Here is a 144,179-nt window from a genome sequence, read left to right as displayed (position 1 = left end):
TTTTTCAATACTGTGCCCAGGCACACTGGGGTGCCTTGGCAAAATGCCTACAATTTGCCCCAAAATTGTATGGGTGGATGAAACCTGCCTTTTGGTTACACAAAGCCACACATTTTCATTGTGCACCATTACAGCCTTCTAGCTGCCAACCTCCTAACAGCCAATGACATCATCAGTTGATAAGGAGGATGTGAGTTGCCTGCATGTCATCCTTGTTTGACCCTCCCTTGCCCCTCTCCATCAGCTTTGGGGGTCTCAAAACTGAGGGAGAAGAGAAACATTAGAATACTAGTACAATTGCAAAAGTGGATTTGCTTTGGAAGAATAAATCACCTCTAATGTTGGGTGTCCTACGTGTATTTATGTTGCTGCATTATGTAAAAATATCAGAATAGTTCCTATATTTTAGAATGGGGTGCCTTAAGACTGTCCATAATTTTGGAGGGTGCCCCGAGATTGTCCATAATTTTATAGGGTGCCTTGACTGAAAAGAAGTTGAGAGCCACTGCTCTAGAAACACAGAAGGCCTCTAATATCACATGGTAAGAAAACCAGGATCTGTAGTGGTGAATGGTAGTCTTGTACCGACCCAAACAGACCCTGTAAGAGGTCAGGGGCCAGGCGCAAGTTGGAAGGAAAGAACCTTGTCGGAGGACAAGAGCGAAACTCAATCTTGTACCTGGACCGAATGACTTTGTGGACCCATTTGTCTTGTACCAGGGAAGTCCACGGGTTTGGAAACCAGCGAAAACTTCATCCGCCCCCCGTTATGGGTGAGGGCGCACCTTCATGCTTAAGGAGCCTTGTCCGCGGGTCTGGAGAAGCCCGCTCTTGGCTTTTAAGCCAAAAGACACGCCGAAGGACCACTGCCGAAACAGAGAGCCGAGTCACTAGGGAAGCCGCATCCAAAGAGGCATCACAGAGAAACTGCAGCATCTGGACCAGCTGGTCCGCCAGCACAGCAAAGGCAGGGGGAGCTGTTCTCCCTGCAGGTCATGGCGTAAAAGCTTAGCCCACTCGGTCAGAGTTTGCGACACCAGGGCAATGGTGAATAGTAGCCTCAGTGCTGAACCAGCCAGAGTGTATATATTGCGGGCAACAGACTCTGCGTTCCTGTCAGCCGGATCCTAAAGGCCGGGGTCTCTTCTACCAGAATCATGGTTGCCTTGTTCAATCTGGAAACCGGAGGGTCCACCACCGGTGGAACTGTTTATTTCTTAATAAGGGACTCCTCGTAGGGTTAACGCCTAGTGGATCGCTTAGGGATCTCAAGAGGACGCTTTGGTCGTCCCCACTTTTTAGCATCAATTCTGTCAAAATAGGCGGGAAAAGGAAACCCCTTTGCCGTTCTAGATGGCTTGTGAGTGCCAAAGGGAACCAGCGCCTCTGTTGCAGCTGCATCCTCCATCTTCAAGGTCTCACGCACAGATACAATCAGTGATTCCACCAGTGCCTTTTCATGCGCGGTTGCAGATGTGGAGGAATCATCCTTCCTATCTGAGGACTCCGGGGCGCATGGTCGCAGACCCAGCAGGGTAACCCACATCCGCAGCGGCCAAATAAGATTCATAATCTGATGAGACAGATGAGGCAGGGGTGCTTTTTGCTAGCCTGTAGCCCGAAAGCCACCTCCACCCGGGACGCAAAGGACTCCAGGACCGCCATCAGTGCATTGATGGATGGTTGGAACCCGGAAGGCCCCGCAGCCTCAGAGAGGGGATCAAGTGGGGAGATGTGCTCCAAAGACTCTATGAGTCACCAGGGGGATCCCACAAAAAGTGTAAAACACTGCAAAGGGACAACCCCGCACTGCGCCGGCAGCACCACCCGGTCACCAGGAACAATGCACTAAGCGATCCTCAGCAGAGAGAAGAGAACCCCACCAGACTCGTCACCCAGCAGAAACAAGCACCTGCAGCCACCAGGATAATCTGTACTCCACATGTGGCGATCAGGAAGTAAAAAAAGATTCAGGAGTCAGCACCAGGGATGAGGAGGGGCTCCCACCGCCGCCCACAGGGCTCCACTGTTATGGCCCCTGCTATTTTCAACGGCAAACCACCGTATAATGGCTGCCGAACTACACAAACGAGGCAGCCCTGCATAGAAACACAGGCTATAGCAAAATGGTAGCAACACAAGGCTACCAGAGACCCAGGGGGGATTCCTAGGCCTCAAAGACAGGTCCAGGCAGGATGGGGGGCCCCCCACCAGGTACAACTCCCCCGCATAGCCTATCGTCTGGCCCCCATCGCCAGCATAGCACTGTCCTCACCCCAGGAGGTGGACCAAATCACCCACACAGCCCCAGCATAAGTGGAGGGGAGGATAGGATGGGGGGCCAGAGGAAGGGGGTGCCTGATGGAAAGGAGAGGCACCCAGGAGTGCGACCGTCCCAAAGAGAGGCTCTCGTCCACCCCAAACCTCCATGGAGAGGGGGGGGGGGGACAGCAACTCACCATACCAGGAACCAGACGGGCACTGTTCGAGACAGAACCCCTATCCATCGAAATGGGGGGCTGTTGGCCAGGAGGAAAGCTGCGACTCGGTCATATGCAACTTCGCGAGGCGTTTAACTCGCAGGTCAGCCCCCTGTCCGGTGGGGCTATGTCGGGGGCGATCTAGCGCAGGGCTGAGGTCTGCGCGCGCTGGCTAGACTAGGTCGACCACTGGATCTAGTTAATCCAGCCCATCGCCCAGTCCGGCAGCTGATCGCAGATCTCACAGGAAAAAAACAGGAGAAAATTTTCTGTCTAAAAAGAAAAAATTGCCAGGACCAGAGATCCAGCAAGGAACTAGGTCCTTACTCCTGACTAGGCAGAAAATAAACAGAGTAACTATAGCAGAGAGAGGGAGTATACCCCCTGGGACTGCCCATAGGCATAGCCAGATTCTTTTTCTGCCTAGTGTCCTACTCCTGTAGTGGGCGGTATAACCCAATGGTCATGAAGATCAAGAGCTGTGTCTGTCAATGAACAAAAGAGAAAATGATATTTTTGTATTTACCATAAAATCTATTTCTCTGAGTTCATCGACAGACACAGCGCTCCATAAATCATAATTACTGGGTTATATTGCCTCCTCCAGGAGTAGGACTAGGCAGAACAAAAAACACCTGGCTACGCTCATGGGCTGTCCTCAGCTTGGTATATAACCCCCTCTCTGCTCTAGGTAATCAGTTTAGTAGCAAGCAGTATTAGAAGTATCAGCACTCCATAGAGGGGCGGGTGATGTGTCCGTTGATGAACTCAGTCGATTTTACAGTAAGTATAAAAATCCCATTTCCTCTTTCGCTCATAGATGGACACAGCCCTCCATAAACCATAATCACTGAGACGTCCAAAAGCAGTGCCAAAAGGAAAATGAGGGGTGGGGAAAATAATCCAAGGCTAAACATAAGTTCCCCTAACCAGGACACAGGAGCCCCATCGAAAAAAATAAGTTTAAAGAAAAACACCCCTCAAGAGGGAACAGCTCCTCTTAAACAGCAGCCTGCAAAACTTTGCAGTCAAAAGAAGCATCCGCAGATGCTAAAGTATCTACCTTATAGAATTTTGTGAAGATATGCACCGATGACCAAGTGGCCGCCTTGCAAATTTGTGATATTGATGCCTGATGACGAAAGACCCATGAAGCACTAAGCGCCCGAGTAGAATGTGCCATGACAGGAAAAAGGTTGAACCAGACCTTTAATGGAATAGGCCTGAGTAAATGTCTGTCTGATACATCTGGAGATGGTAGCCAAAGAAGTGGCCAGCCCTTTTTTTGGTCCGTCTGTAACCACAAAAAACCATGAGTCTGACCTTCGAAAGGACAGATACACCCAAATTGCACGAAACACATCCAAGGTATGATAAGCAAATTCCTTAGGATGAGCCAGCTTGGGACACAAGGAAGGCAACACAATGTCCTCATTCAAATGGAAGTCAGAGACAACTTTGGGCAGGAATGATGGACAGAGACGAAGAACCACTTTATCCCTATAGACCACCAAATAGGGACTGCGACAGGATAATGCTGCAAATTCCAATACCCTGCTGGCCGAGGTAATAGCCACCAAGAAAGTCACCTTCTGGGGTAATGTAGAGAAGATAATCTCCCGAATATTCTCAAATGGAGGTTTCTGGAGAACCGAAAGCACTAAATTTAAATCCCATGGCAGCAAAAGAGTCCGTACAGGTGGAGCCACACTTTGAACCTCCTGACTGAAGGTACGAACTAAAGAGTGCGTGGCTAGGGGTCGCTGAAAGAAGATTGCCAAGGCAGACACATGGCCCTTGATGGTACTCAAGGCCAACTTCTGATCAATGCCCCGTTGAAGAAACGTTAAGATCCGAGCCACAGAAAAGGATTGAGGATGAGCGCCATTCGACTCACACCAAGAAATGTACGCTGTCCACGTACGATAGCATATCTTGCTGGAAGACAACTTCATCACCTTCAAAGAGAAACTGAGACCCAAAGCAGCCATAGTGAAATGCCTCCATCCCTAATATTGCATAAGAACAAAAATAGAAGGTCATGGGACTTTGTGTGAGAGGCAGGTCACTTTGCAACAATATAAGAATAAAAAAAATAAAGAAACAATACATAGGATTACAGATTTATTATAGAATCATTGACCAATATTCCATGGTCATAACTCACACTGACAACTTCAATATATGATACAAATATCTACTAAAAAAGCTAACATATAAAAATTCATCATTACAAAAATAAATACATATTGAGCTGATATATGAAAAATGAATACATAGGAATAGAAAATACATGATAAATAAAATAACATGATTGATATGAATATAACGGACAGAGAAGCTGGACACCCTAGAACTGTACGCGTTTCGCGGGTCACTACCGCTTCATCAGGAGCTTGCTGCCAGAAGGTATAAGTCAGCTCTAAAGGTGACAACAGTATCCAAAAAAAAAAGAAAAAAGATGAGGGGGGGGGGGGGGCGCGCTGGACAAACGGCTTTTCGGGCCTGTGGCTAGGAGACCCTTCCAAATCCGGAGGACAGCAAGATAGCAGGCCAGGTTATAGAATATAGTCCATTGACAGGACAAAGTGCATGGGCACATCTCGCCCCCATCGATGTGTGTGCATCGAAAGAGCCAGAAGTGTCCCAAATCCCCTGCCCGTGGCAAGATAGGTGAAGGTGACTTCATCACCTTCACCATAGTAGAGATCACTGATCCAGACAAATCTCTATCCCTCAGTACCTGGCTTTCAATAGCTGAGCCATTAAAACCATCGACTGTAAAGCAGGATGGTAGATTAGCCCTTGGGACAACTGGTCTTCTCTGAAAGGAAGCCCCCAAGGGACGTTTACGGCAGCCAGGATGATACTAGCCTTACCGTGGCCCTTGGACGCATGCGGCATCTGTCAGAGGACCCTGTGAGCTCGTCACGAACTTCGGTATCCTCCTGTGGAGCTGAACCTGCTATAGGAGCTGCATGTAGGACTGTGCAAACAGAAGTGTCTTGAAGGTGGATACCACCAGACTCAGAACCTGTATGCAGATCGGGAGAGAGAACAGTCTGTGTGACAGAAGCCAGGGAACCGTGGCCTGTGGTTCCTGAAATTTGTCCAGCCTGAATCAAAATCAGACCTAGGTAAATCAATTCCCTGGACAGGGATAGGGGGGCCTCAGGTGGTTCAAACATCACCTGAACCTTTGCAGGAATTAAATCCGCACAAGGAGACTTCGGACCTAAAAAAAACCTGAAAAGAAACATTGCCCCCCTTTTTGGATACCACTAAAAGAAACATTTTGTGGATCTCCTTGTCGCTCACAAAAGAAGTCCACGGGCCGGAAACCAGCTAAGATGCCCCCCCACCCCAATAATGGGTAAGGGCAGATCTTCATGCTGAAGGGGGGTCTTGTCTGCGGGTCCAGAGAAACCAGCTCTAGGCTTACCAGACTAAGGTTGCTTGGAACCTCCCGGGAATATTTGAAAGATCCATTTCCCTTATTCTCAGTCCCAGAAGCACGAAAAACAATTTTCTATGGGCTTGGAAGGATGGCCCCCATTTGCAACGAGGCTCTTTCCCTTTCCTTGACTGTGGCAGGAAGGTACTCTTCCCCCCCGTGATACTCTTAAAGATGTCATCCAGGGTAGCCCCAAACAGGCGATCGCCTTGAAAGGGCAGATCAACGAGAGCTTTCTTAGAGCCTTGGTCTGCGGACCATTTCCTAAGCCACAGCACGTCCCTAATCACTACCGCTGAAAACAAAGTTTGGACAGCACAGGAGCTGTATCACAAATAAACTGCAGCCCATGGAAAAATCAACACAAGCAGTGGGGACCTGCTCACTCTCCAGGCCCTGGTGCAAAAGCTCGGCCCATTCAGTTAGGGTATGAGACACCACGGCTGAGACAAAGACTGGCCACAATGCCGAATCAGCCTTATTAAACATGCTGCGTGCCACAGCCTCCACTTTCCTGTCAGCCGGGTCCCCAAAGGATGGGGATTCCTCTACTGGGAAGATGGTCGCTTTATTCAACCTTAAAACTGGAGGGTCCACCACTGGTGAACTAGTCAACTTTTTTAAAAGTGACTCCTCAAAAGGGTAACGTACAGCAAAATGTTTGGGGACCACAAAGGATAATTTTGGTTGTTCCCATTCCTTACAGGAAAACCTATCAAAAAAAGGCACATAAGGAAACACCTCTGAAGTATGAGGTGACTTATGCGTACCAAACGACACAGCCACGTCCGTGGCTACATCAGCCGCATCCTCCACTTTTAAAGTCTCACGCACTGCAGTGATAAGTGCGTCTATCAGCACTTTCATTCGCTGCTATGACCATCGGATAGATCTGGGGGGGTGATATTAAGTGCCCCTGGATAGGCCGCATCCACGGCGGCATCAGGCTCAGAATCAGATGACACAGATTGAGCAGGGGGGAAGGTGGGGGATGCATACTCCTGAGCCTTTGCCCGCACGCCACTTACACCGGGGACACTAAGGACTGCAGGACAGCCATCAGTGCAACCTTGGGAAGCTGGGGTTCCGAGGGACCTGCCACCTCCATGAGGGGGTCGGTGGGGCAGATGTGCCCCTGAGGCTCCATATGTAAAGGAAGACGTTACAGTACAAAAACAGTCTTTTAGCACCACTAAAAGGATCCCCTCTCAGGGTACCTATCAGCAGAGGTAGGACACATGTTTAGGGGGGACTCCCCTGCACTATACCCACACTGCAAACAGTAAGGCACGCACAGTTGTCTACACTGGGACCCCTCCAGCCTACAAGGGCAGGACGCACACTATCCCAGGACCCTTACATAGTGGGGATAGCGGGGGGAGACCCCAGGGGTCTTCGCTGCATCCTCTTTCCTGGGACCCCCACTAGACTCCAGGTCCAGACAGGGGGGAAAGGGAGTGGGGGAAGCCAAGCTCACTGAGGGATTTTTAAGGATGGAAGGTGGGAACCTGCAGGCAGGTCTGACCGACCCTGGAGGTTACCTGCGTCCACCCCAAAAAAACACCAAAAGGGGAGAGGGGGGACTGTACTTACCCTTCTATGGTGCGGGTAATGCTCCAGACAGAATCCTCGCCACCGAAGTAGGGGAGCTGTCGGCCAAGGGGCCGCTACGACTCAGAGCCAAGCCCGTCGTATGCGACCCTGCGAGACGTTTAAGTCACAGGCCAGCCACTATCCGTAAGGCTATGTCGCGGCCGACCTAGCACATAGCTGCGGTCTGCACGGGCTCGCTGGCTGGGCTGGGAGGACCACAGGATCTAGATTATCCAGCCTGTCGCCCAGCCCGACAGTTGTTTGTAGATCGCCCGTGAGGAAGAAAAAAAAAAATGAATTGCTGGGACCAGAGACCCCAGCCGAGAGCCTAGGTCCTTACTCCTGTCCTGGGACCAATCCTGTTTAATTTATTCATAAATAATCTAGAGGAGGGGATATCTAGTACAATCTCAGTATTTGCGGATGATACTAAACTAAGCTTACCAATATCTTCTATGCAGGATGTGGAAACCTTACAAGCGGGCCTGAACAAAATAACGGGGTGGGCAACTACATGGCAGATGAGGTTTAATGTTGAAAAATGTAAAGTAATGCACTTGGGGGCCAGAAACCAGAAAGCAAGCTACTCACTAGGGGGGGAACCTCTGGGTGAGTCTAGGATGGAAAAGGACCTGGGGGTACTGGTAGACAACAGGCTTGGCAGTGGCATGCAATGCCAAGTCGCTGCAAGCAAAGCCAACAGAATACTGGGATGTATAAAAAAGGGGATTCACTCCAGAAATAAAGAGATTATTCTCCAGCTCTACAAGACTCTGGTCCAGCCACATCTGGAGTATTCTGTCCAGTTCTGGGCACCGGTCCTCAGGAAGGATGTGCTGGAATTGGAAAGAGTCCAGAGAAGGGCAACAAAAATAATTAGGGGAATGGAGGACATCAGCTATGAGGAAAGACTACAAGCACTGAACCTATTCTCTCTGGAGAAGAGACGATTGAGGGGGGATATGATATCAATGTACAAATACTGTACTGGCGACCCTAGCATAAGGAACAAACTATTCAGAGAAAGGAGATACAATAAGACACGTGGCCACTCACTAAAACTAGAGGAAAGGCGGTTTAACCTTAAAATGCGTAAGGGGTTCTTCACTGTAAGAACGGTAAGGATGTGGAATTCTCTTCCACAAGCAGTCGTATCAGCAGGGAGCATTGATAGTTTCAAAAAACTATTAGATGGGCACCTTAGAGACCACAACATACAGGGGTATACAATGTACAGTTAAAAGCAAACACACTCACATCATAGGTTGAACTGGATGGACTCATGTCTTTTTTCAACCTCACTATGTACTCCTGACTAGACAGATTAAAACTGATTACCTAGAGCAGAGAGGGGGATTATATAGCAAGCCGAGGATGGTCCATGGGTGTAGCTAGGTGTTTTTTGTTCTGCCTAGTCCTACTCCTGGAGGAGGCAATATAACCCAGTAGTTATGATTTATGGAGCGCTGTGTCCGTCGACGAACGAAAGAGAAATATTTTTTTTTTGGTCTTCACTGTTATGTATAAGCATGAGAGCCATGGAGCAAGCACTTCAGGAGAGTTCAGCAATGGTGGACTCCATACATTTTCAGTATGTCTTCTTTAAAAAAGAGCTTGCATCAATGCCGGGAACATACCAATATGAATGTGGGGAATCCATTTAAGGGAAATGACAGAATTTGCTGACAGAACCACAAACACACAAAAGATAAGCATGTCTTACGTTGCTGAGACAGTGAGTCACCTCTAATGAGGCACAGTGACATTAGGGCCGGAGAACATGCATCCGCTGAATGCTGCAAATTGGTGTAATGGAGCAGAGGTCAGGAAAACAGACGGAGCTGTGCACTTAGCACAAAGGGCAGACATCTGTGCACTGACCACTGCGGGGCCATCATACACAATCTGAGCACATACACACCTGGCTTTCTGTCCAGATGGACTTACTTTACAAATGTTGTGAATGCTATTCAAAAGGCATCTATAGTGCCTCCCAGGAATAAAGATACATTAATATGGCCAAAAGTATGTGAATGCACCTCTAAATAATTGCTGTTCCAGTGAAGGTTACTACAAGACCCAAAGATAATTTACACAATTGTGCATTTCCAATCATGTGGGAACAATTTGGGGAAGGTCCTCTTCACCCCCAGCCTGTGCACAAAGCCAGCTCCATAGACATGGTTTAATAAGTTTGGGGATTTGGCCAGCACAGAGCCATGACTTCAACCATACTGAACACCTTTGGCATGGCTCCCAACAGTACCTCATATGGCAGGACTGCCCCTTTATGCAACTAAATCCCTCTGTCTCTCCCAAATTCGGGTCTGATGTATGAACCCTTATAATTGTACTTAGACGTGTTATACTGCACTATACCTTTACTCTACCCTCTAAATGTTTGCATTTGATAAGCCAGGATAAAGAAACGTAGTGGTTAAAAAAAAAAAAGCAATTGTGGGTGTTTTCCAATGATATGTTTACCTTGGGGCATGGTAGGGCTGTGTGATTTGTCTACATACTGCTTAAGTCCTGCAGTCTTTAGAATATTGGGAGGTCATAACGCTCACAACCTTTGAAGACCTTTGTACAGCTTTCCAATCTCCACAACACACCATCTATTTGCTTTATACTGTATATGATGCTCTTCTAAGGCATACAGCCAACTTCCAGCATTAACTGACACATAGGAATCAAAATTAGACTGTCCCATCTTATCCTCAGATTGGGACAAAGCTCTATTTTAAATGTAAAATCTTCAATTTCCAGCAAAATATAAGGGAGACATTTCAAAATTCTCACCAGATGCCATCGGACACCCTCTATCTCTCTCATCCTGATATATGGTAGAGTTGAGGGAGCCATGGGGTCCTACCTTCATACCTGGTGGGAATGCTCACCAATTCAAGAGATCTATCAAGACCATGTTCACAATTGTCCTATATTAGTGGCACTATCTAATTTACTCCACGCTATATCATTCACTAAGAAATCCATTTTAAGGCTCAATTTGCAGCATTACAAGCCAGTGGTGAAGATAGACACTTTTTTTACCTGGGGCAAAGACTCAGTTTGGCATCCCCGGCCTCCTTTCTTACCAGAGAGAGAAGTTCTCCATCTTGGGGGATACTGGCTGGTCGGCGCCCAGTATGGGTGAGTGATTGGGGGCTGACATTTGGCCTTAATATAGCGTGAAGACCTACATGATGGTGTGGTTTAAATGAGATTCACTGCCATAGTGGATAAGGACCAGGGCCCTGCCGGGAAGAAAGTGGGTCTTAAATAGGGCCTGCTGTGCGCTATTCTTTCATCCTGACAGCAGCCCTCCTAATTCACCATGGAGTTGAGGCTTAAAATCGCCTCATTCTACCGTCATGGCCGGATTATTAAGGACCCACCTTGTAGGGCTAGTTTTTTTTATTTGTGGGAGAGCCTCGGGGGTAAGGACTGATTGAAGCAATTTCAAGCCTCATCTCTGGTCAGTGCCATCCTATTAGCATCATGGGCCCCTGGGCAAAGTAATGCACTTGGGCCTCTACCAGGGAGATGGTGACCTGCTGTACACTATGCGCACCATGGCAAATAGTGGGTGTGGCTAAATAACGCTATATATAGGGCATTGCTTTTTATTCTGATTAGAAATAAACATTAAATTATCCTAACACATTATACCCCCTCTCTCTACACACTGCCCCCTGTATACACTGACCCTCTTTTCACCATAATTTATATATTTTTATTAAGTTTTAATTTTTTTATTTTTTCACAACGCTGTTGGGGGCCTTTAGTGAGATATCAGGTGTCCAAACAGACCCCTGATGTCTTACTTTTGACAGCGAAAGGGATTGGAGACATAGATGCCCCAATCCCTTTCTCTGCAGCCTTAGCTGCACTGGAGATGAATGAATGGAAAGTGCTCCGAGGCTTCCTGTTTATTCACAAATTGAAGCATAGTAAACCTAGTTTTGGTCCTAATCACTCGTGCACATTAGGAAAAGGACGGGGCCAGTAAGTATATGTTTACCACCCCACACCCTCTTCTCCCGCTCTCCATCTGAATTTCCCCTGTGCCCCCCCCCCCCCGGATGCGGGGGAAGGGAGCACACTGCATGGCAGGCACACAGCAGGGGGCGCACAGTGGGGGCCCGGGCACAAGGGGAAATCACATGTGGACAGAGTGGGTGATCAGTCCGGTGGGTGGGGGAAATTACTGGAACTGATCTTCTGTGTGGCTCTCTCTGCAGCAGCTGAAAGCTGGCAAGAGGGAGAAGATACCGGCTTTCAGCTGCTGCAGGGAGAGCCACACAGAAGAACGGTTCAAGTAGTTTCCCCCTCTGGCTTCACTGATTGGCTTCGCCCCTCTCAATGCATTGCCCGGGCACATGCCCCCCTTCGTTTCGGGCCCTGCAACAAGTAAACCACAGACATTGGAAATGTACCCATTGTTCTACACTTATTGAATGACTAGCTCCCTAAATGGTAAAATGCACACAGAACCTATGACCATAGAGTGATTTCATAGTACCTGGTCTATAAATAGTGGGAGAATATCCCAAAGTATACCCAAGCTAGGGCCTAAGGTGCAAAGGCACAGGATTGTAAGAAAAAAGAATGGAAAGAAAGGAAAAGGGAAAGAAAAGCAGAAGAGAGAAAAGAATGAGGGGGAGAAAAAGGATTGGAAAAGGAGGAAAAGGGAGGGGGGAGTATGGGAAAGGAAAGCTGGGAGGGGGGAAAAAAGAAAGGGGGAGGGCAAGAGAGGATGGGGTGGGGGGGGGGAAAGGGAGGATGGGAAAGGGAGGATGGGAGGGGAGGGGAGGGGAGGGAGGAAAGATAGGGAAAAGGAAGAGAACCAAGAAGCGGGGAGAGGGGAACAGAAAGGATGATAAAAGAGTAGAAAAGACCAAAAGGTCAGAACAATTGTGGGAGGGCTGGTGGGACTTTATGGGTACCAAGTAGACCAATGAGGTGAAAATTACATTAAAAACATGAAATATTTATTGATAATACATGTTAAAAACAAGATGGACAGTACAGATAATTGTATTCATTTTCATCTAACATATGAACAAACTGGATGTGTGAGGCCATATAGGACACAAGGCAAAGGAGTATACAGATATTTCGGTCCAATGAGGAACATCAAACCAATCCCGACATGTTTCGCGGGCGTTGAAACACCGCTTCTTCAGGGGAATAGAAACACATTAAATATAGAGTGCCTTGATTAGCCTGTACAATATAGCAATGACAAAAATTAGTACATGTACATAGGTATATATAAAAGACATATAGTGCATGTAAGTGTGGAACGCCCGTATGCATCCAAAGCACCCACCGTGAAAAAGCCCACCACCGCCAGGACCCGGTGAAAGTGCTCCCCAGAGAAACGTCTCCCCAGCGAATGTGGAGGGATAGTCAAGGCAGGAAGTGAAGATAATAGGAATAAAATGAAACTGATATCCACCGACACCGTAAGGAGAGAGGAGTATTCCAAATATTTAGAAAACAGTATTATATACCTTATTGGGTGTCTCTGTAGAGAAACTCACATCACAGGTATAGAAATTGAGACCAGGCGGGCTACTGCAGTGAAGCTATAGCTGGAATTCAGCGTGGAATGGTATTCTATTTAAATGAGGATGGAATACGTAAACATTCTGTAATATATGTAATTGAGTATCCTCAATAAAGATGTCTGAGTAGGGGGCAAGTTTACCTGCTAAATGCCGAGTCATAAAGACTGAGGCATTTTAGATCTGCATGGAGGTAGTCAAATAAGCAGGAACATACAGAGTTGGGGAGTCTGTAAGTATGCCGAATGCATGGGGATGTGCCCCCACCTTTAGAAACATCTATAGGGTGTAACCGGAGAAGAGACTGTTAGGGAAGTCCATCCGGAAATACAACAGATCATATTGAGAGGTATAGCCAGAACTCTTACCCACGTGAAGCCGCCATGCTGGTAGACGCCGTCTCCTGAGTGGAAAGTTGATACGGCCCCGCCTAATATGACCCTCAACCCGACGCCAGATTGCGCATGACGTCATGCGCAAAGTGGGCGGGTCAGGTCCTCAACTGCGCGCGCATATGGAGGTGCGCGCGCAGTGTCGTTCTTGGTATGGGCCACAATAGGCAGCCCAGAACTGCCGCACCAAGGACAGTTCGGACACACAGTGTCCAATCAGCGATGTGCGAGAGGACCACACATCCGCTGAGAAGTCAGGGGAGCACGCCACCATCCGGGCGGAGGGGGCAATACAGTGGAGGATACAGAACATGTGATTATGATTATTTAGACTTGACACTTGTCTAATTAATCTCATATATATGATGTTACAAGGTGCTTTTCCCAGTGATTAAACTTGTTAATGTCCAATTGCTTTTGTGTAATTGTACTGCATGTCTCTGTGGACGCCTAGAATTGCTTTGCATCTGTTCTGTATCCTCCGCTGTATTGCCCCCTCCGCCTGGATGGTGGCGTGCTCCCCTGACTTCTCAGCGGATGTGTGGTCCTCTCGCACATCGCTGATTGGACACTGTGTGTCCGAACTGTCCTTGGTGCGTCCGTTCTGGGCTGCCTATTGTGGCCCATACCAAGAACGACACTGCGCGCGCACCTCCATATGCGCGCGCAGTTGAGGACCTGACCCGCCCACTTTGCGCATGACGTCATGCGCAATCTGGCGTCGGGTTGAGGGCCATATCAACTTTCCACTCAGGAGACGGCGTCTACCAGCAAGGCGGCTTCACGTGGGTAAGAGTTCTGGCTATACCTCTCAATATGATCTGTTGTATTTCCGGATGGACTTCCCTAACAGTCTCTTCTCCGGTTACACCCTATAGATGTTTCTAAAGGTGGGGGCACATCCCCATGCATTCGGCATACTTACAGACTCCCCAACTCTGTATGTTCCTGCTTATTTGACTACCTCCATGCAGATCTAAAATGCCTCAGTCTTTATGACTCGGCATTTAGCAGGTAAACTTGCCCCCTACTCAGACATCTTTATTGAGGATACTTAATTACATATATTACAGAATGTTTACGTATTCCATCCTCATTTAAATAGAATACCATTCCACGCTGAATTCCAGCTATAGCTTCACTGCAGTAGCCCGCCTGGTCTCAATTTCTATACCTGTGATGTGAGTTTCTCTACAGAGACACCCAATAAGGTATATAATACTGTTATCTAAATATTTGGAATACTCCTCTCTCCTTACGGTGTCGGTGGATATCAGTTTCATTTTATTCCTATTATCTTCACTTCCTGCCTTGACTATCCCTCCACATTCGCTGGGGAGACGTTTCTCTGGGGAGCACTTTCACCGGGTCCTGGCGGTGGTGGGCTTATCCACGGTGGGTGCTTTGGATGCATACGGCGTTCCACACTTACATGCACTATATGTCTTTTATATATACCTATGTACATGTACTAATTTTTGTCATTGCTATATTGTACAGGCTAATCAAGGCACTCTATATTTAATGTGTTTCTATTCCCCTGAAGAAGCGGTGTTTTAACGCCCGCGAAACATGTCGGGATTGGTTTGATGTTCCTCATTGGACCGAAATATCTGTATACTCCTTTGCCTTGTGTCCTATATGGCCTCACACATCCAGTTTGTTCATATGTTAGATGAAAATGAATACAATTATCTGTACTGTCCATCTTGTTTTTAACATGTATTATCAATAAATATTTCATGTTTTTAATGTAATTTTCACCTCATTGGTCTACTTGGTACCCATAAAGTCCCACCAGCCCTCCCACAATTGTTCTGACCTTTCGGTCTTTTCTACTCTTTTATCATCCTTTCTGTTCCCCTCTCCCCGCTTCTTGGTTCTCTTCCTTTTCCCTATCTTTCCTCCCTCCCCTCCCATCCTCCCTTTCCCCCCCCCCACCCCATCCTCTCTTGCCCTCCCCCTTTCTTTTTTCCCCCCTCCCAGCTTTCCTTTCCCATACTCCCCCTCCCTTTTCCTCCTTTTCCCATCCTTTTTCTCCCCCTCATTCTTTTCTCTCTTCTGCTTTTCTTTCCCTTTTCCTTTCTTTTCCATTCTTTTTTCTTACCCTGGCCTGTGCCTTTGCACCTTAGGCCCTAGCTGTGGGTATACTTTGGGATATTCTCCCACTATTTATAGTATACATTCTAGGGATGTGGTACCCTTTTACCCAACTTAGTACAAACATACATTTTGCTTCCAAATAGTACCTGGTCTGCCTAGAATGTATACAGGGATAGCAGGAAGTTCAGATATTTTTTTTTTTATCACATCCCCCACAATAATCCTTTAGAGGGGAATAATCCTTGCCAATGCCATCCTTATCACTAACCGACTCTCAGACATTGTGGACATTTTTATTTCTCTTACGTCCTCGGACAGTCGCCACCCACTTATACAGTCTTCACCAATGGGTATTGACTTCATCTCCACAGGAGTAGCTAGGCATAAGACTTGTTAGAAACAAAGCATTTACATAGACACACCCATGGGGGCTGTCCCACTGGTCCAATACCCCTCCTGCAATAGCCATCCCAGCTCAGTTTGTCTTCTGCCTAGTTTAGGAGTAGATAGGCTTCCCTGTGCTGGGGCTACAGTCTCAGCCTTCTTCTTCTCTTTATGATTTTATTTTCAGCAAATGTCATTTTTTTCTTTGCATTACTAGCTGTTTATTTTGTCAGCGTTAGTTAGTTGGATCTTCGAATGAAGACGGCGTTTGCGGGAGCTGGGAATCGGACTGATCGTCCTGGGCCAGGACAGAGGGTCAGATGGAATCCCAGCCCGCCATCGAGGGTTTAATAGACTACGCATTCGCCCTGGCCTCAAAAACTACCAATTTCCCTATCCTCAGGGATGCAGCCTGTGAGGTGGCTACGGACCCCCGCAGCACACCGCTATAATGACTGTGAACCACAGACCCCCCCACAGGGACAAAACTGAAAGCCAGGAAGATTGCACAAGGAAGGACAAGAGGACAGCAGAACAGAGCCCCACAAGTGTGTTACCACTGCTGAAGATTGCTCCTATGTGAAAAGAAGGAAGTGATGTCACCGCCAGAGACTGAACTGAGGCTGCAGGCTAAGGAAAAATGGTTGCCTATAGGAAAGAATGGGAGGCTTCAAAATGGCCGCCGACATGTGCTTGGAATGATCGTTTGCCACACACAAGACGGCACGCTTAAAGGGCCAGTACTTAAACTTTTTTGCTATGGAATCCCAGGACATTTCCTTCAGCCTTGGTGGGAGATTCAGGTTCCTCTGAATCCTCTACCCTGACTAATTTGGCTGCTGTAGTGGCGACTTTGGTGTAAAAAATGGATGTGCTGATGACTGAACGTGCTGCTAGAAAAAGGCCTAGGATTTCTTTTTCTTCTGATTCTGACATGGTTGCTGTAGGTGGCGTACCCCTTGAAGGGTCTCGCTCTTCTCAGTCTGAGGGGGAGGCGGAGGTTGCAGGGGTGGATGATTCCCCCCCTGGGACGCCCGAGGAACGTGCAGCTATGGATGCGCTGATTCTTGCAGTAAAAGTAACACTACATTTAGAGGATGAGCCCAATCCTCCGGGCATGGTGTCCTCTTTTGGTACACACAGGACCCGCAAGACGGCGCAGGTTTTTCCCTGCACCGCTGAGTTTCATCACATAGTGAATGAGCAATGGCGCAATTTAAAACACACCTTCACGGTGCCTAAGAGGTTTCAACCTCTTTACCGTTTTGCGTCTTCTACAGTTTTGCGCTGGTGTGTGGCTCCTCAAGTGGATCACAATGTGGCCAGATTGAACAAAGCTACTCTGGTTCCCACCGAAGATTCTCCGGTATTTAGGGATCCTATGGATAGGAGGCTGGAATCGCTTGCCCGCCATTCTTACATGGTGGCGGGTTCCCTGCTAAAGCCTATTTTCGCCTCTGTCATGGTGGCTCAGGCTGTGGCGGATTGGACCAAGGCGATCAGACGCGTCCTCAAGGCGGATTCTGCCCCTCCTACTACCTTGGAGATGGTGGACCAGGTTTATCAAGGGGTGATGTATCTGTGCGATGTGGCCTTAAAAGAGGCCCCATTAGCTGCGCCCCTGTTTAGTGTCGCGGTGCTGAACAGTCGACTGATCTGTTTGAAAAGTTGGTCGGCTGACCAAAAATCCAGAAAAACGGTGGCTGACATTCCCTATGCGGGGTCTCGCCTTTTTGGAGACTCCCTGGATTAATTGGTTAAGGGTGTCACTGGGGGCAAGAGCACTCTGCTGCCCCAGAACCCAAAGGGCAAGTTTTTCTGCGGTAAGCGGGGTCCCACCTTTAAACCTAATCAGGGTCCTTTCGTGCCTTCAAGGCACAGAACAAGGGCAAGCCCTTCAAGGGCCAGGGTGCCCAGAGGAAACCCTGGGCCGGCAAACAAAAATCCGGCCACGCTGGTGCGGCGGCTCAGTCCGCCTCTGCCTGAAGGGGTGCCCTCACCCGTTTCAGGGGTGGGGGGGACGTTTGCGCGGTTTCCTCCAACCTTGGCTGCTCCGGATTCCGGACAGGTGGGTTCAGAAAATCATTCGATCAGGGTACAAGATCGAATTCCTTTTGCGACCGGTGGACAGATTCTTTCCCTCAAAATCTTCATTTGACCCCAGATCAGTTGCAGGATCTTCATCGGGCGGTGCAAGATCTTCTCGCCCAGGGGGTGATCGTCCCAGTGCCACATCGGGACCGATTTCGGGGGTTTTATTCGAATCTGTTCACTGTGCCCAGAAAGGAGGGCAAGGTGCATCCGATTCTGGACTTAAAAGCTCTGAACCGCTTTGTGAGCGTTCGAAAGTTCCGCATGGAATCGCTCCGCTCGGTGGTAGCCTCCCGAGTCCAGGAGAATTCCTGGCCTCTATCGATCTGAAGGATGCGTATCTTCACATCCCTATTTTCGAGGGTCATCAGAGGTACCTCCGATTCGCTATCGCGGAGGATCATTATCAGTTTGTGGCGTTACCTTTCGGTCTCGCTTCGGCTCCAAGGGTCTTTACCAAAGTGTTGGCGCCTGCTCTGGGCCTGTTGCGGGCACAGGGCATTGCGGTCTTGGGTTATCTGAACGATCTCCTGTTAAGATCGAGTAGCAGTCAGGGCCTGCTGTGCGATCTGTCCACAACGGTCCAGACTCTCCAGGAGTTCGGATGGACCATCAACATTCAGAAGTCGACCTTGTCTCCATCGGTTTGTCTCCCATATTTGGGGATGGTTCTGGACTCTGCTCAAGCAACAGTGTTTTTACCGGAGGACAAGCTCCAGACCCTGCAGTCCGAGGTCAGGTCCCTCATGGACCACGAATCCTCATCACTCAGGACCTGTATGCGGTCCCTGGGGTTGATGGTGTCAGCCTTCGAGGCGATACCATTTGCACAGTTTCACACGCGGTCTCTCCAAGCGGAGATCCTGGCCAGGTGGGACAGATTACCTCAGTCCTTGGACCTGAGAGTGTCTCTGAGTCGCCAAACCAGAATGGATCTCTTATGGTGGCTTCGGTCCCCGGCTGTATCGGAAGGAAAATCCTTCCGGCCGTTACTGTGGACGGTGATCACCACGGATGCCAGCCTGTCAAGCTGGGGTGGCGTCCTGGGCAACCTGTCTGCCCAGGGCACTTGGTCGGAGGAGGAATCCTCCCTTCCGATAAACATATCGGAGTTGAGAGCGATCAGGCTATGCCTGCTCCACTGGTCGGATCATCTTCAGGGCCATTCTGTACGGGTGCAGACGGACAATGCCACTGCGGTGGCGTACATCAATCACCAAGGGGGCACCAGGAGTGCCCGGGCGGCCCAGGAAGTGACCAGTATTCTGTCTTGGGCCGAAACTCATGTCCCGGCGATCTCGGCAGTTCACATTCCAGGTGTGGAGAATTGGCAGGCCGATTATCTGAGCCGCCAGACCCTGGACCAGGGGGAATGGTCCCTACACCCGGAGGCATTTCAAATGCTGTGTGCGAAGTGGGAATCCCCGGATGTGGATCTGTTCGCGTCTCGGCTAAACAACAAGGTGGAAAGGTTCGTGGCAAGAACGCGCGATCCGCTGGCTTTAACGGCTTGGCTGTTGAAAGCCAGGTCCTGAGAGACAGGGGTCTCCCCTTTAGAGGTCATTCCTACTTTAATCAAGGCTAGAAAAGCCTTGTCTGGTAAGATTCATTACCGTATATGTCAAGCTTATTTTGCCTGGTGTGAGTCCAGGGGCTTCTCTCCTCGTTCTTACTCGGTGGCGAGAGTGTTGGCTTTCCTCCAGTCTGGTGTGGACCAGCGCCTTGCGTTGGCCACGATTAAGGGCCAGGTATCTGCACTGGCTATTCTTTTCCAACGCCCTGTGGCGTCTAATTCTTTGATTCGCACCTTCATTCAAGGTGTGCGTCACTTGGCCCCTCCTAGAAGGGAGCCCTTACCTCCATGGGACTTGAACTTGGTTCTGTCCGTGTTACAACGTCCTCCGTTTGAAAACATCAGGGAAATCTCGTTCCCTCTGCTGTCTAAAAAGGTTGCCTTTCTGGTGGCGATCACTTCGGCTCGCAGAGTGTCGGAGCTGGCGGCGTTGTCTTGCCGCTCCCATTAACCTGGTGGTTCATAGGGATAAGGTGGTCTTGCGACCTAACCCGTCCTTTCGGATTTTCACCCTAATGAGGACATTGTTTTACCTTCGCTCTGTGCGAATCCTAAGCATCCTAAGGAGATTGCCTTGCATTCTTTGGATGTTGTCCGGGCGATCAGGGTTTACTTGTCATCGACTGAATCCTTTCGTAAATCGGATTCTCTTTGTCCTTCCTGAGGGACCTCGGAAGGGTATGGCCGCGTCTGCGGCGACCATTTCAAAATGGATCAGACGATTGTACAGGCCTATTCGTTGAAGGAACGGGTACCGCCCTTCCCTGTCAAGGCGCACTCTACCAGATCGGTGAGTACGTCCTGGGCCCTCCGGCATCAGGCCTCTGTGGTCCAGGTGTGCAAGGCTGCGACTTGGTCGTCAGTGCACACCTTTTCCAAATTCTACAAAATTGATGTTCTGGCATCAGCTGATGCCTCCTTTGGTCGCAAAGTTCTCTGTTCGGCAGTACCATAGGGGACCCTGGTTTTGTGCGGGTCCCTGGCTGTTGGGGTTGTTGACCCCCTTGGTTTTTTTCTTTCCTGGGTTGTTGCTCCTGTTGAGCTTTCTTGTTGCCCAGACGGTTCCCTTGCTGTTCTTGTAAGGTTCCTTTCTCTGGTATGGGTCCTGCGTTGCCTTTCTGGCGGTTGCGTTTCCCACCCCTCATGTCTACACTGCTTTGGGACATCCCCATTGGTGAAGACTGTATAAGTGAGCGGCGACTGTCGGAGGACATAAGAGAAAACTGAATTTTTGTAAAATCTTACCGTAAAATTCCTTTCTCTGAGTCCGACAGTTGCCGCCCCTGCCCCTTCTTTTGGGGTTCTTATACACTTAACTGCTTGCTACCTAACTGAGCTGGGATGGCTATTGCAGGAGAGGTATTGGACCAGTGGGACAGCCCCCACGGGTGTGTCTATGTAAATGCTTTGTTTCTAACAAGTCTTATGCCTAGCTACTCCTGTGGAGATGAAGTCAATACCCATTGGTGAAGACTGAATGAGTGGGCGGCGACTGTCGGAGGACTCAGAGAAAGGAATTTTACAAAAATTCAGTTTTTTTTATACATATCACAAAACAAGATGCTTCGCAGGGGAAATCCCCCCCCCCCTCCTATTTTCACCTTTCCTCCCCCACCCATCCCCTTCAACAATATCTGTTCCTACAATCCCAGTTCCCCTCTCTTAGCCACAAACTATGCTCCCTGTGGACATGATTTACCATAGATCATCCACGATCAGGTGCACCAGTAGACTTCATCTGTAACTTCGGGTATGACATCTGAGACCGCAATTGGAAATACAAAACGTAAACCTAGATACGATGGATTAAATCATTTCTATATTGTATTACCCAATTGGTTTCATTGTTTTAATGAAATCTAATTAGAAAGAAAGTTGGGAGATATGCCTATGGGAATGTTGTGGAATTTTCCTCAGGTACAAAATACCTGTTACCTGTTAGTCAGTGATACCAAATCAGACTATATATATATATATATATATATATATATATATATATATATAAAAAATGAGATTGTGAGCCAGGTCTTCTCATCCAACATCAGTACCTGAACTCATAGATGCTCTTTTTGGCTGAATGTACACAATGTCCCACAGACACTAAACAAAACCTTGTAGAAAGAGTGGGTGCCAAATCCATATTCATGGGCATTTTTTTGGAATGGAAAGTTCAACAAGCTCATTAAGGCCCTTTCACACTTGTGCGACTTGGGACTGCAAAGCGGCATGACAAGTCGTACTCTATGATTTCCAATGAGTACCGTTCATATCTGTGCGACTTCAAGTTGCAACGATTTCATAGTAGTCCCTGCACTACTTTGGTCCAACTTTGATGCATTTTGAGGTCCACAGACATAGGCATTGCTTCAAGTCCAGTCAAAATCATGGCAAATAAATTGCGGTAAAATTGCACAACTTTTAGGTTGCACAAGTGTGAAAGGGGCCTAAGGCATGATGATCAGGAGCCCACACTTTTAGCCACAGGGTCTTGTATGAACAGCTTCGTACATAAAGAGGTAAATAAGGTATCGCCAGCAGGAGATTTGTTCATATTAGTATGAAAAAAACACAAAACAATAATGCGTGTCACACAAACAAATATTTTATTACATGTTCCCTCTTCATTTGCAGAAAATAAATACAAGTGCATATTTCTCAGTAGGCTTTCCTACAAAAAAAAAGCATTACTATGCAGCCCCGCCCCCCCCAGACATATTGCGCATTTAAACTACTGCGACTCTTCTCATCGACACAGGGGGCGGAGTCAACTTTGGGACAGGAGTAGAAAAAAAAAAAAATGAAGACACAAAAACTGTTCAGAGTTTGACGCTTGTCCGATATCCTTGATCTGCCGAAGAAGCCTGCAAAAAGTGGATCCACACCTACTACATCGCTCAGCAATGCTTTACAGGCCCCCCCCAACAAAGCAATTAACCCCGTAGCTGCTGTAGTGGCCCCAATAGCCCTCCCTGGCGTCTGCAGCGATACAGGTAAGGATAAGAGCTGTATTACTAGATACACCCAAGAGTAAAAGCACATTGTGACAGTAAATAAGCAAAGCCTGACATCTGTCAAGGTGCAGTAATCATGGCATTACTTCAAAAGTAAACCTCCTTACTTCCAGTGGAGGCAGCCATTTGTGAGGGAGACATATTTATAACAAAAACGCAGCTGAAGATTGGTTTAGCGTACAAAACAGTTTCCTTGACCACATAGCTGAATTCTCAACGCTGAGCAACTGCTGCTTTGTTTTGAATAATAATCAATCGTCAACGATCAAATGTACAGCTGCCATCGGCAAGGCCCTAAGAGCCCCCTTGGCACAGCACAACTAAGTGCAGCAGCCACCAATGGAATTTTAGATTAACGAAACAAGGACACTGAAAGATGAACTGCAATTGATTACCATGGGCTGCAGCAAGTTGCCTCTGTAAACAAACTTACTGCTCTTATTTATTAAAGTGCCTGAAAGAAGAGTTGTTGGCCGCTATGGGTAACAAAGTGCATTTCTTTCTTCAGGCACTTTAATAAGTAAAGGCCGCCAAAACTTGCACTGATTGCTACAAATGTGCCAATCCGTATAGCCAAGTCACTAATCGCTCAAAAAGAGCAACGATTAAAAAACACGATTACAAAAAAAAAAAAAAGTCACTTTGGTTGCTCCATTGATTAAACAAAAATAATCTTTAGACAATTAAGCGCAATCATATCAGTTGTTACAAAACAAATAAACAACAAAAAAAAAAAAAAAGGTTCACGGGAACTAGATAAATTAGGGCTGAGGCACATGGACGTCTCTTGACCTGCCTCTCCTGAGACATTGAAAAGGGGGGGAGATACAAGTCAGAGATGAAGTACAGAGCAGAACCATGGACAGCTGACCGTTTTCAGGAACGATGGATCTACCACCAGTCACTGTGGTTGGCCTGAACAATGAGCAGCGGAGAAAAGGGCTCTATGTACAACTTTTCACTTCATTAGAGCCCGACAAGCTCATATACAATAACACTACCCACTCAATGAAGAAACAAGACGGGTTACTTCATCTCGGAAAAAGTATAATAAACATAAATCTAAAAAAAAAACAAAACTTCATGTGACCCTCTTTTTACCCTGATTTTTCTATGTTACCAAGGAGAAGTAACTGTAAAGACTGGAAGAAACAAAGAATGTTTCATTCATTTCCTTCATATAAAATGGATTCTCAATTGCGCTTATAAAAGAGAACCTTTCCTGTTGTCCATTAAGGGCAAAGTGATGGTCTGTTTAAGCCACTCCCTCCACATATGTTCCCCTTTGCCGTACTGCCATAGCGCCACTGGTGCTTCCAGTTCCAGGTATAGAGAATCATGTGACCTGATCCAATAATGAAGTCTTTGACCCACGCAACCAATCAGAAGGACAGAACAGTGTCATGTGAGGAAGATGATGATGTAATTTCTGCGTAAGCTGGGACACCATCTGACACAGGGTTTCAAAAGCGATGGAGCAGTGGGAAAGGTGAGTAGAACTAACTCAGTCTGTGGACTTTAAAGAGGCGCTGTCACTTTGTCCATTCAATCTCAATAACTGGTTTTGAGGATCGGTTTCCAGTTAACTCAGAATGAAGGCCAGGCACCAAACAGTTCTATAAAAAACTGCAGCACTCAAGGTTGCCTTTTCATATATCAGCTGAAACCCCCTATCAAAGATCGAGCTTTACAATAGAAGCTGAATTCTGGATGGATTATAGAAGGGTACAACCTCTGTCCGTATTATTCCCCACGTTGATAAAACAGACAGAGGACATCCTCATAAAACCTCTGTTTTATTGCCTGTATAAAGTCTGAGAGTGCCAAAACAAAGGAGTCCAAAATATTTTAATATTAGCATTCGTTCATAAGAAAAAAAATCGAAAAAAAAAAAACATACAACGCGTTTCAGTGGTTCAACGATCTCACCCTTCTTTAGGGCTCCGGTATTATAAGAAGTTAGGAAGACTCAGCAATGCCAGTCATTGGGATTGTGTGTAGGATGAATGGTAAAGAAAGCCCAGGATCATGGTATCCCTAACACTCATCCTACAAACTATTAATCCTGGTGATTGTGTTATTTTGGAGTTCTCCTAACTACTTATACTACCTAAATCCTAGGGAAGGGGAGAAGATCTTGGAGCCCCTGAAATTCATTGGTGGTTTGCTTTCATTTGCATGAACCAATAGTAAAAGTATTTGGACTCTCAAAGATTTGGTTTGGTTCTCTCATTAGACTTTAAATAGATGAATTTTAAACTCTGGGTCCCCTCCCTAAGGGGTAGCCCGTTTTTGTTGAAAGCAGACTCACCAGAGCCACTGTGTCCTGTTTGAATCCAAATGACTTACTGATATGCTGAATCCAGCACCTCATGTACACTTGCCACATGCAGGCTGCATTCACACCTCAGCGTTTTGAACCGCCAGCACATTTGCTGTTAGTTCAAAGTGCCCAGGTGTGAATGACAACTCACAGAACGCAGATTTGAGATGCCATTAATCTGAATGGCACCTAAAATTGCAGTGTAGTTCTGACACAATTGTCGTGCGATAAATCCCACTGCAATCGCAGAAAACTGCATCACTTGAAGCATGTCACCCAAAAGAAGCTCCTGAAATTTTTTGGGCAACAAGCTTCACGCGATTCGGTTTGTTGGGATTGCAGCACAATTTATCGTGCGACAATCGCGGCAGAATCGCACCATGATTTTAGGTGCCATTCCAATGAATTGCATCTCAAATGTGCATTCTGCGATTTGTCATTCACATCTGGGCACTGTGAAATCGGAGGAAAATATGCCGCGATTCAAAACGCAGAGGTGTAAATGCTGCCTCAGAGAATACTTTGTATTTTCAGAATGAATACAAAGTCTTCTCTGATGGCAAGAGGTGGAGAGGCAAGGTGGTGGCGTCATGCTCTCCACCTTGCCCAATCAAAGAACGCGTTGTATTCATTCAGAAAACGCAAAGCATTCTCTGAATGGTGCCCGTGCCGACCACCTGTGTTCAGAATGTAGCTGCTTGGTGCGGGACCCAGAAGAAAGTGGAGATCACATTAGCAGCGGTGTCTACTACAGGGATTTCCAGCTTCCAGGGGCATCAGCCAGGTATGGTATATGCATAGTTATATTGGTCCAAGCGGGAACAATGTATCAATGTCTTCAATTCTCATGCCTGGAATTATTCCTTAACTCCCATCCTGTGTTCATTTCACTTCCTTTCCCAGGTGACACCAGAATAGAAAGTTAGGAGATATCAGGGACACAGAAAGCAACAAAGCCTACAGAGATTCCAACCCCTGACCACTCTTGTGATTATAAAAGTATTGGTAGGTTTTTACTTCTACTGGTCATCCAGGAGATGCCGACAGCTACACAAAGAAGGGATGGCTTCTGCTGTGCAATAGCACGGATTTACCACCTATCAGTGCTTAAGTTTCTGGTGCTCCACGATGGCAGGAGTCATTGTAGATACTATAAAGCTCCCTACAATTCAGAGATTTTTAACTGGATGGACTTAGGCAGGCTGTACAAGGCAGTAACACAAATCCATCCTAGCACACGTCTACTCTGCGCTACACATCTGACCCAGCTCTCCCAACTAGTAACGCTGCTTCTGACACCTCTGGTGCATGGAACAAAGGTACTTTGAGTGTGACATTTTGTTCACAATAAAAAGTAGCAAAAAAAATAAGACAAGCCAAAAAACGAAAAGAGAAAAAAAAAAAAAAAATCTCGATTGACTGGTGAATCTACAGGTAGACAGGTCAGCCTGAAAAACACGGCTTGGTTGAAATATTAAGGTAAGCTCTTGTAACGGCACAGGTACACTGTACACTTCCAGTTTTGGCCCTTGGTATATTCCTAAAAAATAAATCTATATTTATATAGACAAAGAGGAGGGGAGAGGTTAATCATCCACTCCTATATTTCTGAAAAGGTACGACATGGACTCCCCGTTGTGGATCCGCCGGATGGCCTCGGCCAGGATCATGCTGATGTCCACTGTCTTGATCTTGGGGCACTGCAGTTTCTGGACCTCGTGAGGGATCGTGTTGGTGACAACGACCTGGGAGAAGAGAAGAAGTGACACATCATGAAGAGAATGACTAAACAGCCTGTAAGCCCTAGAAACTAATAGAACTTACCAATGACTGAACCATTAATTCTGATTGGTTGCCCTGAGTTATGGGAATGGAACTAACTTTATTATTGTTTCAGTGTAGCGAAAAGTCATATCTGAAGTGGTTTTCACATTTTAGACACCCATTACCATTGTCTCGTTCGTATATTTCATATACAGAAAGGAAGGAGTCCCATCTAGAGGACACTTGTATGTCACACATCATTCATGACCTTGCTAATGACTGATCTGAGAGAGTTCTACCGCTACAGGGTGGCCGCGATGCGCAATATTACGAGTGCGTGCCACCAGCAGCTCGCTCCCGCTGTGATTCTACACAGTGGAAGCTGATCAGCCGTTCCTGCGGACCCGATGTCTGTCACTGATTCATTTGTGAGAATATTGGCTATATTTGTGAATAACGAACTAGTATTGCGATCCAGTCGGCTGTTGCGACTATTTAGCCTGTTTTCATCTCATATTGTTTTAGGAAAAGAAGCCATAATTCCACTGGGAACAGATATTTTAGATTACTAATTCATGATTAGGAATTGGATCAATTTTAGGATTCCCATCATATACGTCTTAATATAGATTGGGAGTTGTCTACAAATTGGATATATTTTCCTATCTTCATATATCCTAGGTGGATATAGGGATTTTTTTAAGGATTCTTTAAGGATTTTTTTAAGGAATCGGATCAGCCTACAAGAGTTGGATTTTATATGTTGTTTGCTTCAATCAGCTGACCTTTTAGCTGCTTATAGATTATTTATTTGGTCATTCTTAACATTGGTACATATTTATGGTGAGACCCCTTTCTTATTTTAGTTTGGGAGGTCTCGCTGCGATTGGTTGACTCAGTCTGAGTTCCTTCTGAGATCTCTTCTATTGTGCGCCGACTCACTGGGGTTTTTTAGATGTCGGTCTACACTTGGCTGATCGTTCAGTACCCATGTAAAAAAGGCAGATTACTGTTCTGTTAGCAGGAAAGGCATGGATCCTGTGCTCATGCAGGAACATGGATCAATGCCATTCTCTAGTAAAAGTAGTCGCACGTCTGCGCAATTGCCAGTTTAAGTAGGGCAGAGGGGAGAGGGAGCAAGGGCAAGGGAGGTGATCTACTAAAACTGGAGACTGCAAAATCTGGTTAGCTCTGACTCATCTCTTTGTTGAAACGAGTTGGGCGTGGCAACGACGCTTTGGCATCACACACGCTTGCTGACTGGTGGGAGATTCAGGTGCAGCCATACAGCCTGCTGGTTTTTGGGAGAACAATTGTATGGGTTTTTATTTCTATATGCAAGTTTTTTAAAACCTGTTGCCTAAGGATTTGCCTAGTGTGATTCTCTTTGCAAGTTTCACTTGTTATTTTTTGAAGAAATGTTTTTAATGGGTTTCACTATAGGCATATATGCTTTTTATTTTTCATCCTGCTGATGAACCAGCCTGACTGGATCACGTTTGGCGCTTTGGAGTTTCTCCTTCATAAGGAGATGCAACACGCATTTAACCATACTATATGATGGTCCAACATGGTTCAGTAAGAGGCTTTAATACTTGGTGTCACCTGGTGGTAGAAGCACTACGAACTGTGATTGTAAGGATACTGGTGGAGTAAGTGAATAGTGGACGATTTGTTTCCTTTGGACTTTCTTGTTTCACATATATTTTTCCTTTTTAGCCCTTGTTTATGGGCTCTTATGCACACTTTTTGTATATCTAGTGTGGTTTCAGGTTTTTTTCACCTAATAAGTGTGATGTCATATTCATTCATTTTTGTGTTTTCAAAATATTGAGATAAAATTTTTTAGCGCTGCTTTATATATATATATATATATATATATATATATATATATATATATATATATATATATATATATATATATACACACACACCCTACCCACACCTAACAACTGTTCTTCCAATTTCTCCATCAGCTCATTCCCCCACAATTATTGCCCTTTTGTTCCATATGACCCTCCCTTCTAGATTGTAAGCTCTAACGAGCAGGGCCCTCTAATTCCTCCTGTACTGAATTGTATTGTAACTGTATTGTCTTGCCTCATATTGAAAAGCGCTGCGCAAACTGTTGGCGCTATATAAATCTTGTATAATAATATATATATATATATATATATATATATATATATACACATACATATACACACACACACAAGTATAAGACCTTATATCTGTAATAATATACATTTAATCAACTTTTAAAGATGTAATGTTGGAAATATACTGAAAAAAAAAAGCAGTGAGAGAGACAGAGGAGTAAAACATAGAAAGACAGGATCTCCCCACCTCGTCTATAGTAGATTCTTCTATTAACCTAGGAGCATCCGAGGACAGGAGACCATGTGTGGCCATGACAAAGATTTTGTAGGCCCCTCGTTCTTTAAGTGTTTCGGCAGCAGCGACAAAACTGTCTACATCATCTATGATGTCATCCTGCGGGAACAACAAGAAACACGTCACAAAGAAAAACCCAGCCAAGAGACGGGACATTTTATTGTAAAAGGACACCAATGTGAGGTAGGTCATAGTTGGTGGGAGGAGCCAGCAGGGTGTACACAGCTGTGATGAAAACATCACAGCACCCGGCCTCAGTACTCCTCTCAACAGCTGTCAGTGGGCTGGCTTTTGGGAGGAGTTATGCAAATTTCCAAATGCCTTAATGGGTGGATGTCAGTCCAGAGGAGTGAGTGTTCCTAGTCAGGCTGCATTTTCATGTAGGACCTACCCTAGGTAATGCCCTCATATGATTCTGACCCTCCATGATTAAAAAAACAAAACAAAATCCAATAAATGAAAGCAGCAGGGCCATGGACAGTAATGCTGGGGGGGAGGGGGTGTCCTTCAGACAGGATATGAGGCCGACTCCATCTGACTTGCTGCTGCAGCATCTATTGCACACTGTGAGAAGCTCGCAGTGTGCCGTGAAATAAAAGTATACAATTTCAGTAGAGGGGAGGAGCCTGTACAACTGCAAGACAGAAGATAAATCTGGGCATCAACTTTAATGATAATGAATTAAAACCAATTATCATCATTCATAAATACAGCACAATGTTCCTAAATGGGCAGCAATCAAGGGCAATGCCAATTTTTGCACCTCCCCCCCAGTACTTTAACCTTCTGTACTCACCACAATAATAGCTATCCTTCCACCGACATCACCAACAACTGTAATAGGGGGCTTCTCTTTAGGGAACATCACTAGAAAAAAAAAAAAGAAAAAGCACATACTGTTAATTTAATTTCTTTGATCCCTTAAATCATCCAACTATAGACTGCTGGGGTCCATGAGCCACACACCACTTACCAACGGACCACATATGGCACAGGTCACAGGTTGGGCCTCGGTGTCCTTTATTGCCAGTGGTTACTAGTCTCTAGCTCTGATCCAGCCAACCTTATTGTTTTAGGTGTTCCCTTTAAATTTTCTCTCCAGTTGAATTCTCAGGAATCTAATAAAAACTAATAATAACCCAACTGGTAGACTGGGACCCCCTCCTGCCCATCCCACCTGGGAACTAAACTCAGGAGGAGATCTCACCACCAGTGTCTGTGAGATATAATGTAATATACAAATATTTGGTGGTTTAATCCTCCAGCGTCTACCAGAAAGTGAAATCCCTTTTTTGGTCCCGACACTTTCTATCTTACAAGCTTATTGGTCCCTATGGCATATCTTTCATTCTTCTCTTCACTTTTTCTATAGATCAAACGAAATTCCCTCTGTGATGTTCCCAAAATGATTATGAACAGACATAAAAATGATTAACGGTTTTGGCTGCTGCCAGCATGTACAAATGTCAAGAACAGACAGTCCAATGTTCCAGACCTTCCCGTTAAATGAGTGATATTATTCCAGGGATGGAACGGGCTGCACCCTGCTGTGTAAATATTAGGCTTCAGTCTGCGGAACGTTTACGGATGTGAGAGGTGTCATGGCCCACCTGCAGGCTGCAGAACGTTACGGAGCTGCCGAGCTTTTATTCAGAGACAATATGCAGTCACTGCCGCAGGCTACCTTCATCTCTGCTGTCAGATAAAACATGAATGATATATTATACATAACATGAAGAGCTGCGGCATGCAGTGCTGGCAGGACAGACTGTGGAATGATTAAAGAGAACCCATCTTTATATGATCAACCCTGCATGTCTATCATAGGGGCTCCTAAGTGAGTGCGACATACCATGATTACAATAAATGTAAAACTATTCACTAATGGATTCAACATGATAATGTAATTTAAAAGCGAAGTGTGTGATTTAAACAAAATGAACATTTATACTCACCTAGGTGTATGCAGCATTGGTCCGGTGTTGCATCTGTCTCCCGCCACCTCTAGACCAAGAACTGAGTGATCAAAGACTGCTGATCGCTCAGTGAGAGAGGGAGGCTGTGACTGTCAGTCAGCGGCTCTCTGCTTTGCCCCTCTAGCACTCATTGGAGCGCTGGGCTGTGGAAGGGGCAGGAGCAGCTGGTTCAGGCTGAGCCACCTGCTAATCCAAGCATCTCAGTGGATCCCGGCATTAAGGTTGGGATCTCTTTGGACTGGCTGAGTAATGTCAACTGACAATAGACTTTAGCCTGTTGGCTGAATACGGGTCACAGGTGTGCAAAACGAACTAGTGCACTCCTGTGACACACAGGAGAAGTAGGGCCGAAAGAGCTTTGGCCCTATTTCTCCTTTAATAAAGTCATTTTCAACATGTTTAAATCTGCAGCTTTCATATAAATAAATCCTGGTGGTTCTGCCATCAAGTTCTTTGTTCAGACACTTACTGCTATAGGGTTGGCAATACTCTGTTCCTGTCTCCCAAAATATGCTCCAGTTGTGCTCATACATTGTCACCCTGATTTCCAGTAAGGACTACAAGTGGCTGTTTCAAAACACTTTATGTAGACGTGGTCAACTGTTTCTACTTTCAGAAAACCCACCCTAAGATATGCCATGCAAACCAAACATTGCTAGAGTGCATGAAAACAGTTAAGTCTCTGCAAAGAGGCTGCAGGAGATCAGAAACACAGAGATAGGAATAAAGATGAAAGGTAACAAAAACAAAAAAGAGGGCACACCAGCCTCATGCATTACCATAAAACAATATAGGAGGGAACCAATTAGGACTTTAAAGGCGCTTGAAATAGACAGAAATAAACGTAATTCATAAAAAGTTCACAATTTATTGGATTTCACTGTTATAAGCATTCCATATTAAAAAAAAAAAAAACATACAAGCTATTCACATTGTTTTGTTGTTCTTATTTCCACTGCGTTACAAAGGTAAACTCTCCCAGCATGTTTCGCCATGTGGGGCTTCTTCAGGGAAAGAAATTAACCGCTAGTATTCTGAAAACCCATGGTTTAACATTTGTCAGTAGAGAAAATATAGAAAAAGTGAATGTCAGGTATCCGGTTTCAGTGTGACGAAAAGGAGGCACAAGTGGACCAAAAATGTGCAATGCTGAGTAGGCACGGGGGCATCTAATTATCAAACGTTGACAGCCAGCTTTAAATTGGCCTAAGAGCTGGACATGCTTTGCATACAGGCTGCCCACGTGGCCTACCATAAAACAAATTATTTGAATAAGAAAAATTCCAATATACTCATAAGAGTAAATGAATATAGGAACGAATATAGGAATGAATATAGGAACATCAAAAGGACCAGTGAATACAATGCAAGAACAATGCTCCAGTGATTCCCACCAGCAGGAGGCATAGCCTACGCGTTTCAAGGGCAAAGCTCTCTTCATCAGAGCTACAGTATGGCATTTATGGTAATGCACAAGGGTGGTGTGCCCTCATTTTGTTTTTTTATAGCTATGTATGCAAGAAATCCCCTGATCTGAAGAGGGCTGCAAAGCCAACACATCACTTGGAATAAAAAAAAAAAATTGCTTTTGGGATGAGCTCGGAAGAATTTGTCTTGGTGACGGACTTTCCTAATATTGACTGATAGTGCCTGCTGTCCTTACTGACTGACTGTAGTGCTGATTATGGTTCAGTTTGGGTGGCAAAAAAAGGTAAACTAAATGACAGCTTGTTAGGGTTACATCTACTTAAATATTTTTACTCACAAGCAGGCAGCACAAGATGCCCAAAGTACACTATATGGCCAAAGGTATGTGCACACTCCTCCAGATTATGGAGTTCAGGTATGTCCAGTGAAGGATACTGTAAATGCTACGGCATACAAAGACATTTTAGACAATTGTGCTCTTCCAACCTCATGTTAACCCTTTTCTGTTCCAGCATGACTGTACCCTTCTGTAAAAATCCAACTCCATTAAGACATGGTGTGATGAGTTTGGTGGGGAACTTAGGTGTCCTGCACAGAGCCCTGACCTCATCCCTACTAAACACCTCTGGGAAGAACTAAAAAGCTGACTGCGAGCCAGGTCTTCTCATCCAACATCAGTACCCGACCTCACAAAGGCACTTTTTGGATGAATGGTCACAAATTCCCACTACAAAATTTAATGGAAAGCCTTTCAAGATGAGTGGGGGCTGTTAAAGCTACAAAAGGGAACCACGTCATGTATCAAAGGCCATAAGATGGGATATCTAACAAAGTCACAGGTGTGATGCTTGGATCTCCAAAAACTTTTGGCCATAGAGTTTACCTTGTGTTTTCTTGGAGTGCAGACCAAAGACTGCATCGTCCCAGCAAATCCCAGAACTCTGGATTATAAAAAAATCAGGCACAGAGAATTGCAATACAGTAATGTGAGCGGGTGGGGGGCATGTCTATGCACTGACTCTCAGGGGGCCAATATGGCTAACTCGGGTACCTTTGGCTGTGCTTTGGATGAGCTTGTCAGTAAAAACAGATGGCGTATCTGGACATCGCTCATCTGTGAAAGTTATTCGATGATGAAAAATTGCTATGCTCAATTCAGCTACAGCATAACCATCAATGTATTGAGTGATAAAATAAGGATAGTTAGGACCACATATGTGCTGCAGCTTAGTGGATGCAGCGTCCCGCTGGCACAAGTCAGCTATAAAGCAAATGAACGTATAAAACAAATATGTGCTTCAAAAACGGTCCTTCAAGTGCTTCGGTATTCAGAGATGTGTCTCCATTACACCTAATTGCATTTTCACTCAGGTAACCTTTCTCCCCTGAGAAAATTCCAGCGACCGCAAGCCAATTGCTGCACAAGAGTTAAATCACAATGTAATCCATCTCTACAAGGTATGTCCGTGCCACAACCCCCCTCCCTACCATCCCAAACATGATGCCTCACCATTTAATACAAGCAGAGAAGAAAATGGAAAGCCAAGTAACAGGCAGACATTAATCCTCATTTGGAACCAAATCTTTCCAATCTGTTATAAGTATTATGGGCTTAATCCATCAGCTTTGTGCTAACAAGTGCCATTCTGGTTAGGTTACTGCTCCTGGCTGGCTAATGCAAGGATTACCTACCAAGCCAATTTAATTACCACAGACAAATGATTCGCTGGCCACCGGGATACTGCTGCATTTGGAGACCAATCAGAAACCTTAATTTACAGATCTAAGTTATTGCCATGTTAAGGGCTCCATTTTTGCTCCAGCTTTCCCAAATCAGTCAAAAAGCTGCAATCCTACATTGCTTAGTAAATGTGTTACAAGGGAAAATGTGAGAAATGGTGACAATGCCATGTGTGGTTTGCAAAAATCCTAATCTTTTTAAAAGTTTTATGTATTAATGATTATATTAATGATCACCTAAAAGCCTACATTTTAAATCTTCTCTTTTTTTTTTTTTTAAGCTGTCCTACCTTGTCCACTTCTGATCCTCTTTTAAGTATCGGTTAGCTGCTATTAGCGCCGGTTCACACTGGCGCGACGCTACTTTCAGGGGCGACCTCCGAGATCGCGGTGCGAGCAGCGCGCCGCGACCTCGGAGCGGCCGCCACAGACTTCATAACATTGAAGTCTATGGCGGTCGCCTCCTGGTCGCCCCAAAGAAGCTCCGGACCCTTTTTCTAGGTCGGAGCGACTTGTGTCGCTCCTATTAGAACGGGTCCGTAGCTTCCCTATGGGAGGCGACCTGCGGCGACCTGTGAGGCGACCGGGTCGCCTCACAGGTCGCCCTAGTGTGAACCGGGGCTTAAACATATTTCCCTGTTATTTGTTTTCTGTATGTGTTTTATACATTACTATTTCCATGTATCATTTACCTTGTATGGGCCTGTGGTTGTAACAGTATGCTTTCTGTGCTCAAAGTTTAACATTTAAAAATCTGTCCCCTGCAGTAACTCTTCTTTGCCACAAAATGTCCTAAGATTTCTAGGCTAAATGACATCCAGTGTCACTCAACCCACAAGTGAAAGACTATTGTGCTCCCCACCCTCATCCCATCCCCAGGCATGGCACTCTGTCCTCACAATGTAGTTATGCATCGAGCACCACTGTTGCCTTAACCACTTAAGCCCCGGAAGATTTTACCCCCTTCCTGACCAGGGCCTATTTTGCGATTCGGAACTGCGTGACTTTAACGGACAATTGCGCGGTCGTGCGATGCTGTACCTAAACTAATTTTACGTCCTTTTTTTCCCACAAACAGAGCTTTCTTTTGGTGGTATTTGATCACCTGTGCGATTTTTTGATCATGCACTATAAACAAAAAAATAGCGTAAATTTTGCAAAAATAACAATATTTTTCACATTTTTTTATATGAAATTCCCCCCCAAAAAAAAGTAAAAATCAAAATTTTTTAACATTTTTGGCCAATTTGTTTTATGCTACATATGTTTGGTAAAAAAAACCCGCAAAAAGCGTATTTTGATTGGTTTGCGCAAAAGTTATCGCGTTTACTAACAAAGGGAAAGATATTTGTCATTTTTGTTGTTTTTTTAACGCGTAATGGCGGCGATCTGCGATTTTTTTTGTGGTACTGCGACATTGCGGCGGACAGATCGGACCCTTGACTGACATTTTTGACACTTTTGGGGTTACCAGTGACATTTCCACAGTAATCAGTGCTATACATATGCACTGTTACTGTAAAATTACACTGGCAGTGAAGGGGTTAACTTTGAGAGGGAGGGGTTGTGTGTGTCCCTAGGGGCGTGATTCTAACTGTGATTGGCTGTGGCTTGAGGTGTAGGAACAGTGATCAACGGTCCTACATAGTAGAACCGTATAATCACTATTCCTACACAGGGGAGAATGACAGGCGGCTTGTTTACATTAGCCACCTGCCTTTCTCCCTCTGCACCGACGATCGCCGAGTGACCGGCGGACATCGGGTCCACCGGTCACACGCGCGGGGGGGGTCCGTGACCGAGCGGGGGCGCGCGCTCGCTCCCTAGACCCTCACAGGCTAGCGATGTAGTACTACGTCGCTCTGCCTGTGAGGGGCTGACCGCCGCAGTAAATAGTCGTGTGGTCAGCAAGCGGTTAAAGAAGAGGAGGACACATTATGTGATGTTAGAAAAGAATAAGAAAAAAAATGCATAGCATACTGCCAGCTAGGGCCCCAAGGAGGGAGAGGAGCATAGGCCCCCAAGTTGGACCCTAAAGCAGTAATAATCCCAAAAGCAAACCTTTATTATACTGCAGCTTACCAATTCTTAGATGTAATGGCTGCATTCGTTTTCTTTTTTTTTAGGCTTTCTTACTTCTACTTTCATCTGGTGATCTGGCCAGTAAGTTTTTTTAAAAAAAACAAACAAGCCCTATTGCAGATGTATACATTTACAGGGATGATATAATGGGATTTTTGACTTACCATAAAATCCATTTCTCTTATGTTCATTGATGGACACAGCTCCTGGTATTCATAACCATTGGGTATACTGCCCCCTACAGGAGTAGGACACTGGGCAGAAAATAATTCTGGCTACACCCATGGGTAGTCCCAGGGGGTATAATCTCTCTCTCTCTGCTATAGCCACTCAGTTTCAGGGTCAGGAGAATAATAACTCCAAAGAGGGGTGGGTGCTGTGTCCGTCGATGAACATCAGAGAAATGGATTTTACAGTAAGTCAAAAATCCCATTTTCTCTTTCATTCATTGATGGACACAGCTCCTGGTATTCATAACCATTGAGACGTCACAAAGCAGTGTAAACATGAGGGGTGGGAACAACCCAAAAAAATTCCCAAGGCTAAACATTAGCCAACCAGGCAACAGGAGCTCAACCAAACAACTGGAGCCCACCTGAAAAAAACACTACACCCTTGCAGAGGATCAGGTCCTCTTAAACAGCAGCCTGCAAAACCTTACGGCCAAAGGAAGCATCCACAGATGCCAACACATCCACTTTATATAACTTTGTAAAAGTGTGCACCGACGACCAGGTGGCCGCCTTGCAAAACTGCATCACTGACACCTGATGACGAAAGGCCCAGGAGGCACTAAGCGCCCTAGTAGAATGCGCCTCAACAAGGAAAGGACTACACAAACATGGCTGCCATGTATAGAAATACACAGGCTACAACAAAATGGCGGCACCACAAGGCATACAGGGACCCAGGAGGGAGACCAGGCTTCAGGGACAGATCCAGGCAGGATGGGGGCCCTGGCAGGAGGTACAACCCCACCACGAATGTCCGGTCGCCAGCGCGCACCCCAGCCCCCATTCCCAGTAAGCACCCTGCCCCCACCCCATGGGGGTGGCTAGACCACCCAGACAGCCCCAGCATATATGGAGGGGAGGGGGGGCAGGTGAGGGACCTGGCAATGGGGGGCGTGCCTGCAGGAATGAGGGGAACCCAGGGGTTCAATCATCCCAAGGAGGGGCCCCACATGCACCCCAAAACCCTTCAGGGGGAGAGGGGGGGACAGCTACTCACCATACCAGGAATGAGGCTGGCACCGCTCCAGACAGAACCCCTCTCCATCGAAATGGGGAGGGCTTTCAGCCAAGAGGAATGCTGCGACTCGAGCGACCTTGTGGGGCGTTTTACTCGCAGGCCAGCCCCTGTCCAGTGGGGCTATGTAGGGAGCTGTGTCCATCAATGAACAAAAGAGAAAAAGCATTTACCACTGGCAGGGGTGCTTACTGTGTTCCGCTTTTATGGAAAACCTTTATTCCAAAAGGAGCAAAAGTGTTTGCAAAACGGTTTGCTGTAACTGAATATGAAAGTATTAGGTGGGGTTTGGCTTCAAATGTTTAATATATCTAAATCTGCTAGTATATTTAACACTCCCCTCCCCCCAGACTGACATTGCTGCTGTACAAATGTGCTCCTTCATTCAGAGTGGGGGCAGTCTAATACAGGGGGTGTGTTAGTGACCAAACCATTAGGTGAGAATATAGGGGAAAAAGCCTAAAAAAAAAACAAATGCAGACACCACTTTTAATGATTGGTAAGCTGCAATATGTTACATTTTTGACTTTGGCTTTAATACAATGTGAATGATTTTATTATTAAGTTTTAAATATCAACACTTACACAAAAGTTGCCCTTACATTACGGCCTCAATTCTCTGCAAGGGTAAATGCTCATTAGGTTAAGGGGTAAAGAAATAAGATATAACACTTTATTTCTTGTTCCTGCAGGCTTCCCAAAGCCTCTTCTCGAAGACGCTCCGGTCTGGTAGTCGCACACTGACGCCATCAAGTACAATGCATAGCCAATTGTCCTGTACTGTACATGCGGACAGCAAGGCATTGCCCACAATTGTCAGAGAGAAGAACAGGCAGGTGCTGAAGCTATCTGGAGCGAGCAATAAGGTATTAAATCTTATTCCTCCTCCTCTTGATTTATTGAGCTTTTAAAGCCCAACTCCAGGAATTTTTTTACAAAACCTGCACACTGCAAGAGTTAAATTATTTTTAGGTGTAGGGGTGCATGAATAGGGTGTAGGTATGTACCCTTTTCCCTCCAGTGCTGCAACTGGTCACCCGCAGTTGCATCTGTAAGCTGTGACCAGCTCTGATCACATACCAGCCTCCTCAGCATACAGCACAGTATTAATGTCTCTGTATGTTATGATACTGAGGGACCGTCCCCCCCGGAATGGAACTTCGAGCAGTAGAGCAAAGCACTGGAGCTGGGGCATAAGGCTACATTCACACTGGATAATGATGCCGGTGCAAATTGTAGCAGCAGTTCCTGATGCAGCTCTCAGCGGCCGCTGGTCCCATTCACTATAATGACAGGTCACTGGTAGCCGCAGCTATTTGCAGCTCTCATCGCAGCCAGCAATCATCGCAGGTAATCAAGAATACCTGCCACCACCGGTGACCTGTCAATATAGTAAACGGGGCCGGCGGCTGCACCTAGCTGCTGAGAGACGCAGCAGGAATCCCTAAACGCCAGTGTGAATGTAGCCTAAGCCAAGTACTTTACCCATAGACATAATAAGCATTTTTGTAAAATCCCTGGAGTTGGGCTTTAACCCTTGCAGGGGCCAACTGCAGGGGTAGTCTCTGTGCAATTCCCAAGTTCAGCCTTAGGCTCGGTTCACAATAGTGTGATGCTGGAAACTGTGCGAGAACCGACAGTGTATTTGCATCGCTCCCGACTCGCAGGCAGTTCACACTGCCATATGCAAACCGCTGGGAGTGTCAATACAAAGTTAACGACACCCCCAGATAAGTTCACATATCACAGTGTGAACTGTCAATTCGGACAGGAATCGGATTGCAAAGATGTGAATACCTACGCGATCCGATTCTGGAGCAGACCAAAAAAAGGGTCCTGCACGAGTTTGGTCCCCAAGCGAAGTGAATTCAGCCATATAATATGTATGGCTGAATTCGCATTGCACAAACATCGCATGTGATTTGCACGGCAGTGCGGTGCGAATCACATGCGATGTCTTCCATCGCACCAATGTGAACTGAGCCTTAGACTGCTTTCACACTGATTCGTTTTTCTTCCCTTTTTGCGTTAACAAAAGTGGAAGAAAAATGCATAACTAATAAATCCTATGGAGCTCTTCACAATGGTCAGTCGCTGGTCCACTGCATTTTTCAAAGTCCTGCAAGCTGCATTTTTAGTGCATTTTTTGTGCGATACAAGAAACACGCACCAAAAACACACTTCTCCATTGAAACATAAAGAAAACGCATAAAAAAAAAAAAAAACGCCCGCGGTTGTGTTTTTGGATTCACATGTACTTTATTCACAGGTGCAAAATGCACTGGAAATGCGGCAAAAATGCGGTAAAAGCGCTGCAAAACTGCATATGCATTTTTACCGCATTTTTTGCAACAGAGCAGTGTGAAAGTAGCCTTAGTGTTATAAATACTGATTTCTATGATTAGCTTGCAATTATTTATGTACAAAAGTAATTTACATATCTCAATCCAGCGCAGATCCCACAAATAAGGGGATCATTGCACATTTTAAGATAGTGGATGGAGAACCAGCAGTTCTGGATGTAAGTTGGTCCCAGGGGTATATAAGAACGATCTGCATGGCTCCACCCACTATTCTAAAAACATACAAAGTGCTGAAAAGCTTTATGCATTTCACTGGCCCGTCCGACTGCACCTCTGAAATTGAGCGACTCACAGTGATTAGGAAATCCTGACAGGTCAGTAAGTTTCTGGATAAAGCATAGTCTTTATGGTGACGCCCTTGGTGCATGCTGGGAGGAAGCGAGTGTGGGCTGCGTTCTGTGCACAGCTGTCAGAAGGAAAGAAGGACTCAGTCAGAAGGAAGAAAAAGTAAGCAACCTCCAGAAATATAACTAAAGTTTCTTTAATAAAACCACAAAGTCGGTTCCCAGTCTTACACGCTGACCCCAAGTGACGGGGTTAATCTGCTGGAGACGGATGCCAGCAGCGTGAGCAAACCGCGTAGGCTGCTGCCAGCGAGAGACGATCCAGCTACATCTCTGCCAGGAAATATAACAAGCTGAAACCTTTCCAGAGGGCAAAATGATGACGAGTCAGCTCTGGATGGGTCCACAGACACCAAAGGAGATTTACAAAGCACAGAGAGAATGAGTGTTGATCCACAGGAAATCTAGACTGGATTTATAATCTGCAGCCCCAGCATCTGTATAGAAAACACAACTGGGAATTTTATGCATTTAAGGCAAATCTATTGGGTCTGTCCTACCGACTGACCGACATTCCCAAAATTTTCTCATCACGGTGCTCTCCGATACAATGGGGTTGATTTACTAAAACCAGAGAGTGCAAAATCTGGTGCAGCTGTACATGGTAGCCAATTAGCTTCTAACTTCAGCTTGTTCAGTTAAGCTTTAGGGCTCTTTCACACAGGCGGACCGTTCAGATCCACCTGTCTGTTTTTTTGGCAGATCAGAAGGGTCCCCCTATGCATCCCTATGGGGCATCGGATGTCAGCGGAGACATGTCCGCTGACATTCAGATCCGATCCGTCAAATCTGGACGGATGGAAACCCTAGTTTCCATCCGTCCAGCTGATCGGATGAGAACGGACCAACGGTCCGTTCCCATCCGATTTCCCCCATAGAGATGCATGGGGAACTGACAGCTGTGTCTCTGCACACAGCGCAGAGAAACAGCTGGAATCCTCCTGCTCAGCGGGGGATCGATCCCCCGCTGAGAAAAACGGACTCAGTCCGACGGACGGAGTGTGTGAAAGTGGGCTGGAAGCCGATTGGTTTCTTTGCAGCGTGCATCAGATTTTGTACTCTCCGGTTTAAGTAAATCAATCCCTATAGATATCATAATGGAAAATCTCTTACAAATCCTGCATTTGCCTATAATGAGACCTGTAACTGCATCTCCTGCATTGTGCTATGGTCCCTGGGACAAGCAGCTGGTGGGTTGAATCACAACACTGCAGAGAAGGACCGGGCATCGGACATATTCATACGTGTATCGGATGCTGAAGTCTCTGTCAGTGGCTTTGCTCTACAGAAGAATGTAGATTCGAGGAACAGGTACAACAAATAGTCATCTTTTTTTTTCTTCATTTGGTCATTCGTAAAATCTTCGCTTGACGGAGACAACATGATGGTGCTTGGACATTTTTAATTTTAATACAGAGTGCACTCATGACATGATGTGTGCAAAACAAGCTGTACTTAAAAACCAGAGTACTGTAAAGCCTGCATATTGATGAGTCAAATCAAATGTCTCTTCTAAAGTGAACCTGTGGCTAAGTTATAGATGTTAAAAGCAGTAGTAAACTCAGTACAAAAAAATTTACAGCTAGCACAATATCACTATGTGATGCATTTATGAACACAAAGATATACTTTGGAGCATCATATCAACAACCTTACTACTGATGCAGCTTATTTGTTTCGACAGTTGCCTGTTCAGGATGAAGCTGGCGCCATCTTTGCAGCGACCACCCATATCCTTCCAGATCTGTACTTCAGCCCTTTCTCCTGTCTCACTGCAGGAATCGCACACATGCTCAGTACAAGAAAACCAAACCTCATTTTCATCTAAGGTTACCATGGTGCCTTAGCCCCGCAGAATACACATGTAAATATCTTACTCCTGATTGGTTACTACACAGCAAAAGAATCAGTGTTCCTCCCCACTCCTCGGGTTGATGCCTTATAAACCCCCGCCACCCCGTGGCGTCAGGGGAGGACTGGGCCAGGGGGCAGGAGGGAAATTGCCCCTGGGCCACTCTGAAGCCCTGTAAACCGGCTGCACTGCTTCTGCCACAGACATGGACATGCCAAAAAGATTCCTGGTGAATAGAAGCAAAAAGTCCCTGCTACTGACCTGCGTCAGTCCCCCCCCCCCCCCAACCCCCCCGCATGGATGGTGTAAACTGTGTCAGAGTAGAGGCCAGTTCCATGCCCCACTTGAGATTCTTCTGCTCCCACCAGCGCCAACCGAGCTGTCCCAGATCCCCCCAACCTCCCCCCTGCTGGCCAGGTCGGGAATCCGGATTCAGCCGGTAAGTAGAGTATCTGGAGCAGGGCTTCAGCTTGGAATAGGGGTCAGGAGGAGGATTGGGAGAGTGGGAGAGAGGGTGAGGGAAAGTGGGAGGGAGGCCGAGTCGCTGCACCATGGGCCTCTGGTTTGTACTTGCCCTCTGGGCGGAAAGTTGCCAGTCTGCCCCTACGTGGCGTAGATAGTCACAAGCGGTTTTTCAGGAACTAATGAATAATGAGAACTCTCGTGGGATTACAAAGACATGGCACATAGCTGTACAGACTGACAGCATACTCAGTGTGCCGTCAATCTGGATACCAATACGAATGCGCCAGAGATGTAACTGAAAGAAGGAGAGGATAATGTCTCCTAAATTACGCACCCTGAAAAAAACTTTAAAGCCACCTACTAGCGCAAGTCATATAAGGCTTTACACAACGCCAAAGTTGCTCAGGAGAGTTTACTACCACTTTAAGTATTCAAATCAACTTTATAAGCCCTGACTCTTGTGTCTGCATGCACTGTGGAGCAACTTGTCCTAAAAAAAAAAAAAATTCACAGCACTGAAGTCATACCAGTCCTAGCAGCATCTCAGCTTACCCTACTCCTCCCCTCTCTGCAGTTATTCAGCAGCTCAGCTCCCCCCGCTGTCCCCTTCCAACATTACACTAAAGAATATACCCAGTACTTGCAGGTATGGAAGCATGAACTCACAGTTATACTTGTGAGAGGAAAAGAAAGACACATCCCTCCCCTGACAGTCAAATTACAGAGTGTGCCGTCTAATCTCTCCTATGATTCAAATCTATTAAAGAGCAGCAGTTGTTGAATGAGCCTGAAAACAGCAGTCACTAGAATAATAATAAGTAAAAAAAAAAAGTGTGGGTGTGGATATATATATCACACACACACACATATATATATATATATATATATATATATATACACACACATATACATTTATTAAAGTGTATTATTATATAGCATTTATATAGCGCCGACAGTTTACGCAGCGCTTTACAACTTGGTGTATTGGTGTATATATATTTATTAAAGTGTATTGTTTCATTACTTACAAGAAAACATTAAAAAAACAAAAAAACAAATTTCACTTTCTCATAGCATCTAAACTGTTCCCACAACCATCCAGCTGACAGTTCAGCGTGAGAATCAGCTTTCCCTTCTACAGATAACATTGCATTCTGCCAACTGTTTGTTTTCTTTAATTATTATCCCCAAAGGAGGTGTCAGTGCCAGACTTTGGCAGATTACAGTAGGTCAGGGTGCCGGTACTGGTAGATAAGGAGCGCCCCGTAGCTTGTGCTCACCATCTTTCCCGCTTACTGATTGGAGGGGCAGCTGTGCACACAATACAAAGGTGTCCACATAAAGACTGGACTGATGAGAAAGGAAATCCGCACAGCGGAACAGCAAAACAAGTACTACATGGCAGAACAAAGTCAAACATTAACTCCCAGCAAAATGTGACTCTGTAGAACTTGGGTGAGCGCTGAAAGCAAAAAGCTTAAAATAAATCTCATCAAACAATGTGGCACCAGAAAAGAGATGAGATATGAAAGATTCATCCTGGCCACAGATCACCTATGGCAATGCCATCAGAGTTAATGATTTATGTTTTATTGAAATGAAAGTATAGCTAACCAAAAGAACAAAAATGTCATAACTCCAGTATCCTTGTAACTCCATAGGTGATGCTTTAAAAGCTTTTATAGCTCATCAGTTCAGAGTTAAACAGGCGCTCTTGTGCTAGAATAATTGTTCTCACTCTGACGCTCTGAGCACGTGTGGTGCGACCGTGGTTTACATACGCGTGCACACCCCGGGGTTTGCGTTAACGTTTGCGCATGTGTGCAGGGCGACGTAGGTTATGGCAATCTCATTTTTTTTTTAAAATACATTTTATTGTAATTTTATTAATCTTTTTAAACTTTTTTCTTTTATTTATTATTACTCGATTGCTTTTGCAAGGGGTTAATAAACCCCTATGTCAGGGTACTCCAAACTCTCTAAGCAAAGGGCCAACTTATTGTCCTTCAGACATTCAGGGGCTGGACTGTGGCTAGTGTGAGTAGAAAATGCCCCAGTGCTAGTGTCAGAGGAAGGAATAAAGACCTGTCATTGGTGTCAGTGACAAGAATTATGCCCCACTGTCGGTGTCAGTCTGAAGAAGCCTTGTACCAATGGGAGGAAAATTTCCCCAAGGCAAGCAAAGGGCTGCAGTTTGATCACATCAGACAGGTTAAAGGTACTCTTTATGAAAACATTAGGGGTCTAATAGACCCCAATGTCTCCCCCACACTTCACAGCTTCTAACTGAGCACAGATCAGCTTGGTTAGATGTGTCCCCTGGAAGTGACGAGATCATCATCACTTCCGTTTTCATTGTTTACATGTGAAAGGGAGGCATGGCTATAGTTTGCTTTCACATGTCTCTCCCTCCAGAAGCCAGTGGTTGGGGTCCCGGGCTCCTGGTAAGCGCGGTAGAGCTCGGGAACCAGGGGGAAGCCTCTGGCCAGGGGGACTCCATCGCCCACTGTGTGAAAGTGAATGGTGGCTAGGGAGCTGCCACATCACTTTCTCTTTCAAGCCCACAGCCAGCTGTACAAATATATCACAAGCTGATGCAGCCATCAGCTTGTGATTGTCAGTTTTCTCTTTGGACTGGCTAAAAGTCAATAAAATCGCTATATTTAAGTTGTCACTGACCTGCTTGACTGTCAATATGAGAAAAGCCAGTATAGATGACCTAATAGATAATCCAATAACCTATGGGTGATTTCACCTGGCATCTTAATCCTCTTGTATTTTATTGTATTGTAACTGTATTGTCTCCCTCTAACATTGTAAAGCGCTGCGTAAACTGCTGGCGCTATAGAAATGCTGGATAATAATAATCTAACCATTTTAATAATACCGCTGAGGTCTAGGCCTCATGCACAAGTTTTTTTTAGCTGCTCTTAGGGGTGTCTGGCATTCTTTTTTTCTACTTCTAAACACCCCTGCATGTTAGCCCATGTGTCCATGTACATATAGGCCTTTAGAGGCTGAAAAAAATAACACTGACAGTGCACCCGACAGAAAAAAAAAAAATCTAGACGCGTGCAAATGGCTACGCGTGTTTAGTGCTTGGGTGTTATTTATTTCAATGGCCAGAATAAATGATTATTCTGGCCATTGAAATTAATTAACTCCCAAGCATGCGACGCGCCTACATGTGTTACACACTTTTACAAGCGTCAGGGTTTTTTTGTTTTTTCAATAAGTTGCTACCAGGAGGAAAGGAGTCTAGGAAAGTTGGCAAAATGCCGTGTGTGCATGGGGCCTTAGAGCAGTGCCATGTGAGTGTACGGTGACATATAAGCCACCCGTGTCATAGGACACGTGGAAGTTAACACATTTTTCTGATGCCTTATCAAATATTTCAATTAGCCTGAAATATCATATAATGAGACTAGTTACATATTGAAGGAGAGGATCAGATGAAGAGTGGGTTGTGTAGGCTTTCCTTAGGGGGTGGCGAAATGCATTTCCGACCACCAAAGGTTCTTATAAATATAATTTTCCAGCTTGGAAGTTCCCTGCTAGAGGGCGCGATATTACTTATACCCGTGTGACACAAACCTACATGGCATCTAGATATGAAGATCCAGCAATATGCCTGAGAAAGGGCAAACATCTCACCATTTTCTCAATGGGAACATGGCCAGCCTAAGACCTGCATACTAATTACTCTACCGAGGACTTGGAGTGCCTCACAAAGGACACCGTGTTCAAACTTATCTAACACACCTCTCATTTCAAACTTATCTGACTATAACTGGCAATTAGAGGCATGGGGACACTAGATAAATATACAATGTGGTTGTGCAATAGATAGATAGGCATTAAAGTAAAACTAATGGTAAAACTTTTTTTTTTTTTTTTCCATTTTGGATCCAGTAGAGAAGGATTATAACCCCTGTAAGGTAATTTTTGCCATCTGTGTCCTATTGGTGAGATTTCCTTTAATTTCCTGTCCCATACCCAAAACAGGAAGTGAGAGAAAATCCCTCAAAAGTAAGGGAATGCCTGGTTGTCCCCAGGGTCACTAGAAATCGTTTTCCCATTGGAAGATATCCCCATTATTCCTGTTCTAGGGACAACTAGGTTTTTGGGATTTTTTTTGTTCCTTTGCACGGTCGGTGATAATTAGTGGTGCACCAAAATGGAAATTCCTGTGCCGCAACCGAAAATTCAGGATGCCCTTGGACGCAAATCAAAGGTTTTTAAAAAATATATATAGATTTTTTTATAAAATGATTGTATTATATTCAACTTTTTAATCAAGATCATGAATTTAAATGATACTTATATTGTCTGCCATATCGGCACCTTTTGAAGCGGCATTACAAATCCTGCTTGCTGCATTTTTGGTTCATATTTGGTCAGCACCACCCCACGGAAATGCACTGAAACAGAAAGAACGCTTCAAAAATGTACCTGCATTGTGTTTTTGATGCATTTTTTTGAGTCACATGACCTATGACAATGACCATAAACAGTAAAACTGCAGAAAAAGTGTGGTAAAATCGCCATTATCGGCACCTTTTTTGCTTTTGGCACAACCCTGAAAACCCTATTTTCGGCCGAAATTTTTGATCATCACTAGTGATAATGGTAAAGAGGACAAAAAGAGTATGAATCTCCTTAACAGGCACAGAGATGGGAACAAAAACCTTACAGGGGTTCTAATCTCTCTCCCCTCTATCCAAACCTAAAAGCTTTGCTTAATGCCGGTGTTCCGTGGAAAAAACCATACCCGTGAGAAAACCATACCCTCGTCACTTCCGGTGCTCCTACGGAGGGTATGGATTTCTCACGGTAGTTCCATTTGCGGCGGTTCGAATAAAACAGCTCCACTGCAACATACATCATCTCCACTCCTCCCCTGTCACTTCCCTGATCTCCGTTAATAAATATAAAAGCGGATCACGGAGCCGCGATCGCCGTCATTTACCTCTCATACACCCGCCGCCGCTTTTATATTTATTACCGGAGATGAGGGAAGTGACAGCGATAGGTGAGGAGATGATTGATGTTGCAGCCGAACTGTTTTAATGAACCCGCCGCAAGCATTAAATTACACACAGTGCCGTGATTATTTCATGCCCTCCGAGCATGCGCACTTGTCAAATTCTTTGATTGTCAATTAGGTATCCGGGGCTCTGAGCATGCGCACTGCTGCGCTGCTCAGCTGTTTCCCACAGGAAGTGACGAGGGTATGGTTTCTTCACGGGGTATGGTTTTCTAACGTTACACCGGCACCTCACAGCCCTTTAAGAGGTTTCTAAAGCCAGGAGGCGGGGCAGGGTTTCTGATCATGTTACCACTGTGTTTGCCTGTCACATTGGCCACCTGATCGCAAGTAGAGATCGGGAGCTGTCCGTTAGCTGCCGGCAAATGTGCCAGGAACACACACTCTCGGCACAGCTTTGTTTACATTCTGGTGCACATTTATGCATACCGCTGGCACAAAGAGGTTAAAGATGAATTCCAGGTATGGCAATTTTTACACAGTTACACTGGTGAAGCTTAGACCAATGGCCCCCATGCCGAGAGAGAGCTACCTCCTGTGTTTACAATGCACAGAACCTGGAGGCTAATAGAGAGCACTGTTAGCAGCGTTGCCTACTACAGTAATTTCCAGCTTCCATGGGGATCCCACAGGTATGGTATATACATAGTTACATTGGTCCAAGCTGAACTATGCAAAAATATCCATAACAGTATTTCTCCTGCGCTTTAGTGGCATGCATAAAGGCGAGCGCTATATGTGATCCTTGATATCACAACCTAAAGTCTTGCTGCCCCTCAGGACCGTGGGTATCCTAACATACTGCAAAACAACAAAAAATAGAGAAGGGCGCACCAACCTAGTGCATTACCACTATGAATGTTTAATAAAGGGTGAAAGAACCGCATACATTATACTCAAGCGCATGATTTATACACACATGTCAATTAAAGTGGAACAAGTTGCCTCTAAGACCGCTGGGATGCACTGATAATGCATGGAGACCTGGTAGCATCCATGTAAGCTTGGCTAACGCATTTCAAGGGAGAACCCTCAGAGCCTCTGGGTTCTGAGGAAGGGGTTTTCCCTTGAAACGCGTCAGCCAAGCTTACACAGACGCTACCAGGTCTCCATGCATTATCAGTGCATCCCAGCAGTCTTAGAGGAGACCTGTTCCACTTTTATTGACATGCGTGTATACATCATGCACTTGTGAGTATAATATATGCTGTCCTTTCACCCTTTAATAAACATTTATAGTGATAATGCACTAGGTCAGTGCATCCTTCTCTTGTTTTTGTTGTAAAAATATCCATACCTCAATTTTTAAAGTAAACCTATGCTGTGGTCCTGGCAATTTAAAGGGATTCTGCCATGAAACAAGTACTAGAGCTGACATTTTTTTTTTTTAAATGCTAAATGCCTGCTAGTGTCTGACTTTCTGAATATATGAATGAATTACTAAATTACATCCTTGAAGAAAACCCTGAAATCAATGCATTAGAACAGACTTGAAGAAGGTGTAAACAACGGCAGCCCCATATTTTTCACATAATAGGGGTCACTTTTATGCCCCCTCCTCAGCAGCACACACCTTTCCTTTGCTCCCTGCCCCTTCGTTAAGCCACCAGGAGAGAATAAAGACAACCCTGGGTAAGCTACAAACCTATATGGTTGAAGCGTACAAAAGGTTGAGGACTTTCTCCAAAACCCTGGGTGCCAACAGTGAGCAAATCACAGTCACATAAGAGGGAGAGGTCACATTCTCCTCCATTTATCAGGAATTACAGAGTGTTTTGCATTCAGTAGCTGAACAGAAAGGGTGAGAAGTGTCCATAAGATTAGTGCTGAGAAGGGGGAATAAAAGGGAACCTGTTAATTAGCCCTACTTGGGCAAAGCACGTCTGCTTTAAGCAAAATGTTCTAAGACAGTGATGGTGAACCTTGGTACCCCAGATGTTTTGGAACTACATTTCCCATGATGCCCGACTACACTGCAGAGTGCAGGAGCATCATGGGAAATGTAGTTCCAAAGCATCTGGAGTGCCAAGGTTCGCCATCACTGTTCTAAGATATATTAATTTAAAGAACACCTCTCATAACAAAAACGTAGGTTGCCATTAAAGACCCCTAAAATTGCTAGCTCTGCCTTGCCTTTATTGTGAGCGGTATTAAACCCAAAACAAAAATGTAATTTATTGCAGCTGACCAATCATTGGATGTGGTGGCTGCATCAGCTTTCTTTTCCCCTCCGTTTTCACCTGGTGATCTGACCAGTAACACTCCTCCTGTATTAGAGCACCCCTGATCTGGATGAAGGCGCACAGGGGGGCACAGCAGACAATAGCATCGTCAGTCTCATTGTAATCACCCCTCAAAAAGCTGAACATTGTAAGCACACCTGCCAATGTTAAGTGTTTTGTCTCATCTATGTAAACTGGTACATTCTGCTACAGAGTTCGTGCTTTTGAAAAACAGCAGACTTGCTGGCTGGATCACCTAATGAAAATAGAAGAAAGCAAGCCTGTAAAAGAAAACGAATGCAGCCATCACATCGAAGAATTGTCAGCAATGGCGGCCATGTATTTCTCTCATAACAAACCTACTTTAAAACAGTCCAATTGTCTAATTAGCTGCATCTCTGCTATCCAGTCCTCAGTGCCCCTGAAAAGATTTAAAACATTTGATACAGAAACCATTCCCCCTCCTCAGCAGACATCACATGAGCAATGCCTAGGCATTTGGTCACATGAGTAAAATCAGGGGGTGTTGGAGGAACCTTTATTCATTGTAGAAAAGACAAGTATTCATATTACTTTGCAGAAGCAGGACAAAGCGGAGGGTTCACATCTGAAGACCAATCCAGGCAACAGTATACATGCTGCAGCTAATATTGCTCCTGTATGTTCACATCTGTATAAAAAACAGACAATGAGACTCTTACAGGGTATTTCCAACGACGGGTGAATGGCGGCAACGTTCTTGACGGCTGGCGGGGAATGTCGCCCGTCCACCTGATCAGATTCTGCGTCCTGAGCTTCTCCGTGAATGACTGCGATCCCTAGCCGTAACCGCTCGGCGAAAGACTGGGCTCTGCGGGATAGAAAAGGCCGATGACAGGCGCTTCTTACAGGAAACGTTACTGAAAATACACAAACTGTCCCCTCGCTAAGCAGTGCTGGAGACTGTCAGATCTCTACGGACCAATCCAGTCTGCTGGATGTCGCCTGAAGCCATAAACAGGCCTAGCCTGGGAATAGCAAGGTGAAGAAGAATCCAGAACCTATTCAGTCCAATGTAGGACCTACATTGGACTTCACAGGGGAAATCTAGTGTCAATAATATGTGTGCACAAAAGAGATCAGTTTAATAAAAAAATAAAAAAAAACACATTGTAATAATATAAATCTTTACTCTTTGATTAGAAATTGTGCAGCTAAAAGGATCACTTTTTATTATTCACTAATATTAATATTTTCTCTCTATAAGAGCAGAAGTGTCAGATAAATTTCAAAATGTGGGGTACAAAACTCCTTACACAAGCTTTTGTCAGTTTTACCCCCCACCAACAGCCCATTTATCAGGCAGGAGACTGATTAGCCTCCATAGGAGCCTTACAGACTGACATTTCTGCTCTGACAGGTAGAAAATCTAACTAACAGCACAAACCTATCCCTGAAATGTAAGCAATGTAGAGTGAAGAATTAGTTCTGACCAGCTCAGGAGATTGTTTAAAAAAAGGCCTGGATTTTTTGCTAAATAGATTTAACGGGATACTAATATTTTATAGGTAAAGTTGATACAGGGAATATCCAATTGCTCGTTGCGGGATCAGGAAGGGATTTTTTTCCCTTGCTGGTGCAATTTGGATCATGCTTTATTGGGGGGGGGGGGGGGGGTTGCCTTCCTCTGGATCAACTGTAGGTATAAGATGTATATGGAAGTTTTCTATTTGTGTGCGTTTTTTGTTCCCTCAATGCTGGATGGACTTTTGTCTTTTTTCAAACAGATTACCTACACTATATTGTCAAAAGTATTGTGACACATGCCTTTATACATACATGAACTTTAATGGCATCCCAGTCTTAGTCCGTAGGGTTCAATATTGAGTTGGCCCACCCTTTGCCAACAGCTTCAACTCTTCTGGGAAGGCTGTCCACAAGGTTTAGGAGTGTGTCTATGGCAATGTTTGACCATTCTTCCAGAAGCGCATTTGTGAGGTCAGGCAGTGATGTTGGAGAGAAGGCCTGGCTCGCAGTCTGCGCTCTAATTTATCCTAAAGGTGTTCTATCGGGTTGAGGTCAGGACTCTGTGCAGGCCAGTCAAATTCCTCCACTCCAAACTCACTCATCCATGTCTTTATGGACCTTGCTTTGTGCACTATTCCAAATTTGGTGGAGGGGGGATTTTGGTGTTGGGTTGTTTTTCAGGGGTTGGGCTTGGCCCCTATAGTTCCAGTAAAGTGAACTCTTAAGGCGTCAGTGTACCAAGACATTTTGGACAATTTCATGCTCCCAACTTTGTGGGAAGAGGTTGGGGATGGCCCCTTCCTGTTCCAACATGACTGCGCACCAGTGAACAAAGCAAGGTCCACAAAGACATGGATGAGTGAGAGTTTGGGGTGGAGGTACTTGACTGGCCTGCACAGAGTCCTGACCTCAACCCGATAGAACACCTTTGGGATGAATTAGAGCGCAGACTACGAGCCAGGCCTTTTCTCCAACATTAGTGCCTGACCTCACAAAGGCGCTTCTGGAAGAATGGTCAAACATTCCCATAGACACACTCCTAAACCTTGTGGAAAGGCAGGCGTCCAAATACTTTGACAATATAGTGTATGTAACTATGCACCTTACAAATACCCATTTCTGACTGGTTCACTTAAAAAAAATGTTGCTTTTATTTTAAATTTGCAATTTTAGCTGGACATGGGGGCAACCATGTTTGCGCATCACATATGCAGGCTCTACTTCGTACCTAATAAAGCTGTGCATTGCTATGTTTTTATTATCTCATGATCATATTTAGTCTAAATATCTGCAGTCTTTAATGACGTCAAGTTTCCACAGTGCACCTTTATGCAGAGACCATGTGATCTTTGGGTATATTTCAGGTCTCACATGGGAGTAGCTTTTTTTTTTTAAAACTCATAGCAAAAAAAGATTATTGTATAAGATAATAATGATATTCGGTTATGCTGAAAAGTGCCATTCTGATTCATGTGATGTGTGAATTTTAAGGACAGGCTCACTTAAAGTGGATCTTGGGTCAGAAAATTAAGTCCTGCTTGATCACTTCAGGTTGGCCCCTTTTGCAGGTATAGCTATGTAAAACATAAAAAAAATGAGTGCCTATACTGCTTAAAAAACAGTAATTCACTATCTCAGCCTGCTCTGCACATGCTCAGTTGCGCTCTCTTTATTTTCAGCACCGTGCCTAAAATGTAGAGGCCGATCCGCTGACAGCCTAAACATTTACTGCTGCTCTGTGCTTCAGCAAAATAGCAAGAAGAAACAGGAGCAATGCTGGAGGCACTTTATAGCACACACTAATTTTAGTAGCATAATTATTAATGTGGAACGTATTAGTGATCGACTGATATCGTTTTTTTGTTGCGATACCGATATTTTGGCCAATGCATATTGGTATTGGCCGATATTTTTGTACATTTAAAAAATTTTTTTTTTTTTTGACAGGTACTTTTGTGGAGGGATCTAGGGGTCTAAAAGATCCCAAATCCCTCCTCTGCACTTAAAAGCATTCAAAACGCCAAGTTTGGCTGTTTTGAATGCTGTCATTTTTTTTAATCTGGCGCCAGTACCCGGGCGAGCCACGGAAGGTGGCGGGGGGGGGGGGGGGGGGAGACGTCCCATCCCGCTCCTTGTAATGAAGCCGAGCAGCTTCTCAGCCGCATCAGTTGTCATTACAAGACAGCCGACCGTCAGCTATGGACGCCGGTACCAGGGTAATGCTTCTAGCTGCAGGCATCACTCTGGTACATGCACTTTCCCGAAAATATCGGCAATATCGGTAACCTCCAGGGCCGATTCCAATATATCGGGAAAAGTGTCTATCGGCCCTCGATATATTGGCTTTGCCAATAACCGGTCGATCCCTAGAATGTGTGTTCCTTGTCTGGGGTGCCAAGGTTTGCCATCACTGCTATAGAACATTATTTTTTTTTTATAAAGTTCTTATGGATAAAGTTCCGCTTTAACATAGATGGCCATAGGCAGAACTATCACCTCCCTATCTATGTCAAATTAGCAGAAGTGGTGCTAGTTCAGGGGAAAAGTAGGCTAGCAAAGGGATACACTGACTAGCACCAATGATCGGGCAAAGGTAAACCCTGTTTTTGGAGTCTTCAATATGACAAGCAACAGACATTTTGATAGTTTCCCTTTGGGAACTCAGCAACTTGTCTAGTCGCAGATATTAACAGGAGTCTCGAAAAATTAAAGCCCTATAATTTAAGCACAATTTTTAGGACAAGGATAAGCAGCTAATCTTCAGCTATGCGGCTACAATTTTCTAATCTCACTGGACATAACTTTGTGAATTGAGTCTAAAGTCTGTAAGGTATCCTAGTGATTGTCAAAGTTGCCTAGTTAAAAAATCTCAACAGGAACTGACACCCCCAATGCATCTGGGGTACCGCTGTTCTAAGAAAATGAACAAAAATCTTAATATCATAGGATTCATAGCCCTGAGGTATGACAATCATCTAATTTACTCACCGTTTTGCTGATGAAGGAGATTTGGCTACTATGACTGCATTTCTGTAGTCAGGAATCTGCAAAACACAACAATGTTGTGAATCCATGCTTTTCATAACACACAATTTGTATTATGCAAGTCTGCAGGGGGGTGGAGCTCTACTTTAAGGTAGGCACACAAATGCAGTTCCTCCCTTTTTTCAATAATGAGAAGAAAAAAAAAAATCTTAACATCACCCATCACCCCAAAAATTGCCCAAAGGTGGCATAGCTACGCTTCTTCCCCAAGTGTTTCACTATTTTTACTGGAAGTGTGCAAAAAAAGAACAATATCTGAAAGACTTAAAAAAAAAAAAAAGACTGTTTTGTATAAACCAGGCACAAATATGTTTGCATCACATTGGGGAAATTTATCTTCATTTCCTGTCCCTGGATCGTAACAGGAGAAAACAGGAAAAAAGCCTTAGTTTGTTTACCTTAAAGGAGAAGTACAGTTAAAGCTCATTTGTCTGTACACCTCCTGTGGATCACAAAAGTGCAGTTTGTTTTGCACTCATCTGACCCATTTTCAGCAGACAGAAGGCTGAACGCTGTCTGCTGACCTCACATAGCCGGTCTAGGCTTGGGCAAGATCGCGACCATGAATTGGGATCCACCCACATGCCTGGACTGGAACCCGGCTAAGCCTCTCAGTGAGCCGCTGAGAGGATGAGCCGGCCGCTCCCGACCCTCCACAGCCCATTGCTCCAGTGAGCAAGCAGGGGGCAGAGCAGAGAGAAGTGACTGAGAAACGAGCGATCGGCGGTATTAGATTGCTCAGTTCTCAGTATCAGAGCCGGCGGAGGACCGATGTTGCATCCAACTAGGCAAGCATTATTCTTTAAAAAAAAAAAAAAAAAGCAAAGCTACACTTCTCTTTTAATGCATTCTATGCATTAAGGTAAAAAATCTTCTGTGTCACAGATTCCCCCCTCACTCCCCTTATACTCACCTGAACCCCAACGTGATCTAGCGCAGTGCATGAGAGCTGCGGCTCTCCTGGCTTTGTCCCTTTTCCCTGGGGAGATCGATAGCAGCGGGAGCCTTTGGCTTTGGCCTTTGGCTCCCGCTTCTGTCAATCAACTCCAGTAATGGGGGAGCGGGGGGACAGGGTCGAGTCCGGCTGTCTGTGTGAACGGAGAAGCAGTAGGGCTCGGGAGCGAGCCTGCACAAGTGCCACCATGGAAATAAGTTACCTATTGGGGGCACCAGCAAGAGAGGAGGAGCCAGGAACACCAATAGGGGACCCCACAAGAGACGGATTGGGGCTGCTCTGTGCAAGGTAAGTTTAGAGATATTTGTTTTTTTTTTAGGTTTTCCTTTACAACCACTTTAAGGTGCAAATAGGCAGTGGAGTAGGGGGTTAACATGCCATGGTTGCGATGCACCAGTTGCAAAGTTTACCTGACATGTAGCGATCAGCAGGCAGCAAGCCTGCTGATTGCACATCATGAATGGCGGAAGAGGGCACCGTTTGGCATCTTTGCCCTGGGCGCTGGATGATCTTGTCCCGGCACAGCCTATACCTTCCAATAGCAGCTAAATAACAGAGCTTCATGTATCAGGGCTTTAATGGCCAGTGAGCATGAGGCTGTACTGGGAAATACCAGTATGTAAAGTGAATCCTGCCCAACCAAGGAAGAACCGTGCATCCGGATTCAATTTTCCTACTGCATCATAAACATGGATGCTTGACTGAAATTAGCACATGTCTGACTGCCATCTGTAGCCAGCTTGATCTTTTCAACCCTGTAAGATTACAGCAACTTACAGACAATCCTGACAATCAACTGCTTGCTCAGTACTATATACAATATAAAGACACACAAAGCCCTCTGCTACTCAAAAAAACCGAGGTCGTGCCTAGCCGGCATTATCCATGTAAAACTGATGTTTTCATTCACTGCTCACAAAAATAAAACCGAGAAGCCAGGATATACCCAATATACACCTACACGTTCTACAGAACACCGGATCCTTCGCAGCCAAGTCCTCCGCCTAATGAAATGCACGCTCATTGTTCAGCCAGAAACACGATCCGCCTCTATTGTGCCAAGCAGAACATTTTAGATGCCTGGATTCCTATATCTGCTCTGTAATTATGCAGCTCAGAGATCATGTGACATTCCCAAGAACCATTCTAGCGGGAGGAAGCGTGGCAAGAAACAAGAGCCTGCGAGTTACAGGCGCTGATAAGGATAAAATAATCACGTGACCTGACAGAAATCACAAGGGCTGCCGTACGTCTACAGAAACTCATTAACTCTAAGAAATACATGCTTAACCCATGAGCATTCAAAGGAACAGTCCAATCATAGATGAGATTTTATATATTAAGTGACTGGGGGACCACAGAGTCGGAAAATGGCTAGTATACAATTTTTCTTTATATTCCTAAACTGGAGTCCTTGAAGAATGCAAGGAGGAGTTCACTGGTTCCAGTACCGCTCTATCTGTAAGTTCAATATAGCCATGTCTACAGGACAAGAGAAGGAGGTTGCATAGAATCATGTGACAAGAGGAAGCAATTACACCTAAAACGTGGTAGGTAAAAATCACTAGCCGAATTCCCATGCCACTCAAAGGTTTCAAGGGTGAAAGCACCCCGCAGAAGATTTCATCCCAAGACACTCCCACAATGATTTGATAATGGCATCGCTCTTTAATTCAAAGCCTGGCAGGTTTAATTATTTTTCATCCTCTATCGAGGAGAAGTTACAACATCATGCTGGAACGTGTTACACCCTAAATATGGGTGAAACATGTTTTAAAGGTGAACTTATCATTTAAAGAGGTTGTAAACCCTTTTTTTTTTTTTCTTTTTCACCCTGAAAGACAAACACATAATGAGCTAGTATGCATCACATATTAGCTCATTATGAAATACTTACCTTAGAACGAGCCCCCGCCGTGCCACCCGCTTACCTGTATGACGGGCGACATTTCCAGTCGCCCGTCTTCCGGGATTGCGGCATCCGGCCATCTGATTGGCCGGAGCCGCGGTGACGTCACTCCCGCGCGGGAGCTGACGGTCACAGCGCAGAGTTCTGAAGGAACGGCACCAGCGGCCGTTCCTTCAGAGCGCATGCGCCAGTGACGTCACTGGATGCATCAAAGGTAAATATCTCCTAAACGGTGCATGTTTAGGAGATATTTACAGTACCTATAGGTAAGCCTTATCATAGGGTTACCTATAGGTACAACTTGCAGAGGAGGGTTTACTTCCTCTTTAACCTCCCTGTGTGGCAAAGGGGTGGGCTTTACCAGTCACATGCCACACATTTGTGTCGCTGGGTGGTCGATGTTTCAATTAAGCACAGCTCTTGGTGCCGGCTAATGATCAGCAACTGGCGGGACAATCATGTGACCAACGTAACAGCCAATCACAATGGTCATGTGATCGACTGATCTCTCCAGTCCCCCACCCCATGAGTTCAGAACGTTGTAAAGGGACGCCTTGACGGATAGGAAAGGGTTAAAAAAAATTTGATAACAGAATTATATACTCTCAATAAAATCTATACTGCAGTCAGCAAAAAACATCTACGTTAATGGAATATTTCAAACTAATTAGGAACCAGAAAATGATGTAGCATTAATGCCAATATCACCAGGAGGAATAGCTGCCGATATCAATGAATTTCATCAAATCATGTATCAGATGCGATTATTACTTTCCTATTGACAGTCAGAATCATTGTTCAACATAGTTTTAGTATAGGCTTAGCCTTCTAGTGTGCATACCTTTTTTTAAAAAGTTATAAACTAGAGATTGTTGTTTTAGATACTCCCTAAATCAATAAGTCAACATGTTTCAGGGGCTCAAAGTTAGAGCCCATTCACATTAGCGCGACTTGTCAGCCTGACAAGTCGGGTATGTCGCGGTCCATTGAGTAGTACAGGACCCGTTCTAATAGGAGCGACACAAGTCGCTCCGACTTAGAAAAAGGGTCGTGTACTACTTTGGGGCGACCTTGGAGCGACTTGCATTGACTTCCATTATGTGAAGTCTCTGCAAGTCGCACCGAAGTTGCGGTGCACAGCGGTGCACGCGACTTCACGGGTCGCCCCCCAAAGTCGTGTCGCCTCAATGTGAATGGGCTCTTACCCTTCATCAGGGCTAAGGATCAAAATAACATAAAACAATATTGTTTTATGTTGTTGTATGCTAATTTGATTCTTAGCCCTGATGAAGGGGAACTTTGAGCCTCTGAAACATGTTGACTTTTTGATTATATGTTGTAAAAAATAAAATTCTGAATCAAGTTTTGTGGTGCTCTCATCCTAATGTTCTCCCGAATACTCTTTGGGATGGCCCGGCTAACAGAGAGTTGCCTCTAAAAGTTAGATTTTGATTCCCAAGTTCTGTTTACTCAGCTTTCCACTAACACATACCATTCAAGTCTATGGGAATGTAAAAACAATTTTAAGAAGGTCAAAGGCATGTCAAGAGGAGGTTAAGTGTAGGTCAAATGCACATGTCAAGGAATTCTGAAGGATCTCTGAAGGGCCCCAATCTGATGCCACAGACACAAGACCTGTCAACACAAGCCCCTACAGGGAAGCTGTGCCACTATTGACCCTTCACTAGGAATTGGCTTTCAAAAACAGCAGCTGCTTTTAATCAGCTTTGAAAAACATCATTGTAAAACTGGTGCTGAAATCTAGCCACGTCAACACCAACTTCAATCATTTTAGCACTGAAAACTGAAAAACAGCAGTGGCAAAAAACTGATGGAACACTACAAAACTGTCTAAGTACGTGGCCAGCCTAAGACAGCTAAGAAGGCAGGACATGATTCAGCTGGCTGGGGAAAAACAAAAACGTACTGTAACTAAAATATCCAACATATAAACACACGTCCCAGACCAGAACCAACCAGTGCCTGCTTCTAATGCCAAATTGAATTACTTTTTTTGTATATAAAGGTGATGTATACTACTTTTTTTTTTTTTTATACATTTAATCAATTTGTGTTATGGTTGGGGGAATGAAAAAAGTTTTTTTTCTATATTATGCAGTCTCCTATCCAGCCACAAGATGGAACTCTAGTCCCCTTTTGACATTAGCAGTGCTGTTCACAGGTTTTAAATAAGCCATTGCAGCAGTGACTCCTCCCTAATTAAGTAGGACAAGGTTTCAATCAGACATAGCAAGCCTCAAAGCAAGCTGTTCTTTAGGCTCTATTCACACTTGTACGACATCAAAAGTTGCGCTGACATTGGAAAGCAACTTTAATGCAACTTTGGATGGGTGCAACTTGAAAAAGACTTTGGCTTTGACTAGTGATAATGGAAAACTGTTGCATTGTATAACATTCAGTTACAACTTCCATGCAACTTTCGAGGGTTAACATCGATGTTTATGGCCCTCAAGTTGCATGAAGGTCGGACAAAAGTAGTGCATGAACTACTTTGAAGTCGCTGTACCTTTAAGTCGCACATATATGAATGGGTATCATTGGAAGACATTGGGGAACGACATGTCATGGAACTCTGATGTCCAAAGTTGAATGACAAAGTTGCACAAGTGTGATTGGAGCCTTAGTGCCGTGCCGTCTCAAGGTGCTTTTGGAAATCCTTTGTTGTGTATTAAATATTTCAAAGAAAAAAAAAACACAATTTCTAGATCATAAAAAAGGGAGATAACACAACAATTTAAAAAAAAAAAATATATAAAAAGAAACTGACACAAAACCAAGGTTTCCCTTTAAAGGCATGGAAGCCTACATTTTTCTCATCAGTCCCGTTCTGTAACCAGTACTTCGGCCTCAATGTCTCCCCATTGGCAGTCAAAATAAAGTAAGACAAAACAACCCAAGGACACCGTCCCAAGCAAAGCTCAGCATGCCTCTCCCCATGCTCCTTAAAATACTTCATTTTCAGGCCTTGTAAACACAGATAAGCCCTTGTACAGCCTCCTCACTATCGGCTGCTATAAACAGTATAGGAGTGAAGGTCACATTATAGGCAGATGCTGAGCTGAGGAGGCACCAAAAACCGGGGTGCTATAACAAGCAGATGTTGAGGCTGTGATGCCGCTCACTTATATGGCTCCCCAGTTCTAAAAGTGGTAAAGTCATGCCCTAAAATCAGATATTTGTGTGACAGGGTGACAACACAGGAGCACAACTGAGGGACTGTTGTCACCGCATAACAAGATGTGCCTGAACAAAGACCTATTTCGCAAAACCGACAAGTATTATTTTAATGAGAGCTGCAGATTAAAAAAGACTGAAAACAATTTATGAATGACATTGACAGGTTAAAGCTTCCATGATATTTTAGTGACCAGGTTTAGATCTACTTTAAGGTCTCCCACCCCTGCATGCTCTAAAAGAGGATTTGAAGGAAACCTTTGCAGGAAGCTGCCATTACTAACCTTTCCTTCTGAAAATGCTAGTTCCTTATGGTAAAGTTGACGCAAGTCAAACTCTGCTCATGAAATATTTGTTCCAAGTCGGTGGCTCAAAAAGTGCTCAACCCATGCACAATAAATCAGATACCCTTCCCTATCAGTAGCATACGTTCTATGGAGCGACCTTTCTGTCACATGATCATTCTTTCTGACAGAAACATAGAATGTGTCGGCAGATAAGAACCATTTGGCCCATCTAGTCTGCCCAATATATCTGAATCCTATGAATAGTCCCGGATGAAGCACATATTTATAACTAGAATTAAAGCTTTCCCAATCAAGGACTAGTCTGCATATATCTCTTGATAACCAGGTCATTTTTCAGGGTCATGATAGTTTGACTGACAATTACGCAGTTATGGAACACTGTACCCAAATTACTTTTATATTTTTTTTTTTTTGAGACAGAGCTTTCTTTTGTTAGTGATGGGGGGGGGGGGGGTTATATGTGCAGGATAAGGGAGGTGAAGGGATTGATATATTAGTCACTACAGAGGTAGAATGGAGATGAGATGTACAGGAGGCAAAAGGGTTAAAAAAAAAAATTCCAACCAAACCAAATTAAACCCCCCCACCTTGAATCTGCCTCTTACCATCCTGCTTTAAAAGTGATCCCATCATTTACAAATAGTCGTTCTTCCCCTTTCACCATTCTGCAGAGGGTCCTCAAAGGTAAACACTTACAGTGTTTACATTTGTGACTCCTGTGACTGGCTATAGCATCTATCACAAGGCACAGATCCACTCTAACTGGCTCTGTGCATTTTGCAATCAAAAGCAATCCACACATGCGAGGTGCATATGCAAGTAGTAAACTGAGCGCCGTTTTTTAAATGGTGCTCCAGAAATACATGTCCACCACTGCTCATGAGAAGAAAAGCAACAGGTTCAACTTAATGCCGAAGCCACCAGCTTCCTCTGGTTCCCCCGCCACTCTATTTAGTCACCAGGAGTGAGGAAACAGTCCTGTTATCTGTGACCTTAAACAGGACAGATAACCGTCTCCCACATGACATCACTGGGCCAATGGCTAACCACAAAAAGGACATGCTCTTCTATACCCAGGAATATGGTATTCTCTTTCCTACTGGCAGCTAAACAGAGTGGTGTAGGAGAAAATGAGAGGTAATATATTTGCTTTAAAAGGTGCAGTATATGCAGGTATCTCTTGGTACTTACTTTTAAAGCTGAATTTCAGGAATTCAGTTACTTTGTAAAAACTGCAGGCATACCATGACTTAAGTCTAATGAGGTGCTTGCCGCCTGGTGGACTTCTCTCTATTATTTACACCTGACCAGTTTATTATGCTCCAGGAAGATAACTTCCGGAGCTCTGAGGCTGTTCACTATGGTCTCAGTTCCTTCAAGAACAGAGTCGCTGGAACTGCTATGCCCGCCCCTCCCCTCCTTCTGCCCATTCACAGAAGCCTTTGTATTATCTGAACGTGTTCACAAGAAATACCAAGGCTTCTGTAAATGGGCAGCAGAGGAGAGCTGTGGGTAAAGCTGCTGTGTATGCTTCTCTCCTCTCATTGTGGACGTGTGTCCTCCGAGAGTGCAATAAACCTGTCACATATAAGTAATAGGGATGAATCTCAGAGCAGAAAGGCACCTAATTGGACTTTACTCATGAGGGTGGATTTACTAAAACTGATGCAGCTGTGGATAGTAACAAATCAGCTTCTTACTTCAGCTTGTTCAATTAAGCTTTGACAATAATGCCTCGTACACACGCAACGATTGTTGGCTGTGAATTTTCGGCCAACGTCCGATCGGCCGATTGTCGGCTTGTTAGTACGATGCTTCCGACAACCGACTGCGACTTTTCGGCCGAATAAAATCTGGTGTACATGCTATAAAATTTTTGTTGGCCGTCACCACAACGGCCGATTTTTCGTCAGTCAGTACAAATTTCGGCAGACAAAAATCTGATGAGCAAGACTGGGCATGCTCAGAGAAGAAAAAACACACGGAACGTAAACCATCACATGACATCACTTCTGAAGTTGGTTTTTGTTGGCCAACAAAAGTCCAGTGCAAGTCTAGAGCACATTTCAACCAACACAACAACACTGGACAAAAGACGGCCGATCGGTCGGCCAACAATCGTTGTGTGTGTACGAGGCTTAAGTCCTGGAAGCTGTTTGGTTACTTCGCACAGCTGCACCAGATTCTGTGTGCACCCGTTTTAGTAAATCTCCCCCAAAGCGTGTCTTTATTTTTTGCAAAGCTGCTGAATTCCTAGAACTAAAAATAATCAGAGAGAGAGAGTTAAAGCCTACTGGTTGATTTTGATTGCCATGTGAATGATTTTCCCTCACTTCCTGTTGTGTCTTCTAGAACAGGAAGTTAAAGTAAATCTTTAAAATGAGAACACAAACCGTAAATATGTAAATAAGCAAATAAGAACCCAGCATAGAACCCTAAGCCAAACAGATTTTATTTTTTGCACTAGCATTTTACTTATCTAGTTTTGAGTAACGAAAAAAAGAAAAAAAAAAAAAAACACTTCTAGACATTGAGGAGTACCTCTTCCTGGATATACTGTAAGAGGAAGGGAGATGCTCGGAGATTGTCCACAGGAATGTTGAAAAACCCCTGAATTTCCTTTTGATGCAGGTCCATAGTAATGAGATGCGTTAAACCTATTGGAGAAGGAGGAGGAGGTAACAGTGAGATAAAGCAGACAAGCACTGAAGATCAGACACACATCCTCTATTCTGTCTCCTGCAAGTTGGACTTCCGCCCGGTGACTATTTGGTTAGACAGGATCTTAAAAGTACACAAATACCAAGATCCAAGTTTATACAGAGAATAGGCTGGCTGAATAAACATGGATGACTGTATTTCTTTATAGACAATACCACAATACATGAAGTGTGTGCGATATGGCATGTCATTATTCACTTCAACCACCGGAAGGATTTGCCCCCTTTCTGACCAGGCCACTTTTTTCAACTTGCGTGACTTTAACTGACTATTGCGCAGTCATGGAATGCTGTACCCAAACAAAATTGACTTATTTTCCCACAAACAGAGCTTTCTTTTGGTGGTATTTGATCAACTGTGCAATTTTTATTTTTTGTACTATAAACAAAAAATAGAAACAATTGTAAAAAAAAAAAAATGTTGAGCCTATGAGGGAGTTGATAGCCAGAGAGCCCCTGCTCTCATGCACAGCACTGGATTGAGATCAGGCTCAGGTAAGTATTGGGGGGGGGGGGGCAATTCTCCAAACAGCTATACAACCAAAGCGCTCACTCCATTGGGAATTGTAGGTGCGCCGCTCTCCTTAGATGGGGAAACTGCAAAATACTGAAAACAGACAAGAAAGAAGGTGCAAACGCCTAGTGCATTACCCTTCGACGTTCTAAAAGTGGAACTTTCTGCATTAAAGTAAAAAAACCTTGTTCAGAGCCCCCCTTATACTTCAACACCTTTAAAAAGTTTATTAAAATCCAAAAACATACTGACAAAACATAAAGAGTAAAATCGCTTATCAAATATCCATCCCTTTCAGGAGAGCATGTCTCCCGAATAGCGTTAGCGGTCCAAGCACAGGGACGTGTCCTTTTCCACATAGGGGTTGGATATTTGGTATGCGATTTTACTCTTCATGTTTTGTGAATATGTTTTTGGCTTTTAATAAAAACTTTTATGTGGAACTTTTAAAAGGTGTCGAAGTATAAGGGGGGGGCTCTGAACAAAGAAGGTTTTTTTACTTTAATGCAGAAAATGCATTAAGGGAAAAAACCTTCCACTTTTAGAACCACTATAACTCGCATAGTTTAAAAACACTTTAATATTTATCAGAATTAACCCTGCCTGTATTATGCTGGAAGAGCCTATTATCAGTTGCAAACCAAATATGAACAATGTATGTCCTAACAAAGGCTTACAGATCTAGAAGCTAGAGATCTCTATTTTTAATGAAAGCAAACTCGCTGTGCCCTCTTTGTCCATGGGGACAGAATGAGTTAAAGATCTAGAAGCATTTTTATTGTATTTAAACTGAGATGAAACTCAGTGTGTACCTCTTTGTCAGTGGGAACAGACTGCGTTTTCCTCTCCTTTCAAATTGTTCAGAGTAGCTTGCAGTCTGCCTGAGGCCTGCTCCAAACAAGCAAACACACAGAAAGGAAGGGATATTTTCTATTCAATTATTTTTAGGTCTGCTGTACAAATGGGAACACATAAGAAACATATAGCGGGGGGGGGGGGTCTCAAATTTAACTGCAAAAGTGGAAATACACACAACCAGTCATGAAAATTGAATTTTTTGGGAATAGCTGGTGACTCAGATTAAAGTGACTTGTGGAGGCATAAGCATTGCCCACAAACATCTGCCAAGGTAAAAAGCTTTCCCAGCATGGCATTCCTGAGCATGTATATACATGGGTACTGTGCTTTACCAGCTTTACACATCATGGAGGCCAACAACTTGGAGACAATGGAGCCCCTCTTCCTCATCTTGCACTGCTTGCTGTAGGGGAAGTAAGGGATGACGCCGCTGATCGTCTTGGCGCATGACGTCCGGCAGGCATACACCATGATTAATAGCTCCATGATTGTGGTGTTCACATCTCTATAATGAAAGAAAGAGGAAGCCAAATTAAGCAAATTGTCACGTATATATGTTATTTTTTTTTTAAAAGGAACCCCCCCCCCCCCCCCCCATGCCAACTTAGGTAAAAAAAAAAAAAGTCCCAAAGCTCTACTCACCCCCCTCTGCACGCTCCAGCTCTGCCTGCCCTCCGCATCCTTTCCACATTTCCAGTGCCGCAGCTCCGGCTAGCATGACACCAAGTGTCTTTAATAGTATCCAGTTATTTTAAAATTTAGAAAAAACCCACCAAGGATCACATACGCCTCAGTGATTAAAGTGGAACCTTGACGCCTTGTTCACACCATGGTGCAGAGACGTCAGTTTTTATGAACGTTTTCTGCAAGGGCACAAAACAAAACAATGGTTCTCTATGTGCCCTGTTCACGCCACAATGTGCAGATTTCTGCAACGTGTATGCCGTTTTCTGCACAGAAAAAAACTGACATGACATCAACATTGGAGGGAACTGGGCACATAAATGACACACATGAAAAAGGATGTCAATGTGCATGAAATCTGATGTCTCTGCAAGTGTAATCTGCGCGGTTTTCTCTTCAGTTCCCAGTTTTCATACACATATGGCGTGAACAAGCCCTGAGTAAAAAATTATGCCCTGCTAGATCACTTCAGGCCGGTCCCTTTTGCAGATATAGCTATATAAAACAATAAAAATAAGTGTCTATAGCAGCCTTTCGCCTTTCGCAACCTTTTTAACACAGAGGAACTCTTGAAATACATTTCTGGTCTCGAGGAACCCCTGCTAAAAATTAAAAATAGACAACTCCTGATACATTAGTGTGACAGTCAGCGGGAAGACTTACTCGTGTCATCATTGGGAAGGATTACCCCCTTACAGATCGCTAAAAGGAACAATGGTGTCATTGGGAACTTATCTGAGAGGCAGAAATTGCCCATTTCTCAGGAGGAACCCTGGTTGAGAAACCCTGTTCTATACTGTTTATAAACCAGTAATACATGGTCTTACCCTGCTCTGCACATACTTAGTTGCTGAATTTGTAGAGGCCGATCTGGTGACAGCCAAAAGATGTTGCTCAGCCGCCCATACGCAGCTCACTTTACCAATACGGCAATGCAGCTGGAGTGATGTCATCCCCACCCGGCCAATGACAGTGGCCAGCAATCAAGACCTGGAAGCTGGCCGCCTAAATATGTCAGCAGCCGGGCGGGGAGCTCGGGAACGTTGCATCCCTGCTTTAATTATCGTTTTCTTTTAGAGCCCATTCAGACAGGGGCGACACGACTTGCTGGGGCGACCTGTGAAGTCGCGGTGCACAGCGTGCACCGCGACCTCGGCGCGACATGCACAGACTTCATATAATTTAAGTCAATGCAAGTCGCCTCCAGGTCGCCCCAAAGTAGTACAGGACCCTTTTTCTAAGTCGGAGCGACTTGTGTCGCTCCCATTAGAATGGGTCCTGTGCTAATCAATGGCAGGTGACCGACCGCGACTTGTCAGGCGACCAAGTCGCCTGACAAGTCGCGCTAGTGTGAATGGTCCCCCTGAAAACTGGCAGAAATAACAACAGATTTAAAGATGTCACACACACACACACACACACACGCACGCACGCACGCACGCACGCACACACACACACACCATAGGTTGAACCGGATGGACCGGTGTCTTTTTTTCAACCTCACTAAATATGAAATAACTAGAAGACCTATTGAAGAAGCCCAATGAGTGGGCGACACGCGTATAGGAGGGAGGGGCAGAGGCCGCGATGTCACGCAGCCACTGAGATCTGTGCGGAGTGGTGAGCAGACGAATGTGAATGTGATTACAAGCGCTTTTGATTTTACGTTTTGTTTTTTACATGGGGGCTTTTAATAAACATTGTTCAAATGGAGAGCACTATGTAGTCTGCCTTTGTACTTGTATGAGGTTCGCAGAGCATTAAGAGGAGCTTGCAGAACCGAATGCCAGGAGAGGAGACCATAGCAGGAGATTGCAGGAGTATCTATATACAAAGCTGACTGATCTCATCTGTGAGGTGAGCAGGTTTTCCAGCCGGTGGTGGTGTGCACTTTTTTGTGTCATTAAGTGATTAAAGAACATTGCGGTGGATCACTCTTTATATTTCATTTTATCTTTATTTTTTTTACACATGGACTTTTTTCGGGGGGTGGTTTTATGTATCAATTTGATTTAAAAGGACTTTGATTGAAGACACACACATTTTTATTATTTATTATATTTTTATTCTATTACTTTTTATGGTGATTATGGTTGCGCTGCACTGTAAGAATATTTAAATGCAGCGGGAGTGATGTCACCCCCGCCCGGCCAATGACAGTGGCTAGGGGTCAAGACCTGGAAGCTGTCCGCCTAAATATGTCAGCGGCCGGGTGGGGAGCTCGTGGACGTTGCATCCCTGCTTTGATTAGCGTTTTCTCTTAGTCCCCCTGAAAAGTGGCAGAAATAACAATAGATTCAAAAATGTTTCAAACAAACACACACACACACACACACACACACACACCATAGGTTGAACTGGATGGACTGGTGTGTCTTTTCAACCTCACTATGTAACTATGTAAATTCTGCCAGTCAAGTCCCCATCCTGTGTTGAGGAACAGCGATGCTGCACAGCTCCTGAATTCAGAGCAAAGTTGCCACCCATGTAGTTTGTGCCTGCTTGCACTACAGTGGAAGAAGATGCTGCAGGGGGCATGGCTATCAGCATTGTCACTGCTGATTCACTGTTCCGTAGCTTGTCAATCAGCACCTGGCCACACCTAGTCCTACCCACTGCATTGGGAAATAGCAGCCCTTCCTAAAAAACTCTCCCACTGTGAGCTGCAGTGTCTAGGAGAAGAGTGTGTGAGACACAGATGAAGGAGGATTTGGCTCAGTCAGGAAAGGTACAGGAAGTTTATAGTTTATATTTATATTTAGCTTCAGCATAAGGGTCCATTTACACTAGCGCGACTTATCAGGGGACTTGGTCGCCTGACAAGTCGCGGTCGGTCGCCTGCAATTGAATAGTACAGGACCCGTTCTAATAGGAGCGACACAAGTCGCTCAGACTTAGAAAAAGGGTCCTGTACTACTTTGGGGCGACCTGCATTGACTTATATGAAGTCCGTGCAAATCGCGCCGAGGTCGCGGTGCGCGCTGTTCACCGCGACTTCACAGGTCGCCCCACAAAATCCTGTCGCGCCAGTCTGAATGGGCTGTCACAGTAACTGGATTTTAGTACTTGTTTAGAGCCTTTATATCAGAGGTGAAAATGTCATGTCTTTGGACATTACAATCTGAATTTTAGGCAATGATTTTTTTGGTCTCTTACTCCCAAACAGCGCTTTTGAAGCCGTCACAATTCACTCCAACAAATCCCTATATAAGGCAGTATCTGTGAGTCATTACAGATTATTACACAATGCTCCTTATGGCACGAGCTCACATGTTATTATTCACTGTCATCACAGCCAACATTACTGGGGAGACAATAACTTAGACATATTGCAGCTTCTAAAGTGCGATTTCAAATGAGAGTTTTTATGCATTTCCAGAAGAGAAGCCTTATCCATCAACGGCTAATACTGTCCAGGAAACACTGCAACTATGCTTAAAGTATAACTTGTCCCCCCCCCCCCCCCCCCGAACAAGTCTTTATCGCCTGTCCATGCTCCTGATCAATGCCGTTCACATGTGGGCGTAGCAGATCACGGGCAGAATCGCGGGACAGTTGTGCGATGACATTACTTCCTAATGGCACCCCAATCGTGGTGATTTTGCTGCGATAAATCACACTGCAATCGCGGCAAATCACAACACCTGTTTAAAAAGGTGCAGGAGCTTCTTTCAAGCGACAGCATCATGTGTTCTGCCTGTGATTCGGATCATTCAGATGTGAATGGCGCCTTAATCTTCCTTTGTGTCTGATCTTTCCAGACACTGCAGCCAAAAGTTGGAGGGTTTAGGCAGCACAGTAATTTCTGCCAATCTAGAAAACAGTGGGCAGGACAATATGTGGCCACAGGCTGACTGACAAGCTACAGGCACAGTCCACATATTTGCAGGATATAGGTTATGACTAAGCAAATCTTTTTGTGAAACGCGTTAACCATCTTGCTGCCTGTATGTCCACGATGTTTGTCATGTTGGATACTTTTGCTCAATAAATATCCTAATTGCCTTTTATTTGGAGTGCCGTCAATCTTCTCTTGTGCCCATTGCTGTTTGGATTACGGACCTAGACGAGCACCCGACTTCCAGGCTTTTACCCCACACACCTGAGCGGCTTTTTGTCTATCATTGTTCAGCACAGTAATTTCTGCCAATCTAGAAAACAGTGAGCAGGACTATTTGTGGCCACAGGCTGACTGACAAGCTACAGGCAAACGAGTCAGCAGTGACAATGCTGATAGCCACCAACCCTGCAACATCTTCTCATCCCACTGCAGAGAAACAGACGCACCATACAATGAATGGTTTGGGGGGAGGGGGGGCAATGCTTTTTTGTATTCAGGAGCAGTGCAGCTCCCCATCACAGTGATTAGGTGGACTTCTCAGGCATTATCAACAGGTATCAGTGGTGTTTAAAGTGATTGTAAACCCTCAAATATTTTTCTCTTAAAACAATAAACAGGTTATACTTACCTGCTCTGTGCAATGGTTTTGCACAGAGCAGCCCGAATCCTCCTCTTTTCCGGTTCCCCGCTGGCGCTCCTGGCTACCCCCCCTCTCTTACAGCAAACCGCTTGCTATGGAGGCACTCGTGCGTGCTTGCTTCAGTGCCCCAACCCCCGCTCCCTCCTCACTGGCTGTGATTGACAACTACAGGAGCCAATGACTGCATGCAGAAGGTTTTTTTAATTTTATTATAGGTACTTATATTGCGCCGTCAATTTACGCAGCACTTTTACCGCATATACTTGAGTATAAGCAGAGTTTTTCAGCACGTTTTTTCATGCTGAAGAAGCCCCCCTCGGCTTATACTCAAGTCACTGTCTTTTTAAAAATGGTGCCACCGTGTTACCGTGCATGCGTCGCATGCCCGGGAATAGCCGAACATGTACGGGCTTTCCCGGGCATCGGTGGCGCATTCGCGGTGACGTATTGGCGCCGGGCAGCGCGATTTTTAAATTGAAGGCGCCTCACCGACAGGTAAGTGAGACTCCTCCGCAGCCCCTGCATTTCCTCATGCGGTGCTGCGGTACATATATATTGTACAATCCTATCAGTCCCTGCCCTCGAGGAGCTTACAATCTAAGGTCCCTAACTTACATTCACACATACAAGGGTTAATTTAGACAGGATCCATCCAATTAACCTAGCAGCATGTCTTTGGAGAGTGGGAGGAAACCCATGTAGGCACAAGGAGAACATGGCAGGTAGGTAGTGTCATGGTTGGGATTCGAACCAGCGACCCTAGTGCGGTTAGGCTTTTTTGTAACCTTCATGCATAGAATGCATAAAGGTAAAATACTTTCTACCTTTAGAAAACCTTAAAGGCAAATGCAGAAGCTCCTGTGATTAGGTTCTGCAGCACATATTTTTTAATGGGAACACCATAATTATATTTCAACTTCACTCAAGAGAGTATATTGCACTGTAGCCCTTTACACAGCTTCTAGCTGAAGTCTTTTATCCCACAGTCCAAATACGTATCGCACAAAGAGGGTGGTGATTACAGCAATTTCAAAAAATAAGAACTATCTAGCCAGACATAAAACCAACCAGCTCTATTAAAGGTTTATCTTACCTTCCTATTAAAAAGGTCTTGGAGCTAAATGGGCCATGGGAGACTTATCCCTTTGGCACGCACCCAAAAGTGGCTCAGTTTCAGATGAACAGACTCTTTTTAAATGTTCGGCAAACCTACACGCGCATTCATAGAAATCCTCAGGGTGCAATCTGAACAATGCTGAACAAATGAGGGAATTTTAGATGAATGCACATTTGATGAACACACGATGTCAAAAAAGGATTCGCATTCGTCTAAGCACCTCTACCAAGCATCAAAAATAGATTGCTGAACACAAGTATTATTGTTCTCTTCTAGCGCAGTAGGACCCTTATGTATCTCAGTGGAATGTGAATGATGTGGGTTCGTTTTGCTGCGCTATGTAACCCACTGTAACAAACAAACCAGAATCAGGAACTCAAGATCAGTTCCCCCCCATCAAATAAAAATGCTAAACTTGTTTTCCATCATTTGGGATTAAAGGGCTAATGCAACCGCTAGGGTTACTGGTTCTTCTAAGCAAGTAACTTTACAATAGACTAAAAGAAATTGGCCTAAGGAAACTGTATATAGAGAGACATTATGCCAGACATACTGAAAAACAGATTTTGGGTTTACAAACACTTTAAAGCAGAACCAAAAGAGGAAGTTCTGCTGGTTTACCTCCTCGAGTTTTGGCAGTTACCCACTCCCACTTCCGCCCAGATTGTCGTTACACCTGCCCACCAGAACCCCAGCTTTCTGGGACACATCATAGGTACCAGAAGACTGCGGGACCATTCACGAAGCGACTGCATGCACAGTGTAAAGCCTCAAGACTTCCCTTAGTTAAAATGCCAGCATTAGGGACCTGAAGCCCAGTAAAGAGCGGGCATGGGTGAGGACAACCCTGGACAGGTAAGTGTCTTTATATTAAAAGTCCACAGCTAAAGTATTTGTAGCTGCAGACTTTTCATTTTTTGGGTGAAGAAAAAGTGGTTCCAAACGCTCACGGTTTTTCCCCTTCATGCATTCTAACCTCTGCTGTGTTGCGGGGGGAGGGGGTACCTGGTCCTGACAGATACCCGCTCCCACTTCCGTCTCAATCACTGCGGGGTTCTGAGGGGAAGTTTGGCTCCAACCCCCCCCCCCCCCCCCCCACCTTCCACTACAGCCTCCTGAGACACGTCGCAGGTCCAAAGAAAGCTGCGGGACCATTTGAAAAGCACAGTGCTGCTCGTGCATGCGCAGTGGGAAGTCGGCTGTGAAACCACAAGCATTCACAGTTGGCTTCCCAATGTAAACATGCCGGCGCCTGGACCTGAAGACAGCCAAAGAGCCGGCTCGGGTGAGGACAGCAACGGATCTCTGTACAGGTAAGTCTCCTAATATTAAAGGTCAGCAGCTACAGAATTTGTAGCTGCTGACTATAATTTTTTTGTTTTCAGGGTGAAGAACTGCTTCAAAGTGACCATATACTTCTTTTTTCTGTGGCCCGTGGCTTAAAACACTGACACTTTACTGCTCCCTCGCAGCTGCAGGTAATTGACTTTTCCAGGTAGAAAATCTGGCCCTGGTCACATCGGCGCGATTTGACCGATCAAATCGCAGCCCACTGCTGACAATGGCACCGTCCCAATCGGTGTGAGGCCGAACCGATTTCCAAAAGTAGTTCTTGCACTATTTTTGGCAAATTCGGGGGTGACTTCAATAGACATCAGTGCATGAACCCGCACATGTGTATTTTAAGTCGCCCCAAAGTCGAACTGAAACTCGGCTTTGAAATCGTTCGAGTTTAGATAAAGTCACACAATTTCAAAGCCGAATTCAATGTGAATGAGGGCTAAATAGTCTTTCTGGGAGTCAGACAACAATGCTCTCTGCTGGGCTCCCTTTCAATGAGAGCTAGTGCAATATACGCAGAAAGACACAGAACTACATATAATGAAAATAAGGTGTTATTAGGTATCACTGACACCTAGCCCTAGCAGGCAGCTGCTTCAGTCATCCAGCAGGGGGAAGTTGAATAAAACGATTACTCACTTGGAAACTGTCTGTATGATGAACACATCCTTCCCTCGCACCGACTCCTGAATCTGCACACGGGTTTCTGCGGTTTCAAGAGAGAAAGGTTTTAGCACAATGATGAACTTCTACATTAAAACACATTAAAACACATTACACACGTTACTTTTTTATTTACATGTTAGGACTTTGTAATGTAACGAATATAGATTTTTTTTATATACTAAAAAGCTTTATTTTAAAGTATATTTTAAGTCAAGACATTTAGCTTGGGATAAAACGTGAAAGGGTTGGACCCACTGTATTTTGAAGTCTTTGCTTCGGCTGCAGAGATTCACCTCTATACACGTTTTTTTGTTCCAGTGACAACGGACGTTGCCACAGGGACAGAATGAGACGGGAAACCCTAAGGCCTCGTGCACACGTAACACATAACTGGACGTTATAAAAATGCCAGCAGCTTTGTAGTCAGTTTTTCAGCTTTTTTGCATTGGCGTTTTTTTGACGTTTTTAGCTATAAATCATCTTCTGTGCTATTTTAGTAACTCCCACTTTCCCACAATGCAATGCTTGCCAGACAATGCTTGCCAGAATTGCATTGCATGCGATAAGATTTATGCTCTCCTCAAATGATCAGATTTGTGCTGCTCTTTACAGATGTGCAGGGGCTGCCAGTCATTCTAAGGCCCAGTTCACACTAGCAGACAGTTCAGATCTGCCTGTCAGTTTTTCGGGCGGATCTGAATGGATCCATAAATCTCTATGGGGCATTGGATGTCAGCGGAGACATGTCTGCTGACATCCAATCCGTCAAATCTGGACAGTAGGAACCCCTATTTTCCATCCTTCTGGCGGCCCGTTCCCATCCGATTCCCCCATAGGGAACAGCGGGGATTTGACAGCTCTGTCTCCGCACACAGCACGAAGACAGAGCTGCCATCCGCCTGCTCAACGGGGGATCAGCGGATCGATCCCCCGCTGATAAAAACAGAGTCCGCAGATGGACTCCCCTGTGTAAAAGGGGCCTTAATGTCACCCCTACGCACCAAAAAATGCAGCGTTTTCAGGTGCGGGAACTGACAGGAAATTGCTTGGTGGAAAAGTACCATGCGATTTCTCAGCTGAAGCGGTTCAAAAGTGGTGCAGGAATCTTTTTTCTGCATTAAACACAGGAGGCACCGCAGCCCATTTAAATGAATGGGCTGCTGTGCCAGAGCAAATGCGGCCCAAGATAATGCCTCTTCTTTCAATGTGGCCCAGAAAAGTCAAGAGGTTGGGTACCTGGTCTAATGGGACACCTATTCTAAAGACAACTGTCTAAGGGGATTAGGTCGTACAGTTCAGGCATGCTTTTACCACCCCTTGACGGCAAACCTTCGCACAGACATGGTAGCTGCCTAGTTCTCTTTACAAACACGTGTTTTGACACTGCTTATCAAATTCGTCATTTGAAGTCAGACATGACAATGGCAGTTGCAGTTCAAAATAAAATTCCCATTGGGAATGGAAAAAAACTCGGCATGAAGGGCGGGGCTGTATTGCCTCCTAAAAGCCTGTATCCATCCCAAGACCTCCCCTGAAAAATCAATCCACACGTCTGGTTCCCCATGTGAATGAGCCCTGGGGGGGGGGGGGGGTTCCCCTCACATTGGAGATACTTCCTCTCACTTCATGTTGTGTCTCAGGAACAGGTTTCAAAAACGAAACGGCCTATAAGAAATAGACGTGCCATCTCATATATAAAAACTCAGAATGACAGTTTAAATAGGATTGCTAAGGAAATGCCAACACGTTTTGGAGCTTATGAAAGTCCTCCTTCTTCAGGGCTGAAAAGGATCAGAGATCTGAAAGCTGGACTGGGCAATAACAAACACTTGGGAAATCTTTCTTCCAGCAGATTCCTGAGTGAGGCTCAAGGAATAAGACTCCCGGGGCACAGGATGCAGAAGGAAAACACAGGGGCAGGGATTTTAGGGGTACCAAATTAGACAACCATTTTAAAAATGGTTTATTGTTCCAAAGAATAAGAATAAAATCCACTGGCACAGGCATGAATGTCACATACCCCACATACAGAATAGAATGAAAACTCAATTAAATCTATATATATTACATAGAGCAGATAATTGTATGAAAAACATCCCCAAAACGAAAAGGGGCAGATAAATATTTCTTATAAGGATTTTGTCGTACCCAACGCATTTCGAGACATGCTCTTCAGGGAAAATTTGATGGACAAGATGATGAAATGTGCTATAGATGACATATGTGAAAGATGGCCTGTGATGATGATTTGAAAACATTTTCCATGCATGCTTAATCCGGTTTGAAGCATGGAGAGCAGGCTGGGGTAAGAAGAAAAGCCAACAGACAAATGCAGGGATCCAAGAAGGTGCGCCAACCAGGAATAATAGGGGCTCATCCAGTGGCACGGCTGACCACCGCCAACCAGAAAATAGAATTTTTGTAACAACTTACCGTAAAATTCTTTTCTCCGAGTCCTCTGACAGTCGCCGCCCCCCGCCCCTCTTTTGGGGTTCATGGACTATCTACTGCTTGCTACCAAACTGAATTGGGAATGCTGCTAGCAGGGGGGTATTGGACCAGAGGGACAGCCCCATGTAGGTGTGTCTATGCAAAGTTTTTGTGAATGTTTCTAACAAAATCTTCTGCCTAGCTTACTCCTGTGGATAAGACCAATACCCAGTAGTGAAGACTGTATGAGTGGGCAGCGACTGTCAGAGGACATAAGAGAAAGCAGCAATTCCTGGGCATAGGAAACACAACGCTACTTTTAGGAGGAATTTAAGGACAAATATGTATATCAGGTAAGTGCCGGTTCACATCTACGTGGTTCAAAGTCGCGTAGCTTTGACAGCCGACATCCTGCGCGACTTCATTACCAGCAGTGAATGCAAGTGGCAATGAAGTCGCCCAAAAAGCAATGCAGAAACTTCATTGTGGCTTGAGTCCCATTTCTGATAATGGAGTGCGACTTGTCATGCAACTTTGAACTCTAAAGTCGCATGACGAGTCATGGCAGTGTAAACTGGCAGTAAAAGGTTTCCTATAAAACAGCAAATCTTCACTTTCGGAGTTCAGGTTCTCTTTAAATAATGGAGGGGAATAACTGAGTGGGCAGAAGGTGTTTGCTATGTGCGTGTTAAGTGAAAACGGATCACTTTCCTCATGCTATGTTCCTGGAACATGCACAGATCGAGAAAATGAAAAACAGCTTGTGAAAAAGCAGCAGAGATAGCGGGCTGCCAGAAAGATTAGCTGGGATGAGTACTTTTGATGTAGAATCATGCAGCCACCACAGTCACAGCCAAACAGAACAGACAATCGGGTACATCAGGGCTGCAGGGCCAGCCTGTACAGTCCCCAATCAGGACCGGCGAGACCCAATGACTCGAGGACAAGCGCCATCACTTGGGGAGGGAAATAATGAGGATGGAAGGGAGCGTCACTTAGGAATTATATTCCTTTATTAATGAAGGCGACCATCGGCCTCGTTATAAAGAATAAACATTTCTAGCAGACAGCTGTTCCTGGGGTTATGCCAACGTGACAGAGAGATTACTGTTAGATATTGATTGCTTTACGCCTTTCTACGTGTACAGTTGCCCAATATGCTAATGGAGTTAATGCGTCTCCCTTAAGCTTTCGAAAGGAAGGGCACGTAAAAGACCTTGAGCTCTGGCATTATTAAGATTCCGGTAAATTTAATAAAAGAAGAACAAATCACGTCTGGGCTTATTGTAGAATCGGAATATCCTCTTTTTAATTGCGATAACTATGCAGGAAAGGTCATTATTCAGCTATAGAAAGAACCTGTGCTTTACCCATAGTGGGCAAAGAAACGGGTTCATGTTAACCACTTAAAGACCAGGTTCTATTTGTGACACTTGTTGTTTACAAGTTAAAATCTGTATTTTTTGCTAGAAAATTACTTAGAACCCCCAAACATTATATTTTTAGCAGAGACCCTAGAGAATAAAATGGAGATTGTTGCAATACTTTATGTCACACTGTATTTGCAGCAGCGGTCTTACAAACGCAATTTTTATGGAAAAAAATACACTTTTTTGAATTAAAAAATAAGAAAACAGGTTATACCGAGTAAATAGATACCCAACATTTAATGCTTCAAAATTGCGCACGCTCATGGGATGGCGACAAACATTGGTACCTAAAAATCTCCATAGGCGATAATTTAAAAATTTCTACAGGGCACCAGTTTAGAGTTACAGAGGAGGTCTAGGGCTAGAATTATTGCTTTCGCACTTATAATCATGGCGATACCGCACATGTGTGGTTTGAGCATCATTTACATATGTGGGCGAGACTTGTATATGCTTTCACTTCTTCGCGCAAGCTCGGAGGGGTGGGGCACTTTAAATTTTTTTGTTCTTGTTTATTTTACCCTTTATTTTTAATTTTTACACTGACCCTTTAAAAAAAAATGTATCCCTTGTAATAGAAATAAGCAGGACAGGTCCTCTTTAATGTGAGATCTGGGGTCAAAAAGACCTCAGATCTCATATCTACAATTTAAAGCATACAAAAAAAAAAAAAAAATGGGCCCTTTAGGGCCGTTGGGAGGAAGTGATATACCGACGGCTCCGATAAGCGGGGGGAAATGACTGGGAAGCGGCGGTGGGGATGGACACCTCTCCAGCCGCCCATAAGATTGATCCCGCGGCGAACCTGCCACTGAGGCTACTTTTATGTGAAAAAAGGACCGCCCACCCTGTAAGAAAATACTGGGGTTAAAAGGCAGACATCTGCTGCCACAAAACCGGTATTTAAAGTCAAATTACCGAGGTAAAACTGGGGCGGGCGGTCCAGAAGTGGTTAATGACGACACATAATCACCTTCCTTTTAATCCTCTATTGCTCCATTTAGCCAACAGGAGCAAGGAAAGACCCTGTGTAAGCTCAAAGTCTCTATTTGAAGCTTACACAGAACTGAGGACTCTTCCCCTGACCCATGTCAAAGTGCAGTACCAATCACAAACCACCAGTGTCACATGAGAAAAGGGCAACCTGCCCCTTCATACTGGGAAGTACCAGGTGTTTTCTTCACTTCTCCAAAATGAATGAAGCAGCGATGGAGTAAAGGAAAGGAGAATCAAAGTGAACCTGTTGATCTGCCCTAAAAGGTTTGCTTTGACTACTGTAATATTTGCAGCGTTAGCAAAGAAAAGCCGGCAGTCCGGTGTATACTCTGCTATCTTGTGGTTATTGGCGGGTAACAAATGACAGTCACATATCTCAACGCGTTTCAGCCAAACTGGCCTTATGGGCAGCACAGTGGTGTAGTGGTTAGCACTTTCGCCAAGCAGCAAAAAGGTCATTGGTTCGAACCCTAACCAACGACACTACCTGCCTGGAGTTTGCATGTTCTCCCTGTGCCTGTGGAGGTTTCCTCCGGGAACTCCAGTTTCCTCCCACACTCCAAAGACATGCTGGTAGGTTAATTGGATCCTGTCTAAATTGGCCCTACTATGTATGTATGAATGTGAGTTAGGGACCTTAGATTGTAAGCTCCTTGAGGGCAGGGACTGATGTGAATGTACAATGTATATGTAAAAGTGCTGCGTAAATTGACAGCGCTACACAAGTAGCTGAAATACATAAGAATAAATAAATTCATGACTATATTTGCAGCATTGCTTTCATTGTCTCCTAGGGAAGACAGCCCCAAATCATTGGTCTTTGTACAAGCAACAAGAGTCCACATACAGTAGCTGTTTGAGTTTTAAAATTTTCAGTTTTATAAATTTATTCCAACTTCCAATAAAAACAGAGCTTACTACATTGTCAAGCCCCGCTCTTCCAGGGAACCAAACACACTCTCTCTCTTTCTCCCAGCAGAAACCCTTTGTGAAAGCAGCTGCTTCCTCAATAAAGGATAACCACATCAGTTGAATAGTAAGGCCTATCCAGGCCAGCTTTAAAAAACAAAAAAAAAAAAGCAGACTAAAATCACAGTCAAACAGATTTTCCCAGGGTCTTGCTAATACTACGTTTGACCCTTCAGCTTGAGAGATGAGGTTTATCAGAAGTATGTCTGCCATGTCAACTGCACCAGTACACACACCATCTTGCAGTTTCTAAATGTGCATATAAGATTAAAATATGAGTGCTCTGTCTATAATTTATCTACTGTAAGAGCTCGGAGAAAGCAGAATGAAAATACACAAAGCTTACAAAAAAAACGGTGTTCTATTGTGGAGGATTTCTCTTCACTTCCTGTCCCATAGCCAAACAGGAAGTGAGAGGAAATCCCTGCAAATGAAGGGAACTCCTTGGGGACCCCCATGTCACCAGAACTAGTGGCTCCATTGGAAGATTTCCCCTCTATTACCCTTCTATGGACAACCCAATATTTGGGATTTAATTTTACTTTCACTTTCAATGAAAATGGTAAAACAGGACAAATAGAGGTGAATCTCTGGAACATGGGCACAGAAGGTGTTCTAATCCATCTTCATTCCTTTCCAAAACTAAAAAAACATTTGCCTAGTTATACTTTAAAGCCAAACTACAGCTAATACTTAAAAAAAAAAAAAAAATTTGGAAAGCGGTTAGATCCTCTATCCAGTTATTATTTTTGTATAGCCAATAAAGAAATTTCTCTGAATTTCCTATTCTGTCTGACACCCCTAAAAGACAGGAAGTGTAGGAAAATTTCATTACTGGAGGCAAAAACCACAATTAAAAAGTTCTGGTTAGAATTTTTATATTTTAGAACATGTACAGCCCAATTTGGCACTTTTACGTTCTTGGAAAACAAAATGCAATGAGGTAGCATTGCCCTTCAAAACAATGCAATATGGGATTTTTGACTTAACATAAAATCCCTTTCTCTGATGTTCATTGACTGACACAGCTTCAGATCTTCTCCTGTTGGGGGCAGTATAACAAAATGTTATGAAGGACAATAGGTGGAAAAAAAGTCTTCTGGCTATGCCCATGGGCAGTCCCAGGGGGTATACTCCCTCTTTCTGCTATAGGCACTCAGTTTAGTTACAAGCAGTGTCAGAAGAAGTACAACTCCATAGAGGGGTGGGTGCTGTGTCTGTCAATGAACATCAGAGAAATGGATTTTACGGTAAGTAAAAAATCCCATTTTCTCTTTTGTTCACTGACAGACACAGCTTAAGATCTTCAGAACCGTTGGGATGTCCCAAAGCAGTGTTAAACATGAGGTGTGGGAACAGCAAAAAAATTCCCAAGGCTAAAACAGTAGCCAACCAGGCAACAGGGGCTCAACCAAAACAACTGGAGCCCACCTGAAAAAAACAACACACCCGCGAAGAGGATAAGGTGCTATCAACAGCAGCCTGCAAAACCTTGGGGACCCCCATGTCACCAGCCCTTGTCAGTCGACCTTTTTCTTATGAGCGGAAAAGGAAGGCCCACGTCCAAGACAAGGTTCCTTGCCCTTAGTAGCCTGCGGAAGAAAGGTACTCTTCCCCCTTGTAAGACCTTTTATAATGTCATCCTGGGTAGCTCCAAACAGACGATCTCCTTGAAAGGGAAGATCAGTCAAGGCCTTTTTAGAAGTCTGGCCGCAGACCAGCATTTGAGCCAAAAGACAGGCCAAAGGACCACTGCCGAAACAGAGAGCCGAGCCACTAGGGGTGCCGCATCCAAAGAGGATAACGGATAAACTGCAGCGCCTGGACTAGCTGGTCCGCCATCTCAGCAAAGGCAGGGGGGGGAGTTGTTCTCCCTCTAAGTAATGGCCTAAAAGCTTAGCCCACTCGGTCAGAGTTTGCGACACCAGGGCAATGGTGAATACCTCAGTGCCGAACCCGGCAAAGTGTACATATTGTGGGCCACATCCTTCGCCTTTCTGTCAGCTGGATCCTTAAAGGCTGTGGACTCTTCAACCAAAATCATGGCTGCCTTGTTCAATCTGAAACCTCAGGGTCCACCACCGGTCGAACAGTCCACTTCTTAATAAGGGACTCCATATAGGGGTAACTCCTAGTAAAGCGCTTAGGGACCCCACGAGGACGCTTTGGTCGTCCCCACTCTTTAGCGACAATTCTGTCAAAATAGGCAGGGAAAGGAAACACCTTTGCCGCTCTGGATGGCTTGTATTGCCATAGGGCCGAAATCGCTGCCCACAGGGTTTCACTGTCGCTATTTTCAATGGCAAACCACCGCAAAATGGCCACCGTGCATAGAAACACACAGGCTACAACGAAATGGCGACACCACAAGGCTTACAGAGACCCAGGAGGGAACCCAGGCCTCAAGGACAGACCCAGGCAGGAAAGGGGGCCCTGGCAGGATCCCCCACCAGGTACAACCCCCCATACAGTCGATTCTCCAGTCGCCAGCGGCGCAACCCCCACTCCCATCCCAAAAAAGCTCCAACATATGTTGAGGAGGAGGGGGGGGTGGGAAGGGGGACAGATGACAAAGAGGGGGTGCCTGAAGGGAAGGAGGGGAACCCGGGGGTCCGACCATCCCAAGGAGATGCCCACGTCCACCCCAAAACCCTCTAGGGGAAGAGGGTGGGGGGGCAGCTACTTACCATACCAAGAACCAGAGAGAACCCCTCTCCATTGAAACGGGGGGGGGGGGGACCTGTCAGCCAGGCAGAGACCTGGTCGTATGCGACCTTGCGAGGTGTTTAACTCGCAGGCCAGCCACCCCGTCCAGTGGGGCTATGTCGCGGCCGACTGAGCGCGAAGCAGTTGATTGTAGATCTCACAGGAAAAATCCAGGAGAAAAAAAATTTCTATCTAAAAAGAAAAAATTGCCAGGACCAAAGATGCCAGCAGGGAACTAGTTCCTTACTCCGGACTAGGCATAAAAAAAACTGAGTGCCAATAGCAGCGAGAGGGAGTATAACCCTTGGGACTGCCCATGAGCATAGCCAGACTTTATCTGCCCATCGTCCTACTCCTGTTGGGGGCAGTATAAGCTCAGAAGATCTGAAGCTGTGTCCGTCAATGAACGAAAGCGAAAACATCAGCATGAAAGAACCAAGACTCTTTTCGTTATCCTTATTTCAATTCTGAATATCTGCCTGTGATGCACATATTTAAAATGTATTTTATAGTGCAGCTTAGAACACATTGGAAGGAAAGTTATTGGTCGCCTTTAAGAGACAAGGTTGCTCTCTCTCATACATAATGACAAATTTTAACGCTTAGTCTTTTAAAGGCCAACTATGAGATACACAGAAGAGACTGCAAACTGTAGAGCAAGATGCAGGAAAGGAATTGGCTGCAAACGACTCACCTCTGTTTGGCTCCTGGTACACCTGGACCTTGCCAAGTTCAACACCCAAGCGCCTATAAAAAGTGGAAAAATATAGTTAACTCCTTAACGCCTCCAGACAGAAGACCAATATATCATCAAACCATGTATAAATGCACCAGACTACAGGTCTACTCTTGTGTCATGTACGCTTTTTTTTGTACACCCTAGGATCACACACCAGTATGGGGATACATGTGAACTTTCCAGTAAAGCCAGACAGTGCTGTGACTCAACTGTTAATTACAGTGGTGGTCATAGAAAAGGAAGGCGAACACCTCAAGACCAAACTGTTGGCAACTGTTATTTAAAAGTGATCATCTAACAATGCTGTTTTCCTAAAGCCAATCTCTGGGCATAATTTTGCTGTCCTCCCCATCCCTCTTATCCACCCATTCAATCTATTTATTTTTTTTTAAACCAAAAGCAGTATTTCACTCACCTGAAGGACTCAAGCTCGAGAAGACTGTCATGTAAGGGTGACAACAAGATGGTCAGCTGAGGGACCAGATTGCAGTATGGGATCACATGTATACAATCCCAAAATAGGAACCATCAATTGTCCCTGGCCAGCGCCTCCTCTGGTATTGTAGACTCCTGATCCAGTCCAGTAGTCTGGTCTTGCTGTTGACCAGTCTTGTTGCCATCCCTACACAATAATTCTGTGGAGCGTAACCACTTTAGCCCCGGAAGGTTTACCCCCGTTCATGATCAGGGCATTTTTTGCGATACGGCACTGCAATACTTTTGTGCGGTCATGCGACGCTGTACCCCAAATAAAATGTTTGTCCTTTTTATCCCACAAATTGAGCTTTCTTTTGGTGGTGTTTGATCACCTCTGCGGTTTTTATTTTTTGGGCTATAAACATAAAAACGAAAATTTAAAAAAAAAAAAAAAAAAAAAAAAAAACTTTTTTTTACTTTCTGCTATAAAACATACCCAATAAAAAAGAAAAAAAATCGAATTTCTTTATACATTTAGGCCAATATGTATTCTGCTACATAATTTTTTTAAGTAAAATCTCAATAAGCGTTTATTGATTGGTTTGTGCAAAAGTTATAGCGTCTACATACTATGGAATATTCTTATTTATTTATTTTTTACTAATAATGGCAGTGATCAGCGTGCATGTCAGAGATGCTCCCCTAATGATTGGTGATCTAAAGACTGGTGAGTTAATATTAAAAAAAAAAAAAAGCAAGAAAGGTGGAGGAAGCAAAGATCCAAAGAATGAATGAAGCAGGGAGATCCTGGCACAGCAGGTCTCCAGGTACAGCTTTCTCTCCAGCAAGGAGAATAGTGAGTGGCACAGTAGTGACATCACCAAATCTTACCCCAAAACAGGTGGGGCTAGCAGTCAACCACTACATATATAAAGCTATGAGGCTACAGAACAGGAGTGAGATCCCCTGGCATAGAACGTCATCATATTCTGAAGGGGAAATCTCACGGATAAAGTCTGTGAGCTATTACAACTTATGGAGTCATTCATTCTTGCTTCACCTAAAGAGCCACAGTAACTGAGAATAAATCTTCCCCTTAAGCTGCCCATACATGTATCGAAATATAGCCGGTTCAGCAGGGACCGGCCGAATTTCGATGTGTGGACACTGTGGTTAAACAGAAGTAGATCTGAAGCTCGACTTCTGTTCAATCGCCCTGTCGGATTTTCCCCACTGGTTCAGCACTGGAGGCTATATGCTGCAGCACCAATCTGTGTATTCAGACAGCAGGGAAGTTTGACACAGCCGGGAAGATTACCCATGTCCACCTAAAATGTGTGGATGAGGAATTCAGGTCAGGTTTTTTCATTCAACCTGTTGGTTGAACAGAAAAAAATTACTCATCTATGGGCAGCTTTAGACAGCTGTCACCGGGACAAGAATCCCTACTGAAGGATTTCCTCCAAACCCCCTGCTCAAAAGACGGCTAACACTTTGGATTTCCTATCACTTTCTCTGGATCTTCTGCAAATTTGACCCTGAATACTGCATTACGTATGGAAATAATAAATATGGTGAATCACTGCTGCATTAGTCAGTGCCAGGTAATCATGTCTACAGTATAGTGGAAAGTTATTAACACTTTGCCCCAACAATTCACAAATCTAGAATCACTGGGATGGCATCCAGGCTGCAAGGAGAATGCAGACACTCCAAGGTCAGAAATGTAGAGAGAAAGCAGCCTATGACAGAGGAGGAACAGTCATACTTACTCTCCAATCCTCTTGGCCAGCTCGATGCAGGAAGCATTGGAATTGGCAGAGAAGAGCACTAGGCCACCCTTGGTAACGTTCATCTTCGGAGAGTCTGGCTGAGTCACATGCAAACGGCAGGGCCGACTGTCCTCCTAAGCAAAACAAGAAGCAAGAGAAGAACATCATTATGAGATTTACAGTCCAACTCCGATTGAAAAACTTTGTTTTTTGGATTTAGATAGACTTGTAAAGATAAAATACTTTTGTCAAGTTCTCATTGCTGTTTAACCACTTAAGCCCCGGAAGATTTGACCCCCTTTCCTGACCAGGGCCTATTTTGTGATTCGGCACTGCGTGACTTTAACGGACAATTGCGCGGTTGTGCGACGCTGTCCCTAAACAAATTTGACATCCTTTTTTTCCCCCACAAACAGAGCTTTCTTTTGGTGATATTTGATCACCTGTGCGATTTTTTGATCATGCGCTATAAACAAAAAAAGAGCGACAATTTTGCAAAAATAACAATATTTTTCACATTTTTTATATGAAATTCCCCCAAAAAAAATGTAAAAATCAAAATTTTTTTAACATTTTTGGCCAATTTGTTTTCTGCTACATATGCTTGGTAAAAAAAAAAAAAAATCACAATAAGCGTATTTTGATTGGTTTGCGCAAAAGTTATTACGTTTATTAACTAAGGGAAAGATTTTTGTCATTTTTGTTGTTTTTTTTTTTTTTTTTTTTTTTTAACGAGTAATGGCGGCGATCTGCGTTTTTTTTTTTTTTTTGCGGGACTGCGTCATTGCAGCGGACAGATCAGACCCCTAACTGACATTTTTGGGGGTACCAGTGACATTACTACAGTAATCAGTGCTATACATATGCACTGTTACTGTAAAAATGACACTGGCAGGGAAGGGGTTAACTTTATTGGGGAAGGAGGGGTTAAGTATGTCCCTAGGGGCGTGTTTCTAACTGTGATTGGACATGGCTACTGGTGTAAGAACAGAGATCAACGGTCCTACATAGTAGAACCGTATGATCTCTATTTTTTCAAAGGGAAGAATGACAGACGGCTTTGTTTACATTAGCCGCCTGCCTTTCTCCCTTCACAGCGGACGATCGCGAGTGAACGGCGGACATCGGGTCCACCGGTCACACGCACGGACTCGTTAGGGAACGAGCCGGGGGGGGGCCTTCGGGGGCGCACGCTCGGCCGCTATTGGCTCACAGGCTACTGACGTACCGATACGTCACTTTGCCTGGCCGGGGCTGACCGCCGCAGTATATGTACTTGCGGCGGTCAGCAAGCGGTTAAGGTGTTGCAGGGAAGATTTCACCTCACTTCCTGTCCCTGGATGTTTGGGGGGGGGGGCACAGAGCAAGAGAGGAAAGAGTGGAAAAGAGAGAGAGGGGGGCAGAAAGTTGGAGAGAGCTAGGGGCAAAATAAAAGATAGATACAGTGGGGCAGAGAAAGAGAGAAGAATAGAGAAAGAGGAGGAAGGGATGGAAAGAGTAAAAGAGAAAGTGGGGCAGTCAACAAGAGAGAAGGCAACAAGCTAGAGAAGAGACCAGGGAAAGAGATGGAATAGAGAGAGCAATCAAGGGGAAAGGGGGGGCTCAGACTGCGAGTGGAAAAGGCAGTGCCAGAGAGAGAGAGAGAGAGAGAGAGAGGGATGAGAGAGAGGGTGTGGGGATGAGAGACAGAGAGTGGGGCCGAGAGCCAAGGAGAGCAAGAGTGGGACCAAGAGCCAAAGTGGGGCCAAAGAAAGAGCGAGAGGGGGGCAGAGGTAGAGCGAGAGGGGGGCAGAGGTAGAGCGAGAGGGGGGCAGAGGGAGAGCGAGAGGGGGGCAGAGGGAGAGCGAGAGGGGGGCAGAGGGAGAGCGAGAGGGGGGCAGAGGGAGAGCGAGAGGGGGGCAGAGGGAGAGCGAGAGGGGGGCAGAGGGAGAGCGAGAGGGGGGCAGAGGGAGAGCGAGAGGGGGGCAGAGGGAGAGCGGGGCAGAGGGAGAGCGGGGGAGAGGGAGAGCGGGGGAGAGGGAGAGGGAGAGCGGGGGAGAGGGAGAGGGAGAGCGGGGCAGAGGGAGAGGGAGAGCGGGGCAGAGGGAGAGCGGGGCAGAGGGAGAGCGGGGCAGAGGGAGAGCGGGGCAGAGGGAGAGCGGGGCAGAGGGAGAGCGGGGCAGAGAGAGAGCGACAGCGGGGCAGAGGGACAGAGCGACAGCGGGGCAGAGGGACAGAGGGAGAGCGGGGCAGAGGGAGAGCGGGGCAGAGGGAGAGCGGGGCAGAGGGAGAGCGGGGCAGAGGGAGAGCGGGGCAGAGGGAGAGCGGGGCAGAGGGAGAGCGGGGCAGAGGGAGAGCGGGGCAGAGGGAGAGCGGGGCAGAGGGACAGCGGGGCAGAGGGAGAGCGGGGCAGAGGGACAGCGGGGCAGAGGGACAGCGGGGCAGAGGGACAGCGGGGCAGAGGGACAGCGGGGCAGAGGGACAGCGGGGCAGAGCGAGAGCGGGGCAGAGGGAGAGCGGGGCAGAGCGATACATGGAGGGGGGCAAGTTGAACCAACCCTGCAGCTCCGGGAAAGACAGTTATTTGCCATTCCTGAAAATATGTGCCAACAAAGTCGCACCAAAAATTCTCCACCTAGGGCCTTGCTGCAACTTTCGGCATAGGAGTGGTCGTCCCATATCGGGCTGTATGCAGGGGATCCCGTCACACCCTGCTTCTGCCTGCTTTTATTCCAGATCTTTTGAATCAGATTAAAAGTGGGTAGCTGTTTGTTTGATTTGTGAAATTTCTGCGCCTCCAGGACCATAGGAACAGTGACCGTTCCGGAACCCAGCAGCATCAGCCGCACCTAGGAGCCCGTTGAATCATGTGAAAGGGAGCCTATGAGCTGCTGCAGCTGAGCCCCTATATAGTATATCCAGGGGTTTGGTACCGCCAAGCCCCCGTTGTCTTTAGGGCGCTGTAATTGTTCTATTTTAATTCTAGGAAGGCCTGATTTCCACAACAATCGGCGGAAAAGGGTATTAATCACTCAAAATATTTTTAAGTGAATCACAACTGGGGAGTTATGCAAAAAGTAAAAGGAGCTGTGGCATCAATATCATTTTTATAAGATTAGCTCTTCCTGCTAGCGACAGCTAAAGTGTATTCCACGTATTCATTTTATCCCGAAATCGGGAAAGCAGGGGGTGTATATTTAAAGGACAGTAATCTGCCAGTCGGGCGATATTTGCACTCCTAAGTATTTAAATGAGGGCACCATCGGTATTGGGCACGAGGGAGGAAGATCCTCCCCCTGATCCCCGTCCAGCATCAACAGGGCCGATTTGGACCAGTTGATAGTTAGACCAGAGTGATGTCCAAAGCGCGAAAGCACCGATATCACCTCAGTGACAGAGGAGGTGGTGTCCCCCAAGCATGTCGTCTGCATATACAGTGCCTTGCAAAAGTATTCGGCCCCCTTGAACTTTGTGACCTTTTGCCCCATTTCAGGCTTCGAACATAAAGATATAAAACTGTAATTTTTTGTGAAGATTCAACAAGTGGGACACAATCATGAAGTGGAACGAAATTTATTGGATATTTCAAACTTTGTTAAATAAAAAACTGAAAAATTGGGCGTGCAAAATTATTCAGCCCCTTTACTTTCAGTGCAGCAAACTCTCTCCAGAAGTTCAGTGAGGATCTCTGAATGATCCAATGTTGATCTAAATGACTAATGATGATAAATAGAATCCACCTGTGTGTAATCAAGTCTCCGTATAAATGCACCAGCACTGTGATAGTCTCAGAGGTCCGTTTAAAGCGAAGAGAGCATCATGAAGAACAAGGAACACACCGGGCAGGTCCGAGATACTGTTGTGGAGAAGTTTAAAGCCGGATTTGAATACAAAAAGATTTCCCAAGCTTTAGAGCCGGTTCACACTGGGGCGACTTGTCAGGCGACCTGGTTGCCTGACAAGTCGCCGTAGGTCACCTGCCATAGATTAGCACAGGACCCGTTCTAAGTCGGAGCGACACAAGTCGCTCCGACTCAGAAAAAGGGTCCAGTACTACTTTGGGGCGACCTGGAGCGACCTGCATTGACTTCAATGATATGAAATCTGTGCATGCCGCTCCGAAGTCGCGGTGCGAGCTGCGCCCCGCGACTTCACAGGTCGCCCCGGCAAGTCGGGTCGCGCCTATGTGAACCGGCTCTTAAACATCCCAAGGAGCACTGTGCAAGCGATAATATTGAAATAGAAGGAGTATCAGACCACTGAAAATCTACGAAGACCTGGCCGTCCCTCTAAACTTTAGACAAGACCGCCCATAGATATCGCCAACCCACACTATCAAAAGCTTTGTTGGCGTCCAAAGATAGTAGAGCTTTGTGTCCCCCATTGTCTGCCATGAGCTGCATGTTAAGATAAAGGCGTCTAAGGTTCGTGGCAGTAGATTTGTGGGGCATGAAACCAGCCTGGTCAGGGTGTATGAGTGAGGAGAGGTCACCATTGACCAGGAGCGCCAGGACCTTTGCTAGGATCTTAACATCACTTTGAAGAAGAGAAATGGGACTGTAAGATCCCGGGTCAAGCAGATACTTTCCAGGCTTAAGCAACAATATCCCATTAGCCCTAGCCATCGAGGGTGGGAGGTGCCCTTCCTCGATAGCTGCATTAAATACCTCCAGTAACCGTGGCAAGAGCTGCTCGCCATACTGAGTATATACCTCCATGGGCAGACCATCCTCCCCCGGGGCCTTGCACGTCGGGAATGAACGTGCTGCCACCTGTAATTCCAACGCTCTCTTGTCCCCTTCGGACAGGGAGGGAAGGTCAATCCCAGAGGTATGTCAAAAGATCTTGATTATCGTAAGCATGACGTGACCCATAAAGGTCACCATAGAAGGCAGCCAGTTCAGAGATAATTTGTGTTGGTTCATTAACGGCATGCTTCTTTCCTAAACACGCATGTCACTGTTGCTTTAACAACACAAAATGATGAAAGGCTGTCCAAAGTACACAGATCAGTATAACAACAAACACGGTGTAAGCCAAATATTCACACCAAAAAGAACTTGTTTTAAAGATAACATCAGTTGACAATCTTTCCAGGTAAAAACGTGGCACTGCCGGCTTCCCAACCAGCTATGACTAGCTGCACTCCAACCAACACAAACCTGTCTCTCCCGCTCACTGGTATGTGGAAAGCAGAAGTCGTCTAACAGACCGCTGACAAGGTCAGGAAATCACAGCACTTCTCAGTATATACAAACACAAGAAAAGCAGCGTACACCCAAAACAAAGAATGATGTATAATCAATCGTTTAATATCCGCCAACTACTGTTTGGCAAATATTAAAAATCAATGGCCAGGAATACAGAGGCAATTGTAATCTCTTACTACAGGTAAGCTGTAAGCTAAATACACAATTGAATCAGCTTTACCCAACAAAGGATTTGTAATTCTGTTTATCGGACATTTACTCACCCTGCCAGACAGCACAACCAGGTCCCTAATTGCAGCTGAAGTAGTACAACTTGGTCAAGCAGCTGCCCCTGCCTGTGATTGGACGGTAAAAGGAACAGCAACACAATGAAGAGGTTATCCTCCTATAAGCAAACTCTAAGATTGACAGCGCTGTGCAATGCCCTTTCCACTTGCAGTTTGAGCCCTGCTGTACATGGCAGAGAGGATATAAAGATAGATTTGGGTATTACTAAAAGCTGACCTCCAGCCTACCCTTCTTCAGTCTTGCACCATTCTACAGGCTCCTATCCTGTACTAAAATTAATTACTGGCCCGCCCCTTTCATTCAGTTCCTCCAATCATGAAGGGTCAGCTCCACATGTGGTCTGTATGCAAAAGTATCCTGTTCAGGATCACCCACTCCTCCAGACTGACATCCAGCCACCAAGGCATTTTGATATTTGCCTAACTCCTCCCAAGAGCCAGCCCAGGGCTGAGGGTTCTGCAATGTTTTCAGGAAGCTATTGTACACCACCCTGCTGGCCCCTCCCACCAGCAAGATCTGCCTGCATTACATAGAGGAGAAGAGAGACGCAGTGATGATATCACAGGGTCTTAAAGGAGTTGTAAACCCTTGTTTTTTAAATAAAAATAACAAACACGCCTATAATTACTTGCTCTGTGCTAGCTTTACACAGAGCAGCCCCAATCTTCTTCTGGGGTACCCCGCTGACGCTCCAGGCCCCTCCTCCTCATGGAGTGCCCCCATGGAAAGCCGCTTTCCCTGAAGGCACTTCTGCGAGCTCGCTCCCGAGTCCAGCTGCTGCACCCATTGACAAAGACAGCAGGACCAGGTCCTGCACCCTCCACTCCCGTGTCACTGGATTTGATTGACATTGGCTCCCGCTGCTATCAATCTGTCCAATGAAGAGAGAGACAACAGTAGGAGCCGCTGTGCTTGTGCACATCGCTGGATCGGATGGGCTCAGGTAGGAAAAATTGGGGGGGTGGGGGTGGTTAGGGGACAGCAGCACAGAAGGTTTTTCACCTTAATGCATATAATGCATTGAGGTGAAAAACCTTGAGGCTTTACAACCACTTTAAGTCTCGGTTCCCACACCGCATATCTGACTTTCAGGCAGATCACAATGACATCTGCCAACCACTGCGGGTGTCAATGTAAAGTTAAAGGGATTGTAAAGACAGAAGGTTTTTTTTTTTTTTTCTTAATCCATTCTCTGCATTGAGATAAAAAAAACCTTCAGTGTGCAGCAGTCCCCCTAATACTTCCCTCAGCCTGTCTTTATCCAGCGTTGTAGCAGGAGTGTCTAAGCTGCCCGGGACTTCCCTCCTCATTGGCTGAGACAGTAGCGCGATTGGTTCCCACTGCTGGCAATCAAAATCATTCAGCCAATCAGAAAAGAGAGGGGGCAGGGGCACGGTCGGGTTATGGCTCAGTGTCTGAATGGACACATGGAGCTGTGACTCAGGTCAGGTGCCCCCATAGCAAGCTGCTTGCTGTGGGGGCACTCAACAGGAGGGAGGGGCCAGGAGCACAGAAGAGGAGGATCCGGGCTGCTCTGTGCAAAACCAACTGCACAGAGGAGGGAAGGATACCAGGTTTGTTATTTAAAAAAAAAAAGACTTTACAAATCACTTTAACCACTTGCTGACCGCCCCACGCAGGTTTACTGCGGCAGGGCGGCTCGGCTGTGCATAATCACATAGATCTACGTGATTATGTGCACGTGGTTTTAGCGGCTGCGCGCGCCACCGGAGTCGTGTTCCCGCTGTAAAACAGCGGGAGGCAGACCACGGGAGGAGCAGGCTCGATCCCCGCCGGCCTCTTTGGCAAATCTTCGGCAAAACTGACAGGAGAGCCGTCTGGAATGCAAACAATGCAAGACGGCTCTCCGGTCAGAGAGGCAGGGAAAGATCGTGTGATTCAGTTCAGCTGAATCACAGATCTATCTCTGCCTCTGTTCAATGCCCCCCCCTTCCACAGTTAGCACATCTAGGGAATGCATTTAACCCTTTGATCACCCCCAGTGTTAACCCCTTCCCTGTTAGTGCCATTTATACAGTAACAGTGTATATTATTTAGCACTGATTACTGTATTAATGTCATTGGTCCCCAAAAAGTGTCACTTAGTGTCAGATCTGCAATGTCGCAGTCCCGATTGCTAAATCACTGATCCCCGCCATTACTAATAAAAAAAATAAAAAGTCTACAAACTATGGGATAGATTTAAGAACGCTATAACTTTTGCGCAAACCAATTATTATACGCTCTTTGAGATTTTTTTCACCAAAAATATGTAGCAGAATACAAATTGGCCAAAACTGATAAAAAAAAATAGACGCAAAAACTAAAAAAAAAAAAAAAAAAAAAAAAATCGCACAGGTGATCAAATACCACTAAAAGAAAGCTCTATTTGTGGGAAAAAGAGGACATCAATTTTATTTGGGTACATCATCGCACAACCGCGCAACTGTCAGTTAAAGCAACGCAGTGCCAAATCGCAAAAAATGGCCTGGTCATTAAGGGGGAAAAACTTTCTGGGGCTGAACTGGTTAATGACCCCCCCCCCCCCCCCACCAAATCAATTTTCAGAACACCGTGCAAACTGTGGAATTGAATTGCATGGGTCTGAACATCCATGTGATCCGATTCCAAGGGTCCTGCACCATTTTGGTGTGAATGCAATGTGATTTCAGTCATGCAAACTGTTGCATCGCACAGACATCGCATGTGATGTGCACAGCAATACGGCACGAATCACATGCGACATCTGGCATGGCCTAGGTGTGAACCCGGGCCTAAACAAGCTATGTAATGAAAATGAAACGTTTTTATTAAAAAAATGTCATTAGGATGTTGATGAGACGGGAAGGCGAAAACATAAGCTGATTAAACTTCAGTTTTAAGGGTTTCTAAAGGAATCCATAGTAGGATTAAATGACGATCTGATAAATCTGCCTCCAGTTCTCCTCTCAGTAGCAGCTTATTGATATTAATGTGCTGCACATGAACTGACCATCAGCATGTGGTTACATCTCTCAGTACTAGGAGATTATAAATAGCCTGTGAAGCTCTAACTGTATTATACTGCTGCTACTTCACCGGGATATAAAAAAAGAAATGACTTCCCAGAAGTGTGTGATCTTCTCTTCTGCCTCACACAGTCATCTCAGGATCACAGAAATGACAGATCCTGCTGCATAAAAATCCCCCGTCTCTCCCATGAGTCAGCAAACCTTCCGATGATTCCAGCCAGACAAGTCACTAACACAATGCCCCCGTTATAGGACACGGGTGACAGACTTTGGCAGCTAACTGAGCCAGCTGCCATAGGATTTTACATTCTGTACTTTAGTTATTCAAATGAGAACCCTCACTCCAATTCTAAACACTACTTATATTAATACTAAAAGCGGTATTAAACCCAAAAGGTAAACATTTAGGATATTGAAGCTTACCAATTTGCAGCTGTGATGGCTACATTCGTTTTCTTTTTAGGCCCCTTTCACACGAGCGGTGCGCCCAACGAACTCCGTTTTGCTTAGCGGGGATCGATCCGCCGATCCCCGCTGAGCAGGCGGATGACAGGTCCGTCTCCGCTTACTTTGCAGAGACAGACCTGTCAGATCCCCGCTCTCCTCGATGGGAGATTGGATGATAACGGACCGCCTGTCTGTTTTCATCCGATCTGTTCCGATCCTCCAGACGGATGGAAAATAGGGTTTCCATCTGTCCAGATTTCATGGACCACATCGGATCAGATCGGATAGCGGCGGGTGTCAGCGAACATGCCTCCGCTGACATCCACTGCTTCATAGGGCTGCATGGTGCATCCAATCAGGTCTGCCTGAAAAACTGACAGGCGGATCGGATCGGAAAGCCCGTGTGAAAGGGGCCTTAGGCTTTCTTCTATTTTCATCTGGTGATCCAGCCAGCAATGGCTGGAATACACGATAAGAAAATTGGCCGAAAATTTCCGTTCAGCGAGCGATCGGCCGATATTCTACTCGTTAATGCCCAGCCATCAATGAGCGATATCGATATTGAGAACGAAAAATACCGTTTGAAAAACACGAAAAATTCTGTCTCGTTTGCGAAAGAACGATATTCTATACGTTGGTGTTGAGGTCGTTCAGTTTAAATCTGTATAATATGTTAATGTTGGCAGCGTTTTCGACCAACGAACACTGTTTCGATGGTCGGCGGGCAACGGTCGGGCGATATTCGGACCGTGTATGTTGGCAACGTTTTCGACCAACAAATACTTTTTCAAAAGTCGGTGGTCGAATGATCGGGTGATATTCTAATCGTGTATTCACACCATTAGTCTTTTTGTTTTTCAAACAAAACCAGCTCTCTTGCAGTCACAGAAATGAGGCAAATTTTATTTATAACTCTTTTTCCCAAAACGGGGGGAGGACATTTCGGTCTTTTTTAATTTATTTAAAAAAGAAAAAACCAGTGGTGAACAAATGCCAAAGGAAAGCTCTATTTGTATGAAAAAAAATTATATGAAGTGAATTTGCGCACAGTGTTGCATGGCTGCGCAATTACCAGGTGCGCCGACTTTGGAGTGCAACTTTGGATGGGTGCGACTTAGATATGACTTTGGCTTTGATCAGTGATAATGGACAACTTTTGCATTGTATAACATTCAGGTACGACTTTCATGCAACTTTTGAGGGCTAACATTGAAGTCTATGGCCCTCAAGTTGAATGAAAGTTGGACCAAAGTCTAAAAGTGCATTAACTACATTAAAGTTGCTGCAACTTTAAGTTGCACATAAATGAATAGTTATCATTGGAAAACATGGGAAACTACTTGTCACGAGACTTTGAAGTCCAAAGCTGCATGACAAGTCGCACAAGTGTGAATGGAGCCTTACCATAGCGCAGTGCCGAATAGGAAAAAAAATGGCCTGGCCATGAAGGGGGTAAAACCTTTTGGAGCTTAAGTGGTTACAATGAGGAATTCTCATTTTATTTTTTTCAGTGTTTCAGCGTTTTATCTTCCCTGGGAATTACATGTATGACTTTGTCCCGTGTTCCTACGTGCTTTGTAAGCCAAGCTACAAAGTCAGTCAGGACAGACCCCCCCCCCCCCCCCCCCCCCCAGTGGCTGCCCAACAATGTAGTTTGCAAGAAGATGCCTGCTTGATAAACCGTGCTTGTCCTGACTCCAAAGGCTTGCTTGAGGCAAGCGGCAAGGTGTCAGCAACCTCAAGGTCTGAGCACCGATCAGCACCTGTTTTCCTTTAGTGCCCCATCATTGGTGTCAGCGGAAGGGTTAGTGCCCCATCATTGGTGCCAGCGTGAGGAATAGTGCCCCATCCTTTGTGTCAGCAGAAGGGATAGTGCCCCATCATCGGTGTCTTTGCGAGGAATAGTGCCCAATCATCGGTGTCAGTGGGAGGAATAGTGCCCCATCATTGGTGTCAGTGGGAGGAATAGTGCCCCATCATCTGTGTCAGTGGGAGGAATAGTGCCCCATCATCTGTATCAGTGGGAGGAATAGTGCCCCATCATTTGTGTCAGTGGGAGGAATAGTGCCCCATCAATGGTGTCATTGTGAGGAATAGTGCCCCATCATTGGTGTCATTGCGAGGAATAGTGCTCCATCATTGGTGTCATTAGGGGGAATAGTGCCCCATCATTGGTGACAGTGGGAGAAATAGTGCCCCATCATTGGTGACAGTGGGAGAAATAGTGCCCCATCATTGGTGACAGTGCGAGGAATAGTGCCCCATCATTGGTGTCATTAGGGGGAATAGTGCCCCATCATTGGTGTCAGTGGGAGGAATAGTGCCCCATCAATGGTGTCATTGCGAGGAATAGTGCCCCATCATTGGTGTCAGTGGGATGAATAGTGCCCCATCATGGGTATCAGTGGGAGGAATAGTGCCCCATCATTGGTGTCAGTGGGATGAATAGTGCCCCATCATTGGTATCAGTGGGAGGAATAGTGACCCATCATTGGTGTCATTGCGAGGAATAGTGCCCCATCATTGTTGTCATTGCGAGGAATAGTGCCCCACCATTGGTGACAGTGCGAGGAATAGTGCCCCATCATTGGTGTCATTAGGGGGAATAGTGCCCCATCATTGGTGTCGTGGGAGGAATAGTGCCCCATCATCGGTGTCATTGGGAGGAATAGTGCCCCATCATCGGTGTCATTGGGAGGAATAGTGCCCCATCATCGGTGTCAGTGGAAGGAATAGTGCCCCATCGTAAGTGCAAGTAGGGGGAATAGAGCGCTGTTGTCAGTGGTGGGACTATGCCCCACTGTTGCTGACCGTGTAGGGAATAATGCCCAAAGGGCTGGATGGATGCAAGAAAAAGGCCACATCTGCCCTCCGGGCCACTGTATGGGGATCACTGCCTTAGGTGATCTCATACTGCTTTTGTACACCTATGAGGCTGTAAGCACAGGACTTCCTAGGGGCAGGAAGTTTGCAGCTATATTTTTAGGAGGCTTTTAGGACAAAAGCTAAACCTTTCAGGATATAATAAAATTTCCAGATGTTCCTTATAACATACAAAAATCTTCACTTTTTCAGCTCAGGTCCACCTAAAATGATCTGACTTTCCTGATTTGCATATTGAACAGTCAATATAAATAGCCAGGCAACTGGCATGTTGAAATGGCAGTCAGTGACAGCACCCCCCCCTCCCCCCCCCCCCCCCCGTCTTATGGAAGCTTTTCAGTGATGAAAAATGCATCTGTGACTCATACACCGATCCAGCAGGCTGCCGAGAAATCTCTCTGCTTGCGCAGCTTACAGAAGGCAGTCCATCTTATCAGAATCCGCGAAGGTGAGAACGCCAGCTGCTATTAAATATTACAAACGTCAAGCTGCTCAGACGAAGGAATTAGCAGGAAAGGTGCAAATTATTCCCCAAGCTGGTTCTGCCGTAACACGTGTGAAATGCAAATAGACAAGATGCCGTGCGAGATCGCTTTTCTTTTTCTAGGGTTTAACATTCCATTTTTTGATTGTTCAGCAGTTCAAAGGTTAACCATCTATTGACAACCGCATTGCTTTTCAATCAACTGATTTGTCTGAAATTAATCTCGGGTTCCTGAGCCATTAAATCCTATATAAACCCCAGAACAAAAATGTAATATATATTGCAGTTTCCCGGTCCTTTAGATACAATTGTTGTATTATCTAGCCCCCCCCCCCCTTTTACCTGTAATCCTGCCAATAACATAGGGTGACAACGCTCTCTGCACCATATCTATGTAGGATCAGCGTTGTCACTCATAGCTGCTCTCCTAATTTGCACCTCAATCAGCCCCCATCTTTCTCTCCATTACCTAGAGGGAACATTGCTTTGTAGTTCACAGAAGATAGCGGAGAAACATTGTCTGAGAATTGAGTTCAGGACACAGGAAGGGACAAGGACGCTGGAATTCTGGGAGGATCAACAGGATTTTTTGTGCTTGCAGACAATGCACCTAGCCTGAAAAAAAGAAAATGAATGCAACTACCACATCTAGGGACTGGTAAGCTGCAAAATATTACAAATCGACTTTACCCAGTTCTGGACTGGAAGGATTTTCCCCCTTAATGACCAGGCCATTTTTTGCGATTTGGCACTGCGTTACTTTAACGGAAAATTGTGCGGTCGTGCGACGTTGTACCCAAAAAAAATGTATGTCTTTTTTTTTACCACAAATAGAGCTTTCTTTTGGTGGTATTTGATCACCTGTTCGATTTTTATTTTTTGCGCTAAAAAAAGAAAAAAAAAAAAAAAAAAGGAGTGACAATTCTGAAAAAAAAAAAAAAAATAATAATTTTCTTTACATTCTGCTATATAACATTCCAAAACATTTTTTTAAAAGGCCAATTTGTACGCTGCTACATATTTTTGTTAAAGAAAAAAAAAATAGCAATAAGCGTATTTTGATTGGCTTGTGCAAATGTTATCGCGTCTACAAGCTAGGGGAAAGATTTGTGTCATTTTTATTTATTTATTTTACTACTAATGGCGGCGATCTGAGATTTTTATTGGGACTGCGACATTGCGGCGGACAGATCGGATCCCTAACTGACATTTTTGACACTTTTGGGGGGACCAGTGACATTACTACAGTAATCAGTGCTAAAAATATGCACTGTTACTGTAATAATGACATGGCAGGGAGGAGGTTAACCTAGTGGGTGATCAAAGGGTTAAATGTAAGCCTAGGGGAGTGTTTCTAACTATATGGGGGGGGGGGGGGGGGCTTTTTAAATGACCATAGAGACATGTGATCCTATATAGAAGGATCACAGGGGCTCTGTGATCATTCCAGAGAAAAGAACAGTCAACTGTGTGTACAACAGCTGCCCGTCCTCTCTCAGCGAGGAGCGATTGCGGGTGGCCGGCGGAAATCGTTGCCGCTGGCCCCGTGCATCAGCATCCCCGCTGCCAAGTGGGGTCGGGAACACGGTGCCGGCGGCGCGAGCTCGCCCCCCCTAGCCCAAGGCGCGTGACTGACTTAGTACTACGTCAGTTCGCACAGGAGGGGCTGACTGCCGCAGTAAAACTAAGCGGTTAAAGGTAACACACGGCTGAGTTTAAACCACATTACTATAAAGCTGTAAAAGGAGTGATTTTCTGGTTGCAGGAAAGAAATTGCTGGATTCCTCCACAGTCAGTGTTGATGGGGGAATTTCCTCCTGCGAAGCCATTGTGTACTCTCGGTGGAGGAGCTGTCCCGGCCGGGAGAACCTACAGTGATTATTGCTAGTGGCCATAGCCAGTGGTAATGATCACATGAAAAATTGGAAAAGCTGGTTGTACCCAAGTTGAATGATTGATCAACCAGGGTACAATCAGCATGCCCATACATAATTCAAATCTCAGCCAGTTCAGCAAGATTCAAACCGTCTATGGCCAGCTTTAGGGCATGCAGGTCCCTAGTAGCTGCCTATCTGCACCAGCATAGAATTATAGGTGGATCTTTACTGCATCTGAGCACCAATAACCAAAAACACTATATCATTCATTTTTAATATTCAAAGAAAAACTCCCCCATCCATTCATGTCTCCATCCTTTATTTTGGTGAGAAATCGCTTTGAAAAACATAGCCCCCCCCCCCCCTCCCTAGCATTTCTGGTCGTGGCAATCTTGAGTAAGGGCAAAAGATTTGTGTAGCATTTACTTCCTGCCCTTAGCTCAAGTATGCATACAGGAGTTGGCGCTTAGCTAAGAAAACCCCTCCTCCTCCCTCCTAAAGACTCCTGGGATGCATGACATTATTTACCTAGGCAGGAAACCAGGAAGTAACTGAAGAAATTAAAAAAAAAAAAAAAAAAAAAAAAAAAAGTTTAAAACAAGTAAATATGGTGCACTTTCCAATCTATTTACTAATGCTAGCAGCATGAGGATTACAAATAATCAATGTTGATTGAGAGAGTAAAGTTCCACTTTAAGACCCCGTTCACACTGGGGCGATCCAACTTGCCGGGGCGACCTCACAGGTCGTGGTGCGCAGCTCGCACCGCGACCTCGGAGCGGCCGGCACGGACTTCATATCATTGAAGTCAATGCAGGTCGCTCCGGGACGCCCCAAAGAAGCTCAGTACCCTTTTTCTAAGTAGGAGCGACTTGTATCGCTCCTATTAGAACGGGTCCACAGCTTCTCTATGGCAGGCGACCTACGGCGACCTGTCAGGCGACCAGGTCGCCTGACAGGTCGCCCCAGTGTGAACGGGGTCTTAAAGACAAGTTCACCTATAGGAACAGGTTACCTGCTTCACCTGTGTTTAGGCTGGAGCATGTAACATGTTCCAAATACTGCAGCCGCTGCCCAATTCTACCTCCCCATCTAATCACAGCACCTTCTCCCAATCCTTTTCTGAATCAAAATTGAGCTTTCTGGCATTAACAGGACTGGCTGTGTTTGGAGGAAGAAAAATGCTGCCTATGACCCTAAGAACACCATCCCTACAGTCAAGCACGGAGGTGAAAACATTATGCCTTGGGGGTGTTTCTCTGCTAAAGGTACAGACCAATTTGCCGCATTGAGGGGCCATGTATTGTAAAATCTTGGATTAGAACCTTCTTCCCTTACCCATACGGGATATACAGGCACACAGATACACTGACAGATCTGCAGGAGACCTGCAAGGCACCAACGATCTGCTGATCTCTGGTGAAATGCTTTACAGGCTCCAAAAAAATTAAAAATTCACATTTTTTTGCAGGTAAAAAAATGTGCATTTATAATTTTTTTTTCTAAAAAGTAAATTTATCTAAATTAGATCTAAATTAGATGCATGATCTTGTCAAAAAAAAAAGCTTAAACCGGGTCATTGTGGCCCTCTGTCAACTGCCTTTAGAATTGCAACCTGCTGTAGTTCCATGAAAAGTTGATTGGGAGGGGCAGCACTAAGGCCAATCAGATGCACATTCACAAACTGCCAAGAATAGAAGGTAGAGTGAGCAGAGGGATGAGCTTATCAGTCTGCTGCTGTTCCTCCTTTTTTAGTGACCAAGCAGAAGCTGGGGGTGGGAGGTGACCAAACTGTACTGCTGAACTGCAACAGACAATAAAAATGGTCTGTACTGTATAAAATGTTTAGACAATGAATTCAAACCATTTTTAAATGGTTTTAAAGAGGAAGTAAACCCTCCTCTGACACTTTTACCTATAGGTAAGCCTATGATAAGGCTTACCTATAGGTACTGTAAATATCTCCTAAACATGTACCGTTTAGGAGATATTTACCTTACATGCAGCCAGTGTCACTGGCGCATGCGCTCTGAAGGAACGGCCGCTGGTGCCGTTTCTTCAGAGCCCCGTGCCGTGACTGTCGGCTCCCGCGCGCGTGCGCGGCGAGTGACGTCACCGCGGCTCCGGCCAATCAGATGGCCGGATGCTGCAATCCCGGAAGACGGGCGACTGGACATGTCGCCCGTCATACAGGTGAGCAGGCTGCACGGTGGGGGCTCGTTCTGAGGTATTTCATAATGAGCTAGTATGCGATGCATACTAGCTCATTATGTGTTTCTATTACAGGTTGCAAAAAAAAAAAAAAAGTTGTATGGGTTTACAACCTCTTTAATAGCTGTAGTTTTTTTTTACCTCACTGCATTCTATGCATTATGGTAAAACACCTTCTGAATGCAGCTCCACCCACAGGCCCCCCCTGAACACATACCTGAGCCCGATCTCGATCCAGCGATGTGCACAAGAGCATAGGCTCTCTCACTCCTCATTGGCTTAGATACAGCAGCAGGGCAATCAGAGCCAGTGACAAGGAAGCAGGGGGGGCTGGGCCAAGCCCCACTCTGTGTGCCCATAAGCGAGCACGCATGAGTGCCCCCTACAGCAAGCCGGGAGCAACGACGGGGGGATCAGGGCTGCTATGTGCAAAACAATCATACAGAGCAAATAAGTATAACATGTTTGTTATTTAATTAGAAAAAGAAGCTTTACAATCACTTTACCTTTTTAGTAAACCATTCATAATAGGAATAACCATACTGCCATCATGACAGATTCCTGGTGAAAAAAAGCTCAAACAAGCACCAAAATGTATTTACAAGAAAACCAGAAAAAGCAGACAGAACCTGCATGCGGTCCAAATACGTCCCAAAGCCACTGTGTACAAAAGTGAAAACAAAAACCCATCTGTGAGCAAAGGATTATGGGACACCAAGCGCTCAATCTGCCCCGCCTGCATCTGTTTATACAGATAGGAATTGCTGATAGAAATAAACAGTGCCGCCACGTTCTCAATACAATTAATTTCATTGCTGGCAGTTGAGTTATTTTCTAGGCTGGAGGCAAGTGTTGACATTAAACAGATATCTGGAATGGTGACACCCGCCCTCCTGTACTCCACATTCTGATCATGTGACCCGATGGTTGTCAGCTCACACCAGGAACTTCAAAGTGCTTCGTGTGACAGTTACTGGGGGTCATAGTTTCCAGCTAGAACGATGCAACATATGGAGCTTATACAGCGGTTAGAAGCTCAGTTCTCAGAACGGAAGTCAGCGTGGAACACCCTTTCCTCTCCTCCTCACTAACAGAGTCTGATCTGCTTAGAGTTTGCCTTCCCTCCTCATCAACATGCTCACCTTTCCATTTTCTCTACACATCTTATTTTAGACCCAAAGATGTCATCACTAAGTCTCTGTGCTTCTCTATGTAAAACAAGCAGATCATGGCTGGTGGGAGGAGCCAACAGGGTGCTGTACAGAGCTTCCTAAAAACATCACAGCGCCCGGCCTCAGTTCTCCTCCTCCCGAACCCTCAGACCTGGTGCAAGCAGTGGGCTGGCTTTTATGCAAATATCAAAATGACTTGATGGGTTGACATCAGTCTGAAGTGGATGTTGCAAAATAGACTAATTGCATGCTCATGTAAAGCTGGATACACATTATACAACTTTTGTTGTTCAATTTCCTTTAGAGCCCATTCAGACAGGGGTGACACGACTTGCTGGGGCGACCTGTGAATGGACCCTTAGATTTACCTTCAACTATGTAGTAGAAGGGACAGCCTGACTGCATACAAGTTACTTAAGTTTGACCTCATATTATACAATTTTGGTAAATCTATAGGAAAGTTGTACAAGAAAATTGTATAAAAGTTGTATTGTGTGTAGCCAGCTTTACTCCCATACAGGGTGGATAAAAATCGACAATAAAAAAAAAAAATGTTTATATATATATATATATATATATATATATATATATATATATATATATATATATATATACACACACACACACACACACACACACACATATATATATTTAAAGTGTAACCACTTTTTTTTATTAATTTAAAATCAGATTTTTTTTTATCAACCTTCTTTTAATAAAATGCTTTTGGAGCAAAATATCTATCTAAAGATATTTTTTTTATTTAAGATACATTAATAATTTAGTTTATTCAGCATGAAATGGAGTTTAGTTATGTAGCATGAGGCTGTATATTCTGCAATATTTACATTTCTGGTAAACTCATTTAATGAATCCAAGCTCTGCAAGCTGAGATAACATGCGCTGCATTGATGCATTCACACAACTTCACAGTAACAATGAGATAAAACAAAGTTAAGGAATATTCCTTTATACCATTGTTTTGCAAATCTATGTACACTACAAACTGTATGATTGAATCGGTTCTGATATCGCTGTTTTACTAACCTGACAGTGTGACGGTACTCACCGTCACTGGGAGTGAAAAAAAGATACTTAATGGTTTGGATTGCTTCAAGTGGGATAGTAATATTTGTCACCAATATCTTCACATAGAAATATGAAGATTTAATCCCACTTTATATTGGGAGACTTAGACTGTTGTAGACCACTGCCATGAAGTCTGTGACTTATAAATAATGTGTGTATTCCATGTCCCTCAATGTCAGACAGGTTTTCCCTATTGTTTGTGTATTGAGATAATGTGTATTCCATGGCCTGGAGTGTAGGAGATGGACAGATTGATACTGGGGTCTCTTCCTATTGTCTATCTATTGAGCTGGAATGTGGATTGTGCCTGTCCCATTGTTAAATGTTAATGACCTCACATTGTTCTGTCCAGATGACTAGATAATTTGTTTAGGTTAATTCTGTTCCTGTATACACTTTCATCTGCATATGATACTGTAATCAGGCAGAAGGTAGGCAATGATTGTGTACACTGTATGGGAGTGAAAAACTGTTTTCATTGGATTGTGAATTTCAGTGCCTGTTCCCCACAAGGTCCACCTGGGCGGTAACCTTGTGGGGGAAAACTGTATAAAAGAGCAGCTGTACCATTAAACTTTGAGTTCTACTTCACCCTCAATCAAGAGTCCTGTCTCTTATTGGGGGAGTCTGCTACAAGGAATTGCTATGCTCTTCATACTCCCTTCAATCATCACTAAGCTCTTGTAAGAGCTTTTTCCTGTTCCTGTGCCTGCTGCACTCTCTGGGGAAAGAGGGGTTCACCCACTGGAACCTGGAGCCTTGTCGTAGGTCCAGGGTGGGGAGGAGACGGCGAGACCCCAACCAAGCTGCGGCGGTTCGTGGGGTCTGAGGTGGTTATGGTGTCTGGTGGAGTGCTTGGAGCCCTCTGGAAGCACTAAGAGCATTCGTCAACTGAGGTACCCAGTCAGGGAGCCAGTTGATCCGTTACAGACAGCTTATTATTCTAAACAGGAATCCTTCATTTTCATTTTGTTTGCAAATATTTAAGATTCTAACTACCAGCAAGTACGAGTCCTTACATTTAAGGCCTCTTGCACACGATACTCCTGTTTGAGCATCTCCTTTTTCAGCCGTAATTTTTGTCTCATTGAAATGCGCGCATTTTCGCGCAAATTCGCGCCTCTGAATATGCAAATTTTTTTTCAGATCACCAGTATGGGATCGTGTGCGTTCATTTGCGTGTATTTGCACGTAAATGCGCGCATTAGGCGTAAATTGCTGTTCCAAAATGCAGATTTTTCTATTTTGTTCTTACTGAAGAATACGTGGCGCTCATTTACGCGGCTGTGTGTATAGGCACATTAGAATGAATGGGCTCTATTTTAGCTCAGAAAAAAAAAAAGCTGTACTGAGCGTTTTTAAGCTGCAGTGTGCAAGGGGCCTAAAGAGCACCTGTCATTTTAGATCCATCATGGCAGCGCCTGTTAGCTGGCATCCATTCACCTGCTGCCGCCACATCCCTCACCTTGTTGTGTCACTGCCACATGAGAAACACTGATATAGTGGATCTACTAGAGAGGGACCTGTTCAGGGATGTTATTTAAATACTATACAGTGAGATCCCAGGACATGTCCTTCTTTAGAAAGTTTTGGAAAATCTGCAGAAAAATGCGGAAGGTTTGAGCCATCGGCCAGCAAATGTCTAAACACACATACATCCCATCACTGCCAGGGAACAGGCTGCAAACATCTTGGCAGCGTCAGAGTCTTGTAAGTGACTCCACAGAAAAGCAGACACGATGGTGAATCTGATGCTCGGGGACGGCTTGTTACAAGGAGATTGTAAGAGATTGCCAGCGGGCAGAAGACATTATTTCTGGTGTCCTCATTGAAAGGCTCAAAGGAAAGTTCAGCTAAAACCAATACTACTTACATCTCCAGCAGAGTGAGATGGTGAAATCTCTGCACCTTAGACCCCAGCACTTCCCACCTCCCTTAATCAGTGCAATAATTGGGGGGCGGAGCTTTGAACCTATGCTAAAAACTTTAATTACACAATAGTAACAAGGAATGCAACGGGGAAGTTCTGTGGTAAATTGCAGAGATTAATAATTTGATGGGGAAACCTTGCTGCTATGATTGGCCAATGGGTAACAAACCCCACCAGTAGGCACACAAATAACAGTCTGGGTGCTTTGGTCATGCAGATTCACTTTAGCTAAACATACACACTTGAAAGCAAGGAAAAAAAGACAGGGTAAAGTATGAGGGATCCTGTGACTCACTTCCGTCCCTCTCATGTGACTCTGCTGGTTGTTCGTGATTGGCTGCTCAGACACCTGCTGCATCATATAGGGCAGGGAGACAGTTCTCAGCCTTCTGTAGGCTCCAAGTAGGAGCTTGCACAGGGCTTTCTATTCTTCCTCTTTGTGGCTGAGCTTACACAGAGCTTTCCCTACCCTCTTCTGCTGACTAAATTTGGAGCTTACGCAGGGCTTTCTTATCCTGCTCCAGGTGGGTGAACATGGAGCTTGCTATCTCCCAGTAGCTGAACTTGGAGCTTACACAAGGAGTACTCTCCAGTGGGTGAACCTAGAACTTAAACAAGGCATTGTATTCTCTCTCCCAGTGGGTGAACCTAGAGCTTACACAATGCATTGTCTTCTCACTCCCAAGTGGGTGAACCTAGAGCTTACACAATGCATTGTCTTCTCACTCCCAAGTGGGTGAACCTAGAGCTTACACAATGCGTTGTCTTCTCACTCCCAGTGGGTGAATCTAAAACTTTAAACAACAAGTAGATGTTGTATAGGCACTTGAGAGGAGAAGCTGCCTTAAAGATAATAAGAAAAAAGCAAGGCGCCTCTAAGTGCAGTAACTTCAGAGGTTTAAGCACTCACAATAAGCAAGATGAGACATGCAACACAGAGCTGTAGTAGTCCAAGATCCGCCAGGTATCTTCGGAGCCACTGCACTATGGTGCCGACATCCGAAGCTCCGCTTCCTGTATGGGCGTCTTCTGAGCTGTGGGCGGCGTCGAGCTCCTAGCAACAGAGTGGAGACGCGAGTGGCCGGTATCCAGTGACGCGAGTGGATGGGCGGTTACATGTTTCGGAGCATGCTCGGTTACTTAGTCAGACCTCCACCCGCTGGAGAACCAAATGGTTGTGTCTTCTCACTCCAAGTGGGTGAATCTAGAGCTTACACAAGCGGTTGTGTCTTTTCACTCCAAGTGGGTGAATCTAGAGCTTACACAGGGCCTTGTCTTCTCTTTCTCAGTGGGTGAACCTAGAGCTTACAAAGGGCCTTGTCTTCTCTTTCTCAGTGGGTGAACCTAGAGCTTACACAGGGCCTTGTCCTCTCTTTCCCATGGGGAAAACCTAGAGCTTACAAAAGGGGTTGTCTTCTCTCTTCCAGTGGATGAATCTGAAGCAAACACAAAACACAAGGTGGCGCTTTCTTTCCCGGTAGCTGAATTTGGAGCTAACAAAGCGCTTTCTCGTCTCGCTCCCAGTGAAGAGCTTACACAAGGCCATCTCTTCCCTCTCCCATTAGCTGACCTTGGAGTAGACACAAGGTTCTCTTATCTCTTCTGGTGGATGAACAGGAAGTTCTATACTGTTGGCTGAATTTAGAGCTTACACTGGGCATTCTCTTTCTTTGTAAGTGAACCTGGAGCTTACGCAGGGCTTTTTCTCTTCTCTCCTGTTAAGGGAGCACAGAACTTACACAGGGTTCTCTCTCCTGGCTGGTGAACAGAGAGGTGGGGGAGTGAAGTGATGGTATGTGCTTATTCAGGGACCCCTGCATAACAAAGCCCTACTTAAAGTGCAAGAATTCTATTAATGTGATTATCTATTTCAATCCACATAATTGTTTGAAGTTAGGGGGATGATCAAATTCATCAAAGCCCAACACCCCAAAGCCTGAAGATTGCTACGTGTATGGCCAGCATAATAGGACAATCACCCTTGCATCCTGTACAAGGTGGGAACAGTAATAAAAGGGAGAAGCTGATGTGCAATGATAAGCTCTCTGCCAGGTTAATATATTACCACTCACCTTGATCATAGGGTCACTGCCACACTTTCCATGGGGGAGGGGGGGAAAGACTTATTCCAGGAAGGACAAAGTCCACATTCAAGATACATGTCTTCAAGGCATTACCTCCATTTACATCTACAGTGATTTTAAAGTGAAACAGGCAGGAATTTTAATGCATATGATGTCTCTTCTACATTAAACTTTCTTACCAGCCTATCCACTCTGTACACGGAGCTGCATATGTGCAGCTCAGGGTATGATTTTGGCAATATACAGGGGCATCACCTTGGCAATTGGTATCTGGAAGCAGACCAGCCAAAGAGGTCAGCAGCTGGCAAGGAATTCCGGGAAACTTAAAAGATGTACGGGAATTTTTTTTTTCTTGAATCATACTTACCTAGGTCCGATACTGCATCTGTCCCCCGGTGCCTCTAAACAGTTGTCCTCAACCCTGGTCCGGGGCCCACCAACAGGCCAGATTTTAAGTATTACCTTGGGGAGATGCAGACTAGAATACTGCAATCACTGAGCAGCCAATGAGATTACCTGTGATGTAATTAAGTTATCTTGCAAACCTGGCCTGTTAGTGGGCCCCCGAGGACCGGAGTTGAGGACCACTGCTCTAAGACTGAGAATTGAGCAATCTAACAATGCAGATTATTTGGCTCTCCCAGCCCCCGAGCAGGGAGCTACTGACTGTCAGTCACCGCCCTCTGCTTGCTGTCTGCTGAAAAGCCCGCTGTCTGCTGAAAATGGGTCACAGGAGTGCAGAACGAACTGCACTCCTGTGATCCACAGTACAGCCAAACATGCTTTGGTTGTACTTCTCCTTTAACCACTTGCCGACGCCGCAAGTAAATATACTGCGGCGGTCACCCCCGGCCAGGCAAAGTGACGTATATATACGTCACTAGCCTGTCACCGGCTTGTGAGCCAATAACAGGCGAGCGCGCGCCCGCCGCGACTCGTTCACTAAGCAGTCAGTGCGTGTGACCGGCGGACCCGATGTCCGCCGGTCACTCAGCGATCGTCGGTAGAGAGGGAGAAAGGCAGGTGGTTAATGTAAACAAGCCGCCTGTCATTCTCCCCTGTGTAGAAATGGAGATCAGACGGTTCTACTATGTAGAACCGTTGATCTCTGTTTTTACAATAGTAGACATGTCCCATCACAGTTAGAAACACGCCCCTAGGACACACTTAACCCCTCCCTCTCCAATACAGTTAACCCCTTCCCTGCCAGTGTCATTTTTGCAGTAACAGTGCATATATATAGCACTGATTACTGCAGTAATGTCACTGGTAACCCCAAAAGTGTCAAAAATGTCAGTCAAGGGTCCGATCTGTCCGCCGCAATGTCGCAGTCCCGCAAAAAAAAAACACAGATCGCCGCCATCACTCGTTAAAAAAAAAAAAAAAAGACAAAAATCTTTCCCTTTGCTAGTAAACACGATAACTTTTGCGCAAACCAATCAAAGTACGCTTTTTGCGATTTTTTTTACCAAACATATGTAGCATAAAACAAATTGGCCGAAAATGTTAAAAAATTTTGATTTTTAAATTTTTTTTTTGGGAATTTCATATAAAAAAATGTGAAAAATATTGTTATTTTTGCAAAATTTACGCTCTTTTTTTGTTTATAGCGCATGATCAAAAAATTGCACAGGTGATCAAATACCACCAAAAGAAAGCTCTGTTTGTTGGAAAAAAGGACATCAAATTAGTTTAGGTACAGCATCGCACGACCACGCAATTGTCCCTTAAAGTCACGCAGTAAAAAAAAAAATTGCAAAAAACCCCCTGGTCAGGAAGGGGGTAAAATCTTCCGGGGCTTAAGCTGGAGAGAAGGGGAGTATAGATCTGCCTTAGGCCTCGTGCACACAGGGCATTTACCCAGCTCTCTGAAACCCATTTCCTCCTGGCAGCAGCGTTTCGGCAGGAAAAAAATGACTGACGCCTGTACACGTGTTTAGATGCGGCAAGTGCTTGGGCATTAATTAATTTCACTGGTCAGAATAATAATTTATTCTGGTCACTAAAATTAATTAATACTCAAACACTTGACGTGCCTAGCATGAAAGCACGCTTACATGCATCAAGTTTTTTTTTTTTCTGCCTAAATGCTGCTGGACGCACTGGCAGTGCGTTTTTTGCTGCTTCTAAACTCCTAGGCGTGCATGGGCACATGGGCTAACATGGTGCTTAAAAGGCAGGAAAAAAAAATAGGCACCACTATAAACAACATTTTAACAATCAGTGAGCATGAGGCCTCAAAGTTTCTAAACTCCTATATGTGGTAATAGCTAAAGTATTAGCTTTAGCTAATGCATCCCGAATGATTTATTCCCTCTGATATTAGAATCTTTTCTACTCGTAAAAGCCACAGCTCGCCACATCTTACGTCTGAAGGACAGTAAATTGGTCCTTTGTTTAGAAAAATGAAGGGACCTCTGGTCTTGAAGATCTATTTGCAGGCAACAAGTGGAACCATTTAAACCTCTAATACCATCCAGCAAACCGTGCCACTGTGTTAAAAAATAAAAAGTCCACTCCGTGTACCTCAATCTGAGTTCTAATTTATCTACTTGGGCCAGAGTCCACAGAGCACCACACATGTGTAGTGGGGAGTCTGCTTCCTGGAACCCCTAATGCATAACTTGAACACTATCTGCTTAAAGTGGACTTTCACCCTAACTCCCATGTTGTGCACTCTTACTAATGGTACATTCTTTTTTTCTGAAAAGTACTTTATTTGTGCAGCAAAGCAGAACTTCAATGTTTCTCACCAAGGTGAGACTTTCTACCTACCCCCCTGTGAATGCACAGATGCGCCACAAGGCTTGGGGCCCCAGCGAGCCCTGTGGTACCTTTGCACGGGCATTGGGTTCCCCCAGCTATCTGTGCACGTGCGTGGAAAATCGTGCTTGACAGGCCCTGCCAGAACCAGTGGCGGCTGGTCATATGGGGCGCCGCCCCCCCATCCATGCGTCCGCCCCCCCTAATCTACATGCGGAGCGCCGGACGCACGGAGTTCAATTGGGCTTTTTTTTTTAACCATGTGATTAGAGCCAGAGGCTCTCACAGGCTAAAAAAAAAAAGGGTGGGCTCGGGGCGCAGAGCCGTGCGCCCCGAGCCTACCCAGTTGGGTGACAACAGCGAATGAAAATTCGCTACTGTCACATGGATCCTCCTCCTGGCCAACCAGGAAGCGAATTTTGAGACCCGTTTTCCGATTAGCCGAAAGGACAAGCTAGGCCATTGGGCATGGAGGAGGAGGGAGGAGACGCAGAAGATGGGGAAGAAGCCAAAGCTGCCGCTGCATCCAGGCAGGGTGAGTGAGCGGGGGAGGGGGGGGGGTCCTGCCTGTCCTCTCCTGTCTTGCTGTAGTCCGGGGGGGGATGGTGTGTGGTCTTGCTGTAGTCCGGGGGGAGGGGGGGTATGGTGCGGTCGGTCTGCCGCCCCCCCCCCAGCCCATGGAGCACCAGCCACCACTGGCCAGGACCCGAAAGCTGGGCAGAGCTTATGGGCCCATCTGTGCATATGCCATAATGGCAGAGCTGGAGGGGTAGGCAGAGCTGCTTTGGAGGCAGACTGAGGTTCCCCTTTGCTTACCAATCAGGTTCAACTGTCCAACACAAGCTACAATGTGATTGGTAGAAGTGATGACACAGCTGCAGTTAGGTTAGCACTGACACACACAATATATTTCTGTATGTGAGTGACAGCAAGTCGCCTATGGTGGGTGTGTTTGGGAACACCTCTGCTACATTACAAAGGGGTTCCTGATTCATCAGCTACACAAGAGAATGGTGTGGATGGGTGCAATACAGCAATACCTGGAAGGACAGCAGAAGCACTGTGCCTCTAAGCTTCCAGTGTGCATCTCCAGAATTCATTTTTCAGCACACACATCACGTTTTTTTTAACTGCATGAAAAAAAAATTCCAGTGTGAATCAAGGTGCTCTTTTTATGACCATGCCGTCATTTCTATTTCAGACCGCGCATTACGTCCATTTAACTGCCTTTAAGTCAGCCATATCCTGTCCTCATTGGCTACATTGGGTGGTGTGATCTCAGCTGTACATAAGGAATAAGGTTTCCCCATAAATCACAGGCTTTTAAGCTTTCCCGGAGAACGAAACGCATCCAGCATGGCTTCTGCAGCAACTGAGGCTTCTGAAGGGCAGAAAGGTCCTAAACACTGACATATGTACGATGATCTCCCTGCCAGAGGACAGCCGAAGATGGGGATAGTTACATAGCTAGTCAGGTTGAAAAAAAGACACAAGTCCATCTGGCTCAACCAATAAAAAACAAAAAACAGTAAAGAAAACCCAACCATACAATCCCATATACACAATCCCATACCCGCAGTTGATCCAGAGGAAGGTGAAATAACCCCAGCAAAGCATGAACCAATTTGCTATAGCAGGGGGAAAAAAATCCTTTCTGATCCCCCGAGAGGCAATCCGATATTTCCTGGATCAACTCTACCTATAAATATTAGTACCCACTTATATTATGTATACCTAGGAAAGAATCCAGGCCTTTTTTAAAGCAATCTACTGAGCTGGACAGAACCACCTCTGGAGGGAGTCATTTTCACAGCTCTTACAGTGAAGAAACCTTTCCGTATTTGGAGACGAAATCTGTTTTCCTCTAGATGTAAAGAGTGCCCCCTTGTCCTCTGTGTTGACCTTAAAGTGAATAACTCAACACCAACATCACTATATGGACCCCTTATGTATTTATACATGTTTATCATATCCCCCCTTAATCTCCTCTTCTCAAGAGATAAATTCAGTTCCTCTAATCTCTCCTCATAGCTGAGCTTCTCCACGCCTCTTATCAGTTTGGTTGCCCTTCTCTGCACTTTCTCCAGTGGTGCCCAATCACACACTGAACAATGCTGAAAAGTTCTGCACATCCCAATTCCAGTAATGGTATTATGGACTAAAGTGACTAACATCAGATATACGTCATGTTCAGTGCATGCATGCTGAGTCGGTTCCACAGAACTAAAAGCAGTCCTGTGAGCCATAGAAGTGAGGCCATAAGAGCATTGGCCTCCTTTAACTACTTCAATACTGGGCACTTTCACCCCCTTCCTGCCCAGGCCAATTTTCAGCTTTCAGCGCTGTCACACTTTGAATGACAATTGCGCGGTCATGCTACACTGTACCCATATGAAATTTTTATCATTTTTTCACACAAATAGAGATTTCTTTTGTTGGTATTTAATCACCGCTGTGGTTTTCATATCTTACTTAATAAAAAAGTTTTCTTATTTTCTGTGAGTAAATTTAAAAACAAGTAATTTTTCTCCTTCACTGAAGTGCACTGATGAGGCGGCACCGACGGGTACTGAGAGGCGGCACTGACAGGCAGCACAGATGAGCACACACTGACTGGCAACACTATGGGCACTGATGGTGGCCACTGTTTTTGAGTTTTTCTGTAATCAGGGCACTGATGATCAGTGCCCTGATTACCTTTTCTTGGTTTCCCTTTGAGGAGCCGCTGATCGGCTCTCCTCGCCACACACTCTGACAGTGTGAGGTGAGGAGAGCCGATAAAGGGCACTTCCTCATATACATGTGATGAGCTGTGATTGGACACAGCCGATCACATGGGTAAAGAGCCAAGTCATTGGTTCTTTACCAAGATCGGGGTCGCACCGCGTCCTGGCAACACAGCGCAGCCACGAACGCTGCACTGCGCCCCCGATATGAAGGCGTCCCAGAACAATAGCCACACCGCTCTGCTGTTATTTGACCGTGGGTGGGGCGGGTAGTGGTTAAGGTCTCTTTCACATGAGTGGCCAGGGGGGGCAATTGAGCAGTTTTACCCCCCCCCCCAGCCACCTACCTTAGGCTCCATTCACACCAGAACGTATTGTTTTCAGGGGTTTTTTTTTTTTTTACTTTTTTCAGGCATTTTTGCAGGTGTTTGGAGGCAGGCATTGACATCTAACAAAAACGCTGGTAATCTGCCAAAAAAAGAAGCTCATGTACTTTTTTGAGCTTCAGGCGTTTTGTTTCAGGTGACAAAATGCTCAGATGTGAACAGGGGCCATTGACATAAAAATGTTTTTTACTTGTTGGGCATTTTGAGACTTTAGAGATGAGCGTTTTACAAAGCGTTTCAAAAACCAGAGGAATATGTTCACATGGTTTGAATTGCAGCAAACCTAAAGGAGAAGTAGAGTTAAAGTTGGCTTCAAGCCGGAGTTGGCTGACATCACAGAGCTGGTCCAGGCTGGGGAAAGATCCTGATCATATGGACAGTCACCAGCTCTCTGCTCACAGAGAACTAAAAACTGAGCGATCAGCGGTGTTTGATCCTTCAGTTCTCAGATGAAGTATTGGATTGATTCTGCAGCCACCTAGGCAAGTATGATTTCTTAGAGAAAAAAAAAACAACACACCTCAACTTGCCTTTTAATACAACATGCCGAGTTGACAGGTGGAAACACTTATCAGACTCAGCCATTCAAATCAATAAGGCACTGCCACAACTGCAAGCCAAACCACTGACTCACAGCTGTAGCACATTAGCCAAATTACAAAGTGTTAGTCAGCAGGGGAAAAAAACAACAGGTATTGCGGAGGAAGCAGGATCACCTCCTGAATGCATGACAATGGCTGCTTAGCAACACTCTGAAAGGCGATCCACTGTGGATTGCTTTTCTGAGCTTTGGCTAGTGTAAATCTATCTTTAAAGCCCAGGTATATCAAAAATTCACCCTTGCAGCTCCCCCTGCAATGGTTACATGATCGGTATGTATTGGGGGGTGTGCATTGCAGGCTCTATCACTTACCTGTATCCCCACTCCAGTGCTCCCCTCCTCCTTCCAAAACTGGTACGTTTTATGAGCCTCAGCATCATCATGTACTATACAGGGACATTAACCCTGTATTGTATGATGGGAAGACTGGAGTATGACCGCTACCTGTCACTGTTTAAAAAGGCAGGGAACCAGACGCAGTGCTGGAGGGAACCCTACTGGAGCAAGAAAAAGGGTTGTTCTCATGATTCCTCCCCCCTTATACATGACAAGCAATTAACCCTTGTGGTGGAGGGGGACATGCATTGCAAGGGTGGATTTTTATATTCTTGGAGGTGGGCTGTAGGCTGTATACATGCTGCAGGATTAGAGGGATTGTAAATGCAGAAGGTTTTTATTTTAAAGAGGAAGTAAACCCTCCTCTGCAACTTGTACCTATAGGTAAGCCTAGGTTAAGGCTTACCTATAGGTACTGTAAATATCTCCTAAACATGTACCGTTTAGGAGATATTTACTTTGCATGCAGCCAGCGACATCACTGGCGCATGCGCTCTGAAGGAAAGGCCGCTCGTGACGTTCCTTCAGAGGCCCGTGCCGTGACTGTCGGCTCCCGCGCGCATGCACGGGAGTGACGGCATCGCGGCTCCAGCCAATCAGATGGCCGGATGCCGCAAACCTGGAAGAAGGGCGACACTAAATGTCACCCATGAGACAGGTGAGCGGTCAGCACTTCGGGGCTTCGTTCTAAGGTAAGTATTTCATAATTATCATTATTATTATACAGGATTTATATAGCGCCGACAGTTTGCACAGCTCTTTACAATATGAGGGAAGATAGTACAGTTACAATACAATTCAATATTAAAAAAGAAGATACAGGAGGATTTAGAGGGCCCTGCTCGTTAGAGCTCATTATGTGTTTGTCTTTCAGGTGTTCGTTTAAAAAAAAAAAAATTCTGAGATTTACAACAACTTTAATGCATTTAACCACTTAAGCTCCGGAGGATTTGGCTGCTCATTGACCAGGGCCTATTTTGCGTTTCGGCACTGCGTGACTTTAACGGACAATTGCGCAGTCGTGCGACGCTGTACCGAAATGAAATTGATGTCCTTTTTTTCCCCACAGAGCTTTCTTTTGGTGGTATTTGATTACCTGTGCGATTATTTTTTGCGCTATAAACAAAAAAAGCGACAATTTTGAGACAAATAACAATATTTTTCACATTTTTTTTATATGAAATTCTCAAAAAAAAAAAAAAATATATAAAAATCTAAATTTTTTAACATTTTAGGCCAATTTGTTTTCTGCTACATATCTTTGGTAAAAAAAAATTGCAATAAGCGTATTTGGATTGGTTTGCGCAAAAGTTATTGCGTTTACTAACTACGGGAAAGATTTATGTCATTTTTATTGTTTTTTTTTTTTTTTTTAACTAGCAATGGCGGCGATCTGCGATTTTTTTTGCGGGACTGCGACATTGCAGTGGACAGATCGGTCCCCTGACTGACATTTTTGACACTTTTGGGAGTACCAGTGACATTACTACAGTAATCAGTGCTATAAATATGCACTGTAACTGTAAAAATGACACTGGCAGGAAAGGGGTTAACTTTACTGGTGATCAGTGGGTTAAATGTATCCCTAGGAGCGTGATTTTAACTGTGGGAGGCGTGGCTTGTGATGCAACCACAGAGACATACGATCCTACATAGCAGGATCACATAGCCTCTGTGCTTACTTCAGGGAGAATGACAGGTGGCTGTGTTTACATTAGCCGTCTGCCTTTCTCCCTCTCCTGCGAGAGACTGCGAATGGCCGGCGGACATTGGAGCCGCCGGTCACACGCGCGGGGATCCCTGTAAACGAGCGGGGGCGAAAGCACGCCCCCTACAGGCTCCTGGGCGAGCGATGTAGCCCTACGTCGGTTTGCCCAGGAGGGGCTGACTGCCGCAGTAAATAGTCGTGCGGCGGTCGGCAAGTGGTTAAACTAAAAAAAACCTTTTGTGTGCCGCAGCCCCCCTAAGACTTCCCTGAGCCTGTCTTTAATCCAGCGATGTTGCAGGAGTGTCTATTAAGCTGCCTGGGACTTCCCTCCTCATTGGCGGCTGCAACAGCAGTGCTGTGCGATTGGCTCCCGCTGCTGTCAATCAAAATCATTCAGCAGAGAGGGGGCGGGGTCAGGCCACGGCTCCGTGTCTGAATGGACATAGGGGGCTGTGACAAGGCTCGGGTGTCCCCATAGCAAGCTGCTTTCTGTGGGAGCACATACAGGAGGGAGGGGCCAGGAGCACTGAAGAGGGACCCGAGAAGAGGAGGATCAGAGCTGCTCTGTGCAAAACCAACTGCATAGAGGAGGTTACAGGAGGGGAGTATGACATGTATGTTAAAAAAACACACAAGTCTTTACAAACACTTTAAGGCAAACTATATTTATATATATATATATATATATATATATATATATATATATATAAACACACACACACACACACACACACACACACATAGAACTTTATATATTTATGACAGTTGGTAGAGAAGCAGCGCTGACACTTTTACAGGTGAGAAGTGTGACAGTGTACCAGGCCTACTTATAATATATAGGAGTTGTGGCACATTTTACGAGTTTATGAAATATGCAGGATATACAAAGTAACAATGTGTAGTAGCAGCAACAGTTATCAGAGTCCCATGATAAACAGCAAGGCATACTCCAAACACTTGCTACTGATACTGCCACTTTGTATATCCTGCAATCTGACTAAACTACTGAAACTGCAACTCCTTGTCTGGATACAATATACCCTATATTACCAAAAGTATTGGGACACCTGCCTTTACACGCACATGACATTTAATGGAATCCCAGTCTTAGTCCGTAGGGTTCAATATTGAGTTGGCCGACCCTTTGCAGCTATAACAGCTTCAACTCTTCTGGGAAGGCTGTCCACAAGGTTTAGGAGTGTCTATGGGAATGTTTGACCGTTCTTCCAGAAACGCATTTGTGAGGTCAGGCATTGATGTTGGATTGAGGTCAGGACTCTGTGCAGGCCAGTCAAGTTCCTCCACCCCAAACTCACTCATCCGTGTCTTTATGGATCTTGCTTTGGCGCAATGGTGTTGGAACAGGAAGGGCCATCCCCAAACTGTTCCCACAAAGTTGGGAGCATGATATTGTCCAAAATGTCCTGGTATGCTGACGCCTTAAGAGTTCCCTCCACTGGAACTAAGGGGCCAAGCCCAACCTCTGAAAAACTCCCCCACACCATAATCCCCCCTCCACTAAATGATTTGGACCAGTGCACAAAGCAAGGTCCATAAAGACATGGATGAGCGAGTTCGGGGTGGAGGAACTTGACTGGCCTGCACAGAGTCCTGACCTCAACCCGACAGAACACCTTTGGGATGAATTAGAGAACAGACTGCGAGCCAGGCCTTCTCATCCAACATCAGTGCCTGACCTCACAAATGCGCTTCTGGAAGAATGGTCAAACATTCCCATAGGCACACTCCTAAACCTTGTGGACAGCCTTCCCAGAAGAGTTGAAGCTGTTATAGCTGTAAAGGATGGGCCAACTCAATATTGAATCCTACGGATTAAGACTGGGATGCGCTTAAAGTTTATGTGCGTGTAAAGGCAGGTGAACCAATATATTTGGTAATATAGTGTATACACTGGAGATCAAAATTAGAGAAAAATCCACAATTTCCTACAATTTCAAGGCCACTGCTTAGTCCCATTTGAAATTTTCTAAACAGGAGTAAAAGAGCAGTTTTGTTAAGCAGATTTCATGAGTTACATAAATTGTGAAGCACAGAATAAAAAAACTTCAATGAAATTCGAAAAAGAACAATAATCAAAATTAGGGAACACTTAAGATACCTCACAGTTATTGGTGTTAATCAGGCTATTCAGTGATAATTTGTTTAATTATCTGACAAACCCTGTTTAACTGGCAGCCTAACTTTCCAGTTTTCACTGACTTTGAAGATAATCTGATGAGCCTTTCTTTCTACAAGTGGCTGAAACCCTCCAGCAGCAAGTTGTCCAGATGAAGGTCAAAGGAATGACCCCTTTCAGCCATAGCAAGAGAAGTTTGCCGTTCCAAATCTGTGATTTCTAGAATATTGCATTGTAACGGCACCCCGGACACAAAAGGGTTAAAACCGTTTAGGAGATCTTCCCCTTCCAGAGCTACAGGCACAGCTACTTGCAGGACACCAAACTCCCGAACTGGAAACCAAGGAATGATGCAAACAGTGTAGCTGGAACCTTATGAATGCTGCATACAGCTGAATAGGAAAAACCATATGAAGGGTTTGCACTCCTAGCAGTCAAACTGGAACAGCATACAATAAATCCCCCCAATAACGAGACAAAGCTCCGAGTTGAGGGTAAAACAGGAACACCATTTATTGGAAGAACACAGCACACTTTTATACAGAATTTGGAACATCCTTCCCCCAACAACCGCTTTCCCATTGGTCAATTGCACAGTACCTGCAGTTCCCCATAAGGTCCTCTCCAGCCATGCAAATGAGGGCTTGAAAATGAGTCAGCAGTGATTGGTCAGATAGCTTGACCAGAAGGACTGCCATGTGCAAGGAGACAGAAGCCCCCAGGGGGTAATCAATGTACACAATAGCCAGACACAGAACAATGGTTCCCTAACGAGCCCTCAATACACATTACTCTGAGTGTCACTACATCTCTTAGCAGACAGCAGGCAAGTTCATTAGCACACCCGACAATAGGTGAATGGAGAGCCACCTCAGACAGTCCGTCTCCTCATTGGACTTCCTGAAATGACCATATTAGGAGTGCACTTCCTGTGCCTTACAGTTTACAGGAATAAGGTTTAGCTTCCAGGATAGAGGCAAGACTCCATTAGCCACATGGTTAAAGAAACACAAAAATGCATAACTCCCAGTCTACTGAACAGAACCCCCACATTCAACCCATCCCCAGATAGCCTGGATCTGAGCGCTCAACATATCCAAACAGCGCTCAGATGCCACAAACCCAGTCAAATCGCCATGAGGTTTACGTTTAGCATGGGCTGATGAGAGCATCCATAGTCACATTGCAGGAGGCGAGCAACCAGGCTTCTCCAATGCCCAGTGGCGAGATTGGTCTCGTCACATGCATCTTTACAACGTCACAAACTTATTCAGGTCCCACAAGGTTGGCCGTCCAGGAAAAACAAATGCAAGAGGACAGGATAATGCGGTGAATCTCAATGGGCAATCGGTTCAACACTGAACAGAGTAAGGATCTGTCTCGTCATACAGTGTCTCGCCGTTAAAGCAGAGTTCTGGCTTCGGAAAAGTTTTTTCATTAAAAATACCCCCGGGACAGTCAGGGCTAGTGCATTCCATAATGGATAGCCTCTGAAGGGTCCCAGGTCGCACTTACCTTTTAGAAGAAATACTTACCTTGAAAAAGTCTTGTCCAGCGCTGCCATCTCGGATGTGGGCAGCTGAAGCCGGAGCGTCCTCTTCGTCCCAGAATGCCCTGCACGTCACTTCCGGGGCAGGCGCCTCATCCCTGCATAGCTTCTGGGCATGCCCAGAAGCTGTTTAGCAGGGAATGACGCGGCTGCCCCGGAACTGACAAGCGTGTCCGATGCAGGCGCATTGGCTCCTGGGAGCGATGACGTTCAGATCCCAGGAATCAACGCAAGCAGGAAGTGACGGCGCGGGCCGCAGAGGGAGGAAGTAGAAGGAAGGTAAGTATACTTTCTTCAAAAACAAGGTAAGTAAAGAGAGAAAAAAAAATAAAAAAAAAAATCGGGACTATCCATTTCTTTTGCAGGTGAATGTCAGCAAGCAGATGGCCCAAAGTCGTTTTTGAGGCCGGAACTCTGCTTTAAGGAGAATTTGGACAGAAAGCCCACTCTGCAGTGACCAAACCTCTCATTGGCAGAAGGAATCAAAAGGCCAGATTAACCTTTGCTGAGGAGCATGGTGTGTGGACAGAGAACTGGTCCAAAGTCCATAGTGATAAAAGCAAGTTTATTTGGGTCCGAAGAGAAACATGATGTTCGTTGTCAAACTGGGGAAAGACTGAGAGCCCATTCACATTAGCGCAACTTGTCAGGCGACTTGTCAGCCTGACAAGTCGCGGTATGTGGCGGTCAATTGAGTAGCACAGGACCCGTTCTAATAGGAGCGACACAAGTCGCTCCGACTTAGAAAAAGGGTCCTGTACTACTTTGGGGCGACCTCGGAGCGACTTGCATAGACTTCCATTATGTGAAGTCTCTGCAAGTTGCGCTGAAGTCGCGGAGCACAGCGGTGCACGCGACTTCACGGGTCGCCCCCCAAAGTCGTGTCGCCTCAATGTGAATGGGCTCTTAACCCAGTGTGAGGAAAGAAGTAAGTGAAAGGTGGAGGGGGAAACGTTGGGGTTTGGGGGATGTTTTCTGCAGCAGAAGTTGGGCTTCTTAGGTCACACATACGGACCGTTCATTTCATCAGTTCAGTCACATAAAAATGGATTAAGTATTCATCCGTTTTTTGTTTTTTTTTACATCCACTACCAATGCAAAAACTGATGAAAAATTGACTTTTTTTCATCTGATTCGTTTTTTTAAACGGAAGAAAAATTGACGGAAGCGGATGAAAACGGATGTGAACGGATGATCATCAGTCGTCATCCGTTTTTCCATAGGAATGCATTGATGTCTGTTTTTCATCCATCAACAGATGGATGAAAAACGTATGTGTGAAAGGGGCCTTATACCACTACATGGCAAAGTGAATGTGAACGTTTATCAGAACCTTCTTCGACAACATGCAGCTCCTTCCCTGCATTCATCACCCAATCAGCCAGCAATTTTCATGCATGACAATGCCCTCTGTCACACAGCAAAACAGGTAAAGCGGTTTCTTAACGCTAAAAAACATTGAAACAATGAAATTGCCAGCCCAGAGTCTAAAAACCTCTGGAAAATCCTTGACGATAACGTTTTGGCCAAGAAACCCACCGCAGTCACCAAACTGTGGAAGAGACTGAAAGAAGAGTGGAACAAAATCACACCAAATCAGTGTGCGAGACTCGTGATGTCCTGTGGTCCCAGATGTGGTGAAGGGCCTGCTGTACACTTCCTAATCGTTCATTGTTGTAACATTCAGAAATTTTACTTGTAATCTTTCTCTGTGTTATAGTCATTGCTGTTCTCTAATTTTGATCAATTAGTGTTCTACAAAATTAAGATTTTTTTTCTTTTTTGAGATGCGCCGAAACATTTTGCTCCGAAAATGGGGTTATCTGCATTTTGCCAATAAAAGCTGATTTTCTGACGCGATTTCGCTGTGATTTTGATGTGAATTCACATCGAGTTTGCACCCATTTTACCACGATTTTACTGTGCTTATGGTTTGTTTTTTATAGGTCATGTGACATCAAAAATATAACACAGGTGCATTAATGATGCATTCTCAATGCATTTTAAAGGGGAGGTGCAAAATGCAGCAAGCAGGATTTTTAACACCACAACTCAAGCGCAACAGACCAGTGTGAAGACATATATAGAATTTAAAGGGATACATTTTTCTTGAGCTTTTCTTGCACTAAAAGGTGCCAATAATTGTCCGACAATGAATTCATACTCATTTAAATTGGTTAGAATTAATTAAAAAGTCCAATATAACACAAACATATATAAAAATATTAATATTTTTTAAAAATGTATTTTTGGTTTTAGTTTTCGATCAATTGTATCCTGCATTTTCAGTTTTGATACCAAAATTTCCATTCGGTGCACCTCTAGTTTTTTGTTGAAGTGCCTTTCTTATTTTGAAAAACACTGTTCTATTAGCATGGTATAGCCGCAACAAATATTCCATCAATTGTTCAGCAATGAAGATTACATTACGAAAAAAAATCAAGTGTTCATAAATTGCTCTCTAAATTTGATCTCCAGGGTATGGGTATATATATATGTATATACACACACACATACACATATACACACAGTATCTCACAAAACTGAGTACTCCCCTCACATTTTTGTAAATTTTTTATATCTTTTCTGAAGAAATGACACTTTGTTACAATGTAAAGTGGTGAGTGTACAGCTTGTATCAGGGCCGGTTCACACTGCTCCGACTTGTCAGGCGACTTGGTCACCTGACAAGTAGCTCCCAATGCTGTGCAATGGAACCGTTCTAATCAGAGGGACTCAAGTCGCTCCAACTTAGAAAAAGGTTCCTGCACTATTTTTTGGCGAAGATGGAGCAACTTGCATTGACTTCTATTATGAGCAGTCATTTGCAAGCCACGATGAAGTCGCGCTGCACGGGCTACTTCATTGTCACCCATAGTCGGGGCGACTTTGAGTCGGATTAGTGTGAACCGGCTCTAACAGTGTAAATTTGCTGTCCCCTCAAAATAACTCAACACACAGCCATTAATGTCTAAGCCGTTGGCAACAAAAGTGAGTACACCCCTAAGTGAAAATGTCCAAATTGGGCCCAAAGTGTCAATATTTTGTGTGGCCGCCATTATTTTCCAGCACTGCCTTAACCCTCTTGGGCATGGAGTCCACCAGAGCTTCACAGGTTGCCACTGGAGTTCTCTTCCATTCTTCTATGATGACATCACAGAGCTGGTGGATGTTAGAGACCTTGCGCTCCTCCACCTTCCATTTGAGGATGCCCCACAGATGCTCAATAGGGTTTAGGTTTAGGCTATTTTCTGCTTGAAGCACTAAAGCTGGTCATACATTATACAATTTTATTTCCTTTAGACTTACCTTCAACTATGTAGTGTTTTGGTTTGACCTCATATTATATGGTTTTGGTAAATCTAAAGAAAAATTGCACAGTGTATGGTCAGTCTATAACGCTTTACCAAGTCAAATCCCATTTATTTCCATGTCCCCTGTTCACATATGAGCATTTTTTAGCCTGAAGCAGATTACAAGCGTTTTTGGACCCATAGACTTCAATGAAAATTCTTGACTTGATTGTTTTACAAGCATTTTGTCACTCGTTTTCTGCTAAAAAAGCAGCTCCCCACCCTTCATTTACTCTCCCCCCCCCCCCCCAGGGCTTTCTATTGGCTAAACAAAAATGCCTGAAGCTGTAAAACCCTTTAAAAAAAAACACCTGAAAAACTGCAGTTAATCGCTACGCTCAGGTGTGAATGGATCCTTAGGCCCCTTTCACACACTCCGTCCGTCGGACAGAGTCCGTTTTTCTCAGCGGGGGTTGATCCGCCGATCCCCCGCTGAGCAGGAGGATGACAGCTGTGTCTCCGCGCTGTGTGCAGAGACACAGCTGTCAGTTCCCCATGCATCTCTATGGGGAATCGGATGGGAACAGACCGTCGGTCCGTTCTCATACGATCCGCTGGACGGATGGAAAATAGGGTTTCCATCCGTCCAGATTTGACGGACCAGATCGGATGTCAGCGGACATGTCTCCGCTGACATCCGATGCCCCATAGGGATGCATGGGGGGACCGTTCAGATCTGCCAAAAAAATGGACAGGCGGATCTGAATGGTCCGCCTGTGTGAAAGGGGCCTTAAGCTTCAGAGTGGAAAATTTGGTGCAGCTGTGCATGGTAGCCAATCAGATTCAACTTCAGCTCATTCAATTTAGCTCTGACAATAAAACCTGGAAGCCGATTGGTTTTCTATGCAGAGCTGCACCAGATTTAGCATTCTCCCATTTTACTAAATCAACTCCTCTGTATGTATGTATATACACAGAGCAAAATTATAAAATGAAACACTTTTGTTTTTGCCTCCATTTTTCATGAGCTGAACTAAAAGATTTAAGACTTTTTCTATGTACACAAAAGGCCTATTTCTCTCAAATATTGTTCACAGATCTGTCTGAATCTGTGTTAGTGAGCACTTCTCCTTTGCCGAGATAATCCATCCACCTCACAGGTGTGGCATATCAAGATGCTGATTAGACAGCATGATTATTGCACAGGTGTGCCTTAGTCTGGCCACAATAAAGGCCACTGTAAAATGTGCAGTTTTACTGTATTGGGGGGGGGGGGGGGGGTCCGAAAACCAGTCAGTATCTGGTGTGACCACCATTCCCCTCACGCAGTGCAACACATCCCCTTTGCATAGAGTTGATCAGGTTGTTGATTGTGGCCTGTGGAATGTTGATTCACTCCTCTTCAATGGCTGTGCGAAGATGCTGGATATTGGCAGGACCTGGAACACGCTGATCCAGAGCATCCCAAACGTGCTCAATGGGTGACATGTCCGGTGAGTATGCTGGCCATGCAAGAACTGAGATGTTTTCAGCTTCCAGGGATTGTGTACAGATCCTTGCAACATGGGACCATGCATTATGCCATTGACACATTATGTCCGTAAATCATCCGCAAACAAATAGGATGATTTGCGGACATACGGAGCGCCCGTGTGAAAGGGCCCTAAGGCACACCTGTGCAATAATTCTGCCATCTAATCAGCATCTTGATATGCCACACCTGTGAGGTAGATGGATTATCTCGGCAAAGGAGAAGTGCTCACTAAGCCCCAGTTCACATTAGTGCGATCACGGAGATCGCATGCAATTCGGAGCGCACTGCTCCTAAATTACATGCGATCTCGTGCGGTGCAAATTCAGCCATAGAGTTTGTATGGCTGAATTCACACCGCAGCCGCACTAAACACGCACCTGACCCTTTTTTTTTTAATCCGCAGCAGAATCAGATTGCATAGTGGTTCACACTAGTGCGATCCGATTCTGTGCGAACTTGCAGATCGCACTGCGATATGCGATCGCAACTGGGGGTGTCATTAACTTTTAATTGAGACCCCCTGCGTATCACATATGGCAGTGTGAACTGCCAGGGGTGTGGATGCGATGCGGGAACACGCTGTATATTCGCAGTGTTCCCGCATCGCACAAATGTGAACCGGGACTAACACAGATTTAGACAGATCTGTGAACAATATTTGAGAGAAATAGGCCTTTTGTATACATAGAAAAAGTCTTAGATCTTTGAGTTCAGCTCATGAAAAATGGAGGCAAAAACAAAAAAGTGTTTTATATATATATATTATATATATATATATATATATATATATATATATATATATATATACATATACACACACACACACACACACACATACATATATATATATACACACACATATATATACACACATATATACACACACATACACTTCCAGCCTCCAATGAGCACCAAAATGTTTTAGCTGCCAGCAGGATCCCAAATAGAAGTATTTATGTGACCTGGCTGGTTATAGAGTCTGAAAGGCCGGATAAAGAGGATCGCCAGACAGAAAAAGCAATGGAAAATATGGAAATGGCCGAAGCAGACGGCTCCATGTAAACAAATCAGTACGCCATTATTTCTACATTTGCATGTCAGGAAGCCAGACTGATCTTATCACACGGTGCAACGTTCTACAGAATAGCTCAGGATTCTGTACTTCCTGCTCTCTTGTCATGACCCCACATTTCCTAAACAGATGATGACTCCGTGCTTTTTGAAGATTTTTAGTTTCGTGTGTTGCTGCGCTCCGATTGCACAATCTTCTTTGTATTTTTCTACAACTACGTGCCATGCGAGTGTGCTCAACATAATAAAAATTGAATTGAATGATGAAGTCTCTGATCATCTCTTGTGTCCTGTCTGCGGTCTCTGACCATCTCCTGTACCCTGTCTGCAGTCCCTGACCATATCTTTTATCTTGTGTGCACTCTGACCATCTCCTGTACCCTGTCTGCAGTCTGTAAACATCTCTTGTATCCTGTCTTGTATCCCTTCTGCAGTCCCTGACCATCTCTTGTATCCTTGTATCCAGTCTGCAGTCTCTGACCATCTCTTGTATCCTGTCTGCAGTCTCTGACCATCTCTTGTATCATGTCTGCAGTCTCTGACCATCTCTTGTATCCTGTCTGCAGTCTCTGACCATCTCCTGTATCATGTCTGCAGTCTCTGACCATCTCTTGTATCCTGTCTGCAGTCTCTGACCATCTCTTGTATCCTGTCTGCAGTCTCTGACCATCTCTTGTATCCTGTCTGCAGTCTCTGACCATCTCTTGTATCCTTGTATCCTGTCTGCAGTCTCGGACCATCTCTTGTGTCCTGCCTGTCTGCAGCCTCTGACTATATACTACTGTGTGTCTGCTGTCTCTGATAATGAATATTCACTGAATTTTACATGCAGCCCTTTGGTGATGTTGAGGGCCCCTCTTGAGGCTCCCCATAATATGAAAGTTAACCATCACTGCTATTAAAGTATACTAATGCTGAAGACGTTTACTTGGCTTCCTGATAATTTGATCACTGATCAGATGTCACAGTGGTTAGATATAATCAGGGCCTACAAGCTCTAGGATTGAGAACAGTGACTTGTCACAATGCTGGGGGCACCCAAATGAACTCGCTCCCAGCAGTGAACAATGCCGGCTGTTATAGCCTAGCACCGTGCTGTCACATATATGCATATGGATGGCAGGAGAAGGTTTATTTTGCCCTTGCGCTCCTCGAATGTTGGCAAATCTAAAGTAGACTGTCCAATCAGACTATGTGTATGGTCAGCGAAGAAGACATAAGAAACCTTTAGATTATAATACCTGTTAGATAGTGTACTCTTCAGATATGTCAGTTTTGGGTGGCATGTCCCCATAAGGCTCAACACCCAATCCCTCCAAACAATCTGCATGCAATAAACTTGAGATCTACCAAAACGATATAGTAGGAGGACCTACCTAATCTATCCAATCATGCAGGCCCCTTGCACTGGACAGTTGCTGACAGATCTAAAGGAGATAGTACAATCAGATTGTAACATGCGGGGTTAGCTACAAAGATCAAGATGGCCCCTTGGAATAACTGAAATCGTCATTGATGCTGTTAACTACATTAACGGTTCTCTTTTTAAAGATGAAGATGGCAGGTCAGTGCAGGATTAAGTACTTATATATCGAACGATCCTGAGTTCCATAATCCAAGCCCTGCAAGACTGTTGGGAATGCTGAATTACACGGGTGTCCGCTCAGAACTGAAAATATACCGGGTCCTTATTAGGGAGCTTAAAAGAAAATCACGTTATAGAAACATGTGAAGATGTGAGTAATTGGCAGCAGGAAACGACAAACACGGTGCTGGCAGGAAGGAAGTGTAACCAAGCAAATGAGACTCATTGATCAGTCACTTACACTTCTCACCACATCGAAGGGTTGAGATCAGCACCTTTTAAAAGAGAATTCTAGGCAAACTGCTAAGCAAACTCCTGAAACACATCAATTGGAAGTGTTCTTCCTCCCAAAATGTATGCAGTTCTGTTCAGTCAGTGTTGTGATTCAGGTACTCCTGCCATGACCCTGAAGGCAAAACTTTTTTTTTCTTTTCTTTTTAGTTTTAGGGCTCTTTCACATGGGCAATCCGATCAGATCCGCCTGTCAGTTTTTTAGGCGGATCTGATCGGATCCTCCATGCAGCTCTATGGGGCAGCAGGTGTCAGCGGAGACACCTCCGCTGACACCCGCTGCCATCCGCATCCGATCCTGTCCGTGAAATCTGGACGGATGGAAACCCTATTTTTCCATCCGTTCAGTAATCGGAGCGGATCTGATGAAAGCGGACAAGCGGTCCGCTCTCCTCCGATCCCCCATAGAGGGCAGCGGGTGCTGAGACACCTCCCTCTCCGCTCTGCAAGCGGAGACGGAGCTGTCATCCGCCCGGCTCAGCAGGGATCGTGGATCGATCCCCGCTGAGCAACACGGATCTGCCTACGGAGGCGGACCGTGTGAAAGAGCCCTTAGAGTGGGGAAGGGATAGACCCTCAGTTTTCATTACAGTCTGTGCCTGCATTGGGAGATTCACCTCTCCATTTTTACCGATAACCATTGTGATCATGAAAGGAAGTGAGGAGGAAAAAATTTCCTTTTCTCTGATGTTCATTGATGGACACAGCTCCAGATCTTTGACCATTGGGTTATGCTGCCCTCTACAGGAGGAGGACACTAGGCAGGAAAAAAAAAAAAAACTTACCATGCCTATAGGGCAGTACCAGGGGTTCTCCCACTTCCTGCTACAGGCACTCTTGTTTTTTTCTGCCTAGTCAGGAGTAAGAACCTAGTTCCTTGCTGGGATCTCTGGTTCTAGCATTTTTGTCTTCCTCTTTTTGTTTTCCTCTTTTATTATTTTCTGTTCCTGTGAGAACTACAATCAACTGCCGGACTGGACGACACAGTGGATATTCTAGATCCTCACGGTCTCCCCAGTCTGGCCAGCGAGCGTGACACGATCTCCACTCTAGGTCGGCCGCGACATAGCCCCACTGGACGGGGGCTGGCCGGCAAATTAAACATCATGCGAGGATGCTCAGACCTAGTCACAGCCTAAATCGCAGTGTATCTCTGGCCCAAAGCACTCCCAAGATGGTGCAGTGGTCTGCCTGGAGTAGTGCCTAACCAGTTTCCATGGTGTGTTAAGTAGTGTCCCCCCTTTCACTGGTGGCCTGTTGGGGGGGGGGGGGGGGACATGGGCGTCTCCCTGGGTTGGTCGGACCCTCCGAGTTCCCGTCCTATCCGCATGCATCCCCCCCTCATTCATCGGGGGCCTGCTGTGGACAACCCCCCAGTTGCCAAAACCTAGCTCCCCCCTCCTTTCCCCCCTAAGGGTGCCCACACAGGCCTGGCTGTTTTGGGGATGTGAGCGGGCGATGGGGGGGGGGGGGGGTGCCGTCAGCTGCTACAAATGCATTTTTTTGGGGGGAGGGGGGGATTGTCCTGGTGGGGGCTCCTGCCAGGACCCCCTTCCATTCCATTATTTTTCTGTGAGTCGTCTGGGGTCCCTGGAGCCGCGTGGGCCCGCGTGGATGGCTACTGTATCGATCGGTGTCTATGTTTGTGTAGTCTGGCAGCCATTTTCTTAAAGTTTCCCATTGAATAAAGTGACAGCCATGTTTTTAAAGCCTACAGAGCGGTGACTGTCGGTGGGCCTCTAGTGATAACTCCTTAGTTTCCTCTATCTTTCTGATCGCCGCACGGCGTGTAGCTGAACGCTCTGCTCTGTAAACGGGTTGGTGGTGGTGAGTCCCTGGGCGGGGTAAAAGGCTCTCCCTCTTCACTGCTATAGCAGCAACTCTGTGTGCTGGGACCTGTGGTGCCGCTTGTGCAGCGATGGGGATTTTTTTTAGCAGCGTTTTTTTTCTTCTATTCTGTTAAGGTAGTCCCTGGGTTAACCATGGAGCACCTGGAGCATGTTTCACCACCTGACCCCCTCTCAGAGGCAGTGGGGCCCGCTGGGGCCCAGTCCGCTTTGTCTGCTATGACGGCGGTCCTGGAGTCACTAGTGTCCAAGGTGGATATGGTCCTGCAAAACAGGACAGGCAAAAAGCATCCCCCGCCTTCACCTGCATCCTCTGTCTCCTCAGATTCTGAGGTTGACCGCCGAGGACACGAGTCACCCCCTACTGGGCCTGCGTCCACGCACCTTGAGTGCTCCGATAGTGAGGATGATTCCTCTTCAACTACAGCCGCGCACGAAAAGGCACTCACTAGTGGATGCACTGATTGTAGCAGTGCGGGAAACTTTAAAACTGGAGGACGCAGATCTGGAGCTTTGTCCATCAATGAACGAGAGAAAAAATCAACATTTTTGAGTTGTCCCCACAACAAGAGGTGAGGGGAAACCTTTCAATGGGGACACCTGTTCCGGGGACATTTGTGTAAGAGGAGAATTCCGTTTACTTTGGGAGATTTACACTAATTTCCTGTTGTGCCCTGGGAGAAGAAGAGAGGGGGAATTTTCGCAATGGCAGACAGCAAAATATAACCCGGCACAAGTTTTAAACTGGTTCTGAAGGCCCATGGTTTTTTACGTTCATGCATTCTGGGGTGATTAGAGTGGGTTGGGTTGCTTCGGGTGTGCAGTGGGCAGAGGGAGGGGAGGGGTTTTGGGGTTACCCTGGTGAAGGTGAGAATATACCCCTTATCTATGGGGAGGAGTTTTTTTTACATTTGCCATATATTTTGTAAAACATGTATATCCAATAAACTATCATTTTTAATGAAACAGGTAGCATTTGTAGGTGCATATTCCTTTGTGGTTGTTTTTGGTTTGGGGTTTTTTTTGGACACCCAACATTTGTATTTCTGTCCATCCAGTCCTGAGATCCACTTCTCAAGTCTTGCCCTGTAGTACAGCCAGCTCACTGACCTGACTTCTCACTGCTGCAGTTAAGCAATATAGAGCTCGGCCACCTCCCCGTCCTATGATTGGACAATAAAGGAGCACACTGATAAGGTTATATCTCTGCTCTTCACCTGTCAGCATGTTCCTTGTCAGCAAAAGTGCATGGAGGACACCTGATCACCCCTAATTACTGTCCCATCCTCTCCCAGTCTGAACTCTGTACAGGGTATTACAGGAGGCTGAGATTAAGGCTGGGCATACATGTTCAATTTTCTTGTACAATTTTCTGTTAGATTTACCACAAACCACATAATAGGAGGTCAAAGCTAAACAACACTTTTACTTGTATCCAATTAGGCAGGCCTTTGTACTACATAGTTGAAGGTAAATTGCAAGAAAATTGTATAATGTATGGCATTAGGTATTAGTCAGGTATTCACAATAGTTACATTTAACCGGTTGCCGACCGCCGCACGACTATATACTGCGGCGGTCAGCCCCGGCCAGGCAGAGTGACGTATGGATACGTCACTCGCCTGTCACTGACTTGAGAGCCAATTGCGGGCGGGCGCGCGGCCCGCCGAGGCGCACGCCCGCCGCGGCTCGTTCACTGACAAGTCAGTGCGTGTGACTGGCAGACCCGATGTCCGCCGGTCACACTACGATCGCTCCGATGAAGGGAGAAAGGCGGAGCGGCTTATGTAAACAAGCCGCCCATCATTCTCCCTGGTGTAAAAATGAAGATCAGACGGTTCTACTATGTAGGACCGTTGGTCTTTGTTTTTACACCAATAGCAATGTCCCTATACAGTTAGAATCACGCCCCTAGGACACACTTAACCCCTCCCTGTCCAATACAGTTAACCCCTTCCCTGCCAGTGTCATTTTTACAGTAACAGTGCATATGTATAGCACTGATTACTGCAGTAATGTCATTAGTAACCCCAAAAGTGTCAAAAATGTCAGTCAAGGGTCCGATCTGTCCGCCGCAATGTCGCAGTACCGAAAAAAAAAAAAAAAAAAAATGGCAGATCGCCGCCATTACGCGTTAAAAAAAAAACAACAAAAATGACAAAAATCTTTCCCTTTGTTAGTAAACGCGATAACTTTTGCGCAAACCAATAAAAATACGCTTTTTGCGATTTTTTTTACCAAACATATGTAGCATAAAACAAATTGGCCGAAAATGTTAAAAAATTTTGATTTTTACATTTTTTTGGGGGGGAATTTCATATAAAAAAAAATGTGAAAAATATTGTTATTTTTGCATAATTGACGCTCTTTTTTGTTTATAGCGCATGATCAAAAAAAAAAAAAAAAAAAAAAAAAAAAATCGCACAGGTGATCAAATACCACCAAAAGAAAGCTCTGTTTGTGGGGAAAAAAAGGACGTCAAATTCGTTTAGGTACAGCGTCGCGCGACCGCGCAATTGTCCGTTAAAGTCACGCAGTAAAAAAATAGCAAAAAACCCCCTGGTCTTTTAGCAGCCAAATCATCCAGGGCTTAAGTGGTTAAAGGGCACGTTCACCATTTTACAAAAATGATAAAGTTGAACTCCATATCCTGGTCACCCCTGCAGACCTCGCTGCACATAGTGGCCATGATGCCGAAGTAGCAGTCCATACACCGCAATGCACAGCCCTGGAGTAAGCATCTGTGATGCACATAATGCCAAGCTGGCCATTGGCCAGGGCAGCCATGCGACTGTGCTGACCAATAAGAAGGGTATCGGAGGCTTCTTTTTCCAGTAGGATGTCCCAGAAGAAAGAAGCGCTTCTCATTGGTCAGCACAGTCACATGGTCGTGCTGACCAATAAGTGCTTGCCACTGCAAGCATTATGAGGGATGCTCACTCCAGACCTGTATATTGGGATATAGAGACCACCACACCAGCAGCACGTGGCATCATAGACGCTATATGCAGCAGGGTGCAGAAGGGTAGCCAGGGTTTTTGGAGTTAGTTCATCTTCTCACATTTTGGGAAAAGGTGAACTTACCCTTTAAGATGTATTTAACTTTAACAGCATTTAACTTGCGCAACCCATTTTTTTTTTTTTATTTGCCTTGAGTGCGGCTTTATTTTTTTTTTGGGAAGCGGAGATCTCTTTGGAAACGGAGTACTGCTTTAGGAAAGAATTGATTGCACGCTAAAAAAATGTGAGGACTATTAAATTTAGTGCGCCTGTTATCTAGAAATCACAAAGCCAGGGTGACTTGAGATAAGCAGGCCTACTGCCAGGAATAATAATATCAGATGGCGGAGACCTCATTCATCAAAATGTCTGAAATAAGAAACCGGCCCGGAGTGCCTCATAGCAATGGAAGGAGAGCAGGAAGCGATCCTGTCCTGCTGGGATACATAGTAAAAGAATAAAGTCCTCCATAGATATTACAAGACAACTGGACAAGCAGCCAAAATCCAGCCAGCATTCACAGCAGCCACACAAAGGGGGAGATTTACTAAATCTGGTGCAGTTGTGCAAAGTAACCAAATCAGCTTCCAGCTTTTGGCCCCCATTCACACTGAACACGGCTTGGAAATCGTGCGACTTCAACTGAACTCGCACAATTTCAAAGCTGCATTTCAGTCCGACTTTGGGGGGCAACTTGAAAGACATCAGTGTGGGTTCATGCACTCATGTCTATTGAAGTTTCCCCCGCAGTCACCAAAAGTAGTGCGGAAACTACTTTTGGAAAACAAGGCAGCGCCACAAAGTCGGCATCACACCTATTGAGGCGCTCCAATTGCCAGCAATAGGCCGTGATTTCAAATGGCATGTCAAATTGCGCCGATGTCAACAGGGGCTTATTGTCAGAGCTTAAAGTGGTTGTAAGCCGACTCTTCGAACTTTTACCTATAGGTAAGCCTTTAATAAGGCTTACCTATAGCTACTGTAAATATCTCCTAAACTTGCACCGTTTAGGAGAAATTTACATTTCATGCAGCCGATGACGTTTCTTCAGAGCCCTGTGCTGTGACCGGTGGCTCCGGCGCGCAGGTGCGGGAGTGACATTACGTGGCTTCCGGCCAGTAGCATAGCCGGTGGGACGGGAGACCCAGGCGAGCCGCGGAAGGTGGCGGGAGGGGGAGGGGGGGGGGACGTCCCCTCTCGCTCCTTGTAATGACAGCCGAGCGGCTTCTCAGCCGCATCGGTTGTCATTACAAGACAGCCGACCCTCGTCTATGGACGCCGGGAACCGGGGTGATGCCTCTAGCTGCAGGCATCACTCCGGTTCAAGCATTTTCCCGAAATATCGGCAATATCAGTAACTTCCGGGGCCGTTTCCAATATATCGGGGAAAGTTACCGGGGTGATGCCTCTAGCTGCAGGCATCACTCCGGTTAAAGCACTTTCCCGAAATATCTGCAATATCGGTAACCTCCGGGGCCGATTCCGATATATCGGGGAAAGTGCAGATCAGCCCTCGATATATCAGCTTTGCCGATAATTGGTGGATCTCTAATACACACTATACAACTTTTGTTGTTTGATTTCCTTTGGATTCACCTTCAACTATGTAGTGCAAGGGCCTGCCTGATTGCAAACAAATTAAAAAAGTGTTTAGGTTTGACCTCATATTATGTGGTTTTGGTAAATCTAAAAGGAAAAAAATCTAAAGAAAATAGTATAGTGTGTGTAGCTTAAGAAAGAAAGAATTTCCTTAAAAAAAAAAATCAGTGGATGTGTATGGATTATTTTTGGAGAATAATGATATTCTTTAGTGTCAATTTAAAGCTGAACTCCGGAATTGACATTGTGCTGGATTACTAGGGGTTAAGTCCAATAAGGTGCATGCCACCTGATGAACTTCTCTCTTTCAGCCCACGTTCACATTGATTTGTTTTGACATGTCAAATCTGAGCCAATTGCCGGTAAAGGCACGTTGCGGTGCCGTACCAATTCCCAAAAGTAGTTTCTGCACTACTTTTGGCAACTTCGGGGGGGGCGATTTTAATAGATATCTGTGCATGAACCCGTGCAGATGTCTATGAAATCGCCCCCGAAGTCGGCCTGAAAATGCCGGTTTGAAATCGTGCAAGTTCATTTTATACCGGCATCAGTGTGAACCCAGGCTAAGAGAGAAGTGTGAGGTTTGGTATTTTTTCAGATTCATACTTACCTAGGTGGATGCTGCATCTGTTCCCTGTCACCTCGAACACTGAGAACCGAGTGATCAAACACCACCAATCGCTTGGTTCTCAGGGCTCCCTCAGCAGAGAGCTGGCAACTGTCAGTCACCTCTGTCTGCTCTGCCCCCCCCCCCCCCCCACCCTACTCCTCACTCACTAGAGCGCTGAACTGTGGAGGGGGCGGGATCGCCTAGCTCAGGCTCTCAGCCCTGAGCTGAGTGCCAGTCCAGGCATGTGGGCGGATCCTGACCATATAATCATTTTCCTTCCCAAGCCTGGACCGGCTCAGTGATGTCAGCCGACAGCGGGCTTTAGCCCACTGTCTGCTGAAAACGGGTCACAGAAATGCAGAATGGTTTGCACCCCTGTGATCCACAGAAGAAGCGTTTGCTGTACTTCTCTTTTAATATACAATCTTTATTTTTATTGAGAGCCAGGAGCATCGCTATTGCAATAGTTCTGGTACTCTGACACTGGACCTGCTGATCTCAGCTACTGAATCACACACAGCTACTGGGCCTGTCCCTCCCCTCCTTTAGCCCAATCACAGAGCACTTTTTATTATGTGAACTCATTCCCAAAATAGATAGGTTTCTATGAACAGCCAAGCAAAGAGGAGGGGTGGGCAGAACCGCTGCTATATCAGAGAGCAGTGTCTCTCCTGTTAAAGCCCAGGAAGTGTAGTGATAACTAATTCCCGATGCTACATTAAAAAAAAAGAGATAAGTCCACAAGGTGGCATGCACCTCGTTAGACTTAAAGTATTTGTTACCCCAGCATCTCAAAATGTGCCGGCCGTACCGTATACTTGAATTAAAAAGTATCCTGTTCTCTTTGCATTGCTTCCTTTGTGTGAAATCCCTGGCGTCCCCGCCAGTCCCTCTGCAATCCTGTTAAAAGCTGACCACACTAAGCAGAAGAACACAGCATGCCCAGTTCCCTAGCTGTGCTGGGAACTCACAGGCTGCTCTCCACTAATGATCATACTTGTCCTGACACCCCCCCCCCCCCACACACACACACAGCTTTTCACTGGGAAGATCAGTGTACTGTTGCTTCTCCTCCCCCAGCTCTAATGCAGGTGAGAACAGAGGAAATGGTGGTGCACCCCAAAGCAGTGCATATGCCCTAGTCTGTACTGCCCCACACAGCAGTAAACAAATGAGTGGTTCACTACCGCAAAGCAAACACCGTTTTTTTTTTTCCCTCCACGAATGAAGGAAGGCCTTATGAGGGGCCTAAACGCATGAATATTTAGAGTAGTTATAAAAGCAAAATGTTTTTTATTAGCCCTGTAATACGTTCATCCATAGCATTTCTCCCCGCCCCTAAACACCTACCTGATACCACTTACTGTACGATCCAATGCTGTCCCCACTGGCAGCTCCCCTCTCTCTCTCACTATTAAACCCTGTGGGGAGGGGGTCAGGAGCAGGGCTGTGAATGTCTATGAATGCACACAACCCAGCTCAGAAGTGCTCCCATAGCACACGGCTTTCTATGGGGGCACCTGAAGAAGGAGGAGGAGTGGACAGCCCTGAGGGGGGGGGGGGGGGTGACCAAGAAGGAGGTAAGGGGCTGCTCTGTGCAATACCACTGCACAGAGCAGGTAGGTATAAATCTTTTTTATTTTAATTTAAAAAATACATAACTTTAAAGCAAGAAGGAAGTGATCTGGGAAGTATATTTGTTTCTACTTCCCAGAATAATTTGTGTTGAAATAAACCAAAACACAGGAGGCTCATGTTAACATAGCCTAAGGCAAGGATCCTCAAACTACGGCCCTCCAGCAGTTGCAAAACTACACATCCCATGAGGCATTGAAAACCTCTGACATTCACAGACATGACTGGGCATGATGGGAATTGTAGTTCCTGAACAACTGGAGGGCCAAAGGTTGAAGACCCCTGGCCTAAGGCATCCAGACAGTTGAACACGTGTCAAAAATCGCCTCTGCCTTCGTTTATCTAATGCTCACCGTTCATTTTTTTTTCTTTAAAGTACAAAGAAAACCATGGCAGTCACCTTACAATAAAAGCACTTTCAGAGCCAACGGAGCAAAGCCCCGAGGTAGCAACAAGGTTATTATAGCAGACGTGGAGAGACCACAGATAAGAGCGGAGTGTGTGGCCGGCTGCTCTCAGGGCCGCTCATGTACAATAATCTTATCTAGATTGCACATTAATGACCCGCACTCTACTCCAACCAACTGCCTTCCCTGGACACCAGCTGCTGCGAGGAGTCCTATGAGTGACATCTAGAGCCACTGCTTCCATATCTGGAGGGGAGGGAGAGCCAGCAGTGACACCGTATATCTCTCATTACAGACAAATTATAAATATCCACCACATAAAATCACAACTAGGGGCAGACAGATATGAATGCCGTGTGTGCACAACCTTCACACTGGACTGTAGGAAAGTAACATAGCAGCTGCTGCTAAAGAAATTATTCTGAAAATGCTACTTGCATGGCTGTCACTGTGACCCTGTTTTCCAGTGGTTGTAAAGTTTTTGTATTGGGGGAGGGGGACACCAACACCACCTATTAGAACCACAGGAATGGGAATAGTGGAGCTCCTCCAATTGTTACTCAGGTAAGGAACCAATAACAGTGATAGTTTTCACTGTCTATACCGACCACCAACGTGATGAGGAGCATTCTTCCCACTGACCACCAATGTGATGAGGAGCATTCTTCCCACTGACCTCCAATGTAAGGGGCATTCTTCTCACTGACCTCCAATGTAAGGGGCATTCTTCCCACTGACCTCCAATGTAAGGGGCATTCTTCTCACTGACCTCCAATGTAAGGGACATTCTTCCCACTGACCACCAATGTAAGGGGAATTCTTCCCACTGACCTCCAATGTAAGGGACATTCTTCCCACTGACCTCCAATGTAAGGGGCATTCTTCCCACTGACCTCCAATGTAAGGGACATTCTTCCCACTGACCTCCAATGTAAGGGGCATTCTTCCCACTGACCACCAATGTAAGGGGAATTCTTCCCACTGACCTCCAATGTAAGGGGCATTCTTCCCACTGACCTCCAATGTAAGGGACATTCTTCCCACTGACCTCCAATGTAAGGGACATTCTTCCCACTGACCTCCAATGTAAGGGGCATTCTTCCCACTGACCTCCAATGTAAGGGACATTCTTCCCACTGACCTCCAATGTAAGGGACATTCTTCCCACTGACCTCCAATGTAAGGGACATTCTTCCCCCTGACCTCCAATGTAAGGAGCATTCTTCCCCCTGACCTCCAATGTAAGGAGCATTCTTCCCCCTGACCTCCAATGTAAGGAGCATTCTTCCCCCTGACCTCCAATGTAAGGAGCATTCTTCCCCCTGACCTCCAATGTAAGGAGCATTCTTCCCACTGACCTCCAATGTAAGGGGAATTCTTCCCACTGACCTCCAATGTAAGGAGCATTCTTCCCCCTGACCTCCAATGTAAGGAGCATTCTTCTCACTGACCTCCAATGTAAGGGGCATTCTTCCCCCTGACCTCCAATGTAAGGGGCATTCTTCCCCCTGACCTCCAATGTAAGGGGCATTCTTCCCCCTGACCTCCAATGTAAGGAGCATTCTTCTCACTGACCTCCAATGTAAGGGGCATTCTTCCCACTGATTACCAATGTAAGGGGCATTCTTCTCACTGACCTCCAATGTAAGGGGCATTCTTCCCCCTGACCTCCAATGTAAGGAGCATTCTTCCCACTGACCTCCAATGTAAGGAGCATTCTTCCCACTGACCTCCAATGTAAGGAGCATTCTTCCCACTGACCTCCAATGTAAGGAGCATTCTTCTCACTGACCTCCAATGTAAGGGGCATTCTTCCCACTGACCTCCAATGTAAGGAGCATTCTTCTCACTGACCACCAATGTAAGGGACATTCTTCCCCCTGACCTCCAATGTAAGGAGCATTCTTCCCACTGACCTCCAATGTAAGGAGCATTCTTCCCACTGACCTCCAATGTAAGGAGCATTCTTCCCACTGACCTCCAATGTAAGGGGCATTCTTCCCACTGACCTCCAATGTAAGGGGCATTCTTCCCACTGACCTCCAATGTAAGGGGCATTCTTCTCATTGACCTCCAATGTAAGGAGCATTCTTCTCACTGACCTCCAATGTAAGGGGCATTCTTCTCACTGACCTCCAATGTAAGGGACATTCTTCCCACTGACCTCCAATGTAAGGGACATTCTTCCCACTGACCTCCAATGTACGGGACATTCTTCCCACTGACCTCCAATGTAAGGAGCATTCTTCCCACTGACCACCAATGTAAGGAGCATTCTTCTCACTGACCTCCAATGTACGGGACATTCTTCCCACTGACCTCCAATGTAAGGAGCATTCTTCTCACTGACCTCCAATGTACGGGACATTCTTCCCACTGACCTCCAATGTAAGGAGCATTCTTCTCACTGACCTCCAATGTAAGGGGCATTCTTCCCACTGACCTCCAATGTACGGGGCATTCTTCTCACTGACCTCCAATGTAAGGGGCATTCTTCCCACTGACCACCAATGTAAGGGGAATTCTTCCCACTGACCTCCAATGTAAGGAGCATTCTTCCCACTGACCTCCAATGTAAGGGGCCTTCTTCCCACTGACCTCCAATGTAAGGGGCATTCTTCCCACTGACCTCCAATGTAAGGGGCATTCTTCCCACTGACCTCCAATGTACGGGGCATTCTTCTCACTGACCTCCAATGTAAGGGGCATTCTTCCCACTGACCACCAATGTAAGGGGAATTCTTCCCACTGACCTCCAATGTAAGGAGCATTCTTCCCACTGACCTCCAATGTAAGGGGCCTTCTTCCCACTGACCTCCAATGTAAGGGGCATTCTTCCCACTGACCTCCAATGTAAGGGGCATTCTTCTCACTGACCTCCAATGTAAGGAGCATTCTTCTCACTGACCTCCAATGTAAGGGGAATTCTTCCCACTGACCTCCAATGTAAGGAGCATTCTTCTCACTGACCTCCAATGTAAGGAGCATTCTTCTCACTGACCTCCAATGTAAGGGGCATTCTTCCCACTGACCTCCAATGTAAGAAGCATTCTTCTCACTGACCTCCAATGTAAGGGGAATTCTTCCCACTGACCTCCAATGTAAGGAGCATTCTTCTCACTGACCTCCAATGTACGGGGCATTCTTCTCACTGACCTCCAATGTAAGGAGCATTCTTCCCACTGACCTCCAATGTAAGGAGCATTCTTCTCACTGACCTCCAATGTAAGGAGCATTCTTCTCACTGACCTCCAATGTAAGGAGCATTCTTCTCACTGACCTCCAATGTAAGGAGCATTCTTCTCACTGACCTCCAATGTAAGGGGAATTCTTCTCACTGACCTCCAATGTAAGGGACATTCTTCCCACTGACCTCCAATGTAAGGGACATTCTTCTCACTGACCTCCAATGTAAGGGGCATTCTTCCCACTGACCTCCAATGTAAGGGGCATTCTTCCCACTGACCTCCAATGTAAGGGGCATTCTTCTCACTGACCTCCAATGTAAGGGGCATTCTTCTCACTGACCACCAATGTAAGGGGCATTCTTCCCTCTGACCACCAATGTAAGGGGCATTCTTCTCACTGACCACCAATGTATTGAGCATTGGACCACTGTTCCCTAATGCATGGGGGCCCTACAATGACCAACACGGAAACGGCCATTTTTCTCATGGGCCACCATTGTAATGTGCTGTTATTTCCACTGACCGCCAGTACAAAGAAGCCCCTCCCTCTCTGGCCACCAATGTGGTGCGGCGAATGTACCATGAGCTGTGGATATGATTTTACACAGGGCCTCCAGGAGACCAGGCTATTATTTCAAGGGTTCCTCTGTTCTAAAATGATTGAGAAAGGCTGTTCTAGGTTACAGCCCATCCAAAATCAAGGGCAAAGCTAAGACAATGTGTGATAACCAGTCCTTAGATGTGGTGGCTAAAGTGGTTTTCTTCCTTTTAAAGTTATTTTTTTTTTAAAGTCTACATCACCTTGTATTCACAAATGGCCCCTCACCCACCTACTATCCAGGTCCAACCCTGCTTAGCTTTTTTTTTTTAATTTTACCTGGTGATCCCGCCAGTAACACACTTCCTGTTGTCACTCTGGGCTGCTCTTCTGATTTGGGCTACAAAAACCTCCCCTTCTCATCGTCTCTAACAAGGGGGGGGGGGGGCAGTGTTCTGTAGCCTACTGAGATTTTCCATCAGGATCAACAGGTATCAAACTGACATAACAAAGTGTTTTCAGTGGAATATTGAACAGACCAATAGGCAGAAAATAGAAGTTCATTATTAGACTGTACATACACTATAGAATAGCACCGGAGGGGAAATATTTTATTCCTGTATCTCGGTATGGTGTAATCACAGGACAGGAATTTTAGTAATACACGAATTTCATCTTTTTTACATTTTCACTTTTATTTCTCTTCACATTTACATGCAGGCCAAGCTGTCCAGAGAAATGTGAGCTCTACAGGGCTCAGGACAATCTATACGTCACTGCTGAGGGTGCAATTAAAAGTCATGTTTGATATGAGACATATGAAGGGTCACAGCGACCAATGAGAAAAGAGATACCGACATACGTGGGGTCACGGCGACCAATGAGAAAAGAGATACCGGCATACGTGGTATAAGAAGACGTCCCCACAATGACAGCGCACCTCATACCCGTGACATGGGGCACCGCAGCGCCTCCTATATCCCTGTCTGATTGACACAACAATAATATACCACGGCTGTGCCAGGATCGCTCTTATCACACATGTCCCACGCAACGACTGTGCCCGTTACATACATTACATGCCACAGTTCTGCCTGCCACATGGTTTCCATTAGGAAAGTCCCATGTCATAAACATGCCCATCAAATGCCATGGCTGTGCCCATTACCCACATCAAATGCCATGGCTGTGCCCATCACACAAGACACAACAATTCTCATCAAGCACATCCTATGTCATCACTATGCCCATCTCACATCCAACGTCACACACCAAAGCTATACCCATCACACGCCCGTATCCATCACACTCCACAACAGGACCAATCACACCTCATTATTGTACCAATCACATGCCACAACTGTGCCCATCACATGCCATTATTGTACCAATCACATGCCACAACTGTGCCCATCACATGCCATTATTGTACCAATCACATGCCACAACGGTGCCCATCACATGGCATTATTGTACCAATCACACACCAAGGCTGTACCAATCACACGCCATTATTGTACCAATCACATGCCACGACGGTGCCCATCACACGCCATTATTGTAACAATCACACGCCAAGACTGTGCCCATCACACGCCATTATTGTAACAATCACACGCCAAGACTGTGCCCATCACACGCCATTATTGTACCAATCACACGCCACAACTGTGCCCATCACATGCCATTATGGTACCAATCACACGCTATTTTTGTAACAATCACACGCCACAACTGTGCCTATCACATGGCATTATTGTACCAATCACACGCCAAGGCTGTACCAATCTTACGCTACGACCGTGCCAATCACACGCCATTATTATACCAATCACATGCCACGACGGTGCCCATCACACGCCAATATTGTACCAATCACACGCATTGGCTGTACCAATTACGTCACGACTGTGCCCATCACAAGCATTATTGTACCAATCACACGCCACAGCTGTACCAGCCGAACACCACGACTGTGCCATTCGCATGCCATGGCTGTGTCCATCACACACCTTGACCCTGCCAATCACACGCCACGACACAGCTTGTCCCATGCCATCACTGTAGCCATCACACTGGTTCTGACCAATCATGTCTCCTGACTGTGCCCATCACACACCATCATAGCGGTCCCAGTACAATGCCACCTGTCACACCTGTACACAGGTCACATGACACCCCGCCAGGACATGCCCGGGTACAGTCACCTGACCCGCTGCCCCCCGCCCCCTCACACACCGTGCCATGACACGGCTCCCCGGCACCTGACATCACATGGCCGTCACATGACCCCCCTTCCCGGACACACTCCTCCCCCCATGTATGAGTCCCGGTGTGTCCGGTGTATGACACTTACCTCCAGCACGCGGCCGTCCCTCCTCCCCGGTGCCGGTCCCGGTGTCTCCGCTCCTCTCTCTCTCTCTATCACACACTGAAAATGGCGGCGCTGCCACAGCCTGGGGAGTGCCGATCTCATGGATGCAACTCAGACGGTTCCCCCTCCCCCCGCCCCTCTGCCACTGACGTCACCGCTGCCAGGGACTCTCAATGGAAGGGAAGCCGAGAGACGTGGATGGCCGAGCGCATCGATGCATCATCAGCACCAGCGGGGAGGGATGGCCGAGAACAAAGGGGGAGCGCCGGCTGCTGCGGGTTCATAGACACGGAGGGGGGACAATGGCCGCTGTGTCATTATTTATTGGAAGCCGTCCGACACTGAGCTGACCCTGTGTCTTCTCACAGTCTGAGGCACTGTCACCCCGGGGCACTGGGATAAGCCTGCTCAATCTGGGTGCACTTATTAAAGTTTCAAAGAGGAGAAAACTTTATAGACTGAGAGAAGGAGAACAACGGACATTCCTGGCTTCCCAGGCGGGAAATGTCACACTGACTCCTATATATTACAGGACCATTCACTGCCAACCACCATCACACCCACATCATATGTACCACACCATGACCACACCCACATCATATGTCCCACACCATGACCACACCCACATCATATGTACCACACCATGACTACACCCACATCATATGTACCACACCATGACTACACCCACATCATATGTACCACACCATGACCACACCCACATCATATGTACCACACCATGACCACACCCACATCATATGTACCACACCATGACCACACCCACATCATATGTCCCACACCATGACCACACCCACATCATATGTCCCACGCCATGACTACACCCACATCATATGTACCACACCATGACTACACCCACATCATATGTACCACACCATGACCACACCCACATCATATGTCCCACACCATGACTACACCCACATCATATGTACCACACCATGACTACACCCACATCATATGTACCACACCATAACTACACCCACATCATATGTACCACACCATGACCACACCCACATCATATGTACCACACCATGACCACGCCCAGATCATATGTCCCACACCATGACCACGCCCAGATCATATGTACCACACCATGACCACGCCCAGATCATATGTACCACACCATGACCACACCCAGATCATATGTACCACACCATGACCACACCCACATCATATGTACCACACCATGACCACGCCCAGATCATATGTACCACACCATGACCACGCCCAGATCATATGGACCACACCATGGCCACGCCCAGATCATATGTACCACACCATGACCACACCCAGATCATATGTACCACACCATGACCACGCCCAGATCATATGGACCACGCCGTGATCACACCCAGATCATATGGACCACGCCCAGATCATATGTACCACACCATGACCACACACAGATCATATGTACCACGCCATGACCACACACAGATCATATGTACCACGCCATGACCACACCCAGATCGTTTGTACCACACATAGATCATTTGTACCACGCCCAGATCATATGTACCACGCCCAGATCATATGTACCACGCCATGACCACACCCAGATAATATGTACCACACATAGATCATATGTACCACACCCAGATCATATGTACCACGCCATGACCACACCCAGATCATATGTACCACGCCATGACCACACCCAG

At 45.5% G+C, this 144,179-nt stretch overlaps 1 protein-coding gene across 1 annotated transcript; it reads right to left on the bottom strand.

Moving 5' to 3' along the window:
• Nucleotides 1-26,000: 26,000 nt before the first annotated feature.
• On the bottom strand, nucleotides 26,001-142,597 carry PRPSAP2 (phosphoribosyl pyrophosphate synthetase associated protein 2). The gene is made up of 11 exons (XM_082260619.1): nucleotides 142,486-142,597; nucleotides 84,661-84,791; nucleotides 82,427-82,479; nucleotides 73,175-73,241; nucleotides 65,245-65,417; nucleotides 63,362-63,477; nucleotides 54,397-54,452; nucleotides 50,604-50,752; nucleotides 29,932-30,002; nucleotides 29,088-29,234; nucleotides 26,001-26,722 (listed from the first exon to the last, which is right to left on the bottom strand). The coding sequence occupies exons 2-11, from the start codon at nucleotides 84,741-84,743 to the stop codon at nucleotides 26,564-26,566; spliced, it is 1,074 nt and encodes a 357-aa protein (XP_082116745.1). The 5' UTR covers nucleotides 84,744-84,791; nucleotides 142,486-142,597; the 3' UTR covers nucleotides 26,001-26,563.
• Nucleotides 142,598-144,179: the final 1,582 nt, after the last annotated feature.

The sequence above is a fragment of the Pelophylax lessonae genome (assembly GCF_965119305.1).
Source record: "Pelophylax lessonae genome assembly, chromosome: 6".
NCBI lineage: Eukaryota > Metazoa > Chordata > Amphibia > Anura > Ranidae > Pelophylax > Pelophylax lessonae.
This window is presented reverse-complemented; position numbering and strand designations above follow the sequence as displayed.

Excerpts from the sequence above, each read along its gene's own strand:
- PRPSAP2 (XM_082260619.1), bottom strand. The coding sequence starts at position 84,743 with ATGAACGTTACCAAGGGTGGCCTAGTGCTCTTCTCTGCCAATTCCAAT. Across the intron at positions 73,242-82,426 it reads GTACCAGGAGCCAAACAGAG|AAACCCGTGTGCAGATTCAG; the intron begins GTGAGTCGTTTG and ends TTGAAACCGCAG. Across the intron at positions 26,723-29,087 it reads AAGAATCTACTATAGACGAG|GTCGTTGTCACCAACACGAT; the intron begins GTGGGGAGATCC and ends CTCTTCTCCCAG.